Source organism: Staurois parvus, unplaced genomic scaffold (genome assembly GCF_062004578.1).
Source record: "Staurois parvus isolate SC_StPar_1 unplaced genomic scaffold, SC_StPar_1.0 ptg000104l, whole genome shotgun sequence".
Taxonomy (NCBI): Eukaryota; Metazoa; Chordata; class Amphibia; order Anura; family Ranidae; genus Staurois; species Staurois parvus.
The window spans coordinates 12,475,576-12,619,754 of NW_028317900.1; the positions used below are offsets into that span (position 1 = coordinate 12,475,576).

The following is a 144,179-nucleotide window of genomic DNA, read 5'->3' on the forward strand; positions in this document are numbered from 1 at the left end:
ACGGGCCTCCCATTGCTGCTGCCAGACATGTAATCTGCCATGGGCCCCCGTACCGACTCCTCATGCTGTGACGTTGCAACAAGGTGTAATTCAACCCTACATATGTTAGACCGCCTTTACGAACAGCTAAAGGCCATCACAGATTTCCTGATGTTAAAAGCGGATAAAGGTACTCCCTGTGTAACTTAGATGTCAGCCATTGTCAGCTCATGTGTGACACCTGCGCTTGCTCAGGCCCTTTGAGGAGGCCACGCTATTCGTGAGTCGGCAGGACTATGGGATGAATGAGGTCAAATCGGCCATGGGCCCCCGTACCGCCTGTTCACGCTGATGCTGGTCCCACAGTGTGACCTGGGTCCCTGTACGGCCTCCCATTGCTTCCACTCTGCCATGTACCTCTTTGAAATCTCCTCACACTCCTGCGGTTGTCCATTTTGTCATAGGTTGCTGGCAGATTAGCGGCCTTCCATAGGTGCCGCCAGGCCCCATATCGACCATGGGCCCCCGTACCTCCTGGTCACGCTGCTGCTGAGCCCACAGTGTGACCTGGGTCCCTGTACGGCCTCCCATTGCTTCCACTCTGCCATGTGCCACTTTGAAATCTCCTCACACTCCTGCGGTTGTCCATTTTGTCATAGGTTGCTGGCAGATTACAGGCCTTCCATAGGTGCCACCAAGCCCCATATCGGCCATGGGCCCCCGTACCGCCTGGTCACGCTGCTGCTGGGCCCACAGTGTGACCTGGGTCCCTGTACCGCCTCCCATTGCTCCCACTCTGCCATGTGCCACTTTCAGGTCTCCTCACGCTCCTGCTGGTTTCCATTTTGTCATAGGTTGCTGTATGGCCTCCCATTGCTGCTGCCTCCACCGCCACACTGTGGCTCCAAACACTGGTTTTGGCCCCGTGACTGGCCAAAGGAGTGAAGTGTGCAGTGATTCTAAGATCGACGGCACTCATCTGCATGTCATACTGACAGACAGTATTATTTCTCTTCCCCAGCAGACTCCAAGGGCATTTAAATTAAAGGTACAGTGTTCTGCACTAATATTAAGTCTCTCTGAAGCCTAGAAACACCCTTTTTTAAGTTAAATTCACAGCAAATTTATTCGACTCGAATCGAATATTGTCCACGAATTCGCCGAATCAGTCGAATCGAATTTTTCATTTCTTCGCTCATCTCTACTTATATCAGTGAATTTCATTGCTATAAGGAAGCATTTTTCACTGAATGAAATTGATTCATTCAGTAAGTATTGTAATTAGCTGTGATTGGCCACAGCTATTCGCATGGTACAGATGGGCTGTGATTGGACTTGTCTGTACCATGTGATTGCCATGACCAATCACAGCTAGCAACACAATTGTATACAATGAATGGCATGAAAGAATGCCATTCGTTGTTTACAATTGTCATGTAATCTGCTCTGATTTGTCAGCAAGCTGGTACAGTGATCTGTCATTGGCTGTGTATGGTGGACACAGTGGGTGACAGATCACGGCCGCGTGCAAGGCACATTCCCTGAAGACGTCATATGATGTTCACCCGAAACAGGGAGAGTCCCATCTGGCTGTCATATTACAATAGGCTGGGCAGGAAGTGGTTAAAGATGTGTATTACTCACACTGCTCTTCCAAACTGTTTTGAGACTTAGCTACTTACAGTGGGGAAAATAATTATTTGATCCCCTGCAGATTTTGTACATTTGCCCACTTACAAAGAAATTATGGGTCTATATTTTTTTTATCATAGATGAGTTTTAAATGATAGAGACAGATTATCAACCAAAAATCCAGAAAAAACACACGATACAAATGTTATAAACTGAGTTGCAGTTCAGTGAGTAAAATAAGTATTTGATCCCCTACCAAGCAACAATAATTCTGGCTCCCACAGACTGGCTATGTGGTCATGTGGTACACAGATTAGTCCTGTCAATTTAAGACAGTGCTCCTAAAGACAACTTGTTATGTGTATAAAAGACACCTGTCTAAAGAATCTCTTTCTTCCATTCAAATGCACATTCCATCATTGACAGGACCAACAAGCTGTCAGAGAACTTAAGGAACAAGATTGTAGACCTGCACAATGCTGGAATGAGACACATGACCGTCAGCAAGAAGCTTGGTGAAAAGGAGACAACTGTTGGAGCGATTATTTGTAAATGGAAGAACTACAAAATAACCATCAATCGCCCTCGGTCTGGAGCTTCATGCAAGTTTTCGCCTCATGGGGTAAGAATGATCATGATTCATGAGAAAAGTGAGGGATCAGCCCAGAAATACACAAGAGGGGCTTGTGAATTATCTCAAGGTAGTTGGGACCACAGTCACCAAACAAACCATAGGTAACTAATACACCGCCATGGATTGAAATCCTGCAGCAACCGCAAAGTCCCCCTCCTCAAGAAGGCACATGTACAAGCCCATCTGAAGTTTGCTAATGAACATCTAAATGATACAGAGAAGGATTGGGAGAAAATGCTGTAATCAGATGAGACCAAAATTGAGCTCTTTGGAGTTAACTCGAATCGCCGTATTTAAAGGAAGAAAAATGCTGACTATGACTCTAAGAACACCATCCCTACAGTTTAGCATGGAGGTGGAAACATTATGCTTAGGGGCTGTTTCTCTGCTAAATGTACAGGTTGACTTTGCCGCATTAAGGGGCCAATGGACGGGGCCATGTATTGTAAAATTTTGGATAAGAAACTTCTTCCCTCAGCCAGAACACTGAGGATGGGTCTTCCAGCATGACAATGACCCAAAACATATCACCAAGGCAACAAAGAAGTGGCTCAAGAAGAAGCCCATTAAGGTCCTGGAGTGGCCTAGCCAGGCTCTAGACCTTAATCCCATACAAAATTTATGGAGGGAGAAGAAACTTGAGTTGCCAAGTGACTGCCAAGAAACGTTTGGGTTTAGAGACGATTTGTAAAGTAGAGTGGACCAAAATCCCCCCGAGATGTGTGCAAACCTTGTAACCAGCTACAAGAAATGTCTTACCTCTGTGCTTGCCAACAAGGGTTTCTCCACCAAGTACTAAGTCATGTTTTGCTTGGGGATCAAATACTTATTTTACTCTCTGAACTGCAACTCAATTGATAACATTTGTATTATGGTTTTTTTCTGGATTTTTGGTTGACATTCTGTCTGTATCATTTAAAATACACCTATGTTAAAAATGATCGACCCTTCATTTCTTTGTAAGTGGGCAAACTTACAAAATTATTTTCCCCACTGTACAACAGGGCCTATTAAGAGTCTTTTGCAAACTCTGCAAGAGGAGATTTTATAACCCTCTGCAGAATTTAACTCCATCGTATATATTTTTTCCAAGGAGGCACATATCAGAAGATTATAACAGACTTACCTGTTAAATGAAGCGGTTTCAGCGCTCCAACTTGTCTTAGACACTTCCATTTTCTTCCGGTCTTTCTTCCTGCTTTACTCTGGTAGCTTGAATGTCCAGGCCATGATGTCACTCGTGCACACGGAAATCACTTCATCACAGCACAGAATGATACCTTAAACATACTCTGAGCGGCACATGTGCAACTCAGTGTACATCATCGTTGATAGGCAGGAAAAAGGATTTATGAGAGAAGAGACCACTATGATTTCTTCTGTATTAAAAACGCTGCCTGTCAGCAGGTTTTTAAAATGGAGAGTTTCATTCCACTTTAAACTAGATGAACTTTGTCACCTGCACTGGCTGCTCACAACAGACATGAGATTAAAATCTGGCCATCCTTGCGACTGACTGAAAAACTATCATTTTCTAGCATAGAAAGAAAAATTAATGTCTCTGGATGACTTTGGAATTTTCACTAAATCTTTAGATACTGTGATTAATCCTTACTATCTGAGAGTTGCTGAATCCTTGTGCTTTTGGGTCACAGGCTTTGGACTGAATTTGCAATGAGTTCCAAGGACTGTATTTGTCTTTTCTTATCTGAATCAGTGTACCCTACCAGCTATTAATTTACAAGTTTTTTTACTTCAAGGTTTGGGGTATGACTTTCAAAGTGTGAGGTTTGCAATCTTAGGAAATGGGACCAAGAAGTTCAGCCCAAGAGGCCTGAGAAGAGCTTCAGCTATAGCTACAGCAGCTCAAACATTGGCTCCATTCATGATTATTAAAAATGTTGAAGAAGGCATAGACGTTGTACCCTACTTGTGTTCAGTTCTTCTACTGCTAGTATAGCAGATTAAGTATTGTGGTAAATACATCCCTGGCAATGTGAGTGAAAATGCAGCCTGGCCAGACCAACCCAACTGGGAGGCTTCCTAAAGTGGACAATAGAGTAGTCCCTACTTCTCTAGAACCCCTCCCTAACACTATATACTGTATCTGACAGATGGGTAACCTGTACCTACACTAACCACTTGCAGAATGCATACCAAATCAGGGGGTCAGGTCTTAAATAAGCACCACCCTCACCCAAGATGGTCGCAGAGATCACACAGGGCACCAGCATCCAATCGAACAGCTGCTCTCCTGATGACCACAGAAAGTCAGAGAGGAACTGGGTTCCTTACAACTTCCTTCCTCTTCTGTATTGATGCTCAAGTCTAGCGCCAGCTACAGTTGGAAGTATAGACTGCACTTGCCTACACTCAGAAGCTTAGTGAGACATCTAGTAGGTATCAAATGTTACATTGTATTGTAGAACTATCATCTTTTGGAGATTCTATAGTGTCGATTATGTAATACTACTTGTATGATACACTGAACCACTGTTTATGTTTACAACACTAATGCTACCATAAGTGTCTCTGTCAGTGTGTAAATATCAGTGCTACTACACAGTGCTGTATGTGTGTCAATGACCCTATTACTAATAATGCAATCAGATATGTTAGGGTCTCCATTGCAAATTAACGTAAGAGCCCCTGGCTCTGAAACCCACATCTTTATGGCAGTCTAATTACTGGAGACAATGCTATTATAAAAAAATTGCTAACAATGCAGCACACTAATCTGCTGTTATAGCAATTTGCTAAAGTATATAAACTATGCATTTAATTTATCAACCTTTAAATGCCTTAAAGAAATAATTGTGGAGCCAGACAGTGCGGGCCTCCCTGTGCCACTGGACAGATAAATTGATTTTGGCAGACAGATTTCAGCTCTAGGTCTTTCAGAGTTAATTGCACAATATTTTTAACATCACGGTATATACACTCATGTATTGCCATGACAGTGTAAATCTAACCTGAGGCATATTTAGTGGTTAAGTCCAGGTTAGGCCTAAGTATATAGATTATGTTCGTGTTGAGAGTTAGTGTTATGAAATTACCAGCCAGGCAGTTGAAGCTTGCTTAAGTACATCCTGCTTGTTTTTTACGGCCTCATTCTATTTCTCCTTGACTAACTCTGCTATAAATCCCACTGGGGGCACTTTCTGGGTCCTGCTGCTCTTTGACCCTCCCTTCCCCCCTTCATCCCCTGCTAGGTTCTGTTTTAAAGGCAGATTGTGACACTCAAGTTGCCCCATGTGGAGCTTGCTAATTTGGCAGTCTGTTTCAGATTGACTTTTGTTCATCTTAACCACCCTTGCACGTGTTTGTCATTTTTCCTACTAACCTAGCTGACAACATGCATGCTCCTCACTTTGGTTTTGATGTTTTGGTCCCCAATAACAACCTATTGGTACACGCCCTCATCTATACTTTTGTCTCACTCTGGCGCTGACTGCACATGGCTGGATTTGTCCCTTGGATTATCCACAATGTTGTACTTTCCCAAGAACTGGTTCTCTGCATTGGCCTGTCTAGCTATCCGCTGTCTACCACAAGTCCATCATAAGAAAATAGCGAGTATGGTATCAAGTAGTGCCATCATTGCAGTGTGCATTGCAGACAGAACATGGAGACTGCCACAGTCAAAATAAGCTCCATTTCTTTGAGAGTGGCCTGAGTTTGGTGCTGTCTAATGATTGATGTATGGCAGTGCCGGAATGTACCTTGACTAGGAAACCCAAGATTTGTAGCCAACCTTCCTCCAATGACCATGTTCCTACTACCAATGGGGATTCCAGTACTCTTCCCCACTGCGGCAGGTTAGCGTCCATCGTTGATACTTTTCAGACCACTGGGAAAAAGGGCTTTCTCAATTACAGCCTTCGAAACCCAGCTGAATCTTTTCCAAAACCAGGTCAGGCTTACCCTTGCAGGGGTCTTAGAGACTTGCGCTCCACCCAAGTGGACCACCATTCTGGACCTGTACAGCACCCCACAAACTTACCCATGTTGATGCACTGTGCCAGGGTGAGTGCCATCTGTGCCTCTAGCGCAGGTAGCAACTTACAAGTCTTCCCTGCCATCTTGCGGAGTCTGGGTGCAGTCCCTGAGAGCTGCAGTAAACCAAGAGGTAACTGATGAAGATCAGTGCCGGGCAAACAGAAATCTGAGCAAACAGCAAGATATCAAACTTGCTAGAAGATCAAACACAGTAAAAAAAAAAAGTCTCAGAACAGACAGTGACAGCTGTCAATCACCTTTGAACACCATACTGGGAATAGGATGAGTTATGCAGCTGGGTCTATGTTATGTGCCAATGTTTAATCACCTGGAGGTGGAGAAATAAAACAACGGTCCAGAATACCATCACCTTGTGACCTGTGGTTATATGCATGGTTTGTCCTGCCCTTACCAGACTGCGGCCGCACTTCCTGTGGTGTTCCCGCCCTCTTTTATGACGTATTACCGGTCCTGCATTGACTTATTTCCAGTGCGGCACCCTAAACTGAGGCTATGTATCAACTTCTTCTGGGTTCTTGCATTCCAAGGAAAAGTACCTGATGGCGTTTTTGTTTCTTATTGTTATGTGGCTTGGTCCCTTAATCTACCATTGGCATATGGTTACTCTGCATTCAAGTGAGTAGCATGGAGGTTTGTCTCATTCCATTACATAAATCATGTTGCTAAATATAGAAATACGATCCTGCTGTAATGAAAATGAATGTTGTCCACAGGATTATTTAGTTTTGCATCTATGCCAGATGGGTCAGCGCATTGACATTATAACATTGGTACCTTACATCGGTTTTTGTCCTGGCTGTCATTTTGCCTAATGGCATTAGGAGAAGGTGCATCCCCAGTAAGGCTCCACATGGTGTGTGTGTGTGTGTGTGTGTGTGGGGGGGGGGGGGGGGGGAGTCTCAGCCTCTGATCTGTGGCTATATATAGGTGGTCAGCAAATATGGTTCACTAAGCTCTGAGGAAGGGTGTTTAGCTCCCGGAACGTGTCAGTTTTCAACCAGCTGGTTCCAGGAAGGGACCCTGATATCCCATACTAAAGCATTTTGATATTAGCCTATCATGCAGTTTTGTTTGTGAGTATCCAATTGTTATCATTTTATATTAATACATTTTATATTATGGTAATGCACGAGGAGTGTGCGCCCCCTTGTGTGTTTTTGGAGAGATTTGAAGATTCCCTGATCAGTGGAGGGCTGCACCTGAGTAAGTGGAAAACACCGTGGAACATGTGGAGCATCCTGATTTGAGCGCTGATGTGAATTTTGTTTCTATGGACGTGCGACCTGTGATGTGTAACCACTTGCCCTCCAAAAGGATTTACCTCCCTTCCTGACCAGGTCATTTTTTTGCGATACGGCACTGTGTTACTTTAACTGACAACTGCACGGTCATGCAACGATGTACATAAATGAAATTTATGTCCTTTTTTCCCAGCAATAAGAGCATTCTTTTGGAGTTATTTGATCGCCTGCGCATTTTTTATTTTTGACTTTTTGCTATAAAACATGCAGTAAAAAAAATTTAAAAATTAAAAAAATAACATTTCTTCAAAAATTTAGGCTAAAATGTATTGTGCTACATATCTTTGCTAAAAAGAAATCTGAATACGTGCAAATTAATTGGTTTACATGAAAGTTATAGCATCTACAAATGGCGGTATATATATATTGTAAAGTGCTGAGCAAACTGTTGGCGCTATATAAATCCTGTATAATAATAATACTTGAATTTTCTTTTTTGTACTAGTAATAGTGGTGATCAGTGACTTATTGTGGGACTGTGGTGGGCATTCTGACACTTGGGGGAGGGGGGGGACTGACGAACTGCTACTGACATCCCCAGTGACACTAATACAGTGATCAGTGCTAATAAAAATCACTGACACTGTACTAATGACACTGGGCAGGAAGGGATTAACATCTGGGGTGATCAAAGGGTTAACAGTGTGCTGTTTTGCTATGTAGACAAGCTGCTTTGTGTTTCTCTTCTGTGCAGAGCAATACAAAGCAGTGTGTTTTTACTGACAGGAGAGAGATCTGTGTTGTTTACACACAGACCTCTCCCCTGTCAGCTCTGCCAACGATCCCCGAGTCCTGGCCGAGAATCGGTGATTGACATGCCATGGAGCCAATAGCGGTGCAGGTAGGGAGTGCATCCCTGCTGCCCTGTAGCAGAACTTCTCTTATAGGGCGGTCGGGAAGATAATAAAGAAAAATTCTTTGGGTGTGATCATACTATAAAAAGTAATTTGGCCAAAAATGTGTTTGCTGAATTCACACAGTTATGCCTAAAACTAGCCCACAAACTTGTGGGCCCTATAATATTAGAATAGCATTGGGTGGTAAAACAATGCCTCAATCTTGCAGTTTATTAGAACACATAAAATCACAGCTGATAGGCAGTTCATATCAGAAGTTTTACATAGTCTGCCTGCTCTCGGGTTGCATTTTGTGCCAGTAATATATAATCACAGCTTGTCACAACTTGAATTTCAAGTACCAGAAAGCACTGGCCTAGTCTACAACTGCAAGGTCTGGTTACACAATAACAGAGGCAGTGTGTCTCTTTGTTTCAGTTAGTCTTCACTACAGTTGCTATTATGATTTTTTTTGTCAGACATAAACAAGGTCAGCTCAAACCACAAAGGGTGAATGTCAGGACCGCCACGTCACCAGAAGGAGGGCACACATGACTGCTGGAAAGAACATACAGCATTGTGGTGTGAGTACAGCAAAACAAACCAGACAGAAGGCAGACACTGAAGAAAAAGTATTCTTTATAACTTCAAAAAAAGACTATATATATTTACAGCATCTAAAACACAAATCAAGTGTTACTCTTTTATATTAGGAAATGTTTATATTCTTTCAAAAAATTTACACGATTTAGTGTTGGAAAAAAAATTACTAGTTTCATAGAAAATAATAATAATTATTATTATTATTATTATACAGGATTTATATAGTGCCAACAGTTTGCTCAGCGCTTTATAAATCCTGTATAATAATAATAATAATAATATTGTAAAGCGCTGAGCAAACTGTTGGCACTATATAAATCCTGTATAATAATAATATTGTATAGTGCCAACAGTTTGCTCAGCGCTTTACAATATTATTATTATACAGGATTTATTTAGTGCCAAAGTTTGCCCAGTGCTTTACAATATTATTATTATTATTATACAGTATTTATAAAGAGCCAACAGTTCGCTCTGTGCTGTACATTACAAAGGGGGACAGAACATGTGACAGAACAATAACAATACAATGCAAAACATGAGGGGTTCGAAGGCCCTGCTCCTTCGAGCTTACAATCTAGGAGGGAGGGGATAGTGGTACAGGAGGAGATAGCTGTGGGGGATGGAGTGGTAGGAAGAGTGGAGGAGGTCGGCAATTAGCAGGGGGTGGGGTAGGCTTCCCTGAAGAGATGGGTTTTCAGGGTGCGCCTAAAGGAGAGGAAAGTAATTGATAGTCTGATGGAGTGGGGTAGGGAGTTCCAGAGGATGGGTGACACCCTGGAGAAATCCTGGAGGCGGGCATGGGAGGAGGAGACCAGGGAACTAGAGAGAAGGAGGTCTTGTGAGGAGCGGAGTGTGCGTGTTGGGTGGTACTTGGATATTAGGTCGGTGATGTAATTTGGGGCAGTATGATGGACAGCTTTGTACGTCAATGTTAGGATTTTGAATTTGATCCGTTGTGCAATCGGAAGCCAGTGGAGGGATTGGCAGAGGGGGGTGGCGGAAATGGAGCGGTTGGTAAGGTTGGTATGGCTGGCTGCCATATTCAGGATCAACTGGGACGGGGTAGCCTGTGGAGAGGCAGACCAGTGAGGAGGGAGTTGCAGTAATCCAGTCGTGATATGATGAGGGAATAATATTATTATTATACAGGATTTATATAGCGCCAACAGTTTGCTCAGTGCTTTACAATATGACGGGAGACAATACAGCAACAATACAGTTCAATACAAGAGGGTTAGGAAGGCCATGTTCCTTGGAGCTTACAATCTAAGAGGGAGGGGCTGGTGGTAGAAAAGGTAATAACTGTGGGGGATGAACTGATAGGAGGAATAGAAGATTCCATTATTAGCTGAAGGATAGGCTTCCCTGAAGAGATAGGTTTTCAGAGATCGCCTAAAAGTGAGCAGAGTAGGCGATAGTCTGATAGATTGGGGTAGAGAGTTCGAGAGGATGGGGAGGCTCTGGAGAAGTCCTGGAGATGAGCATGGGAGGAGGAGACAAGGGAGCTAGAGAGCAGGAGGTCGTGGGAAGAGCGGAGAGTACAGTTTGGGTTATATTTGGAGACAAGATTGGTGATGTAATTTGGGGCTTTATATGTTATTGTTAATGTTTTGAATTTGATCTGTTGGGCAATGAGAAGCCAGTGGAGGGATTGGCAGAGAGGGGTGGCAGATACAGAACAGTTAGTAAGGTGGATAAGTCTGGCAGCAGCATTCATGAAAGACTGAAGAGGGGATAGCCTGCGATGAGGTAGGCCAAGGAGGAGGGAGTTACAATAGTCAAGGCGAGATATAACCAGGGAGTGAATAATGCACATAGAGTGAATATAGCAAAGAATCATCCCCCTTTAAAATAATCACATATTGTTGCTTTGCAGCCTGAAATGAAGACCGACACAGTTTTTGTTTTATCCAGCTGTATTTACTTATAACATCTAAGTGAAAGATATAACGCCATCATGTCAGAAAAAAATTAAAAAAATTCCAAAACAAAAATTCAGCATATATACCATTTGTAAAAGCTATAACTTTCACATAAACCAATTAATTTACACATATTGGGATTTTTGTTTTAGCAAAGACATGTAGCAGAATACATTTTGGTGTAAATTTACGATGAAATTAGATTTTTTTTTTTATTGGATATGTTTTATAGCAAAAAGTAAAAAATATTGTTTTTTTTCTCAAAATCGTTTATATCACAAAAAAAAAACCGCACAGGTGATCAAATACCACCAAAAGAAAGCCCTAGTTGTGGGAAAAAAAGGATGTAAATTTCATTTGGGTGCAGCATTGCATGACCGCGCAATTATCAGTTAAAGTAATGTAGCGCCATAACACAAAAAGTGACCTGGTCAGGAAGGAAGGGGGGGAGGGGGGGTAAGTCACCTGAAGGGCAAGTGGTTGTTTTATGTGCTATAAAAAAAAGAACCAAAATTTTGAGAAAAAAAAAATAGTATTTTTTGCTATTAAACATTTCCAGTAAAAAAATTTAAAAAATCAAATTTCATCATAAATTTAGGCCAAAATGTATTCTGCTACGTCTTTGCTAAAACATATCCCAATACGTGTAAATTAATTGGTTTAGGTGAAAAATATGGCGCTTACAAATGGCGGTATAGATACTGGGATTTTTTTTGAATTTTTACTAGTAATGGCAGCGATCAGCAACTTATAACGTTCATTCTGACACGGGGGGGGAGGTGGGAACTGACTAATAAAAAGCACTGACACTGTACTAATGGCACTGGGCAGGAAGGGGTTAACATGTGGGGTGATCAATGATTGGGTTAACTGTGGGCTGTGTTAGTGCTTTCCACTGTAAGCACGCTACTTTGTATGGCTCTTCTATGCTGAGCCATGCACAGCAGTGTGCAGCAGCTGACAGGGAAGAGAACTGTTTTGTTTACATACAGTTCTCTTCCTCCATCTGTAATGCTCCTCGATCACTGGGTGCCGGCGAGTAATATCCGGCCAGGACCTGTTGATTGACAGCCGAGGCTGCGAATAGCAAAATCACTTATATACATGTGATTTTGCGCACCCATGCTGCCTTGTGGCAATATATCTGCTATAGGGCGGAGGGGAAGCGGTTAACTTATGGGGCTGCTGTGCTGAAAAATCTATCACAGCTAGGTCAGTATCATGTGATTGATTGTTGGTACAATACGGTTATATTCTTTAATGCTTTTTTTATATATCGTTTTCTTTATGTATAGAATTTCTAACTGCCAAATCGCATGACAAGTCGCACCGGTGTGAACCAGGTCTAAATGCAACTACTTAAAAAAAAATGAGACAATAAATACAGCATTTAGAATATTTTATTTAAAACTGTAACAAATATCAAAAATAGGACAGGTGTGAATGATACATAATATACAATAATATACAGAATACAGGAAATGTACACAAGCAATGGAAGCCCTGAATTAGCACATGACAATTAACCAATCACCCCTTCTTGGATCTTCAGGACAATATTTCTGTTACTTATATTGTAAATTCTGAGAATGATGTCAATATTTCCTAAAAGACAAACGATTCGGCAGGATCAGTGTGCGAGGGTGAAGTGGCTAATGCATTGCTACATTTTCACTGGGTCTCCACTCACGAGAGAAGATAAAACATGTGCTTTTCAGGGCTGACCCATTAACAAGTATAAATGTTAATGATCTCCACCAATATAGATCCATGATCCCCAACCAGTGGCTTGTGAGCCATTGTGGCCTTCAGATCTAGTTTTGATGTTGCTTGTGGCTATCTATTAGCAGGTGCTCAGCCTTGAACAACCATCTGTCTGAACATTCCTGCATTATAGAAAATCCCAAAGCCAAATGCATGATATGTAAACCACCAAATCTGGGGCTCACAAGATGAAACCTACTGGAGGGGATCTCAGATGTTAAGCAGGGTATCAGCAGAGGTTCGGACAACATAGTGGTATGATATTATAAATGGACATTTTGTTAAGTAACATTTTGTTACAGTTTTTTTATTTTGTTTGGACATTTTGTTGACAGTTTTAAAAAATAACAATTTTCCTTTAATTTGAATATAACCATTTTACAGAAGGTCTGCTTATGCAGTCTTACAATGTATACAGTATATATCAAAACACAAGCTTTCTTCCATGGAATAGAATTTGTTACGGTAAGAATGTCTGGGCATTAGTGGTGTTTACAGTTACAGCTCAACTCTGAACACTAAAACTGTCATTGAAATATATTCCTCACCATCTACAAAAGGATGTGATTTTACTTTGTGTGTGCCAATGCTTTTGCAAACCCAGATACGGCAATGTAAAAGTAGCAGTGATATCACCAATGTGCTGTACATAGTCTGTGGAGAGTGAAGAGGGAAGAGCAGTGGGAGGGACCCAGCATACTCCACCCACTACAGTCTGCTGGCAGAAAACTACAGGAAGGGGCGGAGACAAGACCAGTCATCCTGCACAAAGAGAGAAAGCAGCAATGACCGGTCTTTATTACAGGAAGCTCCTACACAGAGGCAAAGTTTCACACTGGATTGCTGCACAGATCTGGAGGAAATACACAAAGCTCATCGGGATTCAATTACGAATACACATGACTCTTGTATTTAGAAACTATTTGTTTGTCAGCTTTAAAGTGTTACTAAACCCACAGCAGTAAAATCAGTCTGTGTTTGCAGCAAAGCATGCTTGTTAGGCCTTATGCACACTGACAATAATTCTTTTAACTCCTCTAGAAGCCAGGAGCGCTTTGGCAAAAAAAATCGCTTGACGCTTGTAAAAGTGTGTACTGTGTTTACCCGCATTTACCTCCGTCAAGCATTTAGGCGTTCATTAATTTAATTGGCCAGAATAAATCATTTATTCTGGCCATTGAAATAAATTAACGCGCAAGCGTTAAACACACCTAGCGTTAATACGCGTTTAGGCGTGTCATGCGTTTTTGTTTTTTCAGCCAAAACGCTGCGGCTCCAGGATGCCAGTTTTTTTCTTTTTCTGCCACTAAACTCTCCTGTCACAAAACTAAAATCCTATGAGTGCATGAACACAATAGGATAACATTAGAGGAGTATAGAGGCAGGAAAAGAGCAATGCCCCTAGGAGCAGCTGTAAAAACGTCCAGTGTGCACAAGGCCTTATACTCACTGTGGAACATAAGGGGTTAATCCTCCACATTGTGTAAAAAGGCTGTTTGATCCCATCTTCTCTGATCTTCCCCTTCTTTTACTGTCCCCAATCTATCTGCCATAGTACAGAGCAACAGTGGCAAGTCTGCACACGCTCTCTTTGGTGTGTATTGTTAGAGTTTTTTTTTGGGGGGGGATGCATGTGATCGACACAGGGCCAATCAACGCTGTCCGGACAGAGGGTCAGGGGTCATGAAGCCTCATAGGACAGTCATAAGAGAATGCAAACTCCTCCTTCAAGATTAACCAGTGCTTGGCTGGACACTGATAGAAATCACAAGACTGCTATATACTGCTGATCAGAAAAGGTTTTTAGGAGCTTATATTTACTAAAATAATTGCATTTCTGTGTAATGTGGAAGACCAAATATATTTAATGCAGGGTCATGGGTTTAGTAACACTTTAAAGACACTTACAATTTTTATTTGACATATGCATAGTAATATATGCCCTATTGTCCCCAGTTGGCCTGTTAGTCACTATGCCATGAGCATATACCACCAATCTCAATTTATCTTGCAATTATTTCAGGGCAGCAGTAGAACCCAGCTGTATTGCTAGAATTTAAAGACTGTGATACGCATACAACAGATATACAATCCAAATGTAATTTTACCTAAAGCTGAAGTTTAATCTGCCTATTACTATGAGGCTGCTACTAATTATGTTTCCTATTTGTATTACTGTACTCACAGATTAATTATTTGTATTCCATTTTACCCTTCCTGTGCCATAACACTGGTTACTGATTTATTGCTGGATTAATAAATGTAATACTATCTTACTCTGACTAATCTACAATATATATTTCATATCTCTACAAGTACACATTATCATCATTAGGTACAGATGGAAAGGTTGAAGGCAGAATATAAAGTACGCTACCATCAAAATGGAAAATACATATTTGCGATTTAGAAACTCTTCTACATCCTAAAGTTGAATTCTAGTCATACAGCTAAACGTACCCTTGAAATACATACCTGGAAGCTGTTTTATGTGCAATGGGATTTGTATTTCTGTCCATCCAGTGCTGTGATATACAACTACAATTTCAAAAAAGGTGGGAAGCTGTGTAAAATCTATATACAACAGAATGCAATGATTTGCAAATTTCATATACCCATATTTTATTCAAAATAGAAAATAGAAAACTGATCAAATGTTTAAAACGAGGAAATGGACCATTTTAATGAAAAATTTTACCATTGATGGCAGCAACACATCTTAAAAAAGCTGGGACAGGGCAACAAAAAGCTGGAAAAATAAGTGGTACTAACAAGGAAGAGCTGCAAGAATATTTTTCATCTAATTTGGTCAATTGGAAATAGGTCAGTAACATGAGTGAGTATAAAAAGAGAATCTTAAAGAGTCCGAGTAAAGATAGGCAGAGGTTCACCAATCTGCGTCTAAACAATTACAGAATAATTTTCTTCCACGTACATACATCATCATCTACAGTACATAATATTATCAAAAGAATCGGGAGAAATCTGTGTGCAAGGGAAAAAGCCCGAAATGCAATACTGGATGCCTCTGATCTTTGAGCTTTTGGACAGCACTTCATTAAAAACAGATAATATTCTGTAATGGACATCCCTGCATGGCCTCAGGAATATTTCCAAAAATCACTGTTTGTAAACACAGTTTGCTGTGTCATCCAAAAAGGCAAGGTAAAGCTCTATCATGCAAAGAGGCCATATCTGAACATGATCCAAAAATTCAGCTGTCTTCTCTGGGCCAAAGCTTATTTAAAATGGTCCGTTGCAAAGTGGAAAACTGTTTTGTTGTAAGACAAATTGAAATTACATTCTTTTTTGGCAACCATGGGCAACTCATCTTCTGGACTAAAGAGGAGAGGAACCTTCCAGCTTGTTATCAGAGCTCAGTTGAAAGGCCTGCATCTCTGATGGGGTTGGGGTGCATTACTGGGTAAAGAATGGACAGCTGGCACAAAAGGCCATCAATGCTAAAGGATATATCCAGGTTTTGAGTAGCACATGTTCCCATCCAGATGAAATCTTTTTCAGGGAAGGCCTTGCATATTTCAGCAGGACAATGCTAAACCACATCTATGATAACAGCATAGCTTAGCAGTAGAAGATGCTGAGCTGTCCTGCCTGCACTTCAGACCTTTCGCCAGCAGAATTTGGTGCATCTTGAAACTAAAAATATGACAAAGAAACCAGGACTGTTGAGCAGTTAGAATCCTATATCAGGCAAGAATGAGCAACATTCCTCTCCCAAAACTCTAGCAACTGGTCTCTTCAGTTCCCAGACAATTACAAAGTGTTGTTAAAAGAAGAGGGGATGCTACGTCATGGTAAACATGGTCCTATCTCGACATTTGTTTGAAATTAGGGTTGTACTTTGTCAGCTTTTTGTTGCCCTGTCCCAACATTTTTGGGACGTGTTGCTGTCAATAATTTCAAAATTACTTTGATTTTTTTCAATTTAAACAATTGATAGGTTTTCTATTTTCTATTGTGAATAAAATATGGGTTTATAAGATTTTGCAAATCATTGTATTCTGTTTTTAAGTAGATTTTACACAGCGTCCCAACTTTTTTGGAATTGGGATTATACACAGAGTTGGTGACCTGAGTTATTGCAGTTCAAGAAAATGGCCCGGTCATCTCCATGCCTCCATCCTGTGACTGGACAAGCAAGGCATAGGACTTTGTAAACTCAGCTCTCTTCTTCTGACAGAATGCTCTTTGTTAGCTCATGTGCACTGCAGCACATCTGATGGGCTCCTAGAGCTGCGTCTACCTCTTCCATTCTGAGTGCTGCTCTACAAAGGATTACAAGAGACTGATGGCAAGTCATAATCAGGTACATAAACTAGTTGCATTCAAAATGCACGTAATGCGTCAATTGGTGTATTTTGGATCTACCTGGAGTAATAGCTGGTTATAGCCACTTATTAAAAAAATGGGCCCTCTGCAGTGTTATGCCATAATGTGCTAGTATGCACTGCATACGTGTACATTAAGGCAGACTTACCTGTATAATTGAGCCCTTCAGCACTGCGCTGTCCTTGCTCCCGCTGGTCCTAGGTGCTTCCACTATCACCCGGTCTTCCTTCTGGGTTCTGTCTCTTTGGCCACTTGAATGGCTGGGCCACGATGACGTCACTCCTGTGCATGTGCACAGGAGTCATATCATCATGGCACACGAATGACATAAATGAGGTCTGAGATGCGCATGTGCAGCTTAGATCACATTACTGCTGACAGGCAGGGGGAGGCCAGGGGCGGACTGACAACTCATGGGGCCCCCGGGCAAAAGGGGATCATGGGGCCCCTGTGTCCTTGCCCAAACTCAAAAAAGCCTATGAAAAAGGTATCAGGGGCATCTCATGGGGCCCCCTACTGACCTCGGGCCCTTGGGCAGAGCCCGAGTTTCCAAATGGTCAGTCCGCCCCTGGGGGAGGCATTTATGACAGAAGAGACTACTAGGACCTCTTCTCCTATAAAAACGTGCATGTCAACATTTCTCCAGATTTTAATTCAATACCACTTTATGGGCTGGTTTACACTTGCAGCCATCAGTACTGCCCCTCTGGCCCAGAGGTGGCAAGTTGCCTGCTGGATGCCTACTTCAACCCTTGAAAGCCTGCAGCACCGCACTGCAACCATCTGCTTTACGCACAGTTGCAAGGCAGTTGTGGCACGTCCTTATTCATTTGAATACTGCCTGTCGAATGAGACCCGTGGTATAATTGTTGCTGCACTGTGCCTGTGGCAGTGTGTACTAACGGTGTCCATGTTAACTTGCAGCTGGGATCAGGAGACGGTAAAGGCGCCGCTTAATCACCTGTTTTTCTTCTACCCCCTGGCCTTCCCTGTAAACAAGGCACTTGTTTTCCAGAAGACTGTCATTTAAGGGAAGTGCTTAAACAATTAAAGAAAACCATCCAGCTGTTTAAGTACTTACCTAGAGATGCCTAGACACAACATTCTCCTTAAAAGAAGCTCTGCTAAGCACGATCTACTAAACTTGGTTCCATCAAACCTGGATGTCTTACATGCTATAGATTCATTCACTAAGCTGTAACAATTATTCATCATAATGTCTGCTATTTTATGCAATCCCAGCCAATGAAAACGGAAAATAACATGATGCATGGCTGAAAATAACGAATGATTAATAACACATACATTACAGATTAGTAAATGGAGTCCAACCCAAACTCTGATAACAGAACGTGTATATAGAAAGGATGTTCTAACATACAACGAGTGAAGAAGAAGCAGCAAATATATGACTTCTAACAACAACTAAATATATAAAGCATATATGAAAAAATATTCAGGTTTAGAAAATATTATCCCTATCAAATAAGATCATGAAAATCAAAATTCATGGTAGAATTTCTTTTCTTTAAAAGGAAACACCATTATTAGATCTGACTCCAATAAAAAAAGCTGTTTTATAATATTTATTTACAAAAGCTATAGTTCTTTGGTAATTTTGTCAAAAGAGATTTGGACAAAAATAACCAACTCACAATTCATACAATTGAAGTGATTTGAAGCAGTACATTCATTCCTTTCCAGCATAATTATCTGTGGCCCCCAAAGGTAACACTGTGCCATGAACAGTACAACTATGAGGGGGATGCATAGAAATCATTATATTTATCCAAGGACTAAAGGTCCAAAAACCATTCATTTTACTACACACATCAACAATTTTTCATATATACATTACAGAGTACATGGAAATTTACACCTATTATACATTTCACAGTCAGACTGACACATAGGAATAACAAGAACTCATTTCTACATACAGATCTATACATTTACTCCTATAGAGAAAGTGTTGACAGACATAGGAATAGAGATTTGATGAGAGGCCACGGTACATACATCCATAGACTAGTGTGAAAGCAAGAATGTTTATTGGCTCAGCATTAAACATCTGCAGGAATCAATAGGGGTGCTAATAGGAGACTCACATTCATGCTATTTGGGCAAGAATAGAAGAAGAAACAGAAGAGAGCCATGAAAAGTACCAAGTTATAGCCATATAAAGACAAAGTGTTTTTGATTATGTTCAATGTTCTCATTTTTCTATCCATAGGCTATTCAATGTTGAGAAATTTACTGGCATCACACATGGGAAGATCCAACTGATATTAAAATCAAGAGGTATGATGATTCCTTTGGTGTTCCATTTCTAGTCTATGTTCGCTGAGTGACAATGTTTTTTTCCAGGAGAATATTGGTGTACTCAGAGGAACCACAGGCAGAACATGTAAACTCCAGGCAGGTAGTGCTGTGGTTGGGATTTAAACCAACGACCCCAGTGCTGCCAGGCAGAAATGCTAACCACTTAGCCACTGCACAGCCAGAACTATCTATTTCTATACTTACAATTGTCCAGCTTGGTTTCAAGCACATGTCCATATTTGATATCTGGAGGGTCAATGGAAAATCACTGTAGTACTCCACATACAATGATAGCTGTGATCTTCTGGATGTTGCTCCAGCAGCTTCTCCTCTGCACATAGAATACAGTGGGTAGCTTGTTCATTTGCTTTGTATTATTTTCAGTCAATAAAGGCATTCCCTGATTGGTCAAGGCGGAGAGGATTGGCAGGTGATGTCATGATCTTCTCCTTGTCCAATCAGTGAATGCAATGAAAAAATACAAGGTGTCCTCTAAACTGCAGTGGTGTCAAGTCTGCAACCCCCTGCGTTCAGAAGGGAACCCCCCCCCCCCCCCGAAGATCTCAGCGATCACTGTATGTAGCATGGACTATTACAGTGATTTTCAGCATTCCTAGCAGCTCTCCAGAAATCAGATAGAGGGAGTTAAGCTGGCCATAGATGAGTCGAAAACCCAATGAAAATTCTTGTCAGTTGTCAAATTGGCTTTTTATTCTCATTATTAGTGTGACAGCTGTGACACACAATTTTCATGCTGCAGTCGAAAGTGCCTGATCCAACATGCTGGTTTTTTTTTTTTTTTTTTTAAGAAATACTAATCAAATGATGGCACAATTGTATGAGTTATTTTAAACGTTCAGTTTTCGACTCATCTATGGCTATCTTTATATCAAACCAAGTATGTAAAGATCATTCTTGGAGTTCTGTTTTAACTTCCCAGCAAGTTTTTTATAATTGATGTAATTTTATAGAATTACATCAGTGTCTGGGGAACAAAAGTAAAGCATGTCTGATAATTGCCCCTGCTTATGCAGAATGTAAATGGATGTTTTTTCAATATAATACATCATTTACTTAGCCAACACTACCATGGTTGCGCACACACACGCTCATACTGAGATATCTCCCATAGACATAAAATAAAGGTGAACATAAAGAACAGTCAGGGAGGCATAACTACTCTTGACTGGTAAGGTGATCTCCACAACCTTATGCTATGGGAGTTCTAGAAACATATTACAGGCAGTCTCCGAGCTACAAACATCTGACTTGCATACGACTCGTACTTAAGAATGGAAGCAGCGTGACATCATGCTGGTCTTGGATACCGCTGGGCGGCCATCTTGCTGCTCACTGCATGCTGCCACCTACTGTTTGGTAGACCTGTCAGCAATCCCACATTACTGCATGGCCAGTTAACCCTTCCCTATGCTCTCCAAAACTTAAAAATTATTTTTTGACTTAAGTTACACTTAAAAAATTGACATGTTCCAACTTACAAAATACAAACAAATTCAACTTAAGAGCAAACCTACAGAACCTATCTTGTTCCTAACCCGGGTACTGCCCGTAGTTGCCTTGCAACCTCGGTCCACTGATATACACAGAATCCCTGAATATTTTCAGCGGTCTAATCTCATTAAAATAAAATGGTATTATTTTTACATTTTCTGAGAACACAAGCCCTTATTATCACAGACATACTGGAACACATAAACTGATAATACACAGAGAAGAAATACTCAGATATTTTATATGAAATGTATACCACTCAAGGTTCATTGCACTCCGGCAAATCAGCCAGAAGAGAAAATTAATCACTGTACTCCGATCTGCAGCTATTTTCTTGTTTATTAAAAAGCAGTATGGGTCACATCACTTCGCACACTAAAGAGCGTTTTTTTTTTTCTTTTAAACATCAGAGATGACCCTTATTACTATTTAATAAATAAGAATAGTTTGCTGCCACCTGCGATGTGTTGATTCATTTCCTGTCAATTATTACATACTTGGATTTGGGTCATTTGGTCTGCATGTCCTGGCAGAGGTCAATCTCCCCTTTATACTGACATATGACAGACAGAACCACCCGTCTTATCCATGCGTGTTTCATTACCTGTAGTTCATGATGTAAAGAACAGCTGAATCTCAGCGACAACAAGTAACAGGTGGCCATGTTAACATATGAACTGATCATGTAACAGATGGTGATATAAATTAGTCAAGCAGATGTAGCAGGCTGGGTGTTTTAATTCCTCCTATCAGATGTATCCATATTTGGTATGCATGGGGCTTAAAGCAGACCTTGCACTAAAAAGTTCACCCAATGCATAACCCACCATAAAAACTGTGACATTAAAGCTAAAAAAAAACCTGCAGAGAAAAAAAAGTCAGTAAATTTACTTTTCACCTGCAGCACCAAGGTGCGGGTGACATCGCCACCCTACTGGCGAGAGCCCGGGAAATTCCGAGTAGTCCAAATCTAATGCCAATATTTATTGTGTGGGGGGTGCTGATTTATTAAATCGACCTTGTTTTTTTAATGTAAGGTCTGCTTTATTATGAAAGATCTTTTCATTAACATGCAAGGCAGATGTCTAATTTCCATCACCCACAGTAGAATGTGACAAATCTACTCATATCCAAGATAATGATCAACTCCCCACGTATGAATGAATCAGCAATAGATTATTTAAGGGATTCAGAATGACCCATGTGTGTACATTTCCACACAAATTGGCCTTACTTTGTATGTGTATGGCTGTAGTACGGATATCAACCTTTAAGCCCTTTCAAGGCAAGAACTACTGTGAATACTTCAATAATCCTTATGAGGTTCTTTAGAAAAGGAATCATATATATATAAATTAGTAACACAAACTAAGGGTTTCAGTTGGCTACTAAATCAAATTAAAAAATCCAATTTACTTGTTAGAAAGTCAACTTTTTTTTCAGTTATGAACGTGATTAAACGTTTTAGCCCCAAGTCACAACAATGCGACTTTAAAGTGGAGTGACTATAAAATCCAACTGTTCTGTGAGACTTGCTGCCACTTCAGGCAACTTCAATCATACAGCTCAATGCAAGTAGTAAGCAAGTTGCATTAAAGTATTATTATTATACAGGATTTATATAGCACCAACAGTTTGCTCAGCGCTTCACAATGTAACGGGAGACAATACAGTTCAATACAAGAGGGTTACTAGAGCCCTGCTCCTTGGAGCTTACAATCTAAGACGTGCAGGAACCATTTTTTGAGTCACAACTATTAGAATAGGGCCAAAGACAAACAATGGATGCAACTTGTCAAATGCCTTCAAAGTGGCTAGTCGCCTGACAAGCCGCATTGGTGTGAACCAGGGCTAAAAAAACACTATACAGTCCCCTTTAAACTTTGTATCTTACTTGTACAGTATCTCCCAGGATGTCTAGTAATGTGATATCACCACTGAAATTTCTAAAGCTTTTACAAAAGTAATGTCAGTGTCATATCCCATTGTCGGAATCTCTATAATGTACAGTAAACTAATATTTGAGGAAACCAGCAGCGACACCTTCATTATGGCCTTGTGGAGGGGGTGGAGACACCAGTTTCTGCAGGAAAACATCACATGTAAAGAACATTTTAGAAAATATATTGCATGTATAGTTTTGTAATTACATTCATTTACAGCAGGGGTCTTCAAAGTTTCTAAACAAAGTTCCAGTTTAATGTACCTAAGACTTTAGGGGGGTCAGATTGTGGCCAGTGGGAGAAAACAATGCCCTATCTTTGGTATTAGGAGGAGTGTCCCATCCTTGGTGTCAGTGGTAGGAATAGTACCTCATCGTTGGTGTCAGATAAAGGCAAGTAAAAGGCCACATCTGGCCCCTGGGCCTTAGTTTGGAGACCACGGTTTTACAGCATCAGCCTACTGTATATAACTGGGATATATGTTTTAATTTCAAAATAAGAAATAGAAATGTTATGTCTTAACAATGGGAGCACATATTAATTCTATGTATATCTTTTAAGTGGCCCAGTTTCATCTTGAAAAGTTTGATTTTTTTATTGCTGAATGACTGGGTATTCATTACAAAGTGAAACAATCATATTCAAACCCCTGGGGCAAATTCCCTTGCTAAGCAAACAACCTATTTGCCCTTAGCAAATCAACCTCAGTGCTTAGTAATGTAGGTAAGAATTTATTGACTACAGTCAAATTTGTGGTGGAACGTGGGCTGGGCATGCTTAAAGTAATACTGCTTGGAAATACCATATAAACCAATATGACTATACAACAGAAGTCGCATAGCTAAAACAGGAAAGGAGAACAAAACCCTCCAAAATGAGGGAATCCCTGGTTGTCACTAGTATTGCCAGACTAGTGTCTCCACTGGAAGATATCCCCTCTAATACTGTTCTGGGGACTTTCAGTTTAATTTTTAGGGATAATGGTTAAACATGACGACTACAGAGAGGGAATCTCCCTAACAGGGGAACTTACAGCAAAAAATACCTGACAGGGGATCTAATCCCTTTATCCAAAATTTTTTTAAAAATTGCCTTTAGTTATACTTTAACTGTCAACCCCATAGAGTAGTGTTTCCCAATCTCATTATCTAGTACCCTGAAGAGGCCATGTTTTGGCTGTCGTAAATACCAAGCCATTGACGGTGATTTAAACCATCTGTGCAAGGTGAAGAAAATCCTGAAAGTGTGACCTGTTTGGGATACTTAAAGGCTATAGTCAGGAACCATGACCATAGAACATTTCTGACTTTCCTGTACAAGGTGGACTAGAGCTCAGCTTTGTGGACAGCATGAAAAGCCAAGATTTGCAGCAGCCTAAATTGTAACAGATGTAATGAGAGTAACTACCTGTAAGTACAGAAAAATAGCTTTTAATATGTCAAAAAATATACTGTACTCCTTCCTACCTCCTTCTTTTGACATGGAAACACATTGGGATTGATTTACTAAAACTGGAGATTACAAAATCAGGTGAAGAATTGAAGCCAATCAGCTTCCTGTTTTTTTTGTCAAAGCTTAACCCATTGACTCTGGTGCCTCCTGGTCCTTTAAGGGGTTTGCAACACCAGGAGGTGGGTGGGGTTTAGGTTCATATGATCGCCATTATTGGCTGTCACAGTGGTCACATGATCAGAAATTAGCGATCGGGACCTCTCCGTGAGGTGCCGGTAAATGTGCATGGAGTGCACAGGGCACATGCTCTCGCCACGTTTGTTTACATTGGGTACGCAAATATGCGGCCTCTCGGCATCAAGGCCCAGTCGCCAAGAGGCCACATATTTGCATATCGTCGGCACCAAGGAGTAAATTTAAGTTACAAGCAGATTGGCTACCATGCACAGCTGCACCATATTTTGCACTCTCCAGTTTTTGGAAATCAATCCTGGTGAATTTTTATCTCTGAATTTCAAAAGCACATGGTGTCAGCCCTGCCCACCAAACATTTGGATACATTACAAAGAACACATATCTCACCTAATCTCCTTCCTCTTTCTCACCTCCATAACCCCTCCATGTGTAGGCATGGAGCAAAAGAAGTCATCAGTTCATAAGATTTCTGGCAAAATCAACAGGTAATTTCTTTTGCACTTATCAAACGGATATAACAAACCACTTTCAATGCAGACCAAATGGGGGCAAATAAAAGAAGCTCATTATTGAGGTATACATACAATTTCACTACCCTACTTCTGCAGGGTTTGGTTTCCTGAAGTTCTTTGAAATGTCCTTACTTTATTAATGAAAGAGGTTAGAAGGTACAGCTAAAGCTTCCTATCTCACACTGACACTGCTGATATAAAAAGTATGCCAGAACAAAGAACATCTGTTTACATACACAAGTATACTTTCAGATTCCGGTATTTCATTTTCCTATACACTCAATAAAATGTACATACAGGTTTCAGTTACACAGCACAGCCAACTGGGTAACACTCCTGACCACCCTACCAGCTCTGCAGCCCCTTGTATCACCTACCCTGCTCATGGGGCACTGTTCGGGTCTTATTTCAGATCCAATTGAAATACCATTTCTTATCTTTAGGAAACAAAAAAATGGCCAAAAATCAGCTGGAATCAATTACCCCACACATCATTTAAGGAAAATAACCTCACATATATAATTGCGATAGCCAATCATGACTGATTAAACAAGCACCCCGCAAAGTTTTAAACTTCAATGGACAATACAAATCACATTTCTGCCGAAATTCCACTTGCACCTGATCAGAAACACAACCAAGAGAGATTACAATAATAGAACTACTGGACTGCAAGAAAAAAAATCAATGTGAATTGGAAATCTTACAAAAACTTGTTACATGTTTGGGTACCTTTAAGATGATAGCACTGTGTTATTATCTGTGCACTGTTGCTCTCAGTGCATAGCTTCCTACAGTCATTCTGATTGTAGGTGTACATGGGATTACAAGAAGATGCAACCTGACAATTTTTTTTAAAATACAATATTTTATGTCAGAATAAATACAAAAGTGGTTATTTTCTGTTTAGCACTTGCCCTTCTGAAATACTAACTTTAAAATGTGCATCTGGGAATGTCTTACTATATAAGTAAATAACTATTCTTGTATTAAACATGTGCAAGAGCTTTCAGGGATTTTCCATGGTTGGTAAGTGCTTGTACTCTTCTCTGCTCATTGGACATGTACCATTGCAAAAGTGGAAATTCCCTTGATTTATTGTGTTGTTTTTTTGGTTGTGTAAAGCTGATAAGGCACATCTAGAGGAGCATACACGTGTCCTTGTTCCGTTATTCTTCTTATTTCAGTACTACACAGGTTACGTCTGCAGATATAAACATGTTGTAAACAAGTCGGTTTCTCAGCAGTGTTGGACCAGACTTCCCATCTGCTTACAGAAAATCCTGGCTGAGATAGTCCTTCTACTTCTGTATTATATGGTGCAGAGTCCTCCAGTGGTTCAACATCGGAACTGATTGCAATACGCTGATGAGCCTCACCTCATGATGACACCTCTGTTCCTGTCACGAGGTACCACCAAGTTGCGGAAGAAGATAAAGATCTGGAACCATACTTGGTTTCGGTTTTGCTGAATCTGTAGTAAAATAATGATAAAACAACACTTAAAAATAGTAGAGTTCAGTTCAGGTAAAGCCAGCCTTTGTTAACCTGAACTACATAGTTGTTGGTAAGAATAAAGGGAATTGTACAATCAATTTTATGTGTGGTCAGTTTTAAAAATATTAATGTCCTTCCCACAATGCACCTTCCAGCTGAACTGCAGTTCATGTTATAAAGAGACTTATCTGTGACCAGGGGCGGACTGACAATTCATGGGACCCACCCCCGGGCAATAGGGGATTATGGGGCCCTGTGTCCTTGCCCAAACTCAAAAAAGCCTATGAAAAAGGTACCAGGGGCATCTCATGGGGCCCCCTACTGACCCGGGCCCTCAATAGGGGATCATGGGGCCCCTGTGTCCTTGCCCAAACTCAAAAAAGCCTATGAAAAAGGTACCAGGGGCATCTCATGGGGCCCCTTACTGACCCCGGGCCCTCGGGCAGTGCCCGAGTTTCCAAATGGTCAGTTCGCCCCTGTCTGTGACTTTGCTGGACCTAAAGCAGATTCTCCATAATGACAGTGCAGTGCCAGTTTGAACAGACATAAGATATACCTAGGAAAGGTGCCCATAAGATATACCTAGGAAAGGTGCCCATAAGGTATACCTGGGAAAGGTGCAACTGCAACTCCAGCATGAAGATGTCTACATCAACACTGAACTATTGTTAAATGAACATCTTGGATTGTGCATGTTTGATGCATGACAGTTAAATATCTGAACGGATAACTCACTTCTATAAAAAGGTGGGCTCAAAGCTGTCATATTAGCAATATGTGTTTTTTTCATTATATTTGTGATTTTGGCATTGGAACGTGTCCACCATAATAGTGCCCAGCTTCCCATTTCTTTTCTTTTTTTTTTGCACAATAGCTTGCTTATTAGACCTACAAATGGTCAGAATTGAATAACAAGATACCCCCTCCCCACATAGCCTTCAATAGTTTTCCTGAACTTTGAGCAAGATTCACAGAACTGCTCACAAAGTGATTCCAGGTAGGTTTGCTCATTCCTAGTTCACACTTGACGGCAGTCAAATTAGTGCCTCTCTGCTTCAGCTCCGGTTGAGTTAGTGTGAACACCACTCGACAGCTTGCCATGGCTGTCATGGCGGGGATAAATCTAGACACCCTCACATACCTTAGGTTGTGCACACTAGGATTTAGGAGAAGCAGCAGGAGGCCAGGGGACACAGAGGCAGAGAATGAAGCTGCTGAGACCCAATAGGGTGATGCACTGCCTGAAACAACCAATGTTTGCCCAACAACCATGTCTAAGCTTGCCATAGCAATTCTGATGGGGATTGGCATAGATGCAGCATAGCTTAGACCGGGGTTTCTCAACCAGGGTTCTATGGAACCCTAGGGTTCCTCCAGAGGTTGCTAGGGGTTCCTTGAGCAATGAGCAAATTCTGCCTCTCAGATAAGTTTCCAATGACACTACTGATTTTTTTTTTTAGCTATCTATAAAAGTAATTCTTCTTAATTACCATCACACTAATGTATCATGAGTAGATATAGTAATTGTTAGCAAGGGATCCCTAAGATTAGAAAATTATTTCAAGGGTTCCTTTGTGTTGAAATGGTTGAGAAGGGATGGCTAGGACTGAATTCCAATTAGCTTACAGTGGATCTATGATCAAAATAAAATTCCATTATTCTGAACACTGTGGTTATTCCCATATCATCGAAGGATTAGTTCAGTCCAAAAGGTATTTTTTAATTAGAAACATACCTTGGTGGGTAGTGTATTCAGCAAATACACTTGGGTTTGGTTTAACCTCCCCTTTAAGCCACTCCTACTGTGCACCACGGCAAGCTAAAATAGCTACATAATTCCTTTACTTGGTGTGCTCAGGTCCTCCTTCCACAATCCTAGCACCTAAAGCCAAGCCAAAAAGATCACACGGTCCCTGGCTCCTGGAGGCCTTGCTAGGGGTTTTGTGACATCATAGACTATAGAATGTTTATTATTTTTTCTCTGTCTCTGAGGATCCAGGCATACTGACTTAAAAATGCTGCTTCCACAGGAGTTTTTCATTTTGCCTGTAGAAGCAGCTCAATGTTATCCTATGTGTCCATGCATATTAGGATGTTTAGAGACAGAAAAAAAAACCCCATCTGGTTTGCGTTTTGAGAGCAGTTTTCTGGCAGAAAAAAAAACACCAAATGCTCCTAAACTCTCCTAAAAGCTCCTAATCTTTTCTAAACTCTTGTACAAAAACGCTCTGTATAAGCGTTTTTTTCTACCAAGAGATCTGCAGTTTTTTAAGCCCAGTGAGCATGAACCGTTATGGTGCCCGTAGACTGTAGAGGGCAGCTGGACCTGCAGGGAGACAAAGGATCTTCTTTCTAATGCCAGGGGGGTGTTTGAAGGGTGTTAGAAAAGTGAACTTGTCCTTTAAAAAATAGATAAGGACAGACAAGAAACCAATCTTTGTATCTCCACAGCATCAGAAACAGAGACAAACTGTTATTAGCCTGTGCCAGAAAGAAACAATAGACACGAGGACATATCGTCAGTGGGTAGGATTAGCAGTCTTTAAAAATATATCTCTAATGACCACATGGGAGACTTTAGTGTACATAGTCAATGCATTACAGAGACAGTTTTACACAGTCAGCAGAATTATAGCACTTGTAATATGGGGACTGATGGTAATTTATTAGATCACTATAGAATATGCTGCACACAGCTGCACTCTGCTCTGGAGAAACAGTAGTTAGTAAGTGGCCTGAACTACCAAACACATACAGTACTTAAAAGCAGAACTTACACCATGTAGAAAATGTAATTATGTATTTGTTTAAAAAAATTCATTTTTTACACATCTGTTGGAAGTACCTGGATCAGATTTGATATCCGCACAGTATAAATTGTAAAATTAGAGTGGGAAAGGTAATAAGGTGAACACTTTGAGACAGTCAGTATTTGCGTTGGTAGAGTTATGAACCCCAGAAAAAACTTTTTTTTTTTCTAGAAGTAAGAATTTTTATTAAAGTCTTCAAGGTATGCAATCAAGAAAAACATGCAGAGACTTACAGTAAACAACGATGGTATCTCAGATTCACAAGAGGTATTGATCATAAGGTCTCATGCACGCTGGGCGTTTTTACATCTGCTGTTTTGGGCGTCAATATTTTTTTTTTCTACAGCCAGTAAACTCCCCAGCATGTTATCCTATGTGTCCAGGGCCGTGGATAAGGGGGTACCACTAGTCCTCCTGTACGGGGCCAGGGCCAGTAGGGGGGCCCAGGCAGCTGGATGAATCGGATGTGGGCAGGGAGGGTGATCAGCATTATAGGGGGGCAATTACTGGAACCGATGCCCTGTATGGCTCTCTCTCAGGGGCGGACTGACCATTTGGAAACTCAGGCACTGCCCGAGGGCCCGGGGTCAGTAGGGGGCCCCATGAGATGCCCCTGGTACCTTTTTCATAGGCTTTTTTGAGTTGGGGCAAGGACACAGGGGCCCCATGATCCCCTATTGCCCGGGGGCCCCATAAGTTGTCAGTCCGCCCCTGCTCTTTCTACAGCATCTGAAAGCTGGGTTCTTCTCCTCTCCCTCCCACTGGTCTCAGCTGCTGCAGAGAAAGCCATACAGGGAATTATTGGTTCCAGTAATTGCCCCCCCCCCCCCGCCTCGCCAACCATGCCGATCACCCGCCCTGTGTTCATCTTATTCACCCACCTGCCTGGGCCCCTACAGTGTCAGCTTCCCTCCTTTCCTTCCCACTGGCAGCTGCAAGCACACAATAGGATCCTTCAGGATGGAGATTGGGGGGGTCCGATAAATATGTCACAATATGTCAGGCTGGCTGTATGGGGTACCATGGTTTCTAACAGCAGCCCTGGTCCATGTACACACAGGTTTATATTAGCGTTTTTTTTCAGGCTGGAAGAAACTCCAGAACTACTGCGTTTGAAGAGGAGTTTTCAGCTGTAAAACGCTCTAATGCTGAAAGACGCTGAAAAAGGTGGCTATCCAGCGTTTATGAGCGTTTTGAGCCTCAAGCGTTTGGGGGAGTATAATTTTGCTAAAAAATGCAAAAGCTAATGCAAGAATTCTAAAAAACACAACAAAACTCGCGGTTTTAACGCAGCACGCTACAGCTAACATTACTGGCGTTTTTATGACATCCAGTGTGCATGAGACCTAATCTGTATTACAGTATGGTAGCCACATAGTGGAGCAACACGTACCTAATGGAGCATAAAGAAGAGGCTTTGTCATCAGCAAGAATGAGAGGAAGGGGAAAAAAAAAAAAGGAAAAAAAAAGGGTGGTGCAAAGAGAAGAGAGGGGAAGGGGGATGAAGGGGGGATTGAGGGGTGAAAGAGGCAATTTGTATAATCTGTTGCAAAACCTACAGTCTAGAACAGGGGTCTGCAACCTTTAAGACATAAAGAGCCACTTGGACCCGTTTCCGAGAGGGAAAAAAAGACTGGGAGCCGCAAAACCATTGCAACATTTAAAACAAATCCGACACTGCATATATTGCGAAAAGCGCTCTGGTCATGAAGGGGGTTTAAGGGCCCAGTAAGCAAAGGGTTAACCAGGGCCACAGTGTATCGTCATAATCACAATCATAGCCTTAGGTCAGTGGTGGGCAACCTTTTTTTTCAACTGAGCCAAATCTCGCCAAAACCACGATTGAAATTTATTTTGAGAGAAACATTTTTAAAACTAAAAATACATCCCCCATATAGTAATTCATCCCCCATAGTAATTCATCCCCCATATAGTAATTCATCCCCCCATAGTAATTCATCCCCCATATAGCAATTCATCCCCCCTATAGCAATTCATCCCCCATATAGTAATTCATCCCCCATATAGTAATTCATCCCCCCTATAGTAATTCATCCCCCCTATAGTAATTCATCCCCCATAGTAATTCATCCCCCATATAGTTATTCATCCCCCATAGTAATTCATCCCCCATATAGTAATTAATTCATCTCCCATAGTAATTCATCCCCCATATAGTAATTCATCCCCCATATAGTAATACATCCCCCATATAGTAATTCATCCCCCCTATAGTATTTCATCCCCCCATAGTATTTCATCCCCCCTATAGTAATACATCCCCCATATAGTAATTCATCCCCCATAGTAATTCATCCCCCATAGTAATTCATCCCCCATAGTAATTCATCCCACATATAGTAATTCATCCCCCATAGTAATTCATCCCCCCTATAGTATTTCATCCCCCATAGTAATTCATCCCCCATATAGTAATTCATCCCCCATAGTAATTCATCCCCCCTATAGTAATTCATCCCCCATAGTAATTCATCCCCCATATAGTAATTCATCCCCCATATAGTAATTCATCCCCCCTATAGTATTTCATCCCCCCTATAGTATTTCATCCCCCCTATAGTATTTCATCCCCCCTATAGTAATACATCCCCCATATAGTAATTCATCCCCCATAGTAATTCATCCCCCATATAGTAATTCATCCCCCATAGTAATTCATCCCCCCTGTGTCAATTCACTTACCTTTGCTCCGCGCGTTCCTCTAGCTGTGTTCCCGCGCCGTTCTGGTCTTCAGGGCGGACTGTGAGAGGAGAGGAGTTCGTCACGCTGCCCCGCCTACATCCTGACAGCCAATGTTTGGAGGAGGGAGGGGAGCGGGCGCCCGGCACATAGAAGAGCTGCATTAAAAGAGCCGCGGCTTGCCGACCCTATTGCCTGTCACCTGGTGGGCAGTGTGCTCCGGAGCCGCAGGAAAGGTGAAAAAGAGCCGCATGCGGCTCCGGAGCCGCGGGTTGCCGACACCCGGTCTAGAACCAAAGGGAACAGCCTGGCAAAGACAGAGAGAGTAGAAAAAGATTAAGATTTAGATGCAACTCTCTGTTGACTTGACAGCCTCTCACTTTGGCGACCCAAATCACTTACTTGGCATTCACTTGACTTGTAATTATTGTCCTGTCTCTCTCTGAAATGAAAGTAGAACTATAGGCAATCCATTTTTTTTTTCTTTTTGGATAGGGTAAAGGAGGGTTATAACCCTCAAAATGAATGGGTTCAGATCGCACCGCACTGAACCACGTGTTCCTGTGCGATTTCTACTATTGTGGACTGGCCCTTACTTTCACTTTCAATAATAATGATAAACAGGACAAATAGAGCCTAATGGGGGAACAGGCTGCAATAACAGCTGTTCTAATCCATCACCACCATGTCCAAAATGAAAAAAAAAACCAAACAAAAAACAAACAGGTTTTGCCTGTAGCTATACTTTCATTCCAGCTTTTAAGTGATCCTGCATACTGGACGTTTTTACAGTGGCTGCTTTTGCCTTTAGGCGTTTTTTTACAGCCAGTAAACTCCCCAGCATGTTATCCTTTGTGTCCATGCACACATAGACTGTAATCAGCGTTTTTTGGCAGGGGCGGTTTTTGGTTGGAAAAAACCCCCAGAACTAGTGGGTTTCTAGAGGAATTCTTTAGCTGTAAAAATGCTCTAACGGCTCATGTACACTGCATCTGATAAACTCACGTTTAGGAGCTGTTCAGCGTTTTTTTCAGCAGCCCCTGAACTCCCCCTAATGTTTTCCTATGTGTCCATGTACACATCGTTGTTTACAGGCGTTTACAGGCATTTGAGTTTACAGTCGGTTTTTTTGAACGCAGAAAACTTGTGTTCAGCAGTCGATTTTATCAGCTTTTCAAACGCAAAACGCTTGTAAACGTGGCAAATCATGTTTATAAACGTGGACGTGTGAAATTTTTCTTTAACTCTTCCACTTCCCGATGCTGTCCAGAGCCTTTTTTCATGATGAAAAATGCATGGAAAGCGTTTTCAAGGTACTCAAATGGACAAAACACTGAACACAAGATGTTCTTACCAAGCTTGTCACACACACATTGTAATGACCAATTCACACCTCAGACCTCTCCCACCCTTGGAAACAAAAGATATGCTAATAACCATTCACACCTGAAATTCCTCATGAAGACCCCCTGCTAGGTGACCTTAATGACTCACTCCACCAGACACCTTTCTCACCCTTGGAAACAAAAGAAATGTGAATGAGCAACTCACCCCCTATGCTAATTTCAACACATACTGCTGTCTCTGCTTCTACTCTCTGTATTTCTCTGAAACAGTCTGAAATAGTTAATTTACCACTTTTCAGTGCATTCTTGGCATTTGGGAGGTTCTGCTGTGCTTAGCTTTACAAAAACGCTTCCAAATGCAAACGCACATAAACGCGCATAAACGCTTTATGCAAACGCGTCTAAACAGACATTTTTTAACCTACGTTTTCCAGCAGTCAGTTTCCATCGTTTAGTTTTCCGTGTACACGGGGCCTAACACTGAAAAACGGGGCAAAACGGGGCAAACTGGCGCTTTTCTAAATAGAAAAAATCCAGGAAGAAACGCAAACGTGAAAGAACTTAGCAAAATGCAGATAAACACTAATGTAAAACCGCTGAAAAACTCACGTTAGTAACGTGACTTTACACAGCTGACATTACCAGCATTATTAAAATGCCCAGTGTGAATGGAGCCTAATGCTCTGATGAAAGGGAGGGGGTGAGCCCTGGCTACACATTAGCTTCTAATTGCAAAAAATACATTCTTAATGGACTTATTCAAGTTTTTGTGGTGCTCTCATCCTTCTTTTGCTCACAGGAGGGGTAGAACATAGTGATGACCTCTGCCTAATAATGTTGCTTCTTCATTTTGCAATCATGGACAGGAGTGGATCCTGGATCAGGTTGCACTGCTTAAAGAGAGACATTAAGGACAAAGGCCTGTAATGCCACCAGTAATGCCTGTGGTCTCCCTGTAGCCCATCTTTTCCACAATAATGAATAACCAGGGCTTGTTCTGCACTGTGGAGGTAGTTATCTTGGTAGAGGAAGGGTTTTGCTTCCTCAAGTCAAAGCATCCAGCAAGGAGAACAGTAAGCCAAACAGTCATCACCAAATCTCCCTCTGATTCAGGCAGCAGTGTCTTAAAGCGGCATTAAACATAAAACCAAAAATGTAATATATTGAAGCTTACCAATCATTAGATGTGGTGGCTGCATTTGTTTTCTTTATTTTTAGGCTTTTTTCTCTCTGTTTTTGCCTGGTGCTCTGGCCAGTAACACAACTCCTGTATTAGAGTGCCCCCGCTCTGGACGAAGGAAAACAGGGGGCGCCTCTGGACAGCAGCATTATCAGTCTGGGGGGAGGGAAGTGTTGGATGGACTAGCAGATTTAAACACACAAAGAAACTGAAACTAAACTTCCGCTAATACTGTATTAGCAGTAACAGCAGTTTTTCTTCTTTTGGGAGAAAGGTTTTACATAAATAAATAAAACCTGTTTATTGTAAGCACCCCTGACCTCTGTGTTAAATCATTTGTCTCATTCCTGGAAACTGCTACATCTGCAGGAAAGCTTGTTCTTTTGGAAAACAACAGACTTACTGGCCAGATCACCAGATGAAATTGGAAGAAAGAAAGCCTAAAAAGGAAAACTAATACAGCCATTACATCTAAGAATTGATAAGCTGCAATATAATAAATGTTTGCTTTTGGGTTTAAGATTGCTTTAAATCTCTCATTGCAGATATACAGCTATGAGGTTGCAGCCATGGGAGTGCCTAGGCTATTCTCTACCAGGAAATCAAGATACAAGGTTCATTTTTTCAGCGTACTGCTTCACTTGTAACAGCAATAGGCAGTGGCCGGTACTCCTTATGAAGAGATCTGGGGTCTATTTGACCCCAGATGTCCCCTCTGCACTTGAAAGTATGTGATCACACGAAGATCAGTGTGATCAGATGCTTTCCCAAATTAAAAATGGCGCTGTATACATCTGAGGGAAACTGGAAGTGACAAAGTACTAGTCGCTTCTGATTTCCTATACCATAGAACTGAACGGGGACCTTCTGATCCTTGAAAAGCTCTATGGTTAGCCAGCGGAAACATTGGCCTCAGTGCCGGGGTCTCCGGTGGGACAAGAGAGACACCAGTGGGGCAACCCCTCCCGTTGCCTGTAAAAGCAATCCTGTGGCTAATTAGCCACTAGGTTGGCTTTTACAAAAAAAGCCAATCCTGTAAAAAGACAATACAAAAAACAAATGTGGTCTTATTGGATATGTATATGAACAATCTTCAACACTTTCACAAGCTTCTTCTGCCTTGTTTTATGAACTTGTCATATAATGATTGTACTGGATCCATGAACCTATGTACATTTCTGCTCTGTGATGAACCTTTTCTGTGTAAAACTCTGCTGTCTACACTGCAACACTTAATTAGATAAATCACTGAACTTGTCAGAGCCACAGCTGCATACACAACAAAACCATTTTCAGCACCGGTCTTTATCCGTCACTGCATAGTTCCAAACCTTCTTTAAAATCCCAGGGTGAGGGGTTTCAGAGCGAGCAATGATCCATCTGTAAGTGATTTCACACTGAGCGGGTTGCGAGGTTAATCTTCAAATTAAACCACACTGCTGAGACAGCAAAACGTGAGTTTTTATTCAGTGCAAAACACAACTATCCTCCCTCTCCATTGCTATCGCCCTGATAATACCACTCCTTTTACATTTTGCTTTGGAATCAGAAACATAAATTATGATCTATGTGGGATTTTTCTATGTTCCAAATGTTCGTTTTGTAAGACAGAAAACAGCAAGAGCCTGTTACTACATGATATGTTACCTCATTCTAAAAGAATAATATTAAATGCTCTTATTTTTCTTTGGGTCCCATTGCTAGCATACATCAGGAGCTGTACATTTCGGCGTTGTGGCAGATCCTTCAGATTTGTTAACCACTTCAATACCGGGAACTTTTACCCTCTTTTTGCCCAGGCCAATTTTTAGCTTTCAGCGCTCTCACAGTTTGAATGACAATTGCGCGGTCAAGCAACACTGTACTCAAACTAAAATTTTTAACTAGAGCTTTCTTTTGGTGGTATTTAATCACCACTGTTTTTTTTTTTTTTTTTTGTTAAATAAACAAAAAAAGACAGAACATTTTGAGAAAAAAAAAATTCTGTTATAAAATTGTTAAAAAAATAATTGTTCTTCATAAATTTAAGTCAAAATGTATACTGCTACATTTCTTCGGTGAAAATACCCCCAAATTATTGTATATTATTTAGTTTGTAGGAAAGTTATAGAGTTATAAACTATATACTGTATCTGATAATCGATCCATCCTGAAGTACTGACGTCCTGAGGCCCAAAAATGTCAGGACAATACAGATATCCCCCAAATTACCCATTTTTGGAAAGTAGACAGTCTGTGGAATTTAGTAAGAGGCAAATTTTTTAAGTTGTAATTTTTGTATTGTAATGTTTTCACCATTTTTTTTTTATTTTTACATACTGTCACCAGTTCAGTACTGTGTCATCATATAACTAGTGTGGTGGTGACACTGTGAAAAAAATAAACATTTATTTTTTTTCCAATTTTTTTAATTGCATTTTTTTCACAATTTTTTTTTTTTTATAAAACACTGACCAGAGTAGTATAATGTTACCTTAGTAACACTGTACTACTCTGAGGAAGGGATCAGTCTTTAATTATTTTTTTTTTTTACACAATATGATTGCCTATAGCAGTGAATTTCACTGCCGTAGGCAAGCATTTAACTGAATAAAATTGATTAATTCAGTGCTTTTTGTTGTGATTAACTGTGATGAACTGTCACATGACACAGATAGGCTGTGATTGGTCCAACCTGTACCATGTGATCACTGTGACCAATTACAGCTAGCAACACAATTGTATACAATAGATGGCATTAAAGGAAGCCATCCTTTGTTTACAATTGTCATGTGACCTGCTGTGATTGGTCAGAAAGGTCACATGGTACCGGCAACGTGGCTACGCAGGCAAGCGCAAGACAGTGATTCGGAAAGATGTCATATGACACCCACCCAGATTGATGAAAGTCCCGCTCGGCTGTCATTTTGCTATTGGCCGGGTGGGAACTTGATAATGAAGTATTTCAGGTATGGTATATTTTTTTTTTTTACATATAACTCAAAAATAGTGCTGAGCTTCCAATTTAAATACAATTAAACACTTCTGCTCAACACATCAAAATATACTTTACACAACATCAGATAAAATGAAATAAAGTCCCAAAAGATTCCTCTTGTTTGCTTCTCAAATGTTCATAGATATAAATATACATATAAATATTCTCTTCTGTACCCTTAGTGTCTTCTATATTTCTATATCACACTTGTGTTGCACTTCCACCAGCTTGAGCTTTTGACCTTACATATAATGCTAGGTCAAAAAGTGCTTGTGTCCCTTTAATTGGACTTTATAGTATAGCCTCCTCATCCCCCCCCCCCCGAGAAAAGATCAACTTGTTCTGTTAGACATAGATCAAATCCTCCATTCAAATAGCAAATAGGCAAAAGATAATCTTATATCCTTAAAAAACTCTTTATTTCCTCATTTAAAACAGTACAGAAAACCACTCACGCTACTGGTGCTCGGTCACACCAGATATAGCCAGCAATTAAAGTACAGTATATACTGCAACCTCGTGTTTATCAGTCCGCTATCCTCTGCAAGTGTCGTGACATCATCAGGGGTATATATTATATATCCCCCTGAGGAAGCCACGTGACCCTGTGGCGTAATGCGTAGGGGAGGGACTCGATGAAGTCACGATGCTCGCGGAGGATAGCAGGCTGGTAAACATGAGGACGCACTACATATAAATAGGAGTATGTGAAGGGTGTGGGCAGCTTTCATATTGGATTAGTATTGTGTGATCACAATAGAGGATGTTTAGTTTTTTTGTTATTTTGCACAGAGCAGCTCACAAGACTATATACATTAACAGTTCAATATTTTTTTTACATAGTCACATTGGACCAGTTTGGACCAATGTAACTATGCATATACCCTGAGCTTTCTTTTGGTTGCAACATGGTGGAACAGAGTTCTGCCACCTCCAGTGCTGGCCATGTGCCTGACGCTCACTACTGCCACCTGAAAACACAGAAGCCTAGCTTTTGTGTTTAAAAAGGACAGTGCATCTCTCCCAGTGACTCCACAGAACCTACCCTGCCCTGCACATCCCTATTACAGCAGAGGAGATGGTGGGGGATATACACAACTGTACTAGTCTGGCAGCAGCAGCTCCTTCGGAGGTAAGTTGTAGCTGCTCTTCTATAGCAGCCTCTCTCTGATGCTCTCAAGGAGAAGGTTTGGGGGTGGGAGGAGAGCTGTCTACTGGGGAAGGAGACAACTTGGGGGGGGGCGGAATCATTATTGGTTGTAAAGTGGCATGTGTAATATGCATTCCTGAACCCTGCACTCTGTACATAACACACTCCTGAACCCTGTGCTCTGTACGTAGTCCACTCCTGAACCATGCACTCTGTACATGGCACACTCCTGAATCCTGTACTCTGTACGTAGCACACTCCTGAACCCTGCACTCTGAACGTAGCACACTCCTGAACCCTGTACTCTGTACGTAGCACACTCCTGAACCCTGCACTGTGGACTTGGTACACTCCTGAACCCTGCACTGTGGACGTAGCACACTCCTGAACCCTGCACTCTGGACGTAGCACACTCCTGAACCCTGCACTCTGGACGTAGCACACTCCTGAACACTGGACGTAGCACACTCCTGAACACTGCACTGTGGACGTAGCACACTCCTGAACACTGCACTGTGGACGTAGCACACTCCTGAACACTGCACTGTGGACGTAGCACACTCCTGAACACTGCACTGTGGACGTAGCACACTCCTGAACACTGGATGTAGCACACTCCTGAACACTGCACTGTGGACGTAGCACACTCCTGAACACTGCACTGTGGACGTAGCACACTCCTGCACTCTGTACGTAGCACACTACTGAACCCTGCACTGTGTACATCACACACTCCTGAAGTCTGCATTCTGTACATAGCGCACTTGTGAACTCTGCACTCTATATGTAGTGGCAGGGGGCATGGTTGAGTTCCTGCACCTATTCTCCAAAAAAATACCCTGCATATGCCATACTTGGCTGATCCCCCTGGAAGCTGGAATCACTGAAGCAAACACCGTTACTCAAGTGATCTCCACTTGCCTTCCAGGTTCTGTATCAAGCAGTTGCCCTGATGAATTCAGAACACAGGAGGTTGGCCATTTGGCACCAGCGCCATTTAGAGAATGCTTTGCAATTTCTAAATGAATGCAATGCGCTCTCTGATTGGATGAGGTGGAGAGGTGGGGTGTTGATGTCACGCTCTCAACGTTGCCCAGTCAGAGAATGTATGCAAGGCACTCTCTAAATGGCACCTGTCGTGTGTTCACAATGCAACAGGGCAGCCAGTTGGCATGGGACCTGGATGTCAGTGGAAATTACGGGAGTAGCGATGTCTTTGTCCATTTGTCGTACTGTGGGAATAAATATTCCTAAATTGCATAATATCAGTTGTGTGTACCTTGTAAAATAGAATAAACCTGAAGCAAAGCCATCTGTAAGCATTTTCTGCAGAAATCCTAAACAAGGGATTTAAAACTGCAAAATGCTGTGTAAGACATTTGAAAAGAATCAGCTGACAGTACTGAGAATTTTGTGTTCTTCATTAGGTCTGTGTCTGTTAAAAGGCAGGAGAAAAATTGAACACAGAATTTTTCCTTTAGGAGTTTACTCATCTTTACTCTGTCTGGTCATAAATCCAGATACAAAAAAATGAAAGCAGAACTCCAGGCACAAACACGTCTTTATACTTTCTTAAAAATAAGTTACTTCTGGGCAGGTGTGTTGGACTGTAAAGAGAAGCGATCTTTACAGTTAAAATAGTATTGAACCCTCAGCATTTTTTTTAGCTTAACACATTGAGCACAATAAGATAAACATTCCCCAGTAAACTCTGTTAAAACTCATGCCACAGCACTTTCAGTTCACAACCCTCAATGCTGCTGGTTTCTGCTCTCTCAGTACAGCTTCCCCGAACATCTGGTCTTCACAGGAAAGAGTTAACAGTGGGCAGTGCATTCTGGAGCCAGTCTGTTAGGCCTCTTTCACACGGGGCAGACTCTATCAAACAGATCCGCCTGCTCAGCAGCCCACTGTTCTTTATGGGCAGGGCAGATGTAAACGGACTGCCTGTCCGATTGCATTTGACTGTCATCCAATCCGCTAGACGGATGGGGAACAGATCCCAATCCGTCTGTTTTTTTGGCAGACGGAATCAAATTGGATGTGGATCTGTTCCCCATCCATCTAGCGGATCGGATGACAGTTGAAAGTAATTGGACAGGCAGTCCGTTTACATCCGCCCTGCCCATAAAGAGCAGTGGGCTGCTGAGCAAGCGGACAAACACATGTCCCTTTACATTTTCTTCCCCATAGAGAACAATGGGTGGTCTGATTGGGTCTGCCTGAAAAACGGACAAGCAGACCTCAACGATCCACATGTGTGAAAGGGGCATTAGTTTGGAGAAGGGAGAGGGAGAAGCATTGGGAGTGTCTTCCACTCTAGGCTATGGGGCTGTGTATTTCTTTTGATGCACACAGTGTACGGACACACAACTTTAGTCCCTAAAAGCAAGTGTGGGGGCATAGAATGCTGCAAAAGAAAGAAGCCATGCCACCCTGACACAGGAAATCTGGGACAGCAGTCATGACACCAGCTTACACAAGAACATAGGCAAGGATTAAAAAATAAAGAAGCTTCATACTCAGTAAGTAAATAAATCAGCTGCTGAAAGTAAAAAACGAAAAAAAAAAGCTGACGGTTAAATAGCATTTTAATTCATGAATTTTTATATGCTGGAAAATATAGCAGCTGCTGTACTTCTGGAGCACTGCTGGTATGAGATTTGTGGCTGCTATACGCAAAAGCTGTTCTGTCATTTATCTACTCCCTCCTCTCCCTTTCTTCCATTCCCAGAAAGTCTTGTATTTTGTGAACCAAGGATCACTTCCCTGTATGAGAGCCGCAGGTGTCATGCCCAAAGCACTATGGAAATACAGTAGTAAGCAGGGGCGGACTGACCATTTCGAAACTAGGGCACTGACCTAGGGCCCGGGGTCAGTAGGGGGCCCCATGAGATGCCCGATACCTTTTTCATAGGCTTTTTTGAGTTTGGGCAAGGACACAGGGGCGGCCCCATGATCCCCTATTGCCCGGGGGCCCCATGAGTTGTCAGTCCGCCCCTGATAGTAAGTGTACTTGCATATACAAATGTATGATGATTGCTACTATTTACAGTCCACCAAGCCTAAAGGCAACTTTTTTTTAACTAGGAATTTATATAGATATGTTTGTACCTGGGATCGTTCTCCATTCTCAGGACACAGTCCAATAAAATTCTATAAGGTTGTAATGTGCAAGTGCAGCCAGGATATAAACAATTATTGGCGTCCGCGGCCCTCGGATCAAGTTAAGTATGCATCCGTGGAGGGAAGAGTGTGCTAGTGTAGGTCAGGATCAGGTCTTAACATTCAAACTAAGGGCTTGTCTCAATGACATCAGTTTGAGATGCTTCTGAGATCATTGAGAATTCACTGACAGGTACATATGACCTGCGATAGACCTCCTGAGAGGGTTTTGCATTCCCATAGACTCATCTAATGGGAACAAGAGCCCAGGCCCTAAAGCTGATCCCCATCTGCTGGTTGCCTGGCTGTTATACTGACCCACCAGCTACATTACTTTCTGAGCCAAGAAACTGGATTAACCACTTGCCTACCGGGCACTTTTACCCCCTTCCTGCCCAGGCCAATTTTCAGCTTTCAATGCTGTCGCAATTTGAATGACAATTGCTCAGTCATGCAACATTGTACTCATATCATTTTTTTCACACAAATAGAGCTTTTTTTGGTGATGTTTAATCACCACTGGGTTTTTTATTTTTTCATAAAAGAAAAAAGAGCAAAAAAAAGGGTTTCTTTGTTTCTGTTATATAATTTTGCAAACGTAATTTTTTTCCTTCACTGATGTGCGTTGATGGGACTGCACTGATAGGCAGCACTGATGGCCACTGATGAGGTGACACTGATAGGCTGCACTAATGGGCACTGATAGACTGCACTGATGAGGCAGCACTGATGGGCATTGATGAGGAGGCACTGATGATGCTGCACTGATATGTGGCACTGATGGGCACTGATGGCACAAATTGGTAGCACTGTTTGGAACTGATGGGTAGCACTATTTGGCACTGATGGGCACTTTTGCAGCTGATTATCAGTGCAGATGTCTCCTTTAACAGTTGCCTGTTATCGGCAGTACTTTCCTCACGCTGTGACAGTGTGAGGAAAGTACTGCCCAGGGTGGGACTGACCATTTGGAAACTCGGGCACTGCCCAAGGGCCCGGGGTTAGTGGGGGGGCCCCATGAGATGCCCCTTGTCACGATCGCGACGTCAGACCCCAGACCTTCTCACCAAACTCGTGACCTAGGACCGGCCGATCTAAAACCGCGATGTGACGTGCATAACAATGCCACACCCAGCTGCACCCTACACAGCGATTTTCCAGCTAATGGTCAACCGATCGATGTGCCGTCAGCCTGAGCGATTGTTACTGGGTCGGGTTAATTACGCAACTAACCCTTCACTGCCACTACACCTTTTTGTACAGAGAAAGGGGAAACTCTCTTTATCAAATATACACTGTAATGGTTGAAAAGTCGTCTGTCCAATACGGTCACCGCAGGCCGATTGGGCAGAGGATTAAACAAACACGGTAGCGTCTCTTTAGAGGCAGGAATTCGTAAATTGCAATTAAGTGCTTTAGAAACTGTTTAACACTTTCAGAAAGAAAGATTTATTACTAAAAGAGTCAAACAGGTGCAATAAAATATTTAGAGAAAAAGATGTAACTAAGATATATATATATATATACACACACACACACACACACAAAGAACCATAGCACAGCAGAGAGATAATAGGAAGGAAGTTAAAGGGTTAAGTTACTTGCCATTTAAGCCTTTGATGTAAGCAGATCCATGTTGCAGAGCAGAATGGTGCTTTGATCTCCCGCTGTTACGATGGAAAAAATGGGAGAAGTCTTCAACTAACTTTTTAGGCCTGCTAGCCTGTGTTTTAAAGTCCCCCAGCAGGGCGGTGGCTCTGAGTAACTGACCAATACCCTGTTTAGGGAGGGATCGTCGGGCGGACTCTGAATTAGAACCAACATCTTCATAATCCATGATATGAAACATAGGGGACAAACTGACTTGAGGAATGTTCATTTAATTCTGTCACCTACGCTGCTAGGTTTTATGAGGTTACAATCTCTTTCAATTCCTGGGAAAAGCTGCCTTATCTCGGTTACGAAGTGAGAAATTACACGTTCTTGGGCAGCTAGGCTCTGTCTCTCTGGGGGGGGGGCTTTGTAGCTCTGGGCCCCCTGCTGCTCTACCTGCCAGTGACACTTTTAACACACACACATCTGTCACTGTGCCTCTCAGGAAGGGAGGGGGAAGGAGAATAAGAAATTAGAGACACAATATATACTCCATACCAAGATGGAGGTGCCTACAAAATGGTTGAACTGCGTACTTCACTGTGTTTTGCGCAGTTTTTGCGACACCCCTTTTACCTTTTTCATAGACTTTTTTGAGTTTGGGCAAGGACACAGGGGCCCCATGATCCCCTATTGCCCGGGGGCCCCATGAGTTGTCAGTCCGCCCCTGGTACTGCCAATAACCAGTAAGTGTATTTACATGGTGGTCAGCTGTGATTGGACACAGCTGGTCATGTGGTCTAAGGCCGCTTGGCTTTTTACCATGTCGTGATCAGCTGTGGTGTCTAAAGGACACAGTGATCAAAGCAACGCCGGTGTGTGCCACTGGGGCGCGCTCTGGGAAGATGTCATATCGGCTATAATGCAGTAGGGAAGTGGTTACAGGAATGGATCAATCTGTCCAGTGAGGAGGAACAGAGTCGCTGTTCTTTTGCAGACTGCTGGGTCGAGATCGGGCTCAGCTAAGTATAAGCAGGGGCTGGGGGGAATCCTCTGCAACAAAGGGGTTTTTACCCTAATGCATAGAATGCCTTAAGATAAAAAAAACCTTATAGTGGTTTTAAACCCTCACATATACCAAGTGAAGTGACTGGCCTCAAGTGATACACAGAGATTAAATAAATCCTCCTACATAAGTTGCACCTGTTTATCTGCAGTATTCTCTTCTATACATCCATTCAAAGTGCTGAATTTAAAGCTTGTTTGAGAGTTCAGAAAAAAAGGGACGGAGAGCTGAAGTTACGCTCTGCAGAGCTCAGTGAGGGGAGCTGTGAAAGTTGATTGGAGGGAAGAGACACAACTCCCCCCCCCTTCACACAGCACACAGGAACAGAGATGAGGCTGTCAATCTGATGGAGAACCCTCCCGTCACCATTTTTCTCTTGGTGTCAGGAAAACATGTCAGAAGTGATTCATGCTGACAGCAGAAGAACTAGGAAGCAGACAGAAATGACACTTGGTGCTCTTAACTGAGACAAGTACTGTACATACTATAAAGGGATATACTTTGTTCATAATTCATGTCTGAGGTTTACAACAACTTTAAGGCCGTAGAAACACTTTAATTTTGGGCAGTGTCTTTTATATACATTTTTTGATACAAAAATACAGGTGTACCTCAGTTTACGAGCGCCTCGGTTAATGTAATTTTCGCTTTACGAATGAAAATCCATTGAAAAAAATGCCTCGGTTTATGATTTTTTTCGCAATACTAAGTGTATGTTGGTGCCAATTTTTAAATGCAATTGGCAGCTTTTTTTTTTCTTCACTATAGCTCACAGAATTAGCTGTCACTTTCCCTGAAGCTAAAGGATACTTTGTTTCTTTTATCTCGGGAAACAAACTAAAAGGAAACATTGTTTCTTTTAACTTTGGGAAATAAACTAAAAGGAAACTTTCTTTCTTTCAGCTGGGGGGAAAGTGACAGCTGATTCTCTGAGCTATAGTGAAGGAAAAAAAAAAGCCAGTAATTACATTTAAAAACCGGCACTGACCTATAGTGACAGCGACTTTTTTAAAACTTTTTTTTTATTTCCAGAACGGATTAATTGGTTTTTAATGCATTCCTATGGGAAATCGTGTTTCGATTTACAAATTTTTTGCAATACGAAACATCCTGGAGAACGCATTAAATTTGTAAACTGTGGTACACCTGTAGTAGTATCAAAGTTCAAAGCAAACATGCTGTGTCACAGTTGTTCTAGACAGGAAGTTCATCCAATTTCTTGGCAATCTGATTAAGCAAGACTAAAGGCCAGACACAAAAAATTCTAGAACTTTTGTTATGCAACACCAGTTACACGCCACCTATTAATGATTATCTTACGGCAATATGGGACACAAGCTGTACCAAACACTATCCTGTACTTTCCCCACCCTGCTCCCCAGATGATTTTCACACTATCATTTATCTTCCATGCTATTAGAGTCCTATCAGAAAGCTCATACAGAAATCCACATCAACACGCTCATAGTGCTGGGGGTGGTTCTGCCGAAAACAAAACTTTAGGTGCAATTAAGGGCTCATGTACACTGCAGCTGCTAAACGCACATTCAGGAGCTGTTCAGAGTTTTTTTCAGCAGCCCCTGAACTCTCCCTAATGTTTTCCTATGTGTCCATGTACACATCGTCGTTTACAGTCCTTTACAGGCAGTTGAGTTTACAGTTACTTTTTTTAACGCACCAAACTTGCATTCAGGAGTAGATTTTACCAGCGTTTCAAACATCAGATGCTTGTAAAAGCAGTTAACCGCGTTTATAAGCGTTTGCGTTTATAAGTGTTTTTTAACTGTTTCATATCTAGATGCTGTCCAGAGCCTTTTTTCATCATCATAAATGCATGCAAAGCATTTTCCATGTATTCAAATGGACCCAGTACACCAGCGCAGTCAGTTCCAGGTTTTGCATGAAGGAAAAAATGGTAGAGCGTGCCGCATTATGGTCCTGATGGGATCCATAGTGAATACAACCAGAAAAGACAGGTCATCTCAACACATACTGCTCTCTCTGCTTCTGCTCTCTTTATTTATCTCAAAATGTCTGAAATAGTTAATTTTTTACTATTTCTTCAGTGCATTCTGGGCATCTGGGAAGGTCTCCTGAGGTTATCTTTTAAAAACGCTTCTAAACACAAACGCGCATAAACGCGGTATGCAAACGGGCTAAACCGGGTCTGGTGTTGGTCAATGTCAGGCTCTCTCGGTGTGTGGGGGGGTCTAGTGTTGGTCATTGTCAAACTCTCTCGGAGGGGGGGTTTGGTGTTGGTCAATGTCAGGCTCTCTCGGTGGGGGGGTCTGGTGTTGGGCAATGTCAGGCTCTCTAGGTGGGGGGGGGGGTTTGGAGTTGGTCAATGTCAGGCTCTCTCGGTGGGGGGGGGGGTCTGGTGTTGGTCATTGTCAGGCTCTCTCGGTGGGGGAAGGGGGGGGGGGGTTTGGTGTTGGTCAATATCAGGCTCTCTCGGTGGGGGGGAAAGTCTGGGGTTGGTCAATGTCAGGCTCTCTCGGTGTGCGGGGGGGGGTCTGGTGTTGGTCATTGTCAGGCTCTCTCGGTGGGAGGGGTTTGGTGTTGGTCAATATCAGGCTCTCTCGGTGGGGGAAGGGGGGGGGGGGTTTGAAGTTGGTCAATATCAGGCTCTCTTGGTGGGGGTGGGTGGGGGAGTCTGGTGTTGGTCAATGTCAGGCTCTCTCGGTGTGGGGGGGGGGGTCTGGTGTTGGTCATTGTCAGGCTCTCTCGGTGGGGGGGGTTTGGTGTTGGTCAATATCAGGCTCTCTCGGTGGGGGGGGGGTCTGGTGTTGGTCAATGCCAGGCTCTCTCGGTGGGGGGGGTTTGGTGTTGGTCAATGTCAGGCTCTCTCGGTGTGGGGGGGGGGTCTGGTGTTGGTCATTGTCAGGCTCTCTCGGTGGGGGGGTTTGGTGTTGGTCAATATCAGGCTCTGTCGGTGGGGGGGGGGGGAGTCTGGTGTTGGTCAATACCAGGCTCTCTCGGTGGGGGGGGGAGTCTGGTGTTAGTCAATGTCAGGCTCTCTCGGTGTGGGGGGGGGGTCTGGTGTTGGTCATTGTCAGGCTCTCTCGGTGGGGGGGGGGGTTTGGTGTTGGTCAATATCAGGCTCTCTCGGTGGGGGGGGGGGGTCTGGTGTTGGTCAATGTCAGGCTCTCTCGGTGGGGGGGTTTGGTGTTGGTCAATGTCAGGCTCTCTCGGTGTGGGGGGGGGTCTGATGTTGGTCATTGTCAGGCTCTCTCGGTGGGGGGGGTCTGGTGTTGGTCAATGTCAGGCTCTCTCGGTGGGGGGGTCCGGTGTTGGTCAGTGTCAGTCAGGTTCTCTCTGCCGGGAAGGGGGGGGCGTTCGATTTCTGTGTTGCCTAGGGCAGCACAAAATCTAAATACGCCACTGACTACAATACTGTATTTACAAGTCCCCACATCTTTACGTGACATTAGTACATTAAGGCTGCATTCACGTCTGAGCAATTCCTAAATGCATGACAAAACAAACAAAAATATGCATTTTGACGCAGGTTTCAGAAATACACGGCAATCATGGGTCGGCCTTCCGGTGCCATTGTCTGTTCATGTGTGTTTGTAATGTGCCAAAGGGCGTTACAAATGTGTCAGAACACACACTGAAAAACACCCGACATTCCATGAACAAGAAAGTTCTGGAGCTACTTTGGGGTGTTTGTCGCACGTAGTGCAGCCCATGCAAGTGAATGGGCTGTCCTAGGTGCGACAAGCATGAAAAACATGCAAAAAACAAAAACAAGTGTGAGCGAGAAGGAGCACTGCCAGGTGTGAATAGGGCCTAAAGGTACGAGGCTAACCATGAGTAAGACATTTCCTGGCTCGTGTACAGTCGCTCGTGCCTTCTGATTCTTCTATAGTAAGACTATACATATTCTCAAGATAAGGAAGCAATAGAAGACAGTTACTGTACCGGGCATTAGATTACGTAACTTCCAGGCTGGAAAGTAAGAGGAAGCAAAACGAGGTAAACAAGAAGAAAGAGTTGAAGAAGTAAAGTACATCACCTCCTATATTTTCCCGAAAGGCAAAAAGTACCTTTATTATATATTAGTAGAAGACCCACCCTACTGTTTCACATTACTGATTGTGAAAGAATTGCCTCAAGGACTGATTTGTGATAAAACAGTTCATGACGTGATCTGGTAATAGAGCTTTCAGCCTGAAATAGAGAGAATAATTATTTATCAATGGAATGGATTTACTAAAGGCCAAAAAACTATGTACTTTAGAAGTGCTGTTGCACTCATTTTCATAGTTAGTCTGGATGACAAAAGACAAATGTCCATCCAGTTCAACCATAAAAACCAAAAAAAAAAAAAGTTATAATCCTATACCCACAATTGATCCAGATCTTAGTTAATATGGTAAAGCTCTGCTGATTTCCATCATCCAATCATGTGCTAGCAAAAATGCTTTTTTTTTCCCCGCACCTGATTGGGTATTCTTTACAAAGTTAAAGTAGTTCTAAAGATTGATGAATTTTTATTTTTATGCATTCTACTTCCCCTCAGCACAGCCATTCACTGGGAAGATCGGGGTATTGCTCTTTCTCTGCCTCTTGTTGACACACCCACTTGCAGTCTCCTCCTTCACCTCTCTAAACCCCTTATTCAGCCAAGAAAACTGAGATTATGTTATCACTTGTGGTATGTTTTTTAACCCCTTTGCGCCAGTGCCTCCCGGCCCTTTAAGAAGTTTCAGAAGCCGGGAGGCGGGGTTTTAGGGTCACATGATCAGAAAAGGTCCCAATCGCAAGGGGAGATCGGGACCATTCCGTGAGTCACAGACATGTGCTGGGAGCACGCTCTCAGCAGATATGTATTTTCAAATGGTACGCAAATATGCGGCCGCTCGGCATCAAGGCCCAGATGCCGAGAGGCCGTATATTTGTGTGCGCTCAACGTCTAGGGGCAGGGGCGGACTCACCATTTGGAAACTCGGGCACTGCCCGAGGGCCCAGGGTCAGTAGGGGGCCCCATGAGATGCCCCTGGTACCTTTTATAGGCTTTTTTGGGTGTGGTTTGAGTGTGGGAAAGGACACAGGGGGCCCCATGATCCCCTATTGCTCGGGGGCCCCATAAGTTGTCAGCCTACCCCTGTCTAGGGGTTAAGATTTATAAACAAATGTTTTGCCTTTACATTTCTATTTTAAACAGAATGGGTTATTTTATAAGGGAAGGGTTCACATATACTTAATATACAGACCATTGGTACTTGCAATAGAAGATCAATACCAGTGTCTCAGAAAGGACCAAAAGTATTCATCTGACTTAGATACCGGCTGAGTGCACAAACCATGATTAGTAAATGGTGTCTGGTGACAGCTGAGACACTTCCATAGAGTCTCTGCTGCACACTTTCACCCCCACGATTCACATCTATGCGGCCGTGCGGGCTGCGTTTTGCACGGGCACGAGAGCCCATTCATTTGAATGCACTCCCGTGCCCGTGACACGCAGGGAAGAAGTCCCTGCACTCCTTTGGAAAATGCAGTTCCTCGGTTCCCAGTATGGTTGTGTTTTCCAGTGCAGGCAGCGTGCCATTACAACTAATGACACCCGCGGGTCCGCAATTCTCTGTGCGGGTGGTGCGGCTGCACGGATTTCTGTGCGGATCCGCAGTGGCACCACCCGCACAGATGTGAACCTAGGGTAAGTCCTCATGCACACTGGACGTTTTGAGAACGCTGGTAACGTTAGCTGTGTAAAGTCACATTAAAAAAAAAGTGAGTTTTTCAGTTTCTTTAGTGTTTTTGCATTAGCGTTTAACAGTTTTTTTTCCCACATTGTTTTTTTTACTAAAAAAAAAAGAAATTTTTTTGGGGGGGGGGGTCAAGTTTGCTGCGTTTTACCTCCTTTTTCAGCATTAGAGCTTTTTTACAGCTAAAAACTCCTCTAGAAACCCACTAGTCCTGGATTTTTTTCCAGCCACAAATCATTGATTACAGTCTATGTGTATATGGACACATTGGATAACATGCTGGGGGGTTTACTAGCTGTAGAAAAAAATGTCAAAAGCCAAAAACAGCCGCTGTAAAAATGTCCCGTGTGCATGAGGACTTAGAGGATCTCTGCTACTCACTGAACTAATTTCACCAGCAAGCATAAGTTGAAGGGTAAGAGCCAACAGACACCAACCTGTGGCCAACCACAGAGATGGAGGCACAAAAGTTCATAGTGAAGGAAGGGAACTGGTGGTTCCCTACAAATGGATTAGGAAAGTTTCTGAAAGTGTGAAATGAAAGAGATAGTTTTACACACAAATAGAGCTTTCTTTTGGTGGTATTTAATTGCCACTGGGTGTTTTATTTTTTGCACTATAAACAAAAAAAAAAAGAGCAAAACATTTGAAAAAAAATTTTTTTCTTTGTTTCTATTATACAATTTTGCAAACAGGTAATTTTTCTCCTTCACAGATGTGCATTGATGAGGTTGCACTGATAGGCAGCACTGGTGAGGTGGCACGGATAGGCAGCACTGATGGGAACTGATGAGGAGGCACTGATATGCAGCAATGATGGGCACTGATGAGGTGGCACTGGTGGGCATTGATGAAGAGGCACTGATATGCAGCAATGATGGGCACTGATGAGGTGGCACTGGTGGGCATTGATGAAGAGGCACTGATATGCAGCAATGATGGGCACTGATAGGCAGGACTGATGGACGGTGCTGCTGGGCACTGATCATTAAGGCACTGATCAGTGCCCTAATGATCAGTGCAGATGTCCTCTGTGACATTTTCTGGTTATCGGTAGTACTTTCCTCATGCTGTGACAGCGCGAGGAAAGTGCAGCCAATAACTGGCAACTGTATTTACCTGGTGATCTGCTGTGTCATTGGACACAGCTGATCATGCGGTAAAAGGCTGCTGTGATTGGCCTTTTACCTAATCATGTTATCAGCTGGTCAGTAGGGCACAGCGATCACAGACAGTGCCGGGTGTGCACCGCTGGGGGCGCGCAGCAGGGTGCATTCTGGGGGGACGTTATTTGACGCCCTCCCAGAACTGGACAACCATGCTGTAGACGTCATTCGGCTATAGCACGGTTGAGAAGTAGTTAACTTGTACCTACAGGTCAGCTTACAATCAGCCTTACCTGTAGACACAATGAATATCTCCTAAATGTGCGCTGTTTAGGAGATATTCACATCAGCAATTGCTGATGATGTCACCTGCACATGCGCAGTGATGCTCTGCATTCAGGGCACACAGTATGATGTGGAATGCAGAGTGCAGTGCTGTGGCTCCCACACACATGCACGGGAGTGACATCATCGTGGCTCCAGCCATTCAAACAGCCATAGCTCATGAACTTGGAAGGAAACCCAGGTGAGGATTGAAGCCCAAGCAGCAGTGACAGAGCGCTGCTGGAGGGCTTCATTTGAAAGGTAAGTATGTCATAATGTGCTAGTATGTTGTATGCTAGCACATTATGGCATAAACCTAAAGGGCCCCAATTTTTTTTTCTGGCTGGTTTACTACTGCTTTATACTGTAAGTTCAACCAACACTTATTTTTGTAGCTGTGGATAGAGATGGTAAGGATTAGAACAGATTTTACTGGTATCCAGTGATCCATTAAAGAGGTTTCCCCTTATTGACCTACCTGGTGACAAAAATTTCACCTTACAGGGAGTGAGGGTAAAACTTCAACAAACACAGACATAAATAAAAATACTTTTTTAAAGTAAAGATGCCGTCTGTTGTCCTCCAGCAATGTCAGGTCCAAGGTCCTGCTTTAGGTAGGGCAGGAGATCCCCGGTCGGATTTTTATTGCTCTTTGTGTCCCTGTTGTAGATTTTTACTCGCTTCCTGTTTGGGAAAACCATTGTCACTGGGCTAGAAAGTAACCTCTGTAACAAAGCCCCACATTTATAAACTGACAGGAGTCCTTGTCCCTTTTAATTCTATCCAAAAACTAAAAAAAAAGTTTTGGCTGGACATACACATCAAGGGACCCATGTTCATAAGGCAAAGATGTGGTGTCACTTAAAGAAACCAATTTGAGTCCAGCTGTCATTCCCTAGAGCAGGGGTGTCAAACTGGTGGCCCAACAGCTGTTTCGAAACTACAAGTCCCATCATGCTTCTGCCTCTGGGAGTCGTGCTTGTAACTGTCAGTCTTGCAATGCCTTATGGGACTTGTAGTTTGGCAACAGCTGGAGGGCCGCCAGTTTGACACCCGTGCTCTAGAGTAAACAATAAAACCATAGGCAAGAGTAGCATTCCTTGCTACAGCTATCCCATTGGCACAACACCTCTGCACTACATTGCCTCCAGTATTATGCATGAGGTACAATATGCCTTCTATTTAAGACATGGATGAAATGCAGTTTAACTTTTGTGCAGAGTAATGAAGATGCAGATGTGTATAAAAAACATATCTGCATCAACAAAGTGAAGCTATGGCTGCCACTTGGTTTGGATGTCACAGTATTGGAAACTCCAAAGAACAGTCAATGGGGGAGATCTACTAAAAATTGAGAGTGCAAAATCAGGTCCAACTCTGCATAGAAACCAATCAGCTTCCAGGTTTTAATGTCAAAGCTTAGCCCTTTCGCTGCCAGAGCCAGTTTTGCATTTTTTTTGCTCATGTTTAAAAAAATAATTTTTAGGCCTGCAAATTACACAAAGCCCCCCAAAACATTATAGAATTTCTGAAAACAGATACCCTAGTGAATAAAATAGTGGTGGTTCCAATATTACCACAAAGGTGTAATGCCCTGTACACACGATGAAAATATCGGACGAACGATCGGCTGTTTTTTTTCACCTGCTAGTCTCACATCCAGGGGCGGACTGACAACTCATGGGGCCCCCGGGCAATAGGGGACCATGGGGCCCCCATGTCCTCGCCCACACCCAAATAGCCTATGATAAAGCCAATGAAACGTACCGGGGGCATCTCATGGGGCCCCCTACTGACCCTGGGCCCTTGGGCAGCGCCCAAGTGTTTTAATGGTCAGTCCACCCCTGCTCACATCGAAAGTGAAAAGGTTACTAAAGATACGAAAATTCTCCTATAAAAGAAAAGAATTTCGAAAGTGTATTGCGTTGTATTTGTATTGTATTTTCAGACGATTACTGTACTGATTAAACGAAAATCGTACGATCTGGTATCGTACGAGAAACATTTTTGCGCTTGTCCCTTTGGATATTGTCGTACGAATTGTTGTGATCGGCTCTCAAAAGCTGTGTACTAACGATCCGATTATCGGACGATCGGTCCTCGTATGAAAATTTCCGTACAAGTTTCGTATAGTGTGTATGGGGCATAAAAAGCGCAAAATTTCAGTAAAAAACACATTAAAGTGAATTTTAAGGCAACCAAATGCAGTAAATCACCCACATGTTGATAAAATATAAAAGACGAGTTTGCGCCAGTTAATAAACACCCAACATGCCAAACCTTAAAATTTGTGTGTGCCTATGAAATGGAGACAAACTTCAGTACCCTAAATTTTCTATAGGCAATGCTTCAAAAGCCGCTATAGGTCATTGTGCTAGAATTATTGCTGTCACTCCGGCATGTGCAGCGACACGTAACATGTGTATCGCAATCAGCGGTTTCATGCGTAGGTGACCTGACCGGACCTGTTTACGTGCGTATATGTGGGGGCTTTTTTTTTGGGGGGGGGGGGATATGTGCTTGGGTGTAACTTTATTTTTTTGCAATGCAAGAAAAATAGTTTTTACTTAATGATAAATATTATTATATCAAATTCATAATTCGGCACTTATATTGATGGCAAGCTTGCAAAATATTTGGTTATAGGGGTGCCAGCGGGAAATTTCGGGGTGGGAGCCGGTGATCGACAGCCATAGCCACCAATGGTGGGGCAGGCAGGGCAGCGCGCACACCCCCTACCTGGAAATGCAAAATCACATATATATATATATATATATATATATATATATATATGTGTGATTTTGCGCAGCCTGCCGCCCTGTAGCAGTGTTTGTGCTATAGAATGGCGGGGAAGCAGTTAATCATATAAAGAAAGTCATATAAAGAGAGTCGCCGTCATAGACGTTAGTAAATAACATGCTTGGCCCTTGGGAGATTTGCTTCAGAGTTTAGATTTGTCATGCATAGAGATGCTGTTTACTTGTCACAGTGTTAGAACGATTAAGCTCATAAAATTACTATGAAACCAAGTCAATGTCCTCAGGGTAATCTTTAAACTCAGTTTTCTTGGACGATATAAAAAAAAGAAAAAAAAAAAAGCAGTAGTCAGGTGCTGGTAGTGCATTATGGGTAGTAAAATATCTTATGACTCAGACGCTAAATATAGAAAGCGATATAAACAGGGAGGAGACTTCAACCGCAAAACACACACACGGCCATGCTGTCCCTTGTTTCACTCACGCGATGCCTCCCCCTCCCTCCCCTCACTTTCCACAGCTATGCTGAGTTTCTCTCACCCTGTACAACCCTTACAGATTTTTACAAAGGAAAAGCTGCAGAACGGTTCTGCTTGGAATAATAGCTTGGGCAAAGCTCGGCAACAACTGCTCAGAGCAAACTTGACCACGTTTGCCGTAGACGTTAGATGAGTGTTCAGGCATGTAGGCGATACAATCATTCCATTAACGTGCATGCTTGTTTTTGCCGGCTAGGCGTGTTTATTGGTAAGGGTAGCAGGAAAGAAGCCAGACACCCTGTCATCTGCCTAATCTCAGGGGAGACAACAGGGACAAGCCAAAGATCTAACTCAGAGAAATGCTGGCTCTCATAAGGAGGATCAGCTGGGGATGTCTGCTACAACAGACATGACTGTCATCACCCAGTATAAACATCATCTAGATTGGGGACAATGATCTAACATTGCTGTGCCATTTTATAAACTGCTGAGCCCAGAAGTAGAAATAGGCAAGCCACAGGGGCCGTCAGGACCCGGAGCTGAACCCGCAACCTCTGTGGCTGTTTTCCCTGTTCCACCGAGGTTGTTGGACAGCTCCCTGCCCGATTCCTTGGACAACCTTGCTTTGTGTCTTGTTTCTAGTAAACTTTGAACCCTTTGCTCCTCCCACGAACTTCCTGATTTAAAAAATATGAAAACCCAAGATTTCATATTCCTGATATGTGCCTGCTGCACCATGTACTTGTATGAAAAAGTATCCTATTCTCTTTGTATTGCTTCCTTTGTGTGAAATCCCTGGTGTTCCTACCAGTCCCTCTGCTTTCGTATTAGAAACTGACCATACTAGGCAGGAGAGCACAGCATGGTCAGTAAGCTCCCTGCCCGATTCCTCGGACAACCTTGCTTTGTGTCTTGTTTCTAGTAAACTTTGAACCCTTTGCTCCTCCCACGAACTTCCCGATTTAAAAAATATGAAAATCCAAGATTTCATATTCTGGATATGAGCCTGCTGCACCATGTACTTATATGAAAAAGTATCCTGTTCCCTTTGTATTGCTTCCTTTGTGTGAAATCCCTGGTGTTCCTGCCAGTCCCTCTGCTTTCCTATTAGAAACTGACCACATTATGCAGAAGAGCACAGCATGGTCAGTAAGCTCTCTGCCAGATTCCTTGGTCAACATAGCTTTGTGTCTTGTTTCTAGTAAACTTTGAACCCTTTGCTTCTCCCACAAACTTCCTGATTTAAAAAATATGAAAACCCAAGATTTCATATTCCGGATATGTGCCTGCTGCACCATGTACTTATATTAAAAAATATCCTATGAGGCCACCCAATAAAAATACCTGTGATAGCAAAGAATATTTGGACCAACAAAAGTATATTTGGGATTTGTCAGAGATATAACTGTATAGTTTCAGTGTCCTGATGTTTTCGCTCAGTCAGAGAAGAACATCTTCTCCAAAATGAACATTATAAAATTCCATGGCTGGTAGGTGAACAGACTTGCTTACGGACTCTAGTGAGATGATTTCATGAGTACCCAATGGAGTTCTAAGGTTCGATCTTCATTACTCAATCAAGCCAAGCAATAGAGAGGTAATGTCTTAATGAGAATGTAAACCCAGCAGTTCATATTCCTGATATATGCCTGCTGTACCATGTACTTACAGTCAGGTCCATAAATATTGGGACATCGACACAATTCTAACATTTTTGGCTCTATACACCACCACAATGGATTTGAAATGAAACGAACAAGATGTGCTTTAACTGCAGACTATCAGCTTTAATTTGAGGGTATTTACATCCAAATCAGGTGAACGGTGTAGGAATTACAACAGTTTGCATATGTGCCTAACGGTGGACACCCTCCCCGATGCCTGCTCTACTTACCTTTGGGGTTGCACTAGAGCGGCTGCAGGGGTGCGGACAGCGTGACAGCCCCAGAGGTAGGTAGAGGAGGTATTGGGGGGATGGATGTCTGCTGTTGGTTCACCTTTACATTTTTCCTGTACAAGCAACACTTTAACACTTTAATCCTATAGCTAGCTACTCAGTAGTTTACCAGCATTTTTCAGCAGCAACTGATCTTTGTCATGGTACAAAATCTTTGTATAAATTCTAAGCCTTCCCACTTAATTTTCCACCCCAGCCAGAAACTGCTTAACAAAGTTTAAACAATTATATATTGTTTTAATCTGATATTATTACATAATTGTTAGTGCTCCTATGCACTAACCCTCGCGCCCCCCCCCCCCCGGACTAAACCACCAATGCTATTCAAAACTAAGGTTCAGTGTTGGGATCCTTACTTTTTAATATATTTATAAACTATATAAAAATCCCATTTCAGTCTTTGCAGATGACACCAAGCTGTGCAGTGGAATAATGTCCTTACAGAATGTCTTCAACTTACAGGTCGACCTCCATGCACTGTTTAATTGGGCATCTATGTGGAAAATGAGGTTTAATGTTGATAAATGTAAGGTTATGCACTTGGGGGCTAAGAATATACATGCATCATACATACTGGGGGGGGGTACAACTGGGGGAATCAATGGTGGAGAAGGATCTGGGAGTTCTGGTAGATCATAAGCAATATTAACGGCATGCAATGCCAAGCTGCAGTTTCTAAAGCGAGCAAAATCCTCTCTTGTTTCAAAAGAGGTATAGACTCCAGAGAGAGAGATATCATGTTACCTCGGTACAAATCATTAGTAATACCTCATCTGGAATATGCAGTTCAGTTTTGGGCACCAATTCACAAAAAGAACATTGGGGAACTGGAGAAAGTGCAGAGAAGGACAACCAAACTGATACGAGGCATGGAGGAGCTCAGCTATGAGGAAAGATTAGAAGAACTGAATTTATTCTCTCTTGAGAAGAGGAGATTAAGGGGGATATGATCAACATGTATAAATACATCAGTGGTTCATATAGTGAACTCTGTGTAGAGTTATTCACCCTGAGGTCATCACAGAGGACAAGGGGGCACTCTTTACGTCTTGAGGAAAAGAGATTTAATCTCCAAACACGGAAAGGTTTCTTCACAGTGAGAGCTGTGAAAATGTGGACTAGACTCCCTCAAGAGTTGGTTCTGGCCAGCTCAGTGGATTGCTTTAAAAAAAGGATACACAGAATATAACTGGTTATTAACATTTATAGGTAAAGTTGATCCAGGGAATATCTGATTGCCTCTCCGGGGATCAGGAAGGAATTGTTTTCCCCCACAGAAGCAAATTAGATCATGCTTTGCTGTTTTTTTTTTTGCCTTCCTCTGGATCAACTGTGGGTGTAGGATTATAACTTTCTTTTTTTTATGGTTGCACTACATGGACTTTTGTCTTTTTTCAGCCAGACTAACCAACTATGTAGCTATGTAATGTGAGAAAGACATCTGACTACATGGGGTTTATTTACTAAAGCTGGAGAGTCCAAAATCAGACTCCCTTCTGCATAGAAACCAATCAGCTTCTAACCTCAGCTTGTTCAATGAAGCTTTGGCAATGAAACCTGGAAGCTGATTGGTTTCTATGCAGAAGGGAGTCTGATTTTGGACTCTCCAGCTTTAGTAAATAAACCCCCATATGTCCATTTTTGTAAATGCCACTTTCCCCTAATACTGCTCTGTTATAACAGGCCTAAGCTACCATGCTGTTATTTTTAGCAAACAACGTCACTGTTGACTATCTTCTTCCTGGTTTTCCACCAATGATGTCCTGAGCCAGCTCACTTACATGTGCAGTTTGATTCCCAGGAGATCTTACAGAATTTAGCAAAATCCTGTGAGATCCCGTTGTTTTACAGAGATAATTACCCCTGGAGGCACAACTGACGTAGCCTTCCCAATGTGTATCTTATAGGTTGGCACACATCATCAGCGCCTCATAAAAAAGGGAGTAAGCAGAGAAAAAAATATGAGTAACACAAAAACGCATTTATTTTACTAGTGACTTTCACACATTTTTAAATTAGCATGCAGAAATGCATGCACCACTGAATTTTGCCGTTGGAGGATCTGTTTTAATACAAACTTCTTTAAAGCAGGCCACAGAGGAATCGAAAACTGAACGAAAATTCTTGTCGGTCAATAAATTATTTGTTTTCTGCATCATTATTATGCCAGGTGCAACAAGAGATTTTCGTGCCACGATCAAAAGTGTCTGATCCAACAAGTTAGATTTTTTTTTTTTGAAAAATGAAACAAATGACACGGCTCGCATGGCCGCATAGATGTGGGGATAAGGCATACAGGATCCATTATAAACTGCTGGCCAGGATGACCAGAAGATCTCAAAACAATAAATCCATTAACAAACAGGAGGGATGCAAAGTCACATTTCTGATCTTTTTTTTTTTAACGGTTGAACTGGATGGACTTTTGTCTTTTTTCAACCAGACTAACTATGTAACTATGATTTGCACAATATACACCTAATTGGACATCATTTACTTGTGCTAAAGCACTGTGTACCATAAACAATCATCAGGGCCTTTTCCCGAATTTACTGATTTCACTATTTTTTGTAAATAGTTTTTTAGTATCTCAGTGCTGCTGATATTCTCCAGCCTCTTATAGCCACTACCTCACTACCTGTCTGCATGCGCGCCTTCCAATGACAGCTGCTCATAATTTTTCAGGGTGGGTTTGCCTAGGTGACACCAGTAGTCCATATCTGTGCAGGTAAGTATAACATGAGTATTAATTTAGAAAAAAAAAAAAAACTTTACAACCGCTTTGAACTAACTTTCTTTCTGGAGTTGCCCTATAACTTTGACCAGATTAAAACAAAATCTTGTATGAAAGCAGCAACTGTTCTGCAAAGTACTGTACACATCGCGTGATGAGGACGGAGCCAACTGGTACACATATTCATTCTACACCTTTACACACAATATATCAAGCTGCTTTGCTTGCTCTGCCACAGTTTATTTTCCAGCACGCACAGGGTTCCTTTTAAATTTTAAAATGGGAAGAGACATTGAAAGAGGAAGTTCACTCAATGTGATCTGTTAACTATGCCAATGTTTTCATTCCTGGGTATACAACCAGAGGCAAAGTAGATTGTGTTGTAAGGTTCACATGCCTGCCAAAGGATTTACAGCACCTTTCTTTATCAATCTGCTTGTGTTTTTTTTAATTGTCCATTATGAAAATTGCAGCAGGATTAGTAAATGGGATTCCATGAAGGAGATAGCAGAATCAGCAATTCAGTCTGGGGGGTTTTACTATATCAGAGGATATGGGAAGCTAGGAAGTGATCTGTCCAACCAAAACTGAAATATAAAATTTAGAGTATTCCGGTCCTCTTTAAAGCCCAACAAGAATTAAAAAAAGTCTACTCAACTAAAATACACATTATGTTTAGGGGTTAGAGGAACAGCCATCATTCCTTACCCTGTTCTCTGCTCTGCCAACTACGGTCTATGGGCATTCCTTCTGCATCATCATATACAGCGCAAGGTTGCACTACTTGTGGAGGGGATGAGCATGCGGCCATGGGTGTAAGAGGCTTAGAGTGGTGACTGCGGGAGACTGGTTGACTGCTACAGGGACCCTGAAGAAGCATTGAATAAGGTAAGTATTTCTCTTTGTTCTGACACCTGTCTCCTGAAAGTGGATGTTTATAGATCTTAGATTGTAAGCTCCAAGGAGCAGGCCCTTCTAACCCTCTTGTATTGAACTGTATTGTTGCTGTATTGTCTCCCGTTATATTGTAAAGCGCTGAGCAAACTGTTGGCGCTATAGAAATCCTGTATAATAATAATAAATATTATGAAGACTTACATTCTAAAAAAGCTGCCTCTTATTCTCTCTCATCACAGTAGGTGTGGACACAAAAGTTCTGGCTCATATATGTACATGCAAAAATAAACAAAATGGAACAATGTTTATGAATTGCCATGATTTTAGTATCACTTTTAGGGCTAGTTCACAGAAAATCACGTTCTAAGCACGTTTCCTGCACCACGTTCAAAATGCAATGTTAAATTAAAGTGGTTCTAAGGGTTTCAAGGTTTTTTACATTCTTGCATTCTTTGTATGAAGGTAGAAAACCTGTGTGCAGCAGCCCCCTCTAATACTTACCTGAGCCCCATCTTGATCCAGCGATGTGTACGAGGGCAGCAGCTCTTCGGAGTCTCTGCCTCCTCATTGGCTGAGACAGCAGCAGGAGCCATTGGCTCTCTTTACTGTCAATCACAGCTGAGTGAGGAGAGAGAAGGGGTGGGGCATAGCCAGGATCTGTGCCTGAATGGACAAACAGTGCAGCTGCTCGGGAGCAGGAGGGAGGGGCCAGGAGCACTGGCGGGGGACCCTAGAAGAGGAGGATCAGGGCTGCTCTGAGCAAAATCATTGCACAGAGCAGATATGTATGACATGTTTGTTGTTAAAAAAAAATCACAGTATTTGTATCTGCTGACTTTTAAGTTTTCTTTTTCAGACTGAAGAACCTCTTTACAGATAAAAAGGCCATTTCTGACAGCTGTAAGTGATTACATATTTGAGAAGTAGAAATTGTTAATTTGTCAGGGAACCCCTAGCAATCTCCGGAGGAACCCCAGGTTTCCAAATCTGTTTGAGAAAGGCTACTGTAAATTGACATTGTGCTTTGATGCACACCTACAGGCACATTCAAATCAATTTAACATTAAAAGAAAAGTAGGTTTTTTGTTTTAACAATCATACTTACCTAGATTGACGCAGCATCGATTCAATGCTGCATCTGTCCCCTGCTGGCTCTATAGGTGAGAACTGAGTGATCAGACACTGCTGATCGCTCAGTTTTCCTTGCCGCTGAGCAAAGAGTGGTGACTGTCAGTCACCGCTGTCTCTGCTCTGCTCCCCCAGTGTTTACTGGAGCGCTAGGCTGTGTAGAGGGCTGGATCTTTCCCCAACCTGGACCGGCTCGGTGACATCAGCTGACAGTGGACTTTAGCCCACTGTAGGCTGAAAACAGGTCACAGAAGTGCAGAATGAACTGCACTCCTGTGATCCACAGGAGAGGTACAGCCAAACGAGACTATGGCTGTACTTCTCCTTTAATACTGGCCATATTCAGAGCAATTTCTAAGTAACTGTAACCATTTTCAACAAGCTATCTATTATAAAAATGACTGAACAACACCATACAACCTACAACCAACAGTTTCTATTGGAACTTTGAAATGATCCAAACTGGTGGTAGGTGTAGTTAATTCCTCTGGTTGTTTTTCAATCAAAATTGCCTAAAACTGCTACATGTATGGCCAAAATAAAAGTAAAGTATCTGAACATTTATTTCTGGAAACTCCGGTTAATCACAGGTTGTATCAGTAAAGTAAAGATAGGAGTTTAATGTTCAGTTAGAAAGCAAGGTCATGGCTTGCCTTGTCAGTTGTTAATAGAGCCAAATAGCTAGCTACATCAACATGCCCTGCAGTTACATTTACTCAGGGAGAGCAAGGATTAACCCCAGCCAGAATATACAGAGCAAGGAGGAGTGCATTTCATTTTACCTTCCCTGTGTGTTTTTTTTTATTGTTAAAACATTGGACGTGCTCCATTCTTTATAACCCCCTCTTTCTCCCCCTCCCCAGCCCTTTTCTTTCCTAACAAAAAGTGACAGGGATAAAACATTGCATAATGACAGAAAAGAGTCAGATTTCTGTAAAACCTGTTCTGCAGCTGCCTGGTTTTTGACTAGACTAAAAAAAAAAAAAAAAAAGTACCATTCTGCAGCCAACAGAAAAACAAGTGTGAAGCTATAACTTCACACTTGCATGTTAATTACTGCCTATATAAAGCAAGTCAATCGCATGCAGGGGTGAGGAAAGCTTCCGAATACCAGCACTGTGTATATATATATATATAAATATATATATATATTTATATATAAAAATATGGGGGGGGGGGGGGTGAAGCAGCATTACAGTTTTTGCCAGAAATAGTTCACACTGTATTATAGTCAACACTATCAATAGTCAAAAGTAAAAAGGTTAAAAAAAGAAATTAAGCAGACTCGATGGACCACTTGGTGGTTTTTCTGATGTCAATTTTCTAGGTTTCTACTATCACAAAGTTGCTGGTTTATTGCAGTTTTTAAATGCATATCTTCCACCAATCTGTTCCTATATTAAACAAAGCCTGCATGTCTAACAACCTTTCTTAATTCTTAGATATTCTCTTGTGCCCACTGATAGAGTCACCTTAACCTTTAAAAATGCAAATAATCCCTCAAAATTCACCTGATCAAAATACTCCTTTTTCCAGAAAAACTGGCACCATTTCCAACCAATAAAATCTTCCTTACCCAACATTTTTGAACATAGTATTTGTTTCATAGGTTGTTGGCCAATTAGGGTAGGACCCTCTTAAAGGGAAGCAAAACCTTCCTAGACTCCTATTTGCCAAGGTTGGTGCCATCTTAGCCTCTATGCAGATCTGCCCTTTCCATTGTGTTGTACATGTAACCCAGCTAAGACACCCACCATTTGAGTGAGTGAAAGATTGGTGGGGAGATGTCATAAGCACAATGGTACAGTTATCACCAGCATCATGCCTTGACTTTAGCATATACTGCACATGCACAAATAGGCAGAATGTACACTCACCGGCCACTTTATTAGGTCCACCTTGCTAGTACCGGGTTGGACTCTCTTTTGACTTCAGAACTGCCTTAATTCCTTATGGCATAGATTCAACAAGGTGTTGGAAACATTCCTCAGAGATTTTGGTCGATATTGACATAAGTCACTGTTGACTTTCTATCATCTCGAACCAGTCTGCCCATTCTCCTCTGACATCAACAGGGCATTTTTGTCCACACAACTGCCGCTCACTAGATATTTTCTCATTTTAGGATCATTCTCTGTAAACTCTAGAGATGGTTGTGCATGAAAATCCCAGCAGATCAGCAGTTTTTTAAATACTCAGACCAGCCATCTGGCACCAACAACCATGCCACGGTTAAAGTCACTTGAATCCCCTTTCTTCCCCATTTTGATGCTCGGTCTGAACTTCAGCAAGTCATCTTCACCACGTCTAGATGCCTAAATGCAATGAGTGGCTGCCATGTGATTTGAGTTGCTGCCATGTAATTTGTTGATTAGCAATTTGTGTTACCAAGCAATTGAACAGGTATACCTAATAAAGTGGCTGGTGAGCGTAAACAGAAACACTGCAGAAAACAACATTGGTATGTTTGATTAAGGATTTAATACCATTCACTCAACATTTCTAATGTAAGCTTTCTTTTAATCAGTAGATTTAGCGCAACTTAAAAATAGCAGAATGTTAAAAATCAATGAGAATTTAAAAATGTTGAACAGAGAAGCATTTGAATAATAAAACTTAATCATAAAAAAGATAAAATGTACCTTTTGTAAGTGAAGTCTATGGAACTGATCTCCAATACACTGTAACTTCCGAGCAATCCGCCTTTCAGCACTCTGCTCCAGTCTTGGGTGTTGTGTCTCCTCTCCTAATTGCATAGCTAAATCTAAAGGCTGGTGTAAAAGGTACCCGGCATTTCCTGTAACACACATAAGAGTCGTCATTATTCTTTCTACAGGTAATCTGCTAGCTATATATTTTTTTTTTATTTTAGACATCACACCTATGACACATTTGTTTGTTTCTCCAGCTTATGACTAACTACTGGTTAACATGATTCAAAACCTTTTTCAATATGGCCACTGAAATAGTTCATTTCAAGGACAACCAGTCATCTAGCTGAAATTATTATTATTATTATACAGGATTTATAATAACAGAAGCCAACATATTGGCTTCTGCACTTATATACAATATAACGGGAGACAATACAGCAATAATACAGTTCAAAACAAGAGGGTTAGGAGGGCCCTGTTCCTTGGAGCTTACAATCTAAGAGATAATCTCTTTACTTTGAAAGTGTAGCAATTAATAGTAGATAAGATGTAAAAGCTATGGAAAATGTTAAGACCTGGCATGGCAATCAGTGATTATTTGGCATATATCTGGTGTCTAACATAAGATGTCTTATATGTATACAGGAGATACCCTGGAATGTTTGGCCTTGGTACAGACACACACAGGTTAAAATGGCAATTAAAAGTCAATTTCCTACATCTGTGGCTTTTGCAATTAGTGTCTGCGTATAAATAGTTAATGTGTTTGTTAGCTCTTATGTAGATACACTGAGCAGGCTAGATACTGAGCCATGGGGAGCAGCAAAGAACTGTCAAAAGACCTGCATAACAAGGTAACAGAACTTTCTAAAGATGGCAAAGGATATAAAAAGATATCCAAAGCCTTGAATATGCCAGTCAGTACTATTTGATCACCTGTTAAGCAGTGGAACATTCAGGGGTCTCTTTAAACCAAACCAAGGTCAGGTAGACCAAGAGAGATTGCAGCCACAACTACCAAAATAATTGTTCAGTATACAAATTAAAACTCACAGGTTACCTCATGAGAAATGCAGGCTGTTCTGGAAAAAATATGGTGTGGTTGTTTCAAGAAGTACAATATGACAATAATTGAACAAAAATGAGCTGCATGGTTGAGTTGCAAAAAAAAAAAAGCCTTTACTGCGCCAATGCCAAAAAGAAAAGAAAAAACAAAAACGGTTACAATAAGCCAAACAACACCTTGACATACCTCACAGCTTCTGGCACACTGTAATCTGGAGTGATGAGACCAAAATAGAGCTTTATGGTCACAACCATAAGACCTATTGTCAGGAATGGATTCAGCACTGGTGGTGGGACTCTCCTGCCGTGTGGGCTGCAGTACCAGAGCTGACCAGCGGGTGCTCTCAGCACTGGTGGTGGGACTCTCCTGCCGTGTGGGCTGCAGTACCAGAGCTGACCAGCGGGTGCTCTCAGCACTGGTGGTGGGACTTTCCTGCCGTGTGGGCTGCAGTACCAGAGCTGACCAGCGGGTGCTCTTAGCAGTCAGAAGATCACAATCAGCCAAACCTGGGGCTGATTACAGAAAGGTGTATATAAGGCATGACCAGGCCTGTGCTCTGGGCCTTGGTGTATGTTTCCCCATGAGCCCCTGTATCCTGTTCCTAGTTCCTGTGAGAAGATACCTTGTTGCCGACCCTGCCTGATCCTGATTCCTGTTGACCATCTCCTGTTCTGACTACTGGCTCATCCCTGACCATCCTTCTGCCTGATCCTCTGTACTACGCTGTCTGTGAGTTACTGAACCCGGCTTGTGACCTTGACCATTCTCTGCCTGCTCCTTTGATACCTTGCTGCCCGCACGTTGCTGACTTGGCCTGTCTGACCACGCTCACTACTCTGCCATCCATCCATCCTGCACGGATCCAGCCGTACCTGCACATACCTCTGGCTGATCCCTCTATCACTAGCAGGTGTACTCAGGGGCCGCGACCTGGTTCCTGTCTGCTCCAAGTCCATCCCCACCATCAGGGGCCCTGGTGAATAGCAGACTGGGACTTAGACTCTGCGCCCTGGGGAATCCTGCCCTGAGGACCGCTAGAGGTACCACCAGGCAGTCGTTACAGAACCCTACGGCCGGCCTGACCATTCCACCTCTCCAGCCCTGACTACGCCTGTGTTCCTGCACCTCCTAAGATTAGTGGAAGGTTAGTTTGCTCACTGTGCGTTTATATATATCTGGGTGGCTAATAATAACCTGTATTATACTATACCTGAAACCTGCGTTTCCCTGTGTCAGTCCACACCTTTCTGGTCATTCCTTGATTCCTGACACCTATCTTTGGAGAAGGGTCAACAAGGCCTATAGTGATAAGAATACCATCTCCACAGTGAAGCATGGTGGTGGCTTACTGATGTCGTGGGGCTGTGTGAGCTCTAAAGGCACAGGGAATCGTGTGAAAATTGGTGGCAAGATGAATACAGCATGCTATCAGAAAATACTGGTAGACAATTTGCATTCCTCTGCATGAAAGCTGCGCAAGGGACACTCCAGCACAACAATGACCCTAAGCACAAGGCCAAGTTGACCCTCCAGTGGTTACAGCAGAAAAAGGTGAAGGTTCTGGAGTGGTCATCACAGTCTCCTACCTTAAAATATAACTAAAGGCAAAACGTTTTATTTAGTTTTGGATAGAGTGCAGAAGGATTAGAACACCCGTCACTTTTTATTGCTGTCCTACCCCCGTTAAGGAAATTCATCCTATTTGTCCTGTTTACCGTTATCATTGAAATTGAAACTAAAAGAAAATCCCAAATTTTGGGATGTCCCCAGAAAAGTAATAGAGGGGAAATCTCCCAATGGGGACACTCGTTTTGGTGACCTGAGGGTTCCCAAGGAATTCCCTTAATTTGCAGGGATTTCCTCTCATTTCTTGTTTTGCCAATGGACAGGAAGTGAAGGGAAATCTCCCCAATGGAACAAAACAAAGAAGGCAAAAAAAATTTGACAGGGGTTATAACCCTCCCTTATTCTATCCAAAATGAAAAAAAAAAAAAAGTGCTTATAGTTCTACTTTAATATAATTAAGCCACTTTCTGGGGAAATCTCAAATGTGCTGTTCATGGAAGACGAACAAAGACTTTGCATGACCTGGAGGCATTTTGCCAAAACAAATGGACAGCCATACCACCTACAAGAATTTGGGGCCTCAGAGACAACAATTACAAAAGACCGCACGTTGTCATTGATGCTAAAGGGGGCAATACACAGTATTAAGAACTAAGAGTATGCAGACTTTTGAACAGGGATCATTACATTTGTTTACTTGTTGCCATGTTTTGTTTTATGATTGTGTCAGTCTGTTATGACCTACAGATGAATATGAATCCCGTAAGAAATAAAAGAAATGTGTTTTTCCTGCTCACTCCTGCTTTCTTTAAAATGGTACATACTGTACAGTATATTACCAAATGTATACAAACTTTTGAGCACAACTACAAAAAAATGGAAACACTACATGATTTGAAGGTGATGTCATGCTTCAAGTTGAAAGTGGAAGTGAAGTAACATTCTTTTGCTTCCGCTATGTGATGAGACACCTAGCTAACAGGTGAGAAGCCTCACTTTCATCATTCAATGCGTGCGCTGCGAGAGCTGTTTGTTTATGTTTTCAGAGTAGTGTGGAGCTACATGCAGGCAGTGTCAGGGCCTGGATCTGAACCTGCGACCTCTGTTGTGTCTGGTGGTGTCTCTTCTTGCTGAGCCATCTGGAATGCTAGACAGCTCCCTGGACAATTCCTTGAATGATCCTGCCTTGAACCTTGTTTGTCTTGAACCTTGAACCTTTTTGCTCCTCCCATGAACTTCCTATTAAAGCCATGCCTTTGCACTTCCTACTTGCCAGATTATAGTGCCCCCCTCCACCAGTATCTCACTCTTGTCACTCCTGCTGCCATCTGTGTTTTTGCTACTAATCCTTATTGACCTTTGGCTTTGTACTTGACTATATTTCTGCTTGATTCCAACCTGTAATCACTCATTACCAACCTTTGGCTTGTTTATGGACTACGCTCCTGCCTATCCCTGCCTTCTATATCTGTTATTGGACCCCAGCTCTCTCACTTCCTGCTGGAGTGATCCTGAGGACTGCGACATGATACTAACTGCAGCAAAACCCATTTCCACCACCAGGAGCTCTGGTGAACACCTATTAGTACTTAGACTCCACACCTCAGGTGAGCCCCTGTCATCCGCCAGGGTGACCTGCTTGTGTACTTATCCAGCTGGTTGGTGGGTGCGTCACTACTACTATAGCTATTGGCCTCTGAGTCTGACTCCAGATCGTGGCAGGCAGTTTCTGTTAGTGAATGGTGACACAATGGCTGTACGCCCCCCCCCCCCCCCTACACATCCAGGTTTGACAGGCATGCAGGGACAAGTGTGTGGCCCCAAATGCACACTGTCTACATTTGAGGCATCACAATTGTCCCTGCATGCCTGTCAAAATCTAGTATATGGGTGAGTCAGTAATGACGCTGCACCTACATGCAATAAAAAGGGCTCCATGCTGCTCCTAAATCATAAACAAAGGTTTCTGAATGCAGCTCGGGCCTCAGCCCCTGAATGAGCCCTAAATTAGAGAAATATATTCTTACTCCTAGCTTTATCAGTGCCTTCCCAATGACAGTGTGACCTATACCAAACACTGAAAGAAGAATTAATGAGTAATACATCTTCGCAATAAACATTCTTCTAACTGGTGAAGGCCACTGTGAACCTAAACTGTCACTTAGTATATCTGAAAGAACAAAAGTACATTTTTTAAAAAATATTACAGACATGTATATACACCCATTTCAGCATTTGTTTTTAGGTCTTAGATATATTATACTGGAGAATCCCACAGAATCCTTTAATTGCATGAACAGCAGTCTGTGTTCTAAGAGTATGTAAGATTGTGGCATTCAGCCACTGTCCATAATTAGAACCACATTATTTTCCATCTTCAGGTTGTATCAGCTGTGCCGTGCCAAAGATAATTTTAGAGACATGTATCTGTATTCCTAAGTAATTTGCGCATTAAAGCTTGATGGGAACTCGTATGTGAATTGTGATGGACTGCAACGAGTGGAATATGTTGACAGCACAGCCTTCTACTGGGTCAAGGAAGGTTCCTGACCTTTTGGATGAAGAGTAAGTTGTGATTTTGGTAGCACTGAGCTGTCTTCTCAACATTACGCAAAGGGGGATATTTACTAAAACTGCATGGTGCAAAATCTGGGGCAGCTCTGCCTAGAAACCAATCAGCATCCAGGTTTTATTGTCAAAGCTTAATTGAACAAGCTGAAGTTAGAAGCTGATTGGCTCCCATGCACAGCTGCACCAGATTCTGAGTGCTCCAGTTTCAGGCTAGGTTCACATCTGTACAGGTGGTGCTGCTGTGGATCCGCACGAAAATTCGAGCAGCCGCACAACCCGCACAGAGAAATGCGGACCCCTGGGCAGGTGCCATTAATTCTAATGGCACGCCGCCCGCACTGGAAAACGCAACCGTACTGGGAAACCGAGGTTCCCATGCGGGCTGCATTTTCGGAAGAAGTGCAGGGACTTCTTCCCTGCGTGTCACAGGGCACGGGAGTCCATTCAAAATGAATGGGCTCTCGTGCCCATGCAAAACGCGGCCCGCATGGCAGCATATATGTCAACTGGGGCTTAGTAAATCTACCCCAAAGTATGTTTATACATCTTTACAGCACTATTCTTCTTACTCCATATGTTATAGCATTCAGATCTTATACTGTTACATTTAAAGTGTACCTCTCATCATACTGGCCAACATTCTTATCCTGCCTCCAGCAGAGAGTCATTGACCTGGAACAAGCACACAGTCTGTGAAGTATGACCTGACCTCAAGTTCTAACACACTTGTTCTAGGTCAGAGACTCAATTGGGAATCCAGAATTAGGATGATAGCCCTGAAGTATACATTTTTTTTAAAACAAGTAAACAGTTGTAGCTCTCAGATTTCTGTACTCATAGGTTCATTTTAAGGATATAGCATGGATAGTTTCTTCTGACAGTTGCTATTAGTTGCTATTTTATCAGTATAGACCAAGGGTAGGCAAACTTAAAGAGGTGGAGATCTACCTGAACAACATACAGGATCACTGGGCATGTCATCCGCTCTCTTCTCCAGATTATGGGAATATTAATTGGGGGTGGGACCAAGCAGATGTGATAGTAATGTTAGGCTGTTCATTTAGCATTGTTGAAGTTGTTACGTTGTGGGCCGGGGTATGCCCCAAGGCCATGTTTTGTACTTCTTTCAAAATCTCAATAAACAAAAGTTTGAAAAGAAAAAAAAAACAGGGCACAATGTCACCCCCTCACACCTGATTTAAACTTCTAGTTGTCATACTTCCGTGTCGCAATTGCGTGCATTCCACGGCAATCTGGTTTAAATCAGGTGGTGAGGAGGCAACATAACGTCTCCTCACCACTTGTCAAACACACTTAGATCACTTTTGAGAGGAGCAGCAGTGCCTACTGCACTGGGGAATGAGCCCATAGTACTGCGCACTGCACCTACTGTGTCAGGAAACTGCAGCGCATCAGTGTGAAAGCAGTCCTATACTATATTTCCAGTGTATTGCTTCACACTGACCTGAAGATCTCTTCTTTCCTGCTGCTGGCACCACTCTGGAGGCTGCTAGCCGGGATAAGAGATGGAGTGCAGTTGGTATCACTCCGCATGGGACAGGAGCCAGCACTACAGAGGAGACATCGGCTTATGTGGCTCTTGCTCCCTACTACAACTCCAACTTTACAAAGAGTCCCTCTGTATTGCACTCTGATGCTCTGGGATGACGGGTCAGCAAGCCCTGACCGTGATCTACCAGTCACCTGGCCAAGATCTACTGGTAGATCGTGACAATGTCTTACTTCGGGTAGTTACTAAAAACAAATATATTCTTTATTTGCTGCAAAACAAGCTAAAACATACACTCTACATTAAATATAAATATTATACTAACAAACACAATCATACTGTAATACTGCACAACCTATAATCAATAAATAATTTATAGATAATTATGTTATTCAAGCACAAGTACATACTGTAGATATTAGTAGATAATAAATCTATGATGATAATAACACTGAAGAAATAATTATTGAAGCTTGTAGCTGTAATAAAGTTGTCATCCAAAAGAGGTCATTCTTCTTCGGCCTCCTGTACTTCCTTGGCTGTGAACATGGCATTCCTGGGGGCAGCCACATGCCAGTGGGCTCAGCTTGCAGGAAAGGAGACTACTAAAGGTGATGCTACACTAAGCTATATTCCCTGTATAGAGGCAGATGCAAATTCGGCTGGTTTAATGTATTCTAAGGAGTCCAGCTGACTATTCATTGTCAGATTACAACGACAAAGTGGGGAGAATTCTTGCATCCACCATGACTGTGTGGATGGGGAAATCAATTCTGTTTTTTTTTCCTTCAACCCATTGGCTGAATAAAAAAAACTGAGCCATGAATGGCCAGCTTTAGAGTACACGGTTGGGGAGGAGTGTACAGTGCTGACGTCATGCTGCTGCACGATTCCGGGTTGCCAGCGGCCATCTATGTAAGCTGACATTTCTTTGATGTACTTGATGCATTTTATATGGATTTTATAATAAATACTACACTATTGGAAGCATCTTTGCTCCTTGTGAGCGTTATTTTATCACAGCCAATCCAGACAGAGTGGTACCTAGTCATTTGCTATCACGTGCATTTATGGAACTTCCGTTTGGACATAGGGGCGTTCACGCTGTTGTAGTGGGAGCCATCAGTTTTGGCGAATCTTGAATTCATGGGGAGATGTGGATGGCATTTCTTTACTGCAAGCAAGAGCACTTTGTGGTGGTGGACTGATATTTTCAAGTTTTTTTCACTGAAAATTTGATTATATGGACGGTCATTTTATTTTCATTTGATTCTTGAACTGTTGATTGGCGCTACATTTTTACTGTTATGCACAGAGTACACGGTTGTTGACACAATAGGTTGATTTGTGTGATAAACAAGAAACAATGTCCAGTACATAATCAGTCTAAACTTTGACAACGTCTCACACATTTGGTATCAGGAAGAGTAGCAGAATGTGTTTTGTGGTGAAATTCTAAGTATACCCATGCTATGTGTGAAAAATATCTTATGAAATTGACAACTTTGTGTACAACAAAAAAAAAAAAAAATCATCCTTGGGACAAGTAGTATAATATGTATAATTCCAAGTATGCTTATGATGTTTGTTAGAAATATCTTATTGGCAAGTTTGTGTAAAAAATACATTTTCATTTTATTTCCAGCATTCTACAGAAACTTGTGGCAAAAAAAAATTAAAGCAGTGTTCCAGTCACACTTTAAAAAAGCTGCAAAAACTGTAGCATGAGTAGCGCTGCACTTTCTGAATAGTCCCGTAGTCTTCTGGGACCTGTTAAGTGTCCCAGAAGACTACAGGGAGGGAGGAAAGAGGACAACTCCTCCTGATTGCCTAGGCAATCGCAGCAGAAGTGTGAGTGGGTACCTGTCAATTTCAGGTACCCAGTTCCCCACACCCCAAAGGTGCCAATCCTTAATGCGGAGCAGGGGACCAGTGTTTAAAGCAGAACTTCCCCTTTTTGGTTGAGCTCCTCTTTACGTCCATGCCTCTTAGAAGATACCATGAAGTGTTTGCTCTCTCCATAATCGGGTCATTTTGTAGGTGTTTCTCCTGTCTTGGAACTTCAGGGACTCAAGAAATATGATATGTAGTCAGTAAGTTTAACATGTAATATATGCTTTATTAAAAACCCAAAAGGTGCTCTTTGTATTTTGGGCCCCTCTATGCTTCTATGCTGTGAAATAAATTTCACATATGTGGTATCGCCATACTCGGGAGGAGTAGCAGAATGTGTTCTGGGGTGTAATTGTAAGTATGCCTATGCAGTGTGTGAAAAATGCAAGGATTCATTGTACCATGGATATGGGAACAGCTCACTCTTTAAACATTTGAGAACTCTCTATCATAGACTATCTGTTTTACAATAAGGGGTCATTTTGGGGAGATTTGTACTGTCCTGGCATTTTAGAACAAGATAGGCAGTCGGTACATTAGGATCACTTTTCAAACAAATATACCATAGTTTGTAGACTCTAACTTTCACAAAGACTAAATTATATACACGGATTTGTTTTTTTAATGTAAAGTAAAAAATATGCATGCATCCTACATACTAGGAGGAGTACAACTGGGGAATCAATGGTGGAGGAGGATCTGGGTGTTTGGATAGATGAGGGAGAGAGAGAGAACCAAACTGATAAGAGGCATGGGGGAGCTCAGCTCGAATTTATCATTAAAGCGGAACTGACATTCCAATGTAACAAACAGCCAGCAGGCAGGCTTTTATTGCAGAAGAGACATGCAAAGTCTTTTCTGCAATAAATTGTCCCTACTTGCCTGCTTACAGTCTTCTCGGGTGATTACTTGCCTATTTTTTAATATTAATCATGTGACTAGCTATACATTATTGTTGAGAATAGGTTTGTATAGCATCCCAGCACAAATATTGTGTAGTATTACATATAACATAGAATGCATGCGTTCTAGCATATTTTGTAGCAAATAAAATATATTTTATATATATATATATATATATATATATATATATATATATATATATATAGTGGCTGACTATAAGCCTTTCAGAAATGTGTCCCTTGTACACTGCAATAAAAACATGACAGAGGGTCAAACCATTTCCTAAAAGGTTTTACCTAGACGTACACTTTAAAAGGAAAAAGAAAACAAGAATGATTTTATTCAATTAATGGTGAAAAGACAAGTTCAGCTGCTACAACAAAGAACAATAAATACAGCATTAACAGGTATGAGTCGCTTACCATAAAAGAGTCTCTGGGGGGATTCTGCGACACCACAAGGTAACATAATATCACCATTAACAGATGATGGCTCTAAGGTTTGGGTGGCCTTATCCTCGCAGTCCGTGATCCTGCACCCGGGGCCACAGCAATGGGAGAGGGGGAACAGCTGAAATCGACCTAACATACAAGTGTAAGCTGGGCTGTGGGTGAACATAGCTGAAGGGGTCAGAGGCTGAACAGGAAACCCAAAGTCATCAGGATAAAATACATCATCGTCCAATTCATCTGAGCTCAGAAAAATATCCTGCTCCATCCTGCAGGAGAAAAAAAAAAACTACATATTAAAATACCATACAACACAGACCAATTAAAACATCTAATTGTATAACTTCAATATAACATACAAAATACTTTATTTTATAATTCAATGTTTTATATCACAGATATTAATATATTACTGAAGAGGCCACCCAATAAAAATACCTGTGATAGCAAAGAATATTTGGACCAACAAAAGCATATTTGGGATTTGTCAGAGATATAGCTGTATAGTTTCAGTGTCCTGATGTTTTCGCTAAGTTGGAGAAGAACATCTACAAAATGAACATTTCAAATTCCATGGCTGGTAGATGAACAGACTTCCTTACGGACTCTAGTGAGCCAATCTCATGAGTACCCAATGGAGTTCTAAGGTTCGATCTTCATTAATCAATCAAGCCAAGCAATAGAGAGCTAATGCCTTAATGAATATGTAAACCCAGCAGTTCATATTCCTGATAAGTGACTTTTGTACTATGTACTTGTATGAAAAAGTATCCTGTTCTCTTTGTATTGCTTCCTTTGTGTGAAATTCCTGGTGTACCTGCCAGTCCCTCTGCTTTCCTATTAAAAACTGACCATGCTAGGTAGGAGAGCACAATGTGGTCAGTTTTCTGGCTGTGCTGAGAGGTAATCCAATGATCAGTCTTGTGCTGACTCTCCCCCACCCCCTGCACAGCCATTCACCGGGAAGACCTGTGTACTGCTGCTTCTCTTCCCCCAGCTCTCTAAGCTCCATACGCAGCTGATAATAGAGTGTATGTGATCACTTAAAAAAAGGAAAAAAAAAAAAAAAAGATTTATAAACGTGAACACACACACACAGAAGACACTTTGAAAAGCATCCCCTTAGCATCTCTGGTCATGGCCATCTTGAGTAAGTGCAGATGATTCATGTATTTACTGTACTTTCTGGAATCCATCTGCCTTTAGCTCAGTCACACAGGGAAGAGGGTGTGCTTAGCCGAGAAAGCCCCTCCTCCCCTCCTGAGATGTACGACATAATTTTCCTAGGCCTAGAAACCAGGAAGTAACTGAAGAAATATACACTCATGGGCCACTTTTTTTTTGGTACACCTTGCTAGTATCGGGTTGGACCCCCTTTTGCCTTCAGAACTGCCTTAATTCTTCATGGCATAGATTCAACAAGGTGTTGGAAACATTCCTTAGAGATTTTGGTCCATATTGACATGATGGCATCACGCAGTTGCTGCAGATTTGTTGGCTGCACATCCATGAACCGTCGATACAAGGCAGGATGGATCCATACTTCATGTTGTTTACGCCAAATTCTGACCCCACCATCTGAATGGCGTAGCTGACATAAAGACTCATCAAACCAGGCCACGTTTTTTCAATCTTCTAGTGTCCAAATTTGATGAGCCTGTGTGAATTGTAGCCTCCGTTTCCTGTTCTTAGCTGACAAGAGTGGCACCTGATGTGGTCTACTGCTGCTGTAGCCCATCTGCTTCAAGGTTTGATGTGTTGTGCATTCAAAGATGGTATTCTGCATACCTTGGTTGTAACGAGTGGTGTTTTGAGTTACTGTTGCCTTTCTAACATCTCGAACCAGTCTGCCCATTCTCCTCTGACATCAACAAGGCATTTTCAACCACATCTCTTTTTCGGGCCATTCTCTGTAAACCCTAGAGATGGTTGTATGTGAAAAACCCAGTAGATCAGCAGTTTTTTTAAATACTCAGACCAGCCCATCTGGCACCAACAACCATGCCATGTTCAAAGTCACTTAAATCCTCTCTTTCTTCCCCATTCTGACGCTCAGTTTGAACTTCAGCAAGTCAACTTAATCATGTCTAGATGCCTAAATACACTAAATACACAGTTGCTGCCATGTGATTAGCAATTTATGTTACCCAGCAATTGAACAGTTGTACCTAATAAAGTGGCCAGTGAGTATAAGAACGTTTTTGCTCCCATTCACACCGGGTGTGACTTGTCATACAATTTGGATCTGTCAAGTCACATGACAAGTCACACCCTATTTGCCGCAATGGAGCCATACAAATTGGTGCAACTTTGAAATAGGTTCTTTTTGTGTGATTTCATGTGCAAATTGCATTGACATCTGTGTATAAAGTCACACAGATGTTGGCAAGCCGGACATGAAGTCGCACTGATCGGCAGCTTTGAAATCACGCTGAAGTAGTGCAACTTCAAAGCTGCACCCGGTGTGAACTGGGTCTAAAACAAATAAATATTGTAGACTTTCCTATCTATTTACTAACGATAACAGCACAAGGATTACAACTAGTCAATGTTGACTGAGAGAGTGAAGCTCCACTTTAAGGCACTTTTCTTTTTCTAACTACATCCCCTCAGCACTTTCACTGGAAATACCTACCTACCACATTGTTGCTGTCCTGAGATCTTCACTGTGAGGTCTGCTAAACACCACAAAAACTGTGTCTGAAATCCTCAGAAATCTACCAGACTGTGCTGGAATATGCACACAGCACCTACCATTCCCATTAGTGGTTAGCCCGCTTATCAGTCGGTTTTTCATTGAAATGAATGAAGGCAATGACACATGTGCACTAAAAAAGCGTGAAGGATTTCTGACGGATTCAGTCGCAGCCAGAGCTGCATAGCGGAGGTGTGGGGCCACTATGTTGGTAGATTTATCATAAGCTTGATGATTGAGGAGAAGAGAGGAGTATAGAAAGCTAGGTCTACTACACTTCCCAAATTAATTAAATAATAATTTAGCCTGTTACCTATGGTTTCTGTGCTACAAATCTAAACCAACATACCCATCTCTGTCAACTTTCACTTATACAAATTCTCAGTTTGGTTGTAAAGGAGAAGAATTCCACCCTTTGGACTTCAACTGGTATGCCACAGAATTGGTCATGTACAGAATTTCAAAATATACCGCACTAACATATGATAGCACAATGACTGACAATGGAAATGGTAGCACAATGATTGACAATGGAAAGGGTAGCGCAATGATTGACAATGGCAATGGTAGCGCAATGATTGACAATGGCAATGGTAGCGCAATGACTGACAACAGAAATGGTAGCGCAACGATTGACAATGGAAATGGTAGTGCAATGATTGACAACAGAAATGGTAGCGCAATGATTGACAATGGAAATGGTAGCGCAATGATTGACAACAGAAATGGTAGCGCAATGACTGACAATGGAAATGGTTGTACAATGATTGACAATGGAAATGGTAGCACAATGATTACACACATGCACATGTACTCATAACCTTACCCAATTTCATTCTTATAACTTGCATTTGGGTCGAGTGACCAACTCTTGGCTGTATTAATGCAAATTTAAAGTGGTAGTAAAGTCAGTTCTTGTACCTACAGGTAAGAAAATAATAAGGCTTACCTGTAGGTACTGTAAATATCTCCTAAACATGCACTGTATAGGAGATATGTACTTGTGTAGAGCACCGGCATGCCTGTGCCGTTCCTTCAGAGCTGCGTGCTATAAAAAGTGACTATAGCACGGCTGGGCCCTTCAAGCCTGTGAACCCGGAAGAAGGACCAGGTGAAGATGGAAGCCCTGCCACTGGTGACAACGCGCCACTAGAGAGCTTAGTTTTAAGGTAAATTTCACATACTGTGCTAGTATGCGATGCATGCTAGAACAATATACCATTGTCTTGCAAGTTTTTTTTTGTTTTTTAGAAAAGGTTGTTGTTTACTATCGTTTTAATAAAAGGGAATTATGTGCCCCACTACCCTAGGGACAAGAGACCTTCCCTATTCAGTCAGCCCTCCCAGCCACCCATATCTTCCATTCTTCCTTGCAATATTCTCCTTTGCGCTTTCCTTTTTTTCCATTGTTTTGCCTACATTCTCTTTGGGTAGTGTAGATACAGTAACTATGCACTTTGGAAATCAACTCAGTCCTCCTACAATTCATCCTTTAATAGGACCTAGTGTTGGGGATCGCCGCGGCGCTGGTCTCGGCGAAGTGCACCGCCCTGTGCAGGGACACGGGCACTAGGGCCGGGCCGACTGCGGCGATCGAGCTCGCGCATGCGCAGTAGAGGCCGCGGGCACGCGCCTGGCACCAATGACAGCGCAGGGCGGGATATTTAAATGGCCCTGAGCTTTCATTCAGTGCCTTCTGGTCTTACCCTGTATTGCGAACCTGTTTCTTGTAAGTTGCTGACCCAGATTGTGCCTGACCCTGCTGTATTCTCCTGCCCAGACCCTTGCTTTGCCTGACCTCTCTCCTGGATGCCCCCTATTGGACCTGACCTGCTGTTGCTGACCTGGCATGTGACCCGACTATTCTCTGCCCGCTGCTTTGTACCACACCGTCCCCATAGTTACCGACCCGGCCTGCCTGACTTTGCACTTACTCAGACATCCATCCATCCATGCCTCTCAACGGGGTCTCCAGACCTCCTCATATCAGGCTCTCTCCCGTGGGAGCCCCTGGCGAATACCCCTACCACTGACGGGTATCCTCAGTAGTCACAACCTGGTCCCGGGGTACTCCAAGTCCATCCCCACCATTAGGGGCCCTGGTGAACAAGTACTCTAGGGCTTAGACTCCGTGCGCTGGGGACGCCTGATCAGTGGAGTGCTAGTGGTGTCGCCGGGCGGTCCCTTACACCTAGTGAGAACTGGTGAACATCTTTCAATTTGGGCTAGTCCATGGTTTGGACTGAGCTAGGATGTTGGATCAGCGAAGTCCTATTTGGTTGTATAGTAAATTGTCCAGAGCTACTGGTTATGTTGTGTCTTATTTTAATTGTTCTGTGGACTTTGATTCGCTAGACACTGCCAAACTGAGATGTACTTATCTGCATTACTTCTTTTGTATTGGCCTCTACTACAACTTCAATTATTAACAATAGTTAAGAGTTAATAGACAGCCACTCTTTTCCCAGGTGTAACTTAACAGTATATGCAATCTATGCACATGCAATGTATAAATGCAAAGCACTTGTTGAATGGCAATGGTGCCAAGCTGCTGACCTCCTGTGTGCAGAATGAGGCAAACAAGGCGTTTGCCTAGCGTGGCAATATTCGGGGGGACCTGGTGTAGCTGCGCACTGCTGGAGGGTGTAAGCTTCCCACACAAGGAAGGAAGACACTGGACTTGGCTCCAGAGAGGTAAAGGTTACCTCTCTGGAGCCAAAGGTAAATGTTTAACTAACTCTCTCTCTGCGGGGGCTTGGGGGGGGGGGTTGGCGGAGAGTAGCAGCAGCGGGGCCCATGGGAGGTGCTGGTGGTGGGTGCCCAATTTTAGCAGCAGCAGGGTCCAGGGGTGGGGCCTCTGGGATACTGGTGGTGGTGACGGGCACCCAATTGTAGTGGTGTAGTGGCGGGAGGGGGGATGCCCAATTTTAGTGTTGCCTAGGGCAGCACAACAGCTAAATACACCACTGTGTCTACTTCAGTGATTTCCAACTTCCAGGGGGATATACATAGTTTTATTTGTTCACACTGCACAATATATAATTGTTTTATATGATGTAAATAAACCTTTAAATGTTTATATGATCTCTTTTGTGAAAAATATAGTCCTCAGCTGCCAATACGTGGTCAGTTTTTTTTTCGTCCAGCCAGCAGGCTGAACAAAAAAAAAAACTGAACTGATTCCCCCTCTACACATTCAAGGTAGATGCAGGAATCCTCACTGCTGCGTTTGCATTCTGATAGAGGAGGAGTCTACTGGACTTCTTCGCTGTAGGAATACACTGATCAGCACGGTAGCCATTGGCTACCGTGCTGATCGAGCTGCTTTTATCTGACCAGGCAGTTGAACGGTAGATCAACCTACGTTCAACTGCAGTGGGCACACATGGATCAAAATTCAGCTGGTCCCTGCTGAACTGGCTAAATTTTGATCAATCCATCCATTAAATGCACCTGAAAAGTCCCATTTTAGTGATATGGTTCAATAATTGAGTAAAGCAGTCCATAGATTATGCAATGTTCTTTCCTTCCGCCACTTGCTTCGCTTGGTTCCCCCATCAACACAGTCAGTGTTGATGAAGGAATCTCTCCCGCAGTGCTGTTGTGTTCTGGTGGCATCCAGCATTCCCAGTCGTCAGAACACAATGATTACTGCTAGCAGCTATAGTTGCTGGCAGTGATCGCATGTAAAAATTACGACTGCTGGTTGTACCCAAGTCGACTGACGGATCGACTTAGGTATAAGCAGCCTGCTGATAGACGTTTCGAATCTTGGCTCGTCCATGCTTAACTGGTCAAGATTAAATTCCACTATGGCCGTCTTAATAGGGATGGGGATACATATAGATCATGGTGCCCATTAAAGCTAAACGAGGGACGATTCTTATTGTTCCATTTTTACACATCGACAATGACCAGGTCAAACTTACACACCTGTTTCTCTGCCCTATGGTTTGTATTTTATCTAGACTAGTCCCCATCTGTCCCTTTGTGTCTTGCATCATGTTCTCCTATCTATTTCCATCTGTCTCACTGTTTACCTAATTGTTTACTTTTTTTGATAATGTTGCTTTTTATGCCTAGCTTTGCGTTTTGTAATTTTTAAACATTTTTGTTATTAGACTTTATTAACATTCCAAATTTTACATCAAAATTACTTTTTCATTTTGGACATAAAAAAATGTCTCTTTGCTGTACAAGCAGTGCTATATCACTAGTTGTTAATAAAGTATTTTTTTCTGGAATACCTCATTTACAATCAGTAATGAGAAAAAAAAAAAAACAAAAAACGCAAAATAATCTGATCTTTACAAAAAGCCCAATGCAATCAGCATCACCTTCCCCTACACTTTCTAATAAACTTGAATTGCTCTAAAACACATGAATTGATTGTATGTTACCTAGACTAAATGACAACATGCCATTTGGAAAGAAATAGGTACATACCTACAGAGATGGGAGCAATGTTCGGCCCAGTGACACGTCTTGCAGCAGGCCTCGGTATTGCCGTCTCCTCACATGACTGCCCCTCTATATTTACATCAGTGACAAGGGAGGAAGTAAAGCTGCAGATTGCTATCTGGCCTACAGTCTGTACCACACTTCATTTGTGTCACGGATGAGTTTCTGGAAAGATGGTTTCAGTTTTCACCTCATTATACATAACCTCAAAACACAAGATGAAAAAACTGCAGGCAACGATTTGTACGGTATAAGGCCGGCTGTAGCCTTCAGGGCAGACTTCAAGAATTCGAATTGTGGTCATTGTCCTACCTGTGATGGCTACAATGTTAACCACTTGCCCTCCTGAGCATTTACCCCATCTTCCTGACAAGGCCATTTTTTGTTTTACGGCACAAAGTTACTTTAACTCACAATTGCACAGTCATGCAACGCTGCACCCAAATGAAATTTACGGCCCTTTTTTCCCATGAATTGAGCTTTATTTCGGTGGTATTTGATCGCCTGTGCTGTTTTTTTCTTTTGCTATTAAAAAAAAGACCAGACAATTTTGAGAGAAAAACAATATTTTTTACTTTTTGCTATTAACCTCTTCACACCGGCAGCGCCTCCTGGCCCTTTAACCCCCCTGGCGGTATTCCCGGGTGTAGCTTGGGGTTAAACTTTCAGTACCAAAAGCGGTAACCCCGGGCTACACTCAGGATTACCCTGCTGCGTTGCTCAGGGATTCCCTCCTGCACTTACCTTGTCCTGCGCTCCCGTGATGTCCCCCCTGCAGCGTCCCCAGCCATCTCCTCTTCCGGGTTCCGTTCCCTGCAACGTCAGGACGTACAGGGGACGGAGCGGTGGAAAAGTAAAAAATGTTAAAAGTCACATTCACTAAATACACTAAAATCACATAGTATAACATTACTGTATCAAACCATTTCACATACATTTTGTCCCGAGTGCTTTGTCCTGTGCCCTGCCTATATTTTTACTGTTCTTTCTGCCTGGAAACTGAGAAATGTCCATGGTGTCCAAAAAGTGTCCCTTTAGGTCAAAATCGGTTTTAGACCAGCGAGAGAACAGCGATAGTAAATTAGAACCACTTGCAGAATTGAGTGATGATTTGTGGGGATATTCGTCATCAGACACTGAAAAAGATTTTGCGACTAAGATCAGTGATGTGCGAACTTGGCGCTATATTTCATTGTTTTAGGTTTGATTATATTATTGAATTAAATTTATTATTATTACATTATTATTTTTTATGATTATTTATTATAATTTATGATTTCATGTTTCAAACTTTATTTCAAACTTTATCATACCCAGGAAGCCAGAAGCCGGGAGGCGGGCAGGGTTAATATAATTTCCCCCAATTTGACTTGGATAACAGAAAAAAGTCAATATATAAGCCCTGGTTAACACTGATGCAACTTTGACCGTACCAATCGTATGACAAATCGCTTCCAATGATCGGCAATGGAACCATTCTACTTCGTTGGAGTCACACTGATTTGAAAAGTAGCTTCTGCACTACTTTTGCTGATCTTGGGTGCGACTTGTATAGACATCTCTGCATGAAGTTGCACAGATGTCTGCAAGCCGCACCTGAAGTTGCATTGACGTGACTTTTTGAAACTGCAATCTCAAGTGAAGTTGCACTATTTCTAATGCGCAAGCAGTGTGAACAGGGGCTAAATCTAAAAGTATGCTATGGACATAAAACAAAATTTTCACAACAAAGGCGGGTATTTTACCACACTGAAAACAGCTGATATTGCACTAGTGAAATCTGTTTTTTTTCCTAGTAGTGGTTGACTTATACTACAAATTGCCTTGCATACAGGACAAGGGAAAGGTGTCATGTTATTCTGTGGCTCAGACAGCACAATAGTCAGGCTCACCCCTGCTGAGTGTAATTTATAAATGTGTGGCCAGTTGAGCAACTCTTCACCAATGAGTCATTGTATGGGCTGGAGTCTGGTGGGTACAGACCTTCACCACGTATGCGTGTACAATATGCTGCCACAGCTACTTCTTTCTTGTATTTTACGACTCGGAACATGCTGACTCTGAAAAACTCTTCAGGGGTTAAGCTAATTCCCCTTTATAAACTGCAGAAAAGTCAAACATAGAACATCATATGTATCTAATATCACAGGATCGCTAGATACATTTTTCTGCATATAAAGGTGGCTGTTTTATGCAGAATGAAGACATGTCCACTGTTCTTTGCAAATGTACATCCGGTGAGTTTCAAGTCTTTCCCCTTCTTCAGGGTTTGGATGCTTGACCAAGCACATGGTCAGTGTGTATTCCAGAAGGTTGATGCCATTGGTGGTCTGTGATGGAAATGAAAGATGCGCGTGCAATATTTCTAATAAATGGGTAATTGGAAGGATGTAAGGGAAAAAAAGTGGAAAGGGAAAAAATCAGAAAAGGGAAATTGGTAGTATGTATGGGGCTAGTATGTATCGGGCAGATATAGGAAGGAGTGAGAATGGGAGAAGAGAGAACATCTCCTGCCTTGAATGCACTGTTATCATTGACCAATTACTATAGCTGCTTTGACAGGACAACCACCACATAGGATTTTGACAAGTTGAGCAGTCATGAGGAACCTACAACTTTGGATTTCACAAAACCTAAACCACCTATGCTCAAGTGTATCAAAATGCATCAAAACCAGATTCTTCTCAGATACTGTATATCAGGGGTCTCCAAACTTTATAAACAAAGGGCCAGTTTACTGTCCTTCAGACTTTAGAGGGGCTGGACTGTGGCCAGTGGGAGAAGAAAATGTCCCAGCGTCAGTGGGAGTAAACAATGCCTCATCATTGGTATTAAAGGGAGCTATAATGCCCCATCACTGGTATCAATGGGAGGAATAATTTCCCATTGTTGGTGTCAGTGGGAGGAATAGTTTCCCATTGTTGGCGTCACTGGGAGGAATAGTGCCCCATCATTGGTGTCAGCAGGAGGAATAGTGTCTCATTGTTGGTGTCAGTGGAAGGGATAGTGCCCCATCATTGCTATCAGTAGGAGGAATAGTGCCCCATCATTGGTTTCAGTAGGAGGAATAGTGCCCTATCATTGGTTTCAGTAGGAGGAATAATGCTCCATCATTGGTTTCAGTAGGAGGAATAATGCCCCATTATTGGTGTTAGTGGAAGGAATATTGCCCCATCATTGGTGTCAGTGGGAGGAACAGTATCCCATCACTGGTGTCAGTGGGAGGAATAGTGCCCCATCACTGGTGTCAGTAGGAGAAATAGTGCCTTATAATTAGTGTCAGTAGGAGGAATAGTGCCCTATCATTGGTGTCAGTGGGAGGAATAATGCCCCATTATTGTTGTCAGTGGAAGGAATAGTGCTCCATCATTGGTGTCAGTGGAAGGCATAATGCCCCATTATTGCTGTCAGTGGAAGGCATAATGTCCCATTATTGGTGTCCTTGGAAGGCGTAATGCCCCATTGTTGGTGTCAGTGGCAGGAACTATGCCGTGCTGTTGCTGATGGTGGGGGGAATAATGCCTCAAGGGCCGTATAAAAACAAGCAAAGGGCCGCATCCGGACCTTGGGCCGCAGTTTGGAGACCACTGTTGTAGACATTTCAGCGTGACCATTCTAGATATGCAAACTGGATACTGTGATTTACCTCCTAAAGGCATGAATGAACACAATCATATTTTAGTTTTCATGTAATCTGCGTTCTGCTGATATTTTATTCTAATTTTAGGGGTTTCTTACGTTTGGGTTTCTTTTGAATTCACGAGAACTAGTGTTCCCATTGGAAGTTTTCCCCTCTATTATTTTTCTGGGGACAACCCAAAATTTAGGATTTTCTCTAACTTTCATTTTCAATGATAATGGTAAGCAGGACAAATAGAGAAGGTAAATCTCCCGAATGGGGGCATAGACAGCAATAAAAACTAAGGGGGTCTAATCCTTCTCCACTCTATCCAAAACTAAAAAAATGTCTTTAGGTACACTTTAACAAACATAAAACTCGGCGAACAATGTGTTAGTACTGAACTCTGATGAAAATGTTTTTCTTCTGTACTGAACAGTGTGGGGAATGGATAGATCCCCTAATGTATTTATTTGCAATCTGTGACCCTTCTGCTGAGATTTCCACTCACATACTGTTGGAAGTTTTGGCTGGAGCTGAGCTCTGACACATCCAGATGTTAACTTGCTCTCTAGACAGCAGTGGTGACACAGTAATAGGCACATAAAGAAGCTGCACACCACCGGAAGCATACCATCCCACAAAACATGTGAGGAGCTCTGCAAGGTCTGGTTACAGAAGAATAAAGAAAACTCATTAACTACTCGACCCCCAAACCAATTCTGATATATCTATCATACATGTAAAACCAGCATTTTTAATATTTGAATATTATACAGCGGGTAAAATAAGTATTGAACACGTCACCATTTTTCTTTGTAAATATATTTCTATATAAGGTGCTATTGGCTTGAAATTTTCACCACGTGGGTAACAACCCATGCAATCCATCCATATAAAAGAAAACAAAACAAAACAAATAAGTTCAGAAATTAAGTTATATGTAATAAAATGGAATGACACAGGGAAAAGGTATTGAACACATGACAAAAAGAGGTGCAAAAGAGGCATAGAAAGCCACCAACTGAAATCTATCAGTAATTAGAAAGCAATCCTGCCCCTAGTCACTGCAAATTCATATTAGCTGGTTCAGTCTCAACTGATGGCCTATAAAAAGGTGTCTCATTACCAGTGTGTCACACAAGAAAGAATCTCATGATGGGTAAAAGCAAAGAGTTCTCTCAAGACCTCTGCAACCATATTGTTGCAAAACATACTGATGGCATTGGTTACAGAAGGATTTCTAAACCTCTGAATGTTCCAGTGAGCACTGTTGGGCCTTAATCTGGAAATGGAAAGAACATATGTTCACCATACACCGGTGAAAGAGTCAAAAGAATGGTCAAAAGAGTTGTCCAAGAGCCAAGGACCACTTGTGGAGAGCTTCAGAAAGACCTGGAATTAGTAGGTACAATTGTTTCAAAGAAAACAATAAGTAATGCACTCAATAATCATGGCCTGTATATACGCTCATCACGCAAGACTCCATTGCTGAAGAAAAAGCATGTTGAAGATCATTTAGTTTGCTGCACAACATTTAGACAAGCCTGTGAAATACTGGGAGAATATAGTCTGGTCAAATGAGACAAAATTGAACTCTTTGGAAGCCATAATACACATGTTTGGAGGCCAAATGGCACTGCACATCACCCCAAAAACACCACACAAAAAGTGAAGTTTGGAGGTGGGAACATCATGGTGTGGGGCTGCTTTTCAGCATATGGTAGTGGCAAACTTCATATTGTTGAAAGAATTGATGAATGGAAAAATGTACCAAGACATTCTTGATAAAAATCTGCTGCCATCTACCAGGATGATGAAGATGACATGAGGGTGGACATTTCAGCAAGACAATGATCCTAAACACAAAGCCAAGGAAACTCTCAATTGGTTTCAAAAAAAGAAACTAAAGCTGCTGAAATGGTCCAGCCAATCACCTGACTTGAATCCAACAGAAAATCTATGGAAAGAATTAAAGATCAGAGTTCATAGAAAAGGCCCATGGAACCTTCAAGATTTGAAGACGGTATATGTGGAAGAATGGACCAAAATCACACCTGAGCAATACATGTGGCAAGTTTTTCCATACAGAAGGCATCTTGAAGCAGTCATTACCAACAAAGGATTTTGTACAAAGTATTAAATAGATTTCAGTTAGCATGTTCAATACTTTTTCCCTGTGTCATTTCACTTTTTTTTTTTTTACATAAAACCTAATTTCTGAACTTATTTGTTCTGGTTGTCAATAGCACCTTTAGAAATATATTTACAGAGAAAATAGGTGACATACTTATACTTATTTTACCTACTGTATATTTTTTAAAGCAGAGGTCTTAGAGAAAAAAAATGGTGGGTGCTGCAATTTCTTATGTCATGTGATATTTGCACATCGTCTTTTGGAAGAAATGCACTTTAATGAATTTTAGTCAACACTAACACAATCTAATAATCAATTTTTTGGTATAATATAAAATGATGATGTTAAGCCGAGTACATAGATAACAAAATTGCCCACACTTGTGGAACGAAGACAAACTAAGGTACACTAAATTATCCATAAGCAAAGCTTTAAAAGCCTTTAAAGGTTACGAGTTTAGAGTTAAATATACGTTCTGCTGCTAGAATGATTGCGGTCACTGTGACATTCGTGGTGATACCTCACTTTAAATGTGCGTGGGAGGCTGAACCTTTCATTTTATAATTTGTTTTATTTAATTTTTTTTTTTTGCACTCTATATTTAAAATTCTTTTTTTGGATCAACTTTATTGCTCTGCAATTAACAGGATCCCTTGTGATAAAAAAAAAAAAAGAAAAAAAAAGAAGAACATCAAGGTGCAATCGCCTAGTCCATTACCAGCGATTTATTTGTATAAAATCCAATGAATGCCAAATGAATACTCAAAAAGGTAGAAGAGGAAAGGACGTATAAAACACAAGATGCCACAGTGTGGAAAGCATGTGTGAACATGCAACCCTGCCGAGCTGGCGAACATCCCTTGTGATAGCAGGTCTTTCTGGAGAGATCAAGCATCTTTTAGACCCCAGATCTCTCCTGTGGCCTCCAGCCAGACACAGATCGTTTTGATTGGCTTCTTAACTGGCCGGAAACAGGCCAGTAAACAAAGAATCAAAACCAGAAGTGATTAAATCCCTATTGCTTCTGGTTTCTGACATAACAGAGAGAAAGGAACAACGTCAGTTCCTCGCACTCTGTCTTGGGCATCATATGCAGGCAGTTGCAATGTTACTGTGCTCCCCAATGAGATGGCTGATGAAGGCAGCGGCGGTGGGGGTGGAGTGTCGAAAGACCCCCTTCTGCTGCCTATAAAAGTAATCCAGTGGCTGTATAGCCACTCAGGTCACTTTTACATTGTAGGGAATTGCTGGATGGAAAGAGCAAAGAGCTGCAACCATGATACTGGTATAACCACTACAACTCAAGGCCATGTATATGTGTATATATATATATATATATATATATATATATATACACACACATACATATACACACACACACAGCCTACAGGCAGCAAGTAGTTAAAGTAAACCAAGCAGACGGTCATGTTATTTCAGCCTTGACAATCAAGGTAACCCTAAATCTTTAGATCACATACACACAGGCTGGAAAAAGGTTATCTAGATCATACTGCTAACACCATAGAGTTCCCTGATGTCAGAAGCAAAAGAGAGTAAATATGAATTGTCATTGTTATGGACATCCCCTTGACCACCAAATCCGAGCACATTAATGAACAGATAATCAAAAATGATCAAAGTATATGAACTTGATTTACTGTGAATGATTTATTGATCAATTTGCTTTTTTCTTTCAAATTCAGAACAGCCAGCATCTAGCAATATCAAGTATTTGGTGCTGAATAAATGTATCCCTGGCTCGGTATATATCCCGCTGATAAACTGTCAAATGGCTCCTCTGGATTATTTAATGACCAGATGTGTCAGCAGTTGGACTGACTGCATACTGCTTTGTATGCTGGAAATGAAAATGTATTTTCCTCTCCAAATATACAGATTATAAGCATATGTCTACAAGACCGTGGCTGGTACTGGTACTCTCCAGTCAGTTATATTAAGATTTGCCCTAAAATGACATTTGATAGAATGCAATTCCATGTGAGACAGAAAATTCTCACTACAGGTAAAACCCATCCAAGTTCCTTTCAGGAAAAAAGAGAAATCAGGGGCACAGAGAAGTCTTCATGCCTAAAGCTGATGTGGCTACTCTTCCTCCTTAGCATGTTCAAAATTGATCAGCAACATAAAACTATGTTCCCATGAACCAATGAGAGGTCTCGTTCCTAGGATTCTTTGGTCAGCCGTGATGACCCATGGGAGGGTGGACACAGCAAGACTTCCACTTATGTGCAGTAATGTTGAAGAGACTAGTCCCCAACCTATTTAGAACAATGTGACAGTGCCTTTTGATATCTCCTCCTCTCCGAACCCCAGTAAGGTGTACTCACCAGTAGTCCACCTAGTTCACTCTTATCGTACCAGAGCATACCTGGATGGATGAGAGCACTTCCCCTCCTGGAGACGGTGTTCAGGTATGGTGATTGACTGCTGGACTGCTGAGGCTGGACCACTGTTACCCAAGAGATGTTACATGCTCCCCATACCTGGAGACCCTGCTCCGTTTAGAGCAATGGAGTAGGATCTCAGTGGAGTGTATTGATGAGTATACCTTGATGGGGTATTAGTTCTCAGAAGGCCTGGATGGCCAAAGTGACAGTGTCTCTTTAAAGGAGAAGTGTGGAACAGGAAAAAAATAAACACATACAGTCATGGCCGAAATTGTTGGCACCCTTGATATTTTTCCTGAAAATCAAGTATTTCACACAAAAAAGGTATTGCATTAACACATGTTTTGCTATACACATGTTTATTCCCTTTGTATGTATTGGAACAAATATAAAACAGAGGCAGAAAAGCAAATATGACATAATGTCACACAAAACCCCAAAAATGGGCTGGACAAAAGTATTGGCACCCTTAACTTAATATTTGGTTGCACACCCTTTGGAAAACATAACTGAAATCAGTCGCTTCCTATAACCATCAATAAGCTTCTGACACCTCTCACCCGGAATTTTGGACCACTCTTCCTTTGCAAACAGCTCCAGGTCTCTCTTATTGGAAGGACACCTTTTCCCAACAGCAATTTTAAGATCTCTCCACAGGTGTTCAATGGGATTTAGATCTGGGCTCATTGCTGGCCACTTCAGAACTCTCCAGCGCTTCTTTGCCATCCATTTCTGAGTGCTTTTTGACGTATGTTTGGGGTCATTGTCCTGCTGGAAGACCCAGGATCTTGGACGCAAACCCAGCTTTCTGACACTGGGCCCTACAGTGCGACCCAAAATCCTTTGGTAATCCTCAGATTTCATGATGCCTTGCACACAGTCAAGGCACCCAGTGCCAGAGGCAGCAAAACAACCCCAAAACATCATTGAACCTCCACCATATTTTACCGTAGGTACTGTGTTTTGTTCTTTGTAGGCCTCATTCCGTTTTCGGTAAACAGTAGAATGATGTGCTTTACCGAAAAGCTCTATCTTGGTCTCATCTGTCCACAAGACGTTTTCCCAGAAGGCTTTTGGCTTACTCAAGTACATTTTGGCAAACTGTAGTCTTGCTTTTTTATGTCTCTGTGTCAGCAGTGGGGTCCTCCTGGGTCTCCTGCCATAGCGTTTCATTTCATTTAAATGTCGACGGATAGTTCGCGCTGACACTGATGCTCCCTGAGCCTGCAGGACAGCTTGAATGTCTTTGGAACATGTTTGGGGCTGCTTATCCACCATCCGGACTATTCTGCGTTGCAATCTTTCATCAATTTTCCTCATCCGTCCACGACCAGGGAGATTAGCTACAGTGCCATGGGTTGCAAACTTCTTGATAATGTTGCGCACTGTGGACAAAGGCAAATCTAGTTCTCTGGAGATGGACTTGTAACCTTGAGATTGTTGATATTTTGCCACAATTTTGGTTCTCAGGTCCTCAGACAGTTCTCGTCTCCTCTTTCTGTTGTCCATGCTTAGTGTGGCACAGACAGACACACAATGCAAAGGTTAAGTGAACGTCTCTCCTTTTTATCTGCTTTCAGGTGTGATTTCTATATTGCCCACACCTGTTACTTGCCCCAGGTGAGTTTACAGGAGCATCACATGCTTGTAACATTCTTATTTATCCGCAGTTGTGAAAGGGTGCCAATACTTTTGTCCAGCCCATTTTTGGAGGTTTGTGTGACATTATGTCGAATTTGCTTTCTTTCCTCCCTTTTTTTGTTTTGTCCCAATACACACAAAGGGAATAAACATGTGTATAGCAAAACATGTGTTAATGCAATACGTTTCGTGAGAAATACATGATTTCCTGGAGAAATATCAAGGGTGCCAACAATTTCGGCCATGACTGTAACTATATTGCTGCAGCATTGCTCCGATGGTGCAGCTGCCCCCTGCCAGTTATAAGCTCAAGAACTGAGTGATCACATGACCACTGAAAGCCCGAGAACTGAGTGATCGCTCACTTCTTGGTCTTCATTGAGCAGAGAGCGGTGACTATCAGTCACCGGCTCTCTACTCTGCCCCTCCAGCGCTCACTGCAGTGCCAGACAGTGGAGAGGGTGGGAGCAGTTGGCTCAGGCTCTCAGAAGCTGGGTGGATACAAACATTGTCAGGACCAGCTCTGTGATGTCAGCCGACAGCCTGCTGTCAGACTTTAGCCTGCTGACGGCTGAATCTGGATCACAGAAGTGCAGAAATAAGTGCACTCATGTGACCCAGAATAGAAGTATGGCCAAAAAAGATTTGGTGATACTTCTCTTTTAAAGCAGAGTGGTCATGTTCAACAAATTATTTTGGGTACCAGAGTTTGGAGATTAATTAATCTCCATTTTAGCAGCATATTTTCAGCACTATCATTTTGGCCATTGAGACCTTCTGGGACTTGACCCTCCAGCAATGTATACTTACCAATCTATGTCACCTCATCCCCACCCCAACCAAGGCTAATTTTCTTCTTCATATGGTCCCCAAGGTATTGCTCCATTCAACCTGGGAGACTGAGGAGAATACTGTAAATGCAGGGCATTGACCTTGAGGGGTATCACCATAGACCCTTTATTCACAGTGTACTGATGCAGATAGTGGCACTGACATCAATGTATCATTCTCTCAACACTGGATCTGAGGGATTGCCACCCACTGAAATGACCCACTGGGGGAGATTTACTAAAAATGGAGCACTCAGAATCTGGTGCAGCTGTGTACGTTAGCCAATCAGCTTCTAACTTCAGTTTGTTCAATTAAGTTTTGCCAATAAAACCTAGAGGCTGGTTTCCTTTGCAGAGCTGCACCAGATTTTGCATGCTCCAGTTTTAGTAAATCTTCCCCAATATGTCACATGACTGGCCTTAAGAGAAGTTTAGAAATCACAAAAAAAAAAAATTCAATTCTCACCTAGATGGCTGCAGCACCAATCCCAGCCTCTTGGTCCTCAGCCTGCAGAGAGTTGGTTATTGTGAGTCACCGGCCCTCTGCTCTACCCCTCCAACGCTCACTGTAGCTCTGGGCTGTGAAGGAGGCGGAAGTGGATGGCTCAGGCTCTCCGATCACTGAGAGGCTGAGCCAGGTTCTGGTCCAAGCTTCTGGGTGGATCCCAGACCTGGACTGACTCTGTGATGTCAGCCGACAGCAGGCTTTAGCCCGCTGTTGGCTGAAAAAAGGCCACAGGAGTGCAAAATGAATTGCACTCCTGTGACCTGCAGGAAAGATATACCCAAAAAAGCTTTGGCCATGCTTCTCCTTTAAGGCCCCTTTTACATGGGTGGACTCTGCCAAGTAGATCCACTTGCTTTGCAAGGGATCTGTCCGCTGATCACCGCCGAGCAGGCGGAGGACAGGTCTGTGTCCACTCTGCTTGTGCAGAATGAATCCGGACAAAGTCTGCTGTTCTTTATAGGGCGGTCAGATGTAAATGGACTGCCTGTCTGGTTACATCATACCAGGGGTGGACTGACAACTCATGGGGCCCCCGGGCAATAGGGGATCATGGGGCCCCTGTGTCCTTGCCCAAACTCAAAAAAGCCTATGAAAAAGGTACCAGGGTCATCTAATGGGTCCTTCTACTGACCCCGGGCCCTCGGGCAGTGCCCGAGTTTTCAAATGGTCAGTCCGCCCCTGCATCATACTGTCATCCAATCCGCTAGATGGATGGGGAACGGATCCCCATCTGTCTGTTTTTAGCGGATCAGATCGGATGCAGACGGGTGTAAATGGACACAATTGTTTACATTCTCCTCCTCCCAAAGACCACAAAGGATGGTCTGATCAGGTCCGCCTGAAAAACAGACAGGTGGACCCGATCGGTAAAGGCCCCAAGACATCTGAAAAAGGTAAGTATGTTATAAAAAAAAAAAAAAAAGGAAAGAGGATATACAGTGTGGAAATATGCAGGGGGAAGGGGGTTGATAGTCTTCTTTTACATTATAGGGGATCCTATGGGATGAGTGAGACTTCCTTTCTTGGCAATGCCAGTTGCCAGGGACTCTGACAAGGAATCTTCTTGCTGAAGAAGTTGGAGAATAAAACATGGCGATGGGTGACTCCAGTGGACAAACGGCTTTGCGTAGACTTATCTTTCATTTCCTCTTGTACAAATACTGCTACACTAGATAATAAACCACCTAGCCTATCATTTCATTCCAAACCAGTAGCATGCTGTGAGCTAATGCAGGAAACCTTGGCCATTTTCTGGGAAATATTTTATAGGGTACTAATGAGCACCTAATATCAACATCCCGCAAGTGATAATTGTTGGACGATAACTGTGGCTCCATCACACCTCATTTATCAACCAGGACTAGCAGTAAAAACAGCTATCACATGTTTTATGACGTAACCTTGTGAACTAAGCAGATGGGTTTTTGTGTGCGCAAACACACACACACGAGATTCTTCTATCAGGAACACTCAACAAAAATATATACAAAATACACTTTTATACAAAAATAAAAAAAATGCATCTATTACTAAACATCAATCAGATTACAACTGACTCTCAATTCATATTTTTTTTTTTACAGCAGAATAAAATATGCACAATGGCTAAGTGGTTAGCACTTCCACCTAGCAGTACTCGGGTCGTTGGTTCAAACCCCAACCACGGCACTACCTGCGTGGAGTTTGCATGTTTTCTCTGTGCCTGTGTGGGTTTCCTCTAGGTACTCTGGTTTCCTCCCACACTCCACAGACATGCTGGTAGGTTAACTGGCTCCTGTCTACATTTACCTTAGTATGTGTATGTATGAATGTGAGTTAGGGACCTTAGATTGTACGCCCCTTGAGGGTTAGGGACTGATGTGAATGTACAATATATGTATAGTGCTGTGTATGTCGATGGTGCTATATAAGTAAAACTCCTTATTTTAAATATTTGTTTTAAGCATAGAGTACACAAATCCATACAGAATATTTTTAAAATGCATAGCGACTGAAGGCAATACGATGGACGTTTGTGCAGTACACAGTTATCATGTTTTATTCACAAATCGGAGCGCTGCTGTTAGGGACCATCTTCTGAAAAGCTAGATGTGTGGCTGTCATTCTAATCCTATGGATTCCGTAGTGTATATGTAAACCCTCACCTTGGAAAACAACACATTCAGTTTAAAATAGAGATGAAAGGCAAAACATTTGTGTACAGATATAAAAACAAACATTCTAAATACCTTTTTTCCCTTTTTTGTAAGTGATCACATTCCCTCTGTTCCCAGCTGCATAAGAGTCAGGGGAGGAGAAACAGCAGTGCACTCATTTCCCCATGACTGTGCGAGGAGGATGTGGTATCAGGACAAGTCTGATCATTGGAGGAGAGCACACCAAATTCCCAGCATAACTAGAGAACTGACCATGCTGTGCTCTCACGCCAAGTGTAGTCAGTTTTTAATAGGAAAGCAGAAGGACTGGCAGGAACACCAGGGATTTCACACATAGGAAGCAATACAAAGAGAACAAGATATTTTTTCATAGATGTACATGGTACAGCAGGCACATATCAGGAATATAAAATGTTGGGTTTACATACTCTAAATGTACTTGGCCAGAAACAAACAAGCAGTTAGCATTTTCAAAATGAATGTCAGTAATAGCTGACTATTAACCGCTTCCCTACTGCCCTATAAGAGAAGTTCAGCTACAGGGCGACAAGGATGCGCAAAATCACTTATATACAGTTGCAAGAAAAAGTATGTGAACCCCTAGGGATTACGTGGAGTTTTGCATGAATTGGGCATAAAATGTGCTCTGAACGTCATCTAAGTCACAACAACAGAAGAACACAGTCTGCTGAACATAATACTACACAAACATTAGATGTTGCCATGGTTTAATTGCACATAACATGTAAACATTCACAGTGCAGGGAGGAAACAGTATGTGAACCTTTGGACTTAATAACTGGTTGACCCTCCTTTGGCAGCAATAACCTCAACCAAACGTTTCCTGTAGTTGCAGATCTGCACAACGATCTGGAGTCATTTTGGACCACTCCTCTTCACAAAACTGTTTCAGTGTAGCAATATTCTTGGGATGTCTGGTGTGAATCGCTCTCTTAAGGTCATGCCACAGTATTTCAATCGGGTTGAGGTCAGGACTCTGACTGGGCCACTCCAGAAGGCGTATTCTGTGCTGTTGCAGCCATTGTTTTGTTGAATTACTTGTATGCTTTGGGTCATTGTCCTGTTGCATCACCCATCCTCTGCGGAGCTTCAGTTGGCGGACAGATGGTCGTACATTTTCCTGCAAAATGTCTTGATAAACTCTGAAATTCATTTTCCCATCAATGACAACAATCCGTCCAGGCCCCGAGGCAGCAAAGCTGCCCCAAACCATGATGCTCCCTCCGCCATGTTTCACAGTGGGGATGAGGTTTTGATGTTGGTGTGCTGGGCCTTTTTTTCTCCACACATAGTGTTGTGTGTTCTTCCCAAACAACTCAATCTTGGTTTCATCGTCCACAGTATATTTTGCCAGTAGTGCTGTGGAACATCCAGGTGCTCTTTTGCAAACTTCAAACGTGCTGCAATATTCTTTTTGGACATCAATGGCTTCCTCTGTGGTGTCCTCCCATGTACTCCATTCTTGTTTAATGTTTTCCTTATTGTAGATGTGTCAACAAAAATGTTAGCATGTGCCAGAGATTTCTGTAGGTTGTTAGCTGACACTCTGGGATTCTTCTTTACCTCATGCAGCATTCTGCGCTGCGCTCTTGCAGTCATTTTTACAGGACGACCACGCCTAGGGAGAGTAGCAACAGTGCTAAACTTTCTCCATTTGTAGACAGTCTGTCTTACCGTGGACACATGAACATCAAGGCTTTTGGAGATACTTTTGTAACCCTTTCCAGCTTCATGCAAATCAACAATTCTTGATCGTAGGTCTTCTGAGAGCTCTTTTCTGCGAGGCATGGTTCACATCAGACAGTGCTTCTTGAAACCAGTAAACCCAAAACAAGTGTGTGTTTTTTAAGGGCAGGACAGCTGTCAGCAACACATCCAATATCATCACACTGATTGGAGTCAAGGTTGGCTCACTCCTGGCTCCAATTAGCTCTGGGAGAAGTCATTAAGCTAGGGCCTCACATACTTTTTCCTCCCTACACTGTGAATGTTTACATGTTGTGTGCAATTAAACCATGGGAACATCTAATGTTTGTGTAGTATTATGTTCAGCAGACTGTGTTCTTCTATTGTTGTGACTTAGATGACGTTCAGAGCACATTTTATGCCCAATTCATGCAAAACTCCTCGTAATCCCAAGGGGTTCACATACTTTTTCTTGCAACTGTATATGTGATTTTGCATTTCTGGGTAGGGGGCGGGCTATTGGCATGTCAATCAAAGGGTCCCAGCCACTGATTCTCAGTCGGGACTCAGTGACCGTTGGCAGATCTGACAGTTGAGAGGTCTATATTTAAAAATCACAGATCTCTCCCTTGTCAGTATGAACAGGCTGCTTTGTATTACTCTGCACAGCAGAGGAATGCAAAACAGCTAGACTACATAGTAAAAACACACACAGCACACTGTTAACCCTTTGATCGCCCCAAATGTTAACCCCTTCCTATCATTAGTACAATGTCAGTGCTTTTTATTAGCACTGATCACTGTATTAGTGTCACTAGGGATGTCAGTGGCAGTTAGTCAGTTCCCACCCAGTTTCAGAATGCCTGCTGCAGTCCCGCAATACAGCTCAACTACATAGTAAAAACACACACAGCACACTGTTAACCCTTTAATCGCCCCAAATGTTAACCCCTTCCTATCATTAGTACAATGTCAGTGCTTTTTATTAGCACTGATCACTGTATTAGTGTCACTAGGGATGTCAGTGGCAGTTAGTCAGTTCCCACCCAGTGTCAGAATGCCTGCTGCAGTCCCGCAATAAGTTGCTGATCGCCGCCATTACTAGAAAAAAAAAATTGAAATTCCAGTATATATACTGCCATTTGTAAACACTATAACTTTCACGTAAACCAATTAATTTACACGTATTGGGATTTTTTTTAGCAAAGACATGTAGCAGAATACATTTTGCCCTAAATTTATAGAGACATTTTATTTAAAAAAAATTTTTTTAATTTTTTTTACTGGATATGTTTTCTAGCAAAAGTAAAAAATATTGGGCTTTTTTTTCAAAAGTGTCGGTCTTTTTTTGTTTATAGCTCAAAAAAAAAAAATGCACAGGTGATCAAATACCACCGAAAGAAAGCTCTATTTGTGGGAAAAAGGGACATTAAATTTAATTTATGTACAATATTGCATGACCGCTCAATTGTCAGTTAAAGTAACGCAGCACTGTATCGCAAAAAACGGTCTGGTCAGGAAGGGGGGTAAATCCTCTGGAGGACAAGTGGTTAATGATTCTCATGACAGGTTCCCTTTATAGGAAATCGCAATTTTAGTACTAAGTGAACTTCTTTCCATTTACTACTATGGCATTTGATGAAAGACTGACGTGATTTCACACTGCTGCAGGTTGCCCATACCTATATAGTGGCACTTATGTGAGTTTAATTGCGACAGTATGAAAGCTATCAGGTTGAAGAAAATAATGGCAAGACATGTGACCTACCTGCAGAATGGGGAAGCAGAGGCTCACATTTGACATATAATGAAACACAGCTGTAAAAAAAACCTGATAGAGAAGATGTATAGAAACTAAGGGGGTCTAATTCCTCTACACTCTATCCAAAACAAAACAAAAAAAAAGTTATACTTTAGGATACATAAAAATGAATTGTTTCACCTACCAAATAAAACAGCCCTGCCAGACAGCACAGCCACTGGTGACCCAGATATTCTCTGCTGCTGTTAAAGCAGTATTAAAAAACCAAAACCAAAAATGTAATATATTGCAGCTTACCAATCATTAGATATGGTGGCTGCCTTAGTTTTCTTTTTTTTAGGCTTTTCCCCTCTGTTTTTACCTGGTGATCTGGCCAGAAACACACCTCCTGTATGTGATTGCCCCCACAGTGGATGAAGGAGCAACGGAGACACCTCTGGACAGAAGCACTGTCAGTCTGGGGGGAGGGTAATGTTAGATGTACTAGCACAGGGGTCTGCAAACTATGGCCCATGGGCCAGTTGCGGCCCTTTCCTCGCCTTTATCCGGTCCTTGGGGCACCATTACATTGATTGACTCCAACAAGGCATTCTCCCCACTGCTACCAACTATGGGGCATTATTCCTTCCACTGATGACAATGTTGGAGCACTATTCCTCCCACTGATAGAAATGATGGGGCACTATTCCTCCCACTGATAGAAATGATGGGGCACTATTCCTCCCACTGCTACCAACTATGGGGCACTATTCCTCCCACTGATAGGAATGATGAGGCACTATTCCTCCCACTGACACCAACTATGGGGCACTAATCCTCCCACTGATACCAATGATGGGGCACTATTCCTCCCGCTGATACCAATGATGGGGCACTATTCCTCCCACTGATACCAATGATGGGGCACTAATCCTCCCACTGACACCAATGATGGGGCACTAATCCTCCCACTGATACCAATGATGGGGCACTATTCCTCCCACTGATAGAAATGATAGGGCACTATTCCTTTCACTGACACCAACCATGGGGCACTATTCCTCCCACTGATAGAAATGATAGGGCACTATTCCTCCCACTGATAGAAATGATAGGGCACTATTCCTCCCACTGACACCAACCATGGGGCACTATTCCTCCCACTGACACCAACCATGGGGCACTATTCCTCCCACTGATAGAAATGATAGGGCACTATTCCTCCCACTGACACCAACCATGGGGCACTATTCCTCCCACTGATAAGAATGATGGGGCACTATTCCTCCCACTGACACCAAACCACGGGGCACTATTCTTACCACTGATATTAATGATGGGGCACTATTGCTCCCATTGACGCCAACTATGGGGTACTATTCCTCCCACTAATACCAATGGTGGTCCTCCTAAAATCTGAAGGACAGTAAACTGGCCCTTTGTTTAGCAAGTTTGGAGACCCCTGTACTAGCAGATTTAGATACATTAACAAACTGAAATCAAACTTCAGCTAACACTTTTTAAGCCGTTACAGCAACAGCTTTTTTTTTTTTTATTTTGGGATAAAAGTTTTACATGCTGAAATAAAAGCTGATCATTGTAAGCATCCCAGTCAGTGTTAAATGGTTTGTCTCAACTATATAACTTATACAGCTGTAATACAGCTTGTTCTGTTGAAAAACGACAAACGTTCACTTCCGATCGCCTAGGCGATCACAGTGGAAGTGGGAGCGGATACCTGGCAAAATCGGGTACCCACTCCCCCTCCCTGCTCCCCAAAAGGTGCCAATTCCTCATGGGGAGAGGGGGACCAGTACTTAAAGTGGAACTTTTCCTTTTGGGTGGAGCTCTGCTTTAAGTATGCTGGATGGGAGGGGGGGGGGGTGATTTAAAGGAAAACTTTACCAAAAGTGACGTTGTCCTTTAAGTAATCCCCCAAACGTTCTACAGATGACCTTTTTGTCTTGCATTGCACTGTTGACTTACATTTGTGTTTTCTTATGTATTCCCCCAGCTCAGCTCTGTATTGTTCTTGGAAGCAAAAACAATGTAGCTGAATGAGGTGTAAGAGGGCATTGTGCATTGAGTTAACATGTATGCTAGTGTTAGCGGGTAGGCGCTGAGTCATGTTTGGAAGCTGAGAGCAGAGCGCACACGCTTGTGGGAGCAGCTGATCGCTTAGAACAACATATGAAACAGAAGAACAATTCCAGCTGTCAGTGCAGGCAGACGAAGCCTGGACGGCTCCCCCTGCAGGAAGCTAGAAACACCGAGTGCTTGTCTGACAATGATGGGAGGCAAGAATCAGATTTTAGGTTGTCTGTGTTCCCAACTTCCTCTCGGCCTGATAGAACACATTAAAAAAATAAAGTCTTCACTAGGGTTGGCATGGTCCTGTTCAAAGTGCACAATAGGTTTGTTAGATGGAACAAAATAAATGCATTAAAAAAAAAAAAGAAAAAAAAAAAAAGATAAACAAAAAAACATTAAAGACATTTAAAAAACGAAACAAACATTTAGGGCCAGTTCACACTATATGCGTTTCAGTTGCTTTTTTCTGCATCCAAAACGCACAGAAAGTAGGTTATAAGGTTGTCAATTGTAGTGAAGAACAAAAAACAGCGCAACGACCTTGCACATTACCTTAGTAACCAATTAGTTGATTTATTGATTTAGGAGATATACTCACAAAAGTACTAATAAAACAGGCATGTAGAATCCAAAACCAAATCATACGATAAGGAGACACGTGCAAATTCCATCGGAAGGGGAGACTCTCAGAGTGACGCTGACACGTTTCAAAGGGGGATCCCTTCTTCATCAAAGCTCTGATGAAGAAGGGACCCCCCTTCAAAAATGCATCAGTGTCACTCTGAGAGTCTCGTCTTCATCAGAGCTCTGATGAAGCAGGAACCCCCTTCGAAAATGCGTCAGAGTCACACTGAGAGTCTCCTCTTCTTCATCAGAGCTCTGATGAAGAAGGGACCCCCTTTCGAAACAAGTCAGTCACTATGAGAGTCTCCTCTTCTTCATCAGAGCTCTGATGAAGAAGGGACCCTCTTTCGAAACGCGTCAGTCACTATGAGAGTCTCTTCTTCTTCATCAGAGCTCTGATGAAGAAGGGACCCCCTTTTCGAAACGCGTCAGTCACTATGAGAGTCTCTTCTTCTTCATCAGAGCTCTGATGAAGAAGGGACCCCCCCTTTGAAACGTGTCAGTTTCACTCCAAGAGTCTCCTCTTCCAATGGGATTCGCACGTGTCTCCTTATCATATGATTCGGTTTTGGATTATACATTCCTGTTGCATTACTACTTTTGTGAGTATATCTCCTAAATCAATAAATCAACTAATTGTTTACTGAGGTAATGCGCAAGGTCGGTGTGCTCTGTTTTTTGTTCTTCACTACAGTTTGTATCAGGCTTCCCCAGCTTCGTGTTGGAGCTGCACAGCCTTCGATCGGTCCTGAACAAACTTCCTTACTCTCTAATAGTATTGGTCCATCGGCCCTCTACTGATCTGGGTCCCGGAGCGCAGGAGGTGTTGCATATATGGTTGTCAATGTCATAGTTCACATCAGTGCTTGCAGTTCCAGTGCATTCCGGTTGTAGAAAATAAAAAGTACAATACGCTGCATTTTTGCTGCACAAAACTGTACCAGAACGCAGTAAAACACATCAAAACTGCACTGGCATACACATGTCCCTATTTAAATTGAAGGAAAAGAGAGGGAGAAGAATTAACCAAAAACGTACTGGAATGCATAAAAATGCACTGGAATGCACCAAAAATGCACCGGAACGCACCAAAAATGCACCTGCAGAAACGATCCGGAACACATCTGGACTAAGTTTTTATGGTGTGGCCCTTTAGGCCAGGTTCACACAGTAATGCGCGTAACATGTTGCTGCACTGAGGTTCCTATTTTTTTAATGCTGAACCAATGCACTTGCGTTGTAGTGCGCTGCTTGTGCAATGTTAAGCATGATAAGGTGCGTTGGCAGTTCACTCATTTTGAACAGCCTTCTTCAATGCCACGCATGTTAATGTGCAACATGACGCGTGTGCGTTAATGCACCACAAAAGGCATAAATGGGCCCTTAATATTAGATATAGAAAATTTTATTACAAAATGCACTCCTAATCCCCAGTCATATGTGAAATTTACAAAAGAAGGAAAGCGCTTCTAAGTGCAGTACGAAAGACATTTATTTCTAAACAATAAAAAAGCCACTCACATCATGGAGGTTAAAGAGGCTCATCAATGAGATAAAGTATTATAATGCTATAAAGCGCCACAAAAATAATTGATCACACAAACGAAAGTGCAGCTCCCAGTCCAATACCCCCCCAGGTATGAAAGTCTTTGCTATGCCAGCAAAAGCACACCACATCGTATTCCAACCCTCCTATTTTCCCATCGAGATCTCCTTTTGCTCGAATGTGTTGTATGCAATGCAATCTCTCCCTCTCCTGTGATCTTCCAATGTGCTGATCCAAATCTCCAAAAAGAAAAAACTAATACAGTCTAGTATTTCTTATACTCAATAAATTGCATCCACAGCTATGTGCAATAAAGTGTGCATTAAACAAATGGCAATTGTCCAATGATATCCAAGTCCCAGCTGGAGGCAACCACAACTCGCACGGAGGGAGACTGAAGATGGAGAAAAGCCGGCCAGCATGTGTGTTTCCAATGGAGGGTGGTGGACCGTACCTTGGAGCGCAGCGTCGGTGTCAGTGTGATGACGTAGGAGGGACCAGCATGCAATGCGACGCATTTTGGGGCATGTGCAAGGCCACTGGGGGGAGAACACGCTCCTTTCTCAAGCAAAGGCTAATGCAATAGTACGGACACTGCCCAAGGGATCAGGCAGGGAGCTGTCCAGCATTTCAAGTGGCACAGTAAATAGAGATCCAAGAGAGGTCCCAGATCCAGGTCCAGATCCTGACAGTATCTCCATTGGTTGTAGGGTCTGCTGGCGGGGGACTTCTGGAAGCCGTATATTGGCATGAAGGAGTTAAAGACTCCTACTGGTCTACACTCTCTGGCTTCAGCATTTTAGTATAGGTATGCCCTCAGCCACTCCCAGGTTACATCACTAGTGGAGCTGCATAATCATACATTTATTTAGTGCGTTTTTGTAGCTAATGTTTATGCGCATTTTTGATAGATTTTAATGCTTCATCTAGGGTGATCAAGGGGTTAAATGTGTACCTGACTATGTGTGGGGCAGCACAGTGGCTAAATGGTTAGCACTTCCGACTGGCAGTACAAGGGTTGTTGGTTCAAATCCCAACCACAGCGCCACCTGCCTGGAGTTTGCATATTCTCCCTGTGCCAGCGTGGGTTTCCTCTGGGTCCTCCAGTTTCCTCCCACACTCCAAAGACATGTTGGTAGGTTAATTGGCTCCTGTCTAAATTGGCCCTAGTATGTATAATGTATGAATGTGAGTTAAGGACCATAGATTGTACGCCCCTTGAGGGTTAGGGACTGATGTGAATGTACAACACATATATGTAAAGCGCTGTGTAAACTGACAGCACTATATAAGTACCTATAATAAATAAAGCTTCATACTTTTTTTTGTAGAAGGAGAAGACCGTGTGACAAAACCCTGCCAAAAGGCTACATGCTTTTTTTCTATACATTTTTCATGTGCTCCAATTGAAGTCAAGGGTGGCAAAAACGCAGTATGCTGCGCCAAAAGAAGCACCTACAACTTTTCAAAAATCGCACTGCACCATGTTGCATTGATGTGAACAGGCACCATAGGGAATAATGCGATTTCCAGGGCTCCTGAATAACTTCTAAGGGCAGAAACGTATGGATCTCTAACATACTGTATTCATTTAGTCTCATTTTTCAAATCAGGGAAGGCCCCCAATATACAAATCGGTTCATAAAGGATATACATGGAGATGTATTTGTCTGGACACCCACCAAGAAGGGGGTGCATTCAGGAGCGGACTGACCATTTGGGAACTCGGGCACTGCCCCGAGGGCCCAGGGTCAGTAGGGGGCCCCATGAGATGCCCGTGGTACCTTTCATAGGCTTTTTTGGGTGTGGTTTGAGTGTGGGCGAGGACACAGGGGTCCCATGATCCAATATTGCCCAGGGGCCCCATGAGTTGTCGGTCCACCCCTGGGTGCATTGACTGTCCATTTGGGGTTACTTACTGCAAACAAAAGTGTTGTGCTGCTGTCTAAAAAATAGTGCAAAAAGTGCATGCGTGCTAAATATACACAATGAAAAACAAAATATATATCCAGAAAAAAATTGGATCAATAAGGCGCTCATACATACATCACAAATATCAATAAAGCGTTAATAATCAATATACATAGAATGAGTCCATGTACACTGTGCAAAATACGCCAAATAGGAAAGCTTATTTATTGCTAAAAGTGCACTTACAAAGCAAATATTAAACAAAATGCATTCAAAACCATAAAATATGTGGCACCAGACTTCCTACTCGGCCCATGTAAAAGGCTGGCTGCCGTTGGCAGCAAGGGGTTAAATTCTCAAGGGCCTCTGCACATAAAGCCGCTGTGGATCAATTCATGTTGTAATTTTAAGGCAGAAACAGTAAAGTTATTCAAGTCAGTTCTCAGCACTTTTTTCTCTTCCCGTGCTCCTGCTCTGTGTTTACATTAGAGAGTAGAAGGCCGATAGGCTGCCACCTCGCTGCTGGCTGGGGGAGCAAACACAGGAGAGAAAGTATAACTGAGAAGCTTCTTCTGCAAACTTTGATGATGAATTGCTCCACAGTGCCAGCACCTACAGAGGTCAGCGAGTGCTTGTCATAAAATGTAAGGGAACGTTGTTTTTTTGGGTGATAGATTATTAGTTCAGCTCTGGGGGGATGGTGACAAAAGGGTAACAAAACCTTGTTTGTTTCTCCACCCTTTAAAGTGCATTTACTGCTTTTTAGGAAAATGTAAATATTTGAAAGTCATAGCCAAGCCGCACTTTAAAGCGGTATTAAACCCAAAAGCAAAAATGTAATATATTGCAGCTTACCAATCATTAGATGTGGTGGCTGTATTAGTTTTTTTTTCTTGTTTTACCTTGTGATCTGGCCAGTAACACCTCTCCTCTAAAAGTGGCCATTCATACTGGTGCAATTTGCGAATTGAAATTGCATCTGAAATGGCATCTAATGAATATGAATGTCAGTGTCTTAACATTTGCGATTTTCTGCAGCACGTTTTCTAAAGTAGTTCTTGCATTACTTTTTCTGCAGTTTTGTTGCACTTTCACATATATAGAATATAATGGTAATCTCACTGCAAACTGCAAGAAATTGTTGAAAATCTTCACAATAGCAATAAAGACTTCAGAAATCGCACCTGAAATCACTCTGAAATTGCACAAAAATCGCAGCAGTGTGCCCGGTGACTAAGAGTGCCCCCACTCTGGATAATTGAGCACAGAGGTGCCTTTGGACAGTAGCATTGTCAGTGTAGGGGGAGGGGAGAGGTAAATATACTAGCAGATTTAAATTTACTAACAATTTGAAGCTCCAGCTAATACTTTATCAGCAGTTACAAGAAACAGTTTTTTTCCTTTTGGGATAAAGGTTTTACATAAATAAGTAAAAGCTGATCATTGTAAGCATTCTGCTAGTGTTAAATGGTTTTCTCATCACTGTAACTAATACAGTCTGCTGGAGAGCTTGTTCTTTTGAAAAATAACAGACTTACTGGCTAGATCACCAGATGAAAGTAGAAGACAGAAAGCCTAAACAAGAATACACATGCAGCCAACACATCTAAGAAATAGTAAGCTGCCATCAGGGGCGGACTGACTATTTGGAAACTCGGGCACTGCCTGAGGGCCTGGGGTCAGTAGGGGGCCCCATGAGATGCCCTTGGTACCTTTTTCATAGGCTTTTTTTAATTTGGGCAAGGACACAGGGGCCCCATGATCCCCTATTGCCCGGGGGCCCCATGAGTTGTCAGTCCACCTCTGGCTGCCATGTAATAAATGTTTGCTTTTGGGTTTAATACCATTTTTAAAGCAAAAAGAGTTGAGGCTTATATTAAAGTGGTTGTAAAGGCTTCTGATTTTTACCTTAATTCTGTCTCTGCATTAAGGTAAAAACCCTTTTAAGTGCAGCTCCTGCCCAGCCGCGCTCACGATCCAGCGCTATGCCCAAGAGCAGCAGTGCTGCTCTCACTCCCCCTCCTCACTGGACAGCACTTTGCTGCTGTCAATCAAATCCAGTGACTTGGGACCAGGGGGCGGGACCAAGATGCACTGTCTGTCAATAGACACACACAGCACGGCTCAGGATCAAGCCCATCCATGTGCTACCATATGAAGCAGCTTCCTATGGTGGCACATGGAGCAGAGGAAGGGCCCAGAGCACTAGTGTGGCCCCTTAGAAGAGGAGGATTGGAGCCACTCTGTGCAAAACCATTATACAAAAGATCAAATATAACATGTTTGTTAATAATTTGTTTTAATCACATTAATTATGACATTGGCGCTATAATTTGTTGCAGGTTTACAATCTCAGATAGTGCTTGTATATTATCTAAAGTGAGAATAGTTTGCAGGAATGCTACAATCAGAAAAAAAAAATTGAGTCATGATGGAAGTAAGTTAGGCATTTGGCAAAAGAGATCTGCTATTATATAATACAATGTAACAATGCTGCTAAAGTCTTCGGAATGGATACTTTTCTTTGACCCCCTCAATGTACACAACTGAGGAAGCCAGCCCTGGCAGTGGACAGGACCTCTATGACTGTTATCCCAATGGCACCCTTATCCATACAGCAAAAGTTTTGACCAATTCAGAATAGAGGCAAAAACTCTCCGTTATTGAAGGCAACGTTCAGCACCGCAGACAGGTCCACGTTTATGTATAAAGGATATAAAAGAGAAGTCATGCTGATTCATTCTTTTGCTTTTACGTAGGCCGCTTTCACACTGATCAGTTTTTCTTGTTTTTGCGTTACAAAAAGCGGAAGAAAAAACGCATGACTATTAAATCCTATGGAACTCTTCGCACTGGTCAGCTGCAGGTGCGCTGCATTTTTCAAAGTCCTGCAAGCTGCATTTTTGGTGCGCGTTTGGTGTGGTAAAAAAGCCACACCAAAAAATGCACCTCCCTATTGAAATGAATGGAAAATGTATCAAAAACGCATAAACAATGTGGCAAAAACGCATTAAAAACTCACGGATGGTTGTGTTTGTGGCTGACCTTGGGATCATGTAGGCTTCTGTCCAGTATTTGTATGTTGTTCTAGGCTGCTGACAAGATAAGATCTGGAGAAGCTGTTAGCTATTAAAAGTCATGATGCTGTAAATCATAATCTAGGTTATAAAAAGTGCAGCTTCATTGTTGGACAGATGCTGGTGTGTTGAGTCATCTGGGACTCTGACAGTGAGAACTTTGATACTTCTACCTTCCATTATCAAGCTGCAGCCATCAGAAAGTGCTTTCAGACGCACTGATTGAAATACATGGGATGCAACTTGTCATGCGACTTTGAAGTCCTAAGTCACATGACAAATCGCATTGGGGTGAACGGGGGCTTACTCTCCCTTCTAGATTCTCCTTTCATTTTATAACATGAGGAATAGAGTAGGAGTTGGGAACTCCAGCACAGGGGTGGACTGACAACTAATGGGGCCCCTGGACAATAGGGGATCATGGGGCCCCTGTGTCCTTGCCCAAACTCAAAAAAGCCTATGAAAAAGATACCAGGGGCATCTCATAGGGCCCCCTACTGACCCCGGGCCCTCGGGCAGTGCCCGAGTTTCCAAATGGTCAGTCCGCCCCTGCTTCAGCATGTATATCCATCACCCTACCCCTTGCATTCTCCTACAGCATATACACAGCTATACACTTCTGGCAAAGTTGCGTGGATGTGTCTCCCCACTGAGGTTCCATCTAACAACCCCTATGTCCCCCCTATGTCACTGCTGTGCCCTGTAGTGATGAAGGGGTCAGAGGATGGAACAATGGTGTGGCAGCAGGAAACACCGACAAACGACACTCCTGGAAGTGTCAAATGTTGAAGAGACTGGTGGAGGCTGTAGTGCTTGAATAAAGGGAAAGTTGGAGTTGAGGGCAGTTACCAACTCTTCATTTGCAGAAACCCTCCAGCATATTGTTTTTTATATGGAAGAGTCACTCTTAACCAGGGGCGGACTGACCATTTGGAAACTCGGGCACTGCCCGAGGGTTCGGGGTCATTAGGGGGCCCCATGAAATGCCCCTGGTACCTTTTTCAAAGGCTGTTTTTGAGTTTGGGCAAGGACACAGGGGCCCCATGACCCTCTATTGCCCCATGAGTGGTCAGTCCCCCCTGCTCTTAACTTAGAGCTCCTCTTAATTTGAAATGTGACAAACTCTTATCAATAAGCCTTTTCATGACTGAGTAAGCACCAATTTGCAGATGGAAAAAAAGAGACAGTTAAACATGAAAACCACTCTGGGAGATGCATATGATGAATATATTTTATACATTAACCAATTATATATAAAATATATAAAACATTAGTGCGCTGTACATTAAAAAAATCATAAACAATGATAAATCAAATAAATACTGCTACATAAAAATGTGCATAAATTAATTGAAATGATATATTAACAAATTATACAATGTACATAGTGCTGACATTTTCCTTGCAGAGCTTTGCAGAGAATTCTGACCCATTCACATCAGTCACTGTTCCCCAACGGCCAATTAGGTTACAAGTATGGATTGTGGCATTAAACCCAACACATGGAGAACATCCAGATATACAGTGTCCCTGGTGGGAACTGAATCCAGAATCCCAATGCTGAATGACAAGAATGCAAACCACTTCATCACTGGATGTACTGTACACAATACTGAATATACATCCCATATATAAAGTCACTATACAAGTATATTCCTACAGTTGTAGATGAAGCAAAAGAAAACCAGAATGATACCAATATAAAGCTCATAATGTCTTACAGGCAATCCAAACTTACTGTGACATGAAGATCCAAGCTTTCCAAATGAAATAATACAAAGTCATGTCCATGTTTAGATATATTCTTCACAAATGTACACCTTTATGCATCACAGTACAGTGTAATCACACAAAGACAAGTTCTATTGTTTGGACAGTTCTGGGCCCACTTTCAGATTATACAACATCTATTCTCAACAAGAGTTCTGTGGAAGCCCAGGGTTCTTCCAGAGGTTGCTGAGGTTTCCTTGAGCTTTGGCTGATTGATCTTCCATATGATGGTACCTACATAATTCGGAGTCGAACAATGTTTGGCAGAGCCCTCAGAATGACACCCATTATCTCCTGGTCAGTCTGTAAAGGTGGCATTGTAGTGAAAGCGTTCTCCCCAATGACAACCAATGTAAGGGGCATTCTACCCAATGACAACCAATGTAGGGGCATTCTACCCAAAAACAACCAATGTATGGGGCATTCTACCCAAAAACAACCAATGTATGGGGCATTCTACCGAATAACAACCAATGTATGGGGCATTCTACCCAATAACAACCAATTTAAGGGGCATTCTACCCAATGACAACCAATGTATGGGGCATTCTTCCCAATGACCCCCAATGTAAGGGACATTCTCCCCAATGACCCCCAATGTAAGGGGCATTCTCCCCAATGAAAGGGACATTCTCCCCAATGACCCCCATTGAAAGGGACATTCTCCCCAATGACCCCCATTGAAAGGGACATTCTCCCCAATGACCACCAATGTAAGGGGCATTCTCTCCTATGATTACCAATGTAAGTGGCATTATACCCAATGACCTCCATATTTAAGGGGCATTCTCCCCAAAGGCCACCAATGTAAGGGGCATTCTCCCCAAAGGCAACCAATGTAAGGGGCATTCTCCCCAAAGACCACCAATGCAAGGGGCATTCTTCCCAAAGACCACCAATGCAAGGGGCATTCTCCCCAAAGACCACCAATGCAAGGGGCATTCTCCCCAAAGACCACCAATGTAAGGGAAATTCTCCCCAATGACCACCATTGTAAGGAACATTCTTCCAACTGACATCCAATGTAGGGGACATTCTCCCCAAAGACCCCCAATGTAAAGGGCATTCTCCCAAATGACCCCCAATGTAAGGGGCATTCTCCCCAAAGACCCACAATGTAAGGGAAATTCTCCCCAATGACCACCAATGTAAGGAACATTCTTCCAACTAACCCCCAATGTAAGGTACGTTCTCCCCAAAGACCCCCAATGTAAGGGACATTCTCCCCAAAGACCACCAATGTAAGGGGCATTCTCCCCAAAGACCACCAATGTAAGGGGCATTCTCCCCAATGACCACCAATGTAAGAAACATTCTTCTAACTAACCCCCAATGTAAGGTACATTCTCCCCAAAGACCCACAATGTAAGGGGCATTCTCCCAAATGACCCCCAATGTAAGGGGAATTCTCCCAAATGACCCCCAATGTAAAGGGCATTCTCCCAAATGACCCCCAACGTAAGGGGCATTCTCCTAAATGACCCCCAACGTAAGGGGCATTCTCCACAAAGACCACCAATGTAAGGGACATTCTCCCCAATGTAGGGGATATTCTTCCCACTGACCACTGGTATAAGGAGTACTCTTCCTAATGACCCTCGATAATCAAAGTGGTATTAAACCCAAAAGCAAATCTGTATTATACTGCAGCTTACCAATTCTTAGATGTGATGGCTGTATGTATTTATTTTTTTTTAGACTTTCTTTCTTCTACATTATTTTCATCTGGTGATCTGTCCAGCAAGTCTGTTGTTTTTCAGAAGAACAAGTTCTCCAGCAGAATGTATCAATTACAGGGATGAGACAAACCATTTCCCACTGACAATGTTGCTTACAATGATCATCTTTTATTTATGTAAAAACTTTATCCCAAAAATGAAAAAAAAAAAAAACCTGCTTGCAGTAACTGCTTATCCCCTTCCGGCCTGTGCTTCCCGGCCCTTTAAGAGGTTTCAGACGCCAGGAGGTGGAGATGGGCATTTCGGATGTGTGACCGCCGTGATTGGCTGTCACATGATTGGAAAGCTCCCAATCTCAAGGAGCTTTTTGTTACCCGCCGATAACTGTGGCGGGAACGCGCAGGGTGTGTACTCTCGCCACAACTTTATTTAGATTTTGGTACGCATATACGTGGCCTCTCGGCGTTAAAGTGTTACTAAACCCACAACAGTAAAATCAGTCTGTATATGCAGTAAAGCATGCTTGTTATACTCACTGTGGAACCTAAGGGGTTAATCCTCTGCATTGTATAAAAGGGACGTTTCATCCTGTCTTCTCTGTGCCTCCTCTTGTTCAAATGTCCACGTCTTATCTCCTGGGAAGACAGACTGAACCTGTAACCATTTGGCACATGCTCAGTTTAGTGTGTAGTGCTAGAGAGGTTTTATTTTTTTTCTTGGGAGAGTGCATGTGATCAGCACAGGGCCAATCAACACTGTCCATACAGAGGTCAGGGGTTCTGCATCCTGCTACAGAAGAAAGAAAACTCCTCCTACAAGCTTTAACCAGTGCTCAGCTGGACACTGATAGAAGCCACAAGACTGCTCTAACTGCTGATGAGAAAAGGTATTTAGCAGTTTATATTTACTAAAATAATTGCATTTCCATGTTGTGTGTACTGTGGGAGACCAGATATAGTGAATGCAGGGTCCTGGGTTTAGTAACACTTTAAGGCCCAACATATATGTGTACGGCTGGCGGGAAGAGGTTAAAAAGCGTTAGCTGAATTTTGCCTTCAATTTGTTAGTGTATCTAAATCTGCTAGTTCATCTAACCCCAGACTGACAAGGATATTGCCCAAAGTTGCCCCCTTGTGCTCCTTCTTCCAGAGTGGTGGCACTCTAATACAGGAGGTGTGTTACTGGCCAGATCACCAGGTGAAAACAGAGGGGGAAAAGTACCTAAAACAGAAAATGACTGCAGCCACCACATCTAATGACTGGCAATATATTCCATTTGTGGGGTTATTAGTGCTTTTGTTGTAGTTGTGCTTCCTGTGGGGTGAAGGTAGGTTGGTGGTAGGTGGGTGATGGGCACAGGGGGTGCAGATCTGAACAGATGCGGGGTGACAGCTGTCTCCTGTACACAGATCCTCCTCCTGACGTCTGTTTATTGGACAGTTCCCGGACTGGGGGCCCCCGGCTGTCATCTATAGGGCCCCCATAGGGTGGAGGGTGATCAGACCCTAGACAGGACACTGTGCCCTCCATACACTCAGAACTACTCCGGGGAGCGATGACAGTGAGCGGACACCCGGCTGTACTGACCCTCCGTCTGTATCCTAGAAGCCGCACACCCGGAGATCAACAGTGACCGGCTCACGGTGAGTTGTGTGTGTCCATCCCGTACCTGCAGAGTACACAGCCGCCACCGTACACCATGACACCCCGATATACACATCCCCGACACCCCGCACTTCTCACCTGCTCCCGGTACTGCGATCCGCCTCTCACCTGCTGCTCAGCTCCTCCGTCCCGGTAGCCGGGGATCATTGAAGTCTATGGAGGAGATGGGGAGCCGGGAGCCCGGCAAAGATCGGGAGGAGCGTTCCTCTGTTCCCGACACGCCCCTTCATCCATCACCATCCAATGACGCTGCTCCCTTCTACCCTTCATCTGCATAAATGTCCTGGCTCCTCCTCCCCCTCTCACCATTGTTTGTGGTGTCCGCTGTCTGTCAGTGGTGACGTTTGATGACGTCACACAGCACACACTTTTTGTTTTCTCTCTCTTTTTGCTGCCCCCTTGTCTTCCATGTCAGGAGGCTGTTCTCTGCGGGTTGGCTGTGAAGTTCATGGGAGGACAGGGAGCTGCGAGCCTGGATTGTTTTTTTTTACAGCTGATTCAGTATTGATTTCAGAAGTCAGCACCCCAAAGTTGTCACTTTCATGGCCAGTGCTTTTTTTTTCTGTATCAAAAACGCTTTGATTTCATATGGCATAGCTCACACCAGTGCGTTCCAGTTCCAGAAACAAACGTAGAACATGCATTTTTTCTGCACTGAACTGCTCTGCACTGTAAAACGCATCATAAAAGCACCGGAATGCACCAGAACACACATGCCATTATTTAAGTTGAATAAATAGGGGAAAAATAAACCAGAATGCTGCAAAAAGGCATAAAAATGCGTTAGAACACATTGGAATGCATCAAAAACGCACGTACAGAAACAGACATACAGAAACGTATCTGGACTCATTTTTATAGAGTGAACCAGCCCTCAGCCTTGGTCCACACTGCTGCGGTTCTAATGCATTCCAGAACACATAGATTTGTATGTCAAGAGAGATATGATGGCTTTCTGTGGAGGTCGTCCACACCTATGCATTCCAAATGCAATTTCCAAAAGGGTCCTGTGAGTGGTTCGATGCGGTGCGTTTTTAAACCCCATAGACTTGAATGGAAAGAGCAGTGAAATCGCAGAGGTGTTCAAATGCAATGCAATTTCAGTGTAAGATGCACCTATTTTTAATGTCACAAAATTAGCCAGACTAAAAATTGCATCTGTGTAAAATCGCATCAGAATCGCACCACAACTGCTCCCAAGATCGCACGTGAGCCTGGGTTCACAGCTGTGCAGTGCAGGACATGTGATTTGCAAAGAAATCACACTTCATTCCTGTACAAATCACGTGCAATGTCTGTGCGGTGCAATTTGAGCCATTCATTTTGTATGGCTTAAATTGCACTGCATCCTCACCAGAATGGAGCCTTTTTTGCCGCACCAGAATTGGATCAAATTCTGGCATTTTGCGAGCTATTTCATTTAACATTTGGCACCCATATCAGATCACATGAATGCCGTGTGATTTAAATGCGATGTGGGAAATGCACAGATAATTTTTGCTTATCCCAGATATAAGCTTTAACTGCTTTCCACCCGGCCACTGTACATAAATGGCCAGGTGGGGCAAATGCCAATCTGAGAGGATGTTCTCCTACATCCTCTCACTTCTGGTGCTCACGCATGGCCTTAGGCAAGATCCTGTGATGGCTGTGTCCAATCAACTTCTGTCACAGTGTATCAGTGCACAAAACATCTGTCAAAGTGTGCCAGTCACTCATCAACATCTGCAATATTGTCCCCTTGCAACATCAACAACTATCAGTGTCCCTAGTTAAGCATCAACATCTCTTGGTGTCCCTACTGGATCATCATCATCTGTTGCTGTCCCTAGTGGACTGTCAACATCTGTCAAAGTGTACCAGTGCACAAAAATATCTGTCATAGCGTACCAGTGTCCCATCAACATCTGTTACAGTGTACCAGTGTCCCATCAACATCTGTTACAGTGTACCAGTATCCCAGCGACATCTGTAATAGTATCCCATTGCAACATCAACCTCTGTTAGTGTCCAATTACAACACCAACACCTGTCCCTAGTTCACCTTCAACATCTGTTAGTGTCCGTAGTGAGCCTTCAACATCTGTTGGTGTCCCAATGGACCATCACCATCAGTGTCACTAGTGGAACGCCAACATCTGTCAATGTCCCAGTGGACCATCAACAACTGTTGGTGTCCCTAGTGGGCTCTCAACATCTGTCACAGTGGGCAAAATTCACTATCTTATCGCATCTGAGAATAGGTAGGATACCGCACAGCATTTAAAGAAAAAAAAATGTTTGAATTCACTAAAAGAAACGCTACTAAAATACCGCATGAGTTATTTTATCAAGTCATGTGGTATTTTAGTAGTGAAAAGCATGAGTTCATGTTTCAGCTGTCAGTGGGGTTCCCCACTGACAGCTGAATGTAAAAGAAAGAATTGCTGGCAATTAAAAACAAAAACAATTGAGTACTGTCCGTGATACTTTTTTATTTGCACTAATTACAGACACTACTCAATTGTTTCTGTCAAAAGTGCACTAACATGGCTACAATCACCTCAACAAGGACAAGGGCCTCTTCCCCACAACCCTGGCCAGTGGTTGTGGGGTCTGCAGGCAGGGGGCTAAGGGGGCCCCCAGATCCTGCCTCCCCCATGTGACTATGTATGGGGCAAAAACAGGAGACAGTCTTTGACAAGAAAAATAAAAGAATGTCCCCCAAAGTAGATCCAACGTCAATCACGATGCCCGCCGCCGACCCAGCATGCCTCAGTCAATGATGCCCCAAGAAGGCGGGGTCACACGGGTGATGTCACCGGGTTTCAATAAACCTTTACAAGGTGCCTTGGGGGGGGAAGCCCCCCTGCCACAAAGCACCCCTCCCATGGTGAGGGCATGTGGCCTGGTATGGTTCAGGAGGGGAGGGAGCGCTCAAAACCCATACCAGGCCTGAAGGTCTTTTTATGCGGTATTTACCTAGTGTTTTTGCTATTTTCGGCAAATATTGCCTACTAACAATAGTGAACTGACACTTTCAGTATCGCATGCGTTATGTGGTCATGTGACTGACTTAACTCATGCGATAAGCTTTAGTGAATTGTGCCCACTGTCCTAGTGCACATCAACATCTGTCACAGTGTCCCAGTCCACATCAACTTCTGTCAGCATCCCCAGTGCATATCAATATCTGTAGGTGTCCCAGACTCCCAGTGGACCAGGGGCGGACTGACCATTTGGAAACTCGGGCACTGCCCGAGGGCCCGGGGTCAGTAGGGGGCCCCATGAGATGCCCCTGGTACCTTTTTCATTGGCTTTTTTGAGTTTGGGCAAGGACACAGGGGCCCCATGATCCCCTATTGCCCGGGGGCCCCATGAGTTATCAGTCCGCCCCTGCAGTGGACCATCAACACCTGTCGGTGTCCCAGTGCACCAACATCTGCAATAGTATCCTAGTGCAAATCAACATCTGTCGGTGTCAGTGGGTCAGTAAATGATTCCAAAGAAGAAGAGGTCTCAACAAAGAGATTCAGGTGATCTGAAGAGGATCAGGCAACCACCAGCAGTTCTGTACATCTTGATGAAGTGGTGATCACCAGCAGTGCAGTACACCCAGATGATAGGCCAGGTACTAGTAGTGGAGTGTTGTGTCCACCACAAAGAATTAGGGCCCATACCACATGTGGTATCATCATACTTGGGAGGAGTAGCAGAATGTGTTTTGAGGTGTAATTCTGAGTATGACTGTTCTGTGTGTTAAAAAGATCTTAGAAATTGAAAACAAATTTTCATTTTCATTCCACATTCCCAAAAGCTTGTGGCAAAAAAATGACATGTCCAAAAGACTCATTATGCCTCATAAAAAATACATTGCTGTGTTTGCTTTCCAAAATGTGGTAATTTTGTGGGTATTTCCATTGTCCTGATAATCCAGGAACTCCAAAAATGTGATAGGTGGTCAGGAAATTAGATGTGTAATTTATGCCCTGAGAACGCCTAAAGGCACTCCTTGGATTTTGGGCCTCTCTATGTAGCTAGGCTGTGAAAAGTTTCACACATGTGGTATCACCATACTCAAGACGAGCAGCAGAATGCATTTTGGGGTGTGTTTCTTAGTATGCCCATGCTGTGTATTAGAAATATTTTATAAACTGATAGCTTTGCATAAAGAAATGTTTTCAGTTTCTCTCCACATTTTACAAAAACTTGTGGCAAAAAACTACATGTTCAGAAGACTCATTATGACTCAAAGAAAATTCAATGGGGTGTTTTCTTTCCAAAATGTGGCTATTTTGTGGGTGTTTCCATTGTCCTGGTGCTCCAGAGCCCTCAAAATTGTGACAGGTAGTCAGGAATTTAGATGCGTAATTTAAGATCCTTGAAAATGCAAAGGTGCTTTTTGAATTTTCGGCCCCTCTGTGTGGCTAGGCTGTGAAAAAAATATGGTATCCCCTTACTTGGGAGGAGTAGCAGAATTTGTTTTGGGGTGTATTTGCAAGTATGCCTATGCCGTGTGTGAGAAATAACTTGTTAAAATAACGATTTTGAGAAACCCCCCCCCCCCCCCCAATTTTATTGAATTTTTTAATTTTCAAAAACATTATGGGAAAAAATTACAACCTCAAAGAATTCACAGTGCCTCTTCCTGAATTCCTTGCGATGTCTACTTTCCAAAAAGTCATTTGCGGGGTATTAGTACTGTCCTGGCATTTTAGGACTTCAGGATATTAGATCCGTCAGTACACCAGAACTGATCGATTTTCATATATGTATATAGCTTTTAGACTCTTTGGCCTGGTTCACATCTATGCTTTTTTCAGTGTGTTTTCAGTTTTGCAGAAATGCACTACAATCCATTTAACGTGGTTTCCTATGGGTCACATTCACATCTGTGTATTTTTCACCGGTGCATTTTTGGAAAGGGTCAGGGACTTTTTTTCCCACAGCAGGTTGCGTTTTTGGGTCCATAGACTTCAATACAAATGCAGCAGAAACACATAAAAAACTAAATGTACTGCATGTTTTTTTTTTACGAGTTTCTGCTGAATTTTTGCTGGTTTCTCCCGCAAGACAACAGACACCTCCAAAAACTTGAAACGTATCAAAAACGCATTAATGAATGCAAAATGCGTTGACAAAATGCATCAACTGCAACCTCCATAGGTGTGAACCAGACCTATAACATTCACTCAGACTAAATAATATACACTGATTTGGGTTATTTTGACCAAAGAAATGTAGCAGATTAAATTTTGGTTTAAATTTATGAAGAACAATTTATTATTTGCAAAATTTTATAACAGAATCGAAGAAAAAACTTTTTTTTCTTCAAACATTTCAGTAATTTTTCAATTCCATAGCAAAAAGTAGAAAAACCCAGTGGTGATTAACCCCTTTGCGCCGGTGTTTCCCAGCCCTTTAAGAGTTTTAGAAGCTGGGAGGCAGGGTGGGATTTTAGGGTCATGTGACCGCCGTGATTCGCTGTCACGGCGGTCACATGAACGGAAAAGTCAGTGAGTCACGGACATATGTGTTGGGAGCGCGCAGTGCGCATGCTCTCAGCACATATGTATTTTCAAATGGTACGCAAATATGCGGCCGCTCAGCGTCAAGGCCCAGACGCTGAGAGACCGCATATTTGCATGTGCTCGGCGTCTAGGGGTTAAAGTACTTGAAACCCTCACATACAACTAGTGAAGTGACTGGCTTCAGATGATACACAGAATTGAAACAAATCATCTCACATAAGTTCTAGCAGTTTATCTATGGGCATCTTCCCCCTACATCCATTCAAAGTGCAGACTTTACACAGGATCTCTCAGCTCTGAAAAGCAGTGGGTGGGGAGCTGAAGTTACACTCAGTGAGGAGAGCTCTAAAAACTGATTGGAGGAAAGGGACACACACCCGATCACAAGGCACACAGGAACAGAGCTGGGGCTGTCAATCACAGGCTGTGCCCTCCCCTGTCACCATTTTTCTTTTGGTGTCAGGAAAACTCATCAGAAGGGACTCATACTAATAGCAGAGGAACAAGGCAGCAGACAGAAATTATATTTAGTCCTCTGGATTGAGACATACACTATATAGGGATATGCTTTGTTCATATTTCACATTTGAGGTTTACAAAAACTGAATACCACCAAAAGAAAGCTCTATTTTTTTCAAAAAAATAATTTGGATACAGTGTTGCATGACTGAGTAACTGTCATTCACACAATGCCTGAGAGCACTGAAAGCTGAAAATTGGCCTGGGCAGGAGGTGTTAGGTATTGAGGTGGTTAAGCAACACATCTACAAGTAGTTCCTTTTTCTGCTGTCAGCCTGACTAGACAGTGTTGGAGCAATAATGACCTTATGATGTAATCTCTCTGCCCTCTCCTTCTCCCCAACAGATGTAAATGCAGAATACTTGACTGTCTCCAAGTACTGCCCCTACCTCTTTCAGTGCTGCTGTACAGAGAATTACAGGAGGTTCAAATCAAGTCAAATTCAGGAATTTTTACTGGTTGCAAAAGAAAAAATTCTTCATGAACCAAATATATAACTGCTTGTACTGCATTTATTGTTGTTTTTTTAATATACTGTTTGTCTGGTCTTCAGTGTTAGGCTAGATTCATACTGTTGCACACTGGGTACAAGAGAAATGCATCGCTCTTTAGCAGACACATGGAGGTACCACTAATTCTTAAAGTGTTACTAAACCCAGGACCCTGCATTCACTATATTCGGTCTCCAACAGTACACAGACCATGGAAATGCAGTTTTTTTAGCACTGGTTAAAGCTTGTAGGAGGAGTATTCATTTTTCCCTGATTGACCTATGAGGCTGCAGGACCCCCGACCCTCTGTCTGGACAGTGCTGATTGGCCCTGTGCTGATCACATGCACTCTCAACAGAAAAAAAAACTCTCTAGCAATACACATCAAACTGAGCATGTGCAGCTTGTCTCCAAGGCTCTGTTCTATCAGCAGATGGATTGGGGACAGTAGAAGAAGGGAAGGATCAGAGACGTCAGGATCAAGCAGTGGTTTTACACAATGCAGAGGATTAACCCCTTAGGTTCCACAGTGAGTATACCAAGCATGCTTTAGGCTGGCCATACACTACACAATATTCTTACAATTTTCTGTCCAATTTCTGCCCATATTCCTTTAGATTTACCTTCAACTGTGTAGTGCAAGGGCCTGCCTAACTGGATACAATTGAAAGTGTTGTTTGGGTTTGACCTCCTATCATATGGTTTTTGGTAAATCTACAGCAAAAATCTCAAGAAAATTGAATAATGTATGGCCAGCCTTGTGACGAAACGAAAAAGACCCCAGCCCTTCTCACCAACTCGTGACCGAAGGACCAGCCGATCTCACACACACTGTCACTTGCGTAACAATGCCACTCTTAGCTGCTCCCTGCACAAAGATTTCCAGCTTGCGGGACTTCAGTCTATATGCCAGCAGCCTGATAGTTACTGGGTCAGGTTAATTACGCAATTAACCCTCCACACTGCCACCACCACCTTTTTACAGAGAAGGAGGAAACTCACAAATCTTAGCAGGAACACTATGATATTACTATAAGCGTCTGTAATACACACTGTCACCACAGACAGGGATATTCAGAGGATTATTACATACAGTAGCACTCTTCAAGAGACAGGGATTCTTTAGTTTGCATTAAAAGCTTTAGAGACAGTTTCAACACTTTTAAAAAAATAGAATTTATTACTAAAAAGGTAAAAATGATGCAATTAAAATATTTACAGAAAAAGATGTAACAAAGATACAAAGAGAATAAAACAACATAAATAAAAGAAAGGAGTTCAGAAGGCAGAATACTAGCAAAAGTCCTTTGTTTGAGCCAGGGGCGGACTGAACTTATGGGGCCCCCGGGCAATAGGTGATCATGGGGCCCCTGTGTCCTTGCCCAAACTCAAAAAAGTCTATGAAAAAAGTACCAGGCGCATCTCATGGGGCCCCCTACTGACCCCGGGCCCTCGGGCAGTGCCCAAGTTTCCAAATGGTCAGTCCACTCCTGGTTTGAGCAGAGTCCAATTGTCCAAACAAAAAGGTTGCCTTGGCTCTCACGTCTGTTAGATGTTTTCTGATAGATGTTAAATGAGAGCTGTCTTCTGCAGGCCTGTCAGTCTTTTTCTATCATATCAAAGGGGTGTCTCCTGAGAACAAATGACCAATCATCCAGTTTGGGGATAGGTGTTAGGTGGTAACCAAGGTTATGACCAAATCCCTTACAATTTCATACTAAGGTCAATAACCTTCAATAGGTACAGGTAGCATCCTAGCAACTGTCAGATTAATATTCAGAATTATATTCCAAATGCAAAGATACCAAACATAGTGTACCCTTGTCACCCAGGATAAAAGAGATTGCTTCTTCTCTTGTAGCTACTAATATAGTGATGTAAGGTCTTGTGTGACTCATATTAAAATGATCTATCTGAATATATACTTCATATTAATGTGTCCAGTTCCTGCTGAAGTTTATGAAGTGTATGAAAAATGTCTCATGTGGAATGTACATTTTATGGCACGCTCTAGCCCTAATGGCCTAACAGATCATGACTGACTGACTGAGTTATTGTTTTACAATCAGGCAGAGGAAAGTTGTTTTCAAGCAGACCCCCTGGAACCAGACTAATTAGCGGTATATAGCCCTGGAGCTTTATCTAGCTGTGTTTTATTTAGGATAAGAGGCCCTTTTGACCTCCGTTCAACTTACAGCCTCACATTCCATTCAAAAGGGAGGAGAGAGGATAGGAGAGAACATGGCTGAGACCTAACAAGATGGCTGTCATGTACAACTACATGTCTCTAGTGCGCACAATCGTCACAACCCTAACTGCATATACAGATTTTACTGATGAAGGTTTAGTAACACTTTAATGGCACCTCTACGCATCATCAAAACGCCCACATTTTCATGTGTGCAAAACCATATGGTTCCACAGCACTATGCGGTTTCGTGCAGCGTGATTGAAAGGGTCCAGGACTTTTTCCCCCATGGTTGTGTGAGTAGGGCAGCCCATTAAAATGAATGGGCTTCAGTACCCACAGAATGCAGTTCGCACAGATCTGAAGGGAGCCTAATGGCAGCTATATATTAAAATAAAATGTAATATTCCTGATTTTGAATGTTTCGTGTAATTATTGGGCAATTTCTGTCCTTCCAGCACTCAGAGGCCCTTGTTATTACACAGAGAATTTTTTTCTAGATGTTTTGCAAGGGGTGTGCACTGTTCCCTCACTATATTATTTATTATTTATTTATTACATTTACTTATATAGCGCCATCAATTAAGCAGCACTTTACATACATATATTTTGTACAGTCCCTAACCCTCAAGGGGCGTACAATCTAAAGTCCCAAATTCACATTCATACATACACATACTAGGGTCAATTTAGACAGGAACAGGGGCGGACTGACCATTTGGGAACTCGGGCACTGCCCGAGGGCCCGGGGTCAGTAGGGGGCCCCATGTGAAGCCCCTGGTACCTTTCATAGGCTTTTTTGGGTGTGGTTTGAGTGTGGGCGAGGACACAGGGGCCCCATGATCCCCTATTGCCCGGGGGTCCCATGAGTTGTCAGTCCGCCCCTGGACAGGAACCAATTAAACTACCAGCATGTCTTTGGAGTGTGGGAGGAAACCGGAGTACCTGGAGGAAACCCACACAGGCACAGGAAGAACATGCAAACTCCAGGCAGGTGGTGCCGTGGTTGGGATTTGAACCATCGACCCTAGTACTTTTATATAGAAGAACGATGCAGTGAAGTATCATATGTGCACTACTGTCACTATGAAGTGGGTATTGTGTTAGATATTGGTAATCAGACAACTGTCTAGATCAGGGGTGGGCAAACTTTTTGACTTGAGGGCCGCAATGGGTTCATATATTGGACCCGGGGGCCGTACCAAGAGTAGATGAATGATGTGTATGTGTCATCCATAGTAAGTATAGTAATATTCCCCCATAGTAAGCATAGTAATTAATCCCCCATATAGTAATTCATCCCCCATAGTAATTCATCCCCCATATAGTAATTCATCCCCCATAGTAATTCATCCCCCATAGTAATTCATCCCCCATATAGTAATTCATCCCCCATAGTAATTCATCCCCCATATAGTAATTCATCCCCCATATAGTAATTCATCCCCCATAGTAATTCATCCCCCATATAGTAATTCATCCCCCATAGTAATTCATCCCCCATATAGTAATTCATCCCCCCTATAGTAATTCATCCCCCATATAGTAATTCATCCCCCATATAGTAATTCATCCCCCATATAGTAATTCATCCCCCATAGTAATTCATCCCCCATATAGTAATTCATCCCCCATATAGTAATTCATCCCCCATAGTAATTCATCCCCCATAGTAATTCATCCCCCATATAGTAATTCATCCCCCATAGTAATTCATCCCCCCTTATAGTAATTCATCCCCCATATAGTAATTCATCCCCCATATAGTAATTCATTCCCCATAGTAATTCATCCCCCCTATAGTAATTCATCCCCCATATAGTAATTCATTCCCCATAGTAATTCATCCCCCATATAGTAATTCATCCCCCATAGTAATTCATCCCCCATATAGTAATTCATCCCCCATAGTAATTCATCCCCCATAGTAATTCATCCCCCATAGTAATTAATCCCCCATATAGTAATTCATCCCCCATATAGTAATTCATCCCCCATAGTAATTCATCCCCCATATAGTAATTCATCCCCCATATAGTAATACATCCCCCATATAGTAATTCATCCCCCATATAGTAATTCATCCCCCATAGTAATTCATCCCGCATAGTAATTCATCCCCCATATAGTAATTCATCCCCCATAGTAATTCATCCCCCATATAGTAATTCATCCCCCATATAGTAATTCATCCCCCATAGTAATTCATCCCCCCTATAGTAATTCATCCCCCATATAGTAATTCATCCCCCATAGTGTAATTCATCCCCCATATAGTAATTCATCCCCTATAGTAATTCATCCCCCATATAGTAATACATCCCCCATATAGTAATTCATCCCCCATAGTAATTCATCCCCCATATAGTAATTCATCCCCCATATAGTAATTCATCCCCCATAGTAATTCATCCCCCCATATAGTAATTCATCCCCCATATAGTAATTCATCCCCCATAGTAATTCATTCCCCCTATAGTAATTCATCCCCCCCATGGTAATTCATCCCCCATATAGTAATTCATCCCCCATAGTGTAATTCATCCCCCATATAGTAATTCATCCCCCATAGTAATTCATCCCCCCTATAGTAATTCATCCCCCATATAGTAATTCATTCCCCATATTAATTCATCCCCCATATTAAGTCCCCAAGTCCCCCCTGTGTCAATTCACTTACCTTTGCTCCGCGTGTTCCTCTCGCCGTCTTCCCGCGCCGTTCCGGTGTAGCATGAAAATCTGTCTCCTATGAGGATCTGTTCCCCTCGACGTATCTGCGCATGTGCCAGTTTCAGGCATTAGCAGCCGATCGGCGATCTCCGGCACATGCGCAGATACGTCGAGAGGGACAGATCCTCATAGGAGACAGATTTTCATGCTACACCAGTCTTCAGGGCGGACTGTGAGAGGAGCCTAGCTCCGCGGGCCGGATTAAAAGGTCCGCCGGGCCGTATACGGCCCGCGGGCCGTAGTTTGCCCATTGCTGGTCTAGATACTAGGAGGACAATCCCCGCATGTGTTTTTCCCGGAAGGATATCTAACAACCTATGGTCAGCCGTAGTCTCCATGGAGAACAGCCAGACTTTGTTCAGATTTAGATATATCCTGTTTTTCATTTACTAGACCGTACACTGTACAATATTTACAAGTAATGTAAAGTATGCAACCATCGGCAGAGATAAATGAGCAATGGGGTTGATTTACTAAAACTGGAGAGTACAAAATCTGGTGCAACTGTGCATAGACACCAATCAGCTTCCAGGTTCTTTTTGTCAAAGCTTAACTGAACAAACTAAAGTTAGAAGCTGATTGGCTACTAAGAAGCCAGATGGTCAGTTTTGAAGTGAGAATATTGGAGGTGTTGACTGGCAAGACAGTTGGGTACGGGGCAGTGGTCTTACAATGGGCAGATCTTGTAAGTGGTTTGCATCTAAAATGCAGGGGCAGACTGACAACTCATGGGGCCCCCGGGCAATAGGGGATCATAGGGCCCCTGTGTCCTCGTCCACACCCAAAAAAGCCTATGAAAAAGCCAATGAAAGGTACCAGGGGCATCTCATGGGGCCCCCTACTGACCCCGAGCCCTCGGGCAGTGCCCGAGTGCTTGAATGGTCAGTCCGCCCCTGCTAAAATGTTCTTACTTTGTATGGAGAATATAAGACACTATTTCAAGGGAAAAAAATGTCTTCCTAGAAATATGCAAAATTCTATCTGATGACAACAATAAAATACATTTAGAGAATATAAGTCATTTCAATATAATATAGGAGTCTCTTCTACCTTATCCTAGACATACATCTACTGTACATGGCTAAATCCTTGGGAAAAGTCAAGGATTGTGGCCCAATAAAAGGCTGGTGAGCTTGAAAATCTGTACCTAATGGGTCTATGTTTTAAAACATTGCTGTGGGATTATTAACCGCCTCCCTCCCGCCATATAGAACAATGACAGGCGCAAGGCAGTTCTCTCGTTCTGGGAGGACGTCATATGACGTCCTCCCATTCTAACTGTGCATGCGCAGCTCCAGGAGCGCGCAGATCGGCAGAACAACGGATCACCAATCAACGGAAAGAGCTGAAGATGTCGGCTCGGTCATGTTATCAGCTGTGTCCAATCACAGCTGATCGCATGTAAATAGGGAAATGCCGGTTATCAGCATTTCTGTCCTCATGAGCTGTCACGGTGACAGAGGAGAGGAGAGCCGGTAATCGGCATCCCTCAAAGGGGACATGTACACTGATCATCAGGGCACTGATGATCAGTGTGCCCTGATGATCTGTGTAGCCCCAGCAGTGCCACCTGTCAGTGTCCATCAGTGCCAGCTGTCAGTGCTCATCCATGCCACCTGCCAGTGCCCATCAATGCCACATTTCAGTGCCTACCAGTGCACATCAATGCCACATATCAGTGCCCATCTGAGCTGCCTTTCAGTGTCACCCATCAGTGCCAGTCAGTACCACCTATCAGTGCTGCCAATCAGTGCCACCTATCAGTGTGCATCAGTGCCGCCTATCAGTGTGCATCAGTGCCGCCTAACAGTGCCAGTCAGTGCTGCCAGTCAGTGCCACCTATCAGTGCCACCTATCAGTGCCATATATGAGTGCTGCCTTTCAGTGCCCATCAGTGATGCCTGTCAATGCCCATCAGTGCCACCTACCAGTGCCTCCTCATCAGTGCCCATTAGTGCCACTTATCAGTGTCCATCAGTGCAGCCTATCAGTGCCCATCACTGCAGCCTCATTAGAGCACACCAGTGAAGGAGAAAAATCACTTATTTACAAAATTTTATAACAAAAACTAAGAAAAAAATGGGTTTTTTTTTCAAAATTTTCAGTGGTTTTTGGTTTGTTTAAGAAAAAATAAAAACCCAGAGGTGATTAAATGCCACCAAAATAAAGCTCTATCACAAAAAAATTATAAAAATTTCATATGGGTACAATGTTGCATGACCGTGCAATCGTCATTCAAAGTGCATCAGCACCAGAAGCTGGAAATTGGCCTGGGCAGGAAGGCGGTATAAGTGTCCTGTAGGCTAGTGGTTAATTTGCACAGGCTCTTGATCATCATGTCCCTATTATGATTATTTCACATGGTCGTCAGCTCCACCTAGTGGCAATAATGAAGAATTTTTTCCCGAAATACATCAATTAGGAAAACTATGGCATGATTGCCACTAGATAGAGCTGACAATCCTAGGAAATTAATGTAATAGGAAAATTACAGTGAAGATTTGGGGAGCCTGTGCAAATGACTGACATATTCACACAGGGAATTTTTTTCTCTTTTTGAAAATTCTTAATTTAAAGTATCCAGCATTCATAGAATAACAAAATACAATGAAGACATTCATATACATAGTAGTACAGTTGCTCTCCATAAGCAGTCGAATGATACATCAACAGGTGCTGAGATGATCGATCATGGGTGGCTAGTAACAACATAGTCATTGACAAAAAAAAAATCCTGCAACATAGCTACATAGTCAGACTATCATTAGACTAGAGCTGTTGTCTCCAAACTATGGCCAGTGGGATGAATGTGGCCCTTTGCTTACCTTTATCTGGCCTATAGGGCACTGTTCCTCCCACTCATATGAGACATTAAAGCAAAGTTCCACCCATGTTGTGAAAAAATAAAAGTCAGCAGCTACAAAAACTGTAGCTGCTGACTTTTAAAAAACAGCCACTCACCTGTCCCTTGGTCCCATGGTGTGTCCCCCCGCAGCCCATTTCACCTGGATTCCTGGAGGCCGGCATCTTCAGTGTGGGCAACCGGCTTTGACTGCTTGCAGCCTCACAGCCGGGTACCCACTGCGTATGAGCGAGTAGCGCTGCACTTCATGAATGGTCCTGTAGTCTTCTGGGACCTGTCACGTGTCCCAGAAGACTACAGGGAGAGAAGGAGGGAGGATACCTTGCGTTTCCGATCGCCTAGGCGGTCCGACCGTGACTGGGAGGCGGTACATGTCAAATTTTCGGGTACCCGTTCCTCCCGCCCCCCAAAGGTGCCAATCGTTAATGGGGAGCAGTCCTTAAAGCAGAACATCCCCTTTTGGGTGGAGCTCTGCTTTAATCCTTCCACTATCACCAATGATGAGGCACCATTCTTCACACTGACACCAACATTCAGGCATTATTTCTTCAACGGACACCAAAGATGGGGCACTATTCTTTCCACAGACACCAAAGATGGGGCACTATTCCTTCCACGGACACCAAAGATGGGGCGCTATTCCTTCCACGGACACCAAAGATGGGGCGCTATTCCTTCCACGGACACCAAAGATGGGGCGCTATTCCTTCCACGGACACCAAGGTTGGGGCACTGTTCCTTCCACGGACACCAAAGATGAGGCGCTGTTCCTTCTACGGACACCAAAGATGGGGCGCTGTTCCTTCCACGGACACCAAAGATGGGACACTATTCCTTCCACGGACACCAAAGATGGGGCACTGTTCCTTCCACGGACACCAAAGATAGGGTACTGTTCCTTCCACGGACACCAAAGATGGGGCACTGTTCCTTCCACGGACATGAAAGATGGGGCACTGTTCCTTCCATGGACACCAAAGATGGGGCACTATTCCTTCCACAGACACCAAAGATGGGGCACTATTCCTTCCACAGACACCAAAGATGGGGCACTATTCCTTCCACGGACACCAAAGATGGGGCACTATTTATTTCACGGACGCCAAAGATGGGGCACTATTTCTTCCACGGACACCAAAGATGGAGCACTATTCCTTCCACAGACACCAAAAATGGGGCACTATTTCTTCCACGGACACCAAAGATGGAGCACTATTCCTTCCACGGACACCAAAGATGGGGCGCTATTCCTTCCACGGACACCAAAGATGGGGCACTGTTCCTTCCATGGACACCAAAGATGGGGCGCTATTCCTTCCACGGACACCAAAGATGGGGCACTGTTCCTTCCACGGACACCAAAGATGGGACACTATTCCTTTCACGGACACCAAAGATGGGGCACTGTTCCTTCCACGGACACCAAAGATGGGGCACTGTTCCTTCCACAGACACCAAAGATGGGGCACTGTTCCTTCCACGGACATGAAAGATGGGGCACTGTTCCTTCCACGGACACCAAAGATGGGGCACTATTCCTTCCACAGACACCAAAGATTGGGCACTATTCCTTCCACAGACACCGAAGATGGGGCACTATTCCTTCCACAGACACCGAAGATGGGGCACTATTCCTTCCATGGACACCAAAGATGGGGCACTATTTCTTCCACGGACACCAAAGATGGGGCACTATTTCTTCCACGGACACCAAAGATGGAGCACTATTCCTTCCACAGACACCAAAGATGGGGCACTATTTCCTCCACGGACACCAAAGATGGGGCACTATTTCTTCCACGGACACCAGTGATGAGGTATAACCTCATATGGGACATTTACACAATGCAGAGGATTAACCCCTTAGGTTCCATAGTTAGTATAACAAGCATGCTTTACTGTATATACAGACTGATTTTACTGTTGTGGGTTTAGTAACACTTTAAGGAAATTAACTATATAAATTCTCAATTCACAGTAATATGAATATTAACCATGACTATGTATTGTATTATTATATTTTCATATAACAAATGTAACAGCACAATCTGCATTTTACAATGCATATAGCCATAAATTTGAACGGCAGGCTGTACTCTAGACGTACAGCACCTGGACACTGGAATGCCTATAATAACCCATTTGCATGAACCCTAACACTTCAATTGGAATATATAGTCTGGTCCTAGCTCCTCCTGGCTCCAAGGCACAGCTAAGGCTGCAATTATGAAGAGGACAGAGCCAGATCAAATATAGGCAAGGACCAATCACAACTGTCATAAAACAAGAATGCATCTAGTGAAGTCATAAATCCCAGCCTGCATTTTAGTTCTAAGTCAATGACTTACAATGGAATGGAGTTCAAATTTACAGCCAGTTAATCAGCATTTTCACAAGGGGGTTGGAATGATAGTACAAGTTTTTCTCCAATGACAAGATACAGATGGTGTTCTTAATGCAGAGCTCCAAGCTCCCCCCAAAAAAATTACAAATAGCTGCTGACTTTTAATATAAGGACACTTACATGTTCAGGGATCTAGTGATGTCCTCACTCGGGTCGATTCTTCAGTCGGCTTCAGGTGCAGGTGCTGGCATATTACTGCGCATATGTGAAGCACGCTGCACTTTGTGTATGGGTCACCAGGACTGCTGTTAGAAACCACAGGGCCCCATACAGACAACCTGACAGGGCCCCCCTCCCAAACAAAACAGTTGACCATGCTTACTATGCTTTAGTTATGAACGAATACAGTGAGTGATTGGTACCAATCACTCATTGTATTCATTCAGGAAAGGAAGGGGCTGGTAAATGTGACATATTTACAGGACCCTTCCCCCACTTTCTGTCCTGAAGGATCCTTTTGTGTGCTTACAGCTGCTGTTGGAAAGGAGAGGAGGGAAGCCAGCAGTACTATGGGGGCACACAGGGGGGCCTGGACAGCAGGGGGAAATGTATGGTGCACAGGGAAGGTGATGGGTGTGGTAGCGGGTATTACTGGAACCGATCCCCTGTATGGCTCTCTGCAGGAGCTGAAAGCCAGAGAAGAAGCCAGCTTTTAGCTGCTGCACAGAGAGACATACAGGGGATCAGTTCCAGTAATTGTCCCCCTGTCACACTGATCACCCTCTCTGCCCACATCCAATTCACCCAGCTGCCTGTTCCCCTCTGCTGGCCTGGGCCCCGTAGAGAAGGAATGGTGGTACCCACTTATCCATGGCGCTGTGGGTCACAGTCTTCAGGGACCTGTGAAGTATTCTAGAAGGCTACGGGGGAAGGAGGGGGCCGAACTTCCGGCTCAGATTGCCACAGCACATCTGACCAAAACTGGGGACAGGTACCTGTCAAAACCAGGTACCCCCTCCCCCCCTCCATAAATGTGGCAGTGGAGAGGGGAGGATGCAGACAAGTGGAATTCCCCTTTTGGGGGAAGTTCCGCTTTAATGTTTTTTCATAAGCTTCGACGTGAAAACATCAGACTTCCTTTAGTCCAAATGTCTTGAAGCACAGATTTCTGCTTTTCTAAATATTAATAAAAAATTAGTGATGGAGCTGAGTCCTAGTTTAGATGAATATTCCAGTTGCAGATTCATAGTAGCCAAAGAAAGCGCTCTAAAGTTCAATGGGCCAGAATCGGTCCTTAGAACTCAGGGGAGAGAGGTGAGCAGGGGTGGACTGACCATTCGGGATCTGGGGCACTGCCTGAGGGCCCAGGGCCATTAGGAGGCCCCATGAACAGGGCCTGCATTCTGGCTTTATCTACATTGCACAAACAACTAGAACTCAGCTGTGCTCTAAAGCCAGTGGTTCTAGTTATTGTCTATAGCTGGGGTCTCCAAACTTGCTAAACAAAGGGCCGGTTTACTGTCCTTCAGACATTGGGAGGGCTGGACTGTGGCTAATGGGAGTAGAAAATGCTTAATTTTTTTGTATTATAGGAGGAATAGTGCCCCATTGTTGGTATCAGTGAAGGAATAGTGCCCCATTGTTGGTATCAGTGGCAGGAATAGTGCCCCATCATTGGTGTCAGTGAAAGGAATAGTGCCCCATTGTTTGTATCAGTGGGAGGAATAGTGCCCCAAAATTGCTGTCAGTGGGAGGAATAGTGCCCCATCATTCCTATCAGTGGGAGGAATAGTGCCCCATCATTCCTATCAGTGGGAGGAATAGTGCCCCATAATTGATGTCAGTGGGAGGAATAGTGCCCCATCATTAGTATCAGTGGGAGGAATAGTGTCTGATCATTTGTATCAGTGGGAGGAATAGTGCCCCATTGTTAGTGTCAATGGGAAAAATAGTGCCCCATCATTCCTATCAGTGGGAGGAATAGTGCCACATTGTTTGTATCAGTGGGAAGAATGACCTGTTGGAGTCAGTGGATGGAATGGTGCCCCAAGGGCTGGATAAAGGTGAGAAAAGGGCCTCATCTGGCCCCCAGGCCTCAGTTTGGAGACCATTGGTCTATAGTGTTGCCTTGTTTTTCTCACAGATATAAGAAATGTCAGTAATACTGTGGTCACTTCCAATAGAAAACTGAGTCTGAATGTACAGCTCACCTACACACACCGACCTCTAGAGGCACTGTCTCCTCTACACACGGATCTCAGGGACTCCACCCACTCTATACACTTCCCAGGACCCCGCCCCCTCTCCCACTTGCGGACTGTCACTGGTACAGCTATGCTGTGTAGCACACAGGGAAGACCTGGGTGGGTGTGTCCTGCACGGCGTCCCGCCTACTAGACAGGTAAGCAGGACCAATAAGATGGCAGGAACTCTGGCTGCTTTTGTATCTACAGTCACTGCTAGAGGTGAAAGGCGGGGAGTGGGAGGAGCTCCAATCCCTGATATGTGCAGATCTACTCCATACGGAGTGTCATTCTCTGCACCAGTGCACTTATCTGTTGCGATTCTTGCACCCTCTTTGCGATTACTTAGCGCCCCCTTATGCCCGATTGACACCTTTTTGTGTTCAAATGAAGCCCAATTTGTGCCCATCCTGGGCCAATTTTATGCCAGTTCTGCACTTACTTAGCGCCCACTTTACTCCCAGTTGGCACCAATCCAACACCAGCTTTACATCAGGTTTGCGCTGACTTAGCGCCCACTCTGCGCCCTTCTTGCCTTCAGTTTCCTCCATGTGCACTCGGGCACTGCTGGGGGTCTAGGTGCCTCTGCACTGTCTTCATTGGCTGCCATCAACAAGTCACTTGTGCACCCTCTTCTTCCAGTTTCTCCGCCCACCTCCTGCATCCTGCAGCACGCTTCTTCTTCAAGCTCTTGCTTGGCTGCTCTGACCTCCTGCCTGCCTACAAGGACTTCCCCATCAGATACACTTTTCTACCAATCTGCAGGGGCACTCTGATGGTTCACAACACTGATAGGGACACCTGATCTATGGGGCACTCTGATAGGGACACCTGCTCTATAGGGGCACTCTGATGGGGGCACCTGATGTATGGGGGCACTCTGATGGGGGCACCTGATGTATGTGGGCACTCTGATGGGGACATCGGTGTGACTATCGCGACGTCAGATTCCTACCCTTTTCACTGAACTCATGACCGAAGGACTAGCCAATCTAAAACCGTGATGGCACATGCGTAAAAATGCCACGCCCAGCTGCACCCTGCACAATGATTTTCCAGCTCACTGGAACACAAATTGATGTACCGGCAGCCTGAGCGCGATTGTTACTGGGTCAGGTTAATTACGCAATTAACCCTTCACACTGCCACCACCTCCTTTTTGTACAGAGAAAGAGGAAACTCAGCAATATCAGCAATAACACTAGGATGATTGGATAATCATCTGCATACCACTGTCACCGCAGACAGATTATACAGAGGGTTAAACACACATAGTAGCGCTCTTCAGCGGCAGGAATTCGTAAGTTGCATTAAAGAGCTATAGAAACAGTTCAACACTTTCAGAAGGAAAGATTTATTACTAAAAGGTCAAAAGGGTGCAATAAAAATATTTACAGAAAAAAGATGTAACCAATATATATATAAATATACAGAGAGCAATAACACAGCAAAAAGATAACAGAAAGAAGTGTAGGTAGATAAGTACTTGCCAAAAAGCCTTGGGTTAAGCAGCTTCAAGTCTCATGAATCAAAAGGATTTCTTGCCTGTACTGCTAGTTTCGATGTTAAAACGCAGGAGACTCTTCTCTTCTCTCACACACTCCAGGCATAACAGCCTTTTTCTATCAAATCCCAGCAGGGGGTCTCTTTGGAGTAGTAACCAATGGTCTCTTTTTGGGGAGGGGTGTTGGGTGGAGACCTAAGTTACAACCAGAATCTCTCCTAGCTTATATTTTGGCTCATAACTTTTACGAGGTACATTTGCCGGCCTGGGCACTAGTATATTAATACTCAGCCGCATCTGCATAGTGGTTAGAGATGAAACATGAAATATGCACTTGAATGGTTCAAGAGATATACTTTTCTGCTTTTCTATGTATGCCAGCTAAGGGGTGTCACATACCAGGAGAATAGCCTCAAACTGAGCCTTCCGAATATAGGCTCCATATTTAGGTAGTTATGTCCTACGTGAAGATATCAACTTATATGAAAAGTGAGTTTTTAAAAGTAAGTCTGTTTTTACGACCCCTTGGAAGGTCTTTTGAAGTTCAGTGAGGGACTCGGTTTATACTTTTACGATGTGCCAGATTGTACAGTTTCTTAGACGGCTAGGCACCCAGCTCGTGAGGTTTTATAGCTTGGAGCTCCCTGCTGTGCTTTGGCCGCCTGTGACCCTTCTCATCACTGAGGCCACATGTCACTGTGGATGAACAGAGAGGGAGGGGGGATGATGGGACAGCATGGAGAATTCTTAACAAAATGGAGGGCCACGTCCAGCTCTGTGTACACAATTGCTACAATCGGCTCTATGTGGGTACTCTAATGGGGACACCTGCTCTATGGGGGCACTCTGATGGGAACACCTGCTCTATGGGGGCACTCTAATGGGAACACCTGCTCTATGGGGGCACTCTGTTGTGATGGGAACACCTGCTCTATAGGGGCACTCTGATGGGAACACCTTCTCTTTGGGGGCACTCTGATGGGAACATCTGATCTAAGGGGTACTCTGATTGGAACACCTGCTCTTTGGGGGCACTCTGATGGGGACACGTGCTCTACGGGGGCATTTGATGGGGATACCTGCTCTATGGGGGGCACTGTAATGGGGACACTCTGATGGGAACACCTACTCTATGGGGACACTCTGAAGGGGATACCTGCTCTATGGGGACACTCTGTTGGGGACACCTGCTCTATGGGGACACTGTTGGGGACACCTGCTCTGAGGGCATTCTTACGGGGACACCTGCTCTGAGGGCATTCTTACGGGGACACCTGCTCTGAGGGCATTCTGATGGGGACACCTGCTTTATGTGGGCACTCTGTTGGGGGTCACTTTGATGACAACTACTCTGTCAGGGCACTCACGCCTTTTCAATGGCTCCCACTGCTGACTCTCAGCCAATGAGGAGGGAGAGACCTAGGAGAGTCTAGGCTCCTGTGCACATTGGTGGATCGAGATCGGGCTCAGGTAAGCATTAGGGGGGCTGTGGGAGGAGCAGCACACAGAAGGTTTTCTACCTTCCTGCAGCTTTATTTCATTACAACAATTGATAATAAAAAACACTTTAAATTGGATAGCGTTTGATAATGAGCAAAGTCCTTAAGCAGGTTTCGAAGTGTGGTGCGTGGGTTGGTGTGGAAAAGGAGAATGTCATCCACAAATGCAACTAACTTAAACTCATGGCCAGAGACTACAGGCCTTTGATGTTTGCGTTTGCCCTTAGCTGGCAAAAGTCAGAATGAATAAGACTGGTGAGAGAGGGCAGCCCTCTCAGATTCTGTTTTTGATGGGGAAGACATTCAACAGGTGGCCATAGACGTGGACCCTGGCACTGAGACAGTGGTATAGGGACATAATAAAATTGAGCATGTGATGTTGAAGACCAATAGCCCTGAGAACTGCCATCATATAGTCCCAGACCACCCTGTCAAATGCTTTCTCTGCTTCCAAGGAAAGAAAGAAACCTTGCTGTTTGGAGAAGGTGAGCCAGTGATATAGATTCAAGACCCAGATGGTGTCGCACCTTGCTTCCCTACCAGAGACAAAGCCCACTTGATCTTTGGTCACCAGGGAGGGAAACAGAGGAAGAAGGTGATTTGCTATTATTTTTGCAAAAAGCTTGATGTCTATGTTTATGAGTGATATGGGCTGGTAGTTGGTTATCGAAGCGGGGTCTTTCCCACTTTTGGGTATAACAGTAATATGTGCTTCTAGAGGTGATGATGTAGAGGTTTAGAGCATGATGAGAAATTAAAAGCCAGTAAGAAGAGAGACTCTAAGATGTCTGAAAAGGTCTTATAGTAAGCAGCCATAAGCCCATCACCCTAGGGCTTTTGCCACTCTTCAGTTGTTTAATAGCTAGTGAAAATTCCTTGTGAGAGAAAGTGCCATCTAGTTTTCTGGCAATGTAAGCTGAGATGGGTTTGGGACAGTATTGATGCAAAAAGTTTTGGATCTGTTGAAACCTGCAGGTTGAAGGGACATCTTAATGAGGTTTGGGTGATATAGAGTTTTGTATAATATTGTTCAATTTCGATGCAATAGCTGCATTACTAAGTGAACGGTGATTGTCTGGGCATGTACAGTGCCTTGAAAAATTATTCATACCCCTTGAAATTTTACACATTTTGTCATGTTCCAACCAAACACGTAAATGTGTTTTATTGGGATTTTATGTGATAGACCAACACAAAGTGGCACATAATTGTGAAGTGGAAGGAAAACGATAAATGGTTTTCAACATTTTTTACAAATATCTGAATAGTGGCATGCATTTGTATTCAGCCCCCTTTACTCTGATACCCCTAACTAAAATCTACTGGAACCAACTGCCATCAGAAGTCACTTAATAAATTGAGTCTACCTGTGTGTAGTTTAATCTCAGTATAAACAGAGCTGCTCTGTGAAGCCCTCAGAGGTTTGTTAGAGATTAGTGTACAAACAGCATCATGAAGGCTAAGGAACACACCAGACAGGTCAGGGATAAAGTTGTGGAGAAGTGTAAAGCAGGGTTAGGTTAATAAAATATATGCCAAGCTTTGAACATCTCACAGAGCACTATTCAATCCATCATCTGAAAATTGAAAGAGTATGGCCCAACTGCAAACCTACCAATAGATGGCCGTCCACCTAATCTGACAGGCCAGGCAAGGAGAGCATTAATCAGAGAAACAGCCAAGAGGCCCATGGTAACTCTAGAGAAACAGAAGAGGTCCACAGGTCAGATAGGAGTTGTCCACAGGACAATGCACTCCACAAATCTGGCCTTTATGGCTTTATGGAAGTGGCAAGAAGAAGGCCATTGTTGAAAGAAAGCCATATGAAGTCCCATTTGCGGTTTGCGAGAATCCATGTAGGGGACACAACAAACATGTGGAAGAAGGTGCTCTGATCAGATGAGACCAAAACTTGGACTTTTTGGCCTAAAAGCAAAACGCTATATGTGGCAGAAAACTAACACTGCACATCACCCTAAACACAAAATCCCCACATAGTGGTGGCAGCATCATGTTGTGGGTAAGGTTTTCTTCAGCAGGGTCAGGGAAGCTGGTCAGAATTGATGGGAAGATGGATGGAGCTAAATACAGAACAATCTTAGAAGAAAACCTGTTAGAGTCTGCAAAAGACTTGAGACTGGGACAGAGGTTCACCTTCCAGCAGGAAAAAGACCCTAAACATACATCCAGAGCTACAATGGAATCATTTAGATCAAAGCATAGTCATGTGTTAGAATGGCCCAGTCAAAGTCCAGACCTAAATCCAATCGAGAATTTTTGGCAAGATTTGAAAATTGCTGTTCTCATATGCTCTCCATCCAATCTGACAGAGCTTGAGCTATTTTGCAAAGAATAATGGGCAAAAACTTCTCTCTACAAAGCTGGTAGAGACATCCCCAAAAAGACTTTATTTGTAAAAAATGTTGAAAACCATTTATCATTTTCCTTCCACTTCACAATTATGTGCCACTTTGTGTTGGTCTGTCACATAAAATCCCAATAAAATATATTTACGTTTTTGGTTGTAACCTGACACAAATGTGGAAAATTTCAAGGAGTATGAATACTTTTTCAAGGCACTGTATATGGTGGACAATCATAGTTGGTTTCTTGGATCATAAGGCTCTAGCTAGGCGTTTACCTCTCTTATTGTGCCTTGTTCATAAAAATGTCTTTGGGACAGAGCAAATCTCTTGGTACCTTTGTCAAGCTCTTTCAAAAGTAGTGAGTGGGCCTGAAGGAGGGCTTGTAGAGTTTGTTCAGCTTGTGACTGTTAGTGCCAGGGGCGGACTGACAACTCATGGGGCTCCTGGGCAATAGGGGATCATGGGGCCCCTGTGTCCTTGCCCAAACTCAAAAAAGCCTATGAAAAAGCTACCAGGGGCATCTCATGGGGCCCCCTACTGACCCCAGGCCCTCGGGCAGTGCCCGAGTTTCCAAATGGTCAGTCCGCCCCTGGTTAGTGCGCATGTTCCAGTGTTCTGATATGATTTGTCAAGTCTAAGGCAATTTCCTGTTTTTCTTTGACTTTGTGTCAGGGCAGGAGCCGAGGAACGGACAGGCAGGCCTAACAATGTAACGCACTGGCTGACGACAACCACCACCCACAGACCGAAGTCCCTCAGGGCGCGGAGTCTAAGTCCCAGGCTGCCCTTCACCAGGGCCCCTGATGGTGGGGATGGACTTGACGCAGCCAGGAACCAGGTCGCGGCCCCCGAGACACCTCAGCTGCGGTAATGGCCGCCGCCAATGGCGTGTAGCTGGTGGAAGAAACAAAAGAGTAGTCAGACAAGCCGGGGTCAACAACAACAGGACAAAACAGTACAGGACAGCAGACGAGAATCACAGGTCACAAGCCGGGTTCAGCAACAGAGGGTCAGATCAAAGGAGAATACAAAGAATAGTCAAGTCACAAGCCGAATCAGAATACCAGGAGAGTCACGAGAGTCAGAACAGAGTAATAGTAACACAAAGACACAAGACACAAGTGCAAAGAGCATGTGCGGGCCACAGGCTTATATGTCATCAGCCACGCCCCTCTGGGGGGTGGACCTCAGAGACCTGAAGGCATAAAAAGGATTCCCATCATGCACAGCAGAATCCAAGATGGACGCCAGCACATGGAGTAACATAACCTCAGGGAAAAGGTAGGACCTTGACACTTTGGAGGCCAGGCATAAAAGTGCCCCCCTTATTTCCACCCATTTATGAGCTTCCCATTGTGTCAAGGGAGCAGTGCTGAGTTGTTGATTCCCTGAAGTAATTAGTTATGCTGTTGCTTCCCTACATTTATTGGTTAAGAGTGATGAGTCGAGGTGCCAAATCTTCGTCTGATGAGATTTTATCAGGTGTAGAGTAAGTGAGATTGGGTAGTGGTTTGATAAAAACATAGGCTCAATAGTGGCACTGTCAGGGCTCCCAGGTGAGACCAGAGGTGTGTGGCTGACGCAGGGAAACGCAGACCTCATATATGTTATAAACAATATAATTTATTAACACTAACAATACAAACATAAACGCAGTGCAGTACTAAAACATAATACAGTGCAACCAAACCAACCACCCACAGATAACAGTACATACAAGCAAGCGTCGTCAGGCAGGCCGGGTCAATATCAATAGGGCAGGTAGGTACAGGGGGAGCAAGCGGAGATTGGTCGGGGTCACAGGCCAGGTTCAGCAGGTAGCAAGCAGCGTAGTACAGAGGGTCAGGCAGAGGGATGGTCAGGGTCACAAGCCAGGGATCAGAACAGGTGAAGTCAGCAGCGGTTCAGAAACAGGATGCAGGACAGAAACAGGATACAGGGCCCAGGACAAACACAACACCAAGGCAGAGTCTGTGGGTCTGGCCATCCCTTAAATACCCCAGCATAATCAGTTCCAGGTGTTAGCTGGCTGCAAAGTTGAGTCTCTGATTGCTGGGAGCATCCGCTGGCCAGCCCTGGTACTGCAGATCAAAAGGCAGGTGAGTCCCACCATTGCTGGCCAGTCCATTCCTGACAATTACTGGTGAATTCATTCCTGAGAGAGGGTGTGTTGCACTTGTCTGCTGAGCTCCAGAAAGGCCCGAGAAGCCTGGGGCTAAAGTGCCCTGCCCAGCCCAGGCAGGATGGCGGATCCTGGGCCTGGGTCCAGCGTGGAGAAGGCCCTGGAGGGGCCTAGTACCGGCCTCTCTTTTCCACCAGTAGAGGACCTGGGAATGGCCTCTAGGAAGGGGGAAGTTTATTCTGCCTACCAGGACCGTGTGGCCGCTCGGGCCAGGTTAATAGAGAAGGAGGAAGCCAAGCTCCAGAAGCTGACTCTGGAGCTAAAGAAGCTCCGGTCATCCTACGACCGTGTATGGTCTACTAAGCGGCAGGCCATGAAACCGGACCTGGAGGCGCTGGAACTTCGTGTGTCACAGCAGGGGAGGTATGTGGCGGCGCTGCAGCGCCAGAGCGGCGTCCTAAGCGAGAAGTATCTGAATGAAGCGAGATTTAAGGCTGCAAGAAGCCGCAGTGTTGCGGCGATGCGGGGTCCGGTGGAGGAGGCCTCTTCGGTGGAGGAATTGTCGGGGGAGTTGCTGGTGGAAGGCGAGCAGGGGCAGGTTGAGCCCACAGCACCCTCAGAGGAAATGGCGTCTAACATGGAAGACAGCGTGGTGGCAGGATCGTCAGAGTCCCTCCCCCCTGGGCAGCTGCCTGTGGATTGGGGGACCCAGGTGGAGGAGGAGGAGATAGTGGGCGGATTGCAGTTCCTGGCAGAGGCGGTTGCAGAGCTGCGTGGAGCCGACTTCAGGTTTACGTCCGAGGACTTAGAGGAAGAAGCTGAAAGTGATGTCATCCCCCGCAAGCCGGCTAAGCCGGTGGTGAAAGAGCATGCTGCCTTTGTCATGCTGCAACGCATCCCCAAGGACGTGTTGGCAAAGGCAGGGGAGCCACTGGAAGGGGAGAAGGACTCTGCTGATTGTGTTGGTGAGATGGTTCTGGACACTGGGGTAGCGGGTATAATGCCTGCAAAATTGTCTGAGCTGCAGGTTAGCCCTACAGTCCTGGCTAAGGGTGTTTCCCCTCCGGTGGTGGTCCCGCTGGGCCCCGCCCCTTTGGGGGGCATGGTGGCCTCTGGTGTGCAACCAGCAGGTCCCCCGGTTTCTCCTCAGGGGGCTCCAGGTTCTCAGGTCCAGGCTCCTGCGGGTCCGGCTCAGGTGGGTTCTCCTGCTGGTATGGGTGGTCCCCAGCCCCGGGCTCCCCCAGGTCATGGCTCATCAGCATCTGCCCCTTCAGTTGCTGCTGATGGTGTGGCGGCTTCCCCTGGTCATGCACCCTTGATGTTGAGTGCCACTGGGGCTGGATCGGGGCTCAGTTACTCTGCTGCAGTTAGGGGAGGTCAGGGGTCAGTGGGATCGGCCCGGGCAAGGGCAGGTAACCTACCCACTTCCGCCGCAAGGCGAAATGTTGTTCAGCTGAAATGGTCAGGGGAGGGCCCCCCCCTTAGCAGGAGAGAGGTCATAGACCGCATATTAGAAATGGGCTTCCATGCCGCAGATATTTTTGCGTTTATTGCTCCAGTTGGTACTGGAGAATATGACGTGTCCTTCATGCGGCCAGAATTGTTGGACCTCTTTTGGCAGAGGTATGAGGCCACCTTTGTCACCAGCCCTAGGTGGGTGGGCCTAACCCCGAGGCTCGTCTCTCGCCAGTCCCTGATTAAAAAAATAACGGTGCTGGTGAGAAATGAATCCATCCCTGCATCAGATATTGTGGTCTGGCTAAGCAGATATGGGGATGTGATGGGGCCCCTTGGGAAGATCAAGGATGAGAGGGGAATATGGACAGGTGGGTGGACGACCACCGTCCGCTTAAAGGTGGTTGGAAATGTGCTCCAGCACATTCCCTCTTCCGCTTTTCTAGGGAAGGACCGCCTGATAATTTTTTATGCGGGTCAGCCGAGGGTCTGCCACCGGTGTGGGGGCAAGGGGCATTTTGCGGCCACCTGCCCCGTCATTAGATGTTCCCTTTGTCATGAAATAGGACACCTGGCCAGGGACTGCAATGTTGTCCGATGCAATCTCTGCGGGGAGCTTGGGCATTCATACAACCAGTGCCCGGAGGCCCTCCACAACCTTCCGGTGGGGGAGCTTGAAGCAGAGTTGGATCGGGTAGATGCTGAAGAGGCGGAGGCGGCATTGGAGAGAGCGGCTTCGGTTGCTGTGGCGGCCCTTGTGAGGGAAGGGGAGGTTTCTGTGGCCCCTCCTGTCTCTGTCCCCCCTGTTTCGTCTACCCCTTTGGAGTCCCCTGTTGTTCCCCCTTGTGTGCCGGTTCCTCCTCCCAGGACTAAGAAACAGCTGAGGGAGGCTGCTAAAGGGGCCGGGATGGTTGAGGCTAGGTCTAGTCCCTCAGTGTCTGCTCCCCCCTTGCTCTTGCCGCTGCGGCGGAGTAGGAGGCCCGGTAGGGAGTCCCGCGAGTCCCAAGGTTCTGCTCCGGTAGGGGCTCGGGTGGAGGAGGGGTGGTCCCTGGTGGGTAGGCGGAGTAAGCCAGTTTTGTCCTCAGCGGGGTCGGTGTCCTCTTTAGAGGCGGGGGAGGTGGCCCTGGGGAATAGGTTTGGGGCTTTGTCGGGGGAGGAGGAGGGGTCAGGTGGTCCCGCTTCCCCGATGGAGGACGAGGATGCTGGGGGGTCTCTTAAGAGAGTGAGGGACCCTGCCAAGAAAGTCAAGAGGAGGATTAAGAAACGTCCCTCTCAATTATCTTAATGGCAGTTCCCGCTCCGATAAAGGTGGCAACCATTAATGTTGCCAGCATAAAGTCTGTAAGTGCTAGAGAAACAGCCTTATTTTTGATCAGTGGGATGGAAGCTGATATTTTCTTTTTGCAGGAGACCAGGTTGCCCACCTTGGCTGATGTCCATCTGGCCAAGCGTGAGTGGAGGCGTGGGCCCTCCTACTGGTCTCTTGCGGCTGAGCTTTACAGCGGAGTTGCGGTGCTTTTTACCGGCATGGTAACGTGTCGGCGGATAATTGAGGTAGAGATCGGAAGATGTCTGATTCTGGATGTTCTCGTAAGGGGGCATGAGCTCTGTCTCATTAATATCTATGGCCCACAGTCCAAGTGGGACAGGAAGAACCTCTTTGCGAGGATTAAACCTTACCTCTTTACATCCCGGCTGGTAGTCTTTGGAGGTGATTTTAACACCATTACTAGGCCCAAGGACAGGAGAGGCTTCACTGACGGGCTGGGATATGATAGCAATTTTCTAAATGCTATAGTCAGGGAGGCAGGTCTGGTTGATGCTTGGATTCAAAGTGTCCCAGACGGCACGGGTTTCACCTTTAGGAGAGGTAATAGCCAGAGTAGGATAGACAGGTTTTTTTTGAAGGAGAACTCTGCCTTCTCGGCACCTGAGTGTCAGGCGGTGGCGTTTTCCGATCACCTTATGCTATCTGTCACCTTGAATATTTCAAACACGCCGCTGAGAGGAAAGGGCATCTGGAGGATGAATTCGTCTCTGCTGGAGGACGAGGAGGTGAGACGATCTTTCGAGGAGTTCTTTCAGGCGCAGGAGACGGTGCTGGATTTCTGCGGCAGTAAGTCTGAGTGGTGGGAGCTCACCAAAGTGCGGATCAGCAGGTTTTTCAAGGCTATTGGTAAGAGACGGCAGTTTAAACAGTATAACGCCTACCAGCGGTTGCGGAGGAAGCTCGACCGCCTTGTTTCTAGCGGTGGAGATTCGGGGGCAATCTCGGAGGTGAAGCTTCTCCTTAGGGAACTCCAGTATGATCGGCGTGCCTCTTTGGTTCTGGAGAGGGATTATGGGAAATACCACTCGCCTGACCCTTTCCAGAATTGCAAACAGAGTGCAGCAGTTAAGACGATCTCTGCTCTGTGGGATAGTACAGGGTCCCTGGCTAAATCCAGGTCAGGGATTCTGGAGGTCTCCAGGTCCTTTTATGCGGATTTACTGAGTGAGAAACACCTTGACCAGACAGGGATGTCGAGCTTTTTGGAATCCACGCCTGGTCTGGACAGTGATGTCCCTCTGGCGAGTTTGACTGGGGAGATTACTGCAGAAGAGGTGTCCAGAGCGATTGATAGTCTGGCCATTAAAAAGACTCCTGGGCCAGACGGTCTGACTGCCGAATTTTTTAAGGCTTTTAAATCCCGCCTGGCACCTCGTCTCGCGGAAGTGTATAACAGCTGTCTGGATGAGGGATCTCTCCCTCCTTCCATGAGACAGTCTGCAGTTATTCTCCTGTCAAAGGGTAAAGATCCTTCGGCTATTGAGAACTGGCGCCCCATCAGCCTCCTCAATGTCGATAGAAAGGTTCTGGCGAAGATCTTGTTCTGGCGCTTGTCGTCAGTGGCAGACAGTTTGCTTTCTCGTCAGCAGCATTGCTCGGTCCAGGGCAGGAGTACCTTCACAGCGGTGTTAGCTGTCCGGGAGGCTCTGGAGCGATGTAAGGCTGAAGGATGGGGAAAGTACTTGCTGGCGGTGGATCAGGCAAAGGCCTTTGATTGAGTTGATCACAAGTACCTCTGGCATCTCCTGGACCGGTATGGTTTGGAGGGGAGGTTCATCGGCTGGTTGAAGACATTGTACCAAGGGGCGGAGAGCTTCATGTTGGTGAATGGTTGGGTTGGGCAGCCCTTTGAGGTTGGATCTGGGGTGCGCCAGGGGTGCCCGCTGAGTCCCTTGCTCTATGCCTTTGCCATCGACCCCTTCGTCAGGAGGCTAGATGGCAGGGCGGTGAGTGGGGTGCTGGTGGGTGCCACTGGAGATCCACCTTTGAGAGTTGTGGCTTATGCTGATGACGTTTCTGTTTTCATTTCTGGACCGGAGGAGGCGCAGGAGGTGGTTTCAGTAATGGATCAGTATGCCGAGGCATCAGGTTCCAAGGTCAATCAGGACAAATGTGAAGTTCTCTGGATGGGTAGGGAGGGTGAGAGCTTCTCACTCCCGGACGCCTTCCCGGTGCCTCAGCCGAACATCAAAGTGTTGGGCATCAATTTTGGCTCTGCTGATTACAGCAAGCAAAATTGGGAATCCAAGCTGTCGGATGCCGAGGTCAAAGTGAGATGTTGGAAGGGGTGGCGGCTCTCCTTGAGGGAAAGGGTTGATTTGATCAAGACTTTCCTGCTCCCAGTCTTTTTGTACGTCAGCTTCGTTTGCCTCTTGCCAGAATCGCTCTATACGAGGATCTATAGCTGTTTCTTCCAGATGTTATGGGGGAATCGGCTGAACCTCGTCAAGAGGGACGTGACTTACTCATCCAGGCGGGAGGGTGGCCTAGGTATGGTCAACCCGGTGGTCTTTTTCTCTCTGATGTTCTTGAAACATAACTTTGGTCATATGCTGGCAGAGAGACCGCCTGCATGGG

General features: G+C 43.4%; 1 protein-coding gene across 3 annotated transcripts; it reads right to left on the reverse strand.

Moving 5' to 3' along the window:
• Positions 1-12,312: 12,312 nt before the first annotated feature.
• BMF (Bcl2 modifying factor) lies at positions 12,313-112,643 on the reverse strand. Of its 3 annotated transcripts, none has more exons than XM_089671336.1 (4): positions 112,516-112,643; positions 74,145-74,440; positions 64,202-64,356; positions 12,313-26,454 (listed from the first exon to the last, which is right to left on the reverse strand). In XM_089671336.1, exons 2-4 carry the CDS (start codon positions 74,437-74,439, stop codon positions 26,356-26,358), a joined length of 549 nt encoding a protein of 182 aa, XP_089527462.1. In that variant the 5' UTR covers position 74,440; positions 112,516-112,643; the 3' UTR covers positions 12,313-26,355. The 3 variants fall into 3 exon arrangements, with proteins under 3 accessions (XP_089527462.1, XP_089527464.1, XP_089527463.1); XM_089671338.1 differs by having other exon boundaries at positions 112,546-112,631; XM_089671337.1 differs by lacking the exon at positions 112,516-112,643 and adding an exon at positions 81,313-81,412.
• Positions 112,644-144,179: the final 31,536 nt, after the last annotated feature.

What these genes read in the sequence shown, in the direction of transcription:
- BMF (XM_089671336.1), bottom strand. Translation starts at nt 74,439, where the DNA reads ATGGAGCAGGATATTTTTCTGAGCTCAGATGAATTGGACGATGATGTA. An exon ending in CCCCCAGAGACTCTTTTATG is followed by an intron (nt 64,357 to 74,144) that starts GTAAGCGACTCA and finishes TGTGTGTTACAG; the next exon opens with GAAATGCCGGGTACCTTTTA. An exon ending in ATAGACTTCACTTACAAAAG is followed by an intron (nt 26,455 to 64,201) that starts GTACATTTTATC and finishes ATTTTACTACAG; the next exon opens with ATTCAGCAAAACCGAAACCA.